The following is a 144,179-nucleotide window of genomic DNA, read 5'->3' as shown; positions in this document are numbered from 1 at the left end:
GTGGCAGTAACAGATCTGCTGAAGCACAGAAACTCGCTAATGGGATCAACATCATTGTGGCCACCCCAGGTCGTCTCCTGGACCACATGCAGAATACCCCTGGGTTTATGTATAAAAATCTACAGGGTCTGGTTATTGATGAGGCTGATCGAATCTTGGATGTTGGGTTTGAAGAAGAATTAAAGCAGATTATTAAACTTCTGCCAACATGCAGACAGACTATGCTCTTTTCTGCCATACAAACTTGAAAAGTTGAAGATCTAGCAAGGATTTCTCTGAAAAAGGAGCCATTGTATGTGGGTGTTGATGATGATAAAACTAATGCAACAGTGGATGGTCTTGAGCAGGGATATGTGGTTTGTCCCTCTGAAAAGAGATTTCTACTGCTCTTTACATTCCTTAAGAAGAACCGAAAGAAGAAACTAATGGTCTTTTTTTCATCTTGTAAGTCTGTGAAATACCACTACGAGTTGCTGAACTACATTGATTTGCCTGTCTTGGCCATTCATGGGAAGCAGAAGCAAAATAAATGTACAACCACATTCTTCCAGTTCTGCAATGCAGATTCAGAGATTTTATTATGTACAGATGTGGCAGCAAGAGGGCTGGATATTCCTGAAGTCGACTGGATCGTTCAGTACGACCCTCCAGATGACCCTAAGGAATATATTCATCGTGTAGGTAGAACAGCCAGAGGCCTGAATGGGAGAGGGCATGCTCTACTCATTTTACGCCCGGAAGAATTGGGTTTCCTTCGTTACTTGAAGCAATCCAAGGTTCCATTAAGTGAATTTGACTTTTCCTGGTCTAAAATTTCTAACATTCAGTCTCAGCTTGAACAATTGATTGAAAAGAACTACTTTCTTCATAAGTCAGCCCAGGAAGCATATAAGTCATACATTCGAGCCTATGACTCCCATTCTCTGAAACAGATCTTCAATGTTCATAACTTAAATTTGCCTCAAGTTGCTCTGTCCTTTGGTTTCAAGGTGCCTCCTTTTGTTGATCTGAACGTGAACAGCAAGGAAGGCAAGCAAAGAAAGAGAGGAGGTGGCGGCAGATTTGGCTACCAGAAGACCAAGAAGGTTGAGAAGTCAAAAATCTTTAAACACATTAGCAAGAAATCATCTGACAGCAGACAGTTCTCACACTGAAGACACAACTTTCATCTGGAATAGCTTTGTCCTGAAATTAATTTTTTTTTCTTGCTGTAACAAAGGAATTTTTGTAGCCATAGAATTTGGACCTTCGTAACGAGAATATGACCCAGGTTGGAAGCACTGAGCACTGTGATTTTTTTTTCATCAAGTGTCTTTTATTTTGGAGATACAAAACAGACTTTAATTTTTGGTTGCCTAAGAGCAAGGCAAGGAATTTGCCTAAGAGCAAGGCAAGGAATTTCTCTAGTGTTTTTGTGGTGATAATATGCTATTTTAATTTTAAATACACACAAACTTATGTCATTGTTTTAATATAATTTTTTTGTTCCTTCTCAGTTTTTGAAGATTTCTGTGGTGTGGATTTCTGTACTGACTTCTTGTAGAAGGTAACTTAGTGTACTAGGCAGATGATGGTAATGCAAAAATAGTCTCAGGGCCTTTTTTAGTTTTAGTTGTTTCTAGGACCTTCGTGGTATTATGTCTCGTGACCCCTCCTAAAAATGCTGCAGTATATAAGGGCAGAGAGCTTTGAGAAATACCTATGACGCACCTTAGGATAAAGGTACCATCATTTTTATATAGTCTTGATTTTTTAAAAATGAGCCTGTCCCAGTTTCTTTTTTTCTTTTAGAGTAAGAAATATGGGTTATTTGTCATCGTTATTTGAATAGTGTCCCTAGCAGTCATAACGGGTGGGGGAGAAGGAGATTGAGATTTATGAGCTTCATTTACACCAATACTGGTGTAAGACACTGCTGATCTTCATCTGGTAACTTAGCAAATACTTTAAAGAAAAAAAAAAAAAAGAATAGTGACATTCCTCCTCCAGATTTGTTGATTTGAAGGTGGTCTGGGTTTTGGAAAGCCCTTCCAACACAGCAGAGCTCTTAGAAGCCAGGGCCAACTGTCAGTAGACATAAAGCCAAGCCATCACAGTGCTCAGCATCTATCAGTGTTAGTTACTTGGTGAGAAAAATTACCTCTTCCAGATCCATGAAACAAAAAATAAGATCTGTAGTGAAGACTGAAAATGAACAGTGGTCAGAAAAAAATAGCTATGTCAGTCAGATGGGTATTTTGTTATAGGCGCACTTCATTTCTATTATGTTAGAGTAGTGCATAAGTACAAAACAGTTAACAGTTCAAAACTCAAAGCCAAAATTGCCAGCATCATTTTGCTATTGTGCAAGTTAATATTTGTAGAGTCTCAGTAAATGTAGGTACATGGAGAACATCAAATGGAGGAAGCAGTCTGATAGTTAACATTCCAGCACAAGAAGAACAGCGCCCCCCTCTGGGCTTGACTGCTGCCATTGGCCGCAGGCTTCCTGGGTTCGAGCCTTGACTCCTGGGCTCCTGGCTTGTTTTCTTAGATTCCTAACTCATAACTGTCTCTAGTATCATGCTTTCCTTTTTTGTTCAGAAATAATTATGTTTTTAAAAATATACAAAGGGAACAATATTTAATCAATGAACAGAAGTAAATACTGTTGGTATTTGGTATGTAACCTTCCAGTTTTTTCTGGGCATGTTAATACGCATTTTTAATTTTTTTATCAAGAGAAATTATCTTCTGCCTACTACTTGTAACCAGATTGTTTTATAACATGTCATTTTCCTGTGTCATTAAATACCATTAATCGTAAAAAAAAAAAAAAAAGAAAGGATTAAAGGGCTTATTTGGAAAAATACTTGGTGAAAAATTCTAAATCTGAATAATGAAGCAGATATTTAAATTTAAGATCAAAGGACTGTGAAAATAGGATAAACCCAGAGGTCCACACTGAGATATTATAATCAAACTGTCAAAAGCCAGAGAGTGACAAAAAGGAGATCCCAGTTTATATACCCTACAGTAATAATTTGGCAACCATTTGCCAACAAAAATGCCTCTGTGGGAGCTTTGGCATCCAGGTAGGAGGTTGCAGAACCCCAGCGAAACCCAAGACCAAAGAGGGCCACTTTGACAAAGCCAGCCTATGCCCCAGAGGCAGGCTCACTAACCTTGACCTCAGCTACAAATCAGAAACAACCCTTTTCCCCTATGGTCTCGGCTTCAGCCCTGCTTGGTCTCAGTCCTGTAACTGGTCCCATTGTTCCAGGGGAAGAATCATGCAGTTTCATATCCTCAGTAAAAGGCTGTAGGGAAACTCATTTCTGGCTGTAGGTCCTGAAGCAGACCTATAGCTTAGCTCCAGCCCTGCTTTACTGTTATCTGAGTACAGTCCTGCCCCCCTAAGGACCTGATGGGAGATGCATCTATTCCCCCAGTGGTAAGCCTCCTGACATCAGACCTAATTAGGGACACTCCAGCAGCCCTATGACTCAACTCCTTCCTGCATCTACCATGGTCTGGGAGCAGTCCTGCCTATGCAGATACCAAGTAGGGGCTACCACATTGAACCCCACTTTTATCATCAAAAATGGTCTCAGACCCATTTCCAACTCTACTTGACCATGACTCCAGAGGCAATCTCATCTACTTGGAGTCCAGCCAGGGATCATACCCTCTTATGTCCCCAGTAACTGGCCTTCTGCAAGCCCAGCATCATCCATGTGACACATCTCTAGGACCTCTCAACTGTGACCTTAGAGGGTAGTTCCATCACTCTAGGAATCTATCAGGAGTTCTGTACCTGCTGAAACCAGTCTCTTAAAAACTAGAAGAGTTGTTTTCTCCTTCACATATGCAGACAGCAATGTAAAGCTACATGGATTACAAAGAATTTTAGCCAAAGATAAGATCAGGAACAAGGCAAGCATACCCTCTCTTCCCACTCTATTCAACATAGTACTGGAAATTAGCAAAATTAAGCAAGCAAAAGTTATAAAAGACATTACACCAGAAAAGCAGACATAAGCAGAATGAGAGGAAAGTAGTGGACTAAAGGTTAACCTGCGTGTACACCACTCTCAAGGAGACAAAATTACAGTCAGATGCCTTCCTACAGATGGCAGTGGCTCACTGCCTATAATCCTAGCACTCTAGGAGTCCAAGGCAGGTGAATTGCCTGAGCTCAGGAGTTCAAGACCAGCCTGAGCAAGAGCGAGACCTCACCTCTTAAAAAAAAAAAGAGAGAGAAAAGCCAGGTATTGTAGCAGGTGCCTTTAGTTGCAGCTACTTGGTAGGCTGAGGCAAGAGAATGGCTTGAGCCCAAGACTTTGAGGTTGCTGTGAGCTGTGATGCCATAGCACTCTACCAAGGGCAATGAAGTGAAACTCTCTCTCAAAAAAAAAAAAAAAATTATAAAACCCTGAAGAGGCAACACAGAACATTCAGAGTGAAGGAGGTGATGGAGCAGTTCATTCAGGAAGATTGAATTGCCTGTTATGTGGGAAGGCATTCGCATGTGGGGAAGGTCAGGAGGATAGAGCCCCGAAATGCCCTGTAATCACTGAGAGGGCTCCCTCCACCACTGCAGATATCTGGACTGATAGGGAAACTGCTTAGAGTCTAGGCAGAGACATTGCACCAGACAGCAAGTGCAGCAGGGATCTGGTGGATGCAAATCCCATGTTTCTGCAGCTTATGCCAGCTCTCCGGTACATGGTCAGGTTGATAGGGACCCAGCTTTGCAGCAGTAGCCTTTGCATAGCCCCTACCAGGCTGGGGGTAGAAGAGGAAGAGCAAATATCCCACAGTAACCTTCACATTGCTCCCGCCAGGTTGGGGAAGCAGTGGGCAGAATGGACATTCTTCTGTGTGTGCCCTGTGACTGGGAGCCAAGCACCCTTTCCCCCAGTGTGGAATATGAGAGGGTAACTGACGTGCTACAGGCAGCACTTAGGAAACCTTGAGTGACTGCCTCCGTGAGACCTAGGCAGGGGGAGAACCCTATCCATCTAGCACCCCTGGCCCTCCCCAGGCTGCTGGAATCGAACCCCACCTGCATGACTTGGTATCTGAAGTTCCCACACCAGTGGAACAGCACCCCCACACACACACCTGTATGGCTGTGTCCACACAAGTCTTGGTTTAAGCTCTGAGGTATTCACTGTGTCAAGGCCAATGGATTCACTCCTGCAGATCCAGAGATCACTGCAACATTACTCCTGAGATTCCAGCATTTCACCACATCCTCAAGACTCCTCTCTTAAGTCTCCACCACTCTTCTGGGCCAGCAGAACCTCCCTGAGTTCCAACAGTACAAGGGACTCCCCTCAGCCTCAAGCTGCCATTGCAACTGGACCTGGGTCAAGCAAATGCTTACAGGCTATTCTCTAACAGCCACTACTAGACAGCTTTACCTAGCTGCTGCTGTCACCTCTGTGGAGACCCCAAGCAGAACAATCTCATATATACTAGCCTCCATGGAGAGGGTCTCACCAAGCACCCAACTCAAACTTCCAACAGTGATGTGAGGAATAACCCACCACGCAACATGGAGATCATCCAGCACTGGCTGAAACTGTGACAATCACAGGATATTGAACAAAACAAAACAATGCTCTACAGTTCTCAGTGTGTCTGCCCCTACCCTGCTGGATCAACATTCCAGAGAAGGATACAAAAGCACTATCTAGGGACCTCCCCTTCTAACTAAGCAAGAGAGTTCCCAGCAAAGATTTGTGCCCCACAAATCTGTCAGCCCTGAGCCAAGAGAATAGGATTCAGATAAGAAGAAACCAGCAAACAAACTCTGGCAATAGGAAAAAACGAGAGTTTAACACCCCCAAAGAATTACAACGGAGCTACAGTAGAGAACTTCAACCATAAGAAAATTGCCAAAATTACAGAAATGAAATTCAGAATGTGGATGGCAAATACAATGAATGGACTTGAAGAGAAAATTGAAAACCAACAAAAAGAAGCCCCCCAAAATTCAGGAAATCAATTAAAATATGCAAAAGTCCCTAAAGGCTAGACAACAAAAGAAATGCAAGAGATATTTACCTATCATAAATCAAACTTTGTTAGAAATTCAGGGGTCTGTGGAACTGAGTGACGTATGTTTCTCTTTAAGGTAACTTTAGACTGCTTTCATCTTTTAAAAACAAAGTTTCTTCTAGAGTTGAAATTAGCATAATCTCAAATAAGTGACCTTTATTCCACTGTAATTACAAAATTAGAGTGCTTGAAAGAATTAAGAATTAACATCTGACCTGTGGCCTGGGTGTGTGAAGCTTGTGGTCAGTGAACATCTTTTGAACAAATGAATCAAAGGGCAGCCAAAGTGGCCAACTGGAAACATCATTTATTGCACTGTTCTGGCAGAAAGGTAGGATATTTAATAGTGGAAAAGAGTCACAGCTCAGGTATAGACCATAAATAGAGATGACAGAGATGGGTGGGGAACCCAGAAGAAAAACTACAAAGCTGAGAAGGAAGAAGATAGAGGAGAAAATATCAGTGATGATCAAACTCAGAAAGACTTAGAGCCCAGTGAAAGGGTAAGGGAATGTTATCCCTCTCCCTCCTACAAGCCTTCAGTGAACAGGAGGCCTGGGATAGTGCCACTAGAGGCTGGAGTGCTGGCTTTCTTCCAACCAATGCTTCATCCTGCGTACCTTCCCTATCCACTGCAACTGAAAACAATTCAAGGCTAGGCTGTCTGAAAACTGTGGCCCCCTCCCCCACCCATTACAACAGTGAGAACAGCTCCAGCTGAGAACTACGTGCAGCCACTTCTCTCCAATGGGTGCACATTTCAGGCTGAGAGCCTGAATGCTCCTGGAGACTGGAGCCCCTGCCTCTGTCCATGAGAGCTTATGGTGAAACAGGGGTGCAGAAGTTGGGTACTCCCTGCCTGCCAGCATTTTGCAGGGTTGTACAATGGTGGCGAAGATAAGCAAGCCAGTCTTGGTGACCCAGACTTGAGAGGGATGTAGGGGTATGGAGGGGAGAAGACTTGGAGCTGAACTTGGATGGCAAAGAAATCCATACGTACATATGTAACAGAAGAGTGTGGTGGGATACAAAGGAATATGATTCTGGGAGCTCGGGAGGACCACCATACTGGATAAGGGTGTGGTATTTGGAGAGAAATAGCCTAGCCCCAGGTTCGTGGCAAAGAAATGCCTAGCACTCAGGTGCAAGGGCTGACCAGATGCTACAGTCCCTCCTCCCTCCCAATAAAATAAGGAGAATAGTTTGAACTGAGAAGTTTGTGAGTAGCCATTTATCTCTGATAGGCATATGTTCCAGACTGAGGTCTCCAATGACTGTGGGTCTCACACCACTGTCCTTGAGGATTTCTAGTGTAATACAGGTGAACAATCTGGGAACTCTCACATTTTGAGGAGACACACTAGTGGGTTATAGACACAGCCTGTGGGGAGGCTTGAGAGCTGTACTCAGATGGTATTAGGGCCCACATGGATTGAATTAATGGGACTGTGCTATGTAAGTATAAGAAGCAGCAATTGGGAAAATGCCCAACAGACCCTGCAGAAAAATTGCACTACTGTATAGGGTGGAAAGATCACAGCCAGGGTGCCTAGCACTCAGACATTTAGGTCCCTCATTTATTGAACAATCCTGACAGTTTGCTAGCAGTTCTGGCCTTCTACCAGCACCTCCACCTAGTGGCCAGAACGCAACTTCTGGGCCCTGTTGAGGGTTTGCAAATTCTATCAGGCTCCCACAACCTAACAACCACACAGCTGATAGAGATCAAACAACACCCTGGGAGCTATAGTGTCTCTTCTAAAGCTTGGGTCCCTCAAGTACTCCACCTGGAGAAACAGCATGCAATAGGCACAAAAGAACATCTTGGTTCCTGGCTCTTTCACACAAACATCAACAAGTTTACAGGGAGAACAATTCTGTAGTTCATCATAGCATCTTCCAACCCATGGCCAATTTGTATTCACAAGAACACCACCATCTCATAGACTAAGATGGGGGAACCCAACACAATTCATACTAATGGGAAGAAGGGAAGACAGAGGTAAGAGGCAATGATTATTGGCCAAGGAGAAAATTAAGATAGAAATCAAAAGATTTCTCAAACTAAATCACAGGAGAGGCACAAGTTATCTAGATCTATAAGGTCCAGAAAACGTCATTCTAAGGGGGAAAATTCATAGCCTTAAAATTCTTCCATCAAAAAGAAAGAAAGATCACAAAACCAACAATCTAATGCATTGTCTCAAGGAATAATAATAAAAGAAATAATAAATAATAAAAGAAAAGAAAAGCAAATTCAAAGTCAGCAGAAGAAAAGAAATAACTAATTCAGAGCAACATTAAATGAAACTAAAAATAAAAAATATATAGACTATTAATGAAACAAATTCATTCTTTGAAAATAGAAACAAAATTGATAGACCCCTTGCTAGTATAATCAGAAATAGAAAAGAAAGGATCCAAATAAACTCTATCAGAAATGAAATTGGAGATATTACAAATGATACCACAAAAATACAAAATATCTGTGAATATTATAAAAATGTCTATGAATATAAAATTGAATAAATTGAGAAAATGGACAAATTCCTGGAACCAATAACCTCCCAAGACTCAATCAGTGAAAAAATAGAATTCCTGAACTTACCAGTAATGAGCAAAGAAATTGAAACAATAACAACAATAAAAAAATTCCAACAACAAAAAAAAGCCCTGAACCAGATGGTTTTACAACCAAATTTTATCAACCTACAAAGAATTGGTATCCATACTACAAAAATTGTTTTATAACATTGAGAAGAAAGGAATCCTTGAAGCCAGTTTCACATTAATACCCCAGCCAAGAAAAGATACAACAAAAAAAAAGAAAACTGCAAACCAATATGCCTTGTGAATATAGATGCAAAACTCGTCAAGAAATTTTGACAAAACCAAATTCAGCAGCACATTAAAAAAATAATCCACTACAACCAAATGTGTTTCATTCTAGGGGTGCAAGGATGGTTCAATGTAGGTAAATCCATAAATGTGTCCACCACATAAACAGAAGTTAAAACAAAGACCATATGATCATCTCAATAGATACAGAAAAAGCATTTGGTGAAATTCACCACACTTTTATGACAGTTATTAATATATCTAAAAATTATAAAAACCATATATGACAAACTCACAGCCAACATCATACTGCATGATAAAAAGTTGAAAGTATTCTCACTCAGAACTGGAACAAGACAAGGATGCCCACTATCACCACTTCTATTCAGCATACTGCTGGAAGTCCTAGCCTGAGCATTCAGGCAAAAGAAGGACTTTAAAGGTATCCATATGCGGAAAGAGAATGTTGAACTATTACTGTTCGCTGATTTATGATCTTACATCTAGAAACCCCCAAAGATTCCATCAAGAATCAGAAAAGAGCCCAAATAGCCAAAGTAAGCTTAAGCAAAAGGAACAAATCTGGGGGCATCACTCTTAACAGATTTTAAGCTATACTACAAGGCTATAGTAACCAAAACATCATGGTACAGCAAAAACAGATAAACCAATGGAACAGAACCCCATGTAAAACCATCTGCATGCAGCCAACTGATCTTTGATGAAGCAGGCATCAATATACACTGCAGAAAAGCATCCCTGTTCAATAAATTGTGCTGGAAAATTTGATAGCTACATGTAGAAAATTGAAGTAGGATTTCTTTTTTTTTTTAATTTATTTTTATTGTTAAATCATAGCTTGTACATTAGTGCAATCAAGGGGTACATGTGCGGGTTTCATATACAATCTGAAATATTCTCATCAAACTGTTCAACGTAGCCTTCATGGCATTTCCTTAGGTACTGTATGCAGGCATTTGTATTCTGCATGAACTAGGATTTCTCTCTCTCAGCATTCACGAAAAATTAATTCAAGATAAATAACAGACTTATAAGATTGAACAATTAAGTTCACAAACTCATTCTAGAAAAAGTGCTACATATCTCATTGCTGAATATCACTGTTTACCTTTGAGGTACTACCCTTGAGAAGCTATGCATTTATGCTTGTGCCTAGTCCACTCCTCAAAGCAATTTTGGAACTTTTTTTCTGGAATGGCCACCAGAGCTGTCATTGTATGAGGTCTGACAATTAAGTTCATGAACTCATTCTAGAAAAAGTGCTTCGTGTATCATAGCCAAATATCACTACAGTCACCAGATGGCCATAGGGAGTATTTGAAGGTGACCATCATAATATTCTTCAATGAGGTGTATAGCACTTTTTCTAGGATGAGTTTGCAACTTAATTATCAGACCTCATGATACCAGCTCTAATAGCCATTCCAGAGAAAGAGTTCCGGAATTTTACTTTGAAGGATAAATTAGGTGCTGGTGTCAGTGCATAGCTTCTCAATGGGAGTAGCTCAAAGGAGACTGTAGTGATATTTAGCATTGAGTTATGTAGCCCTTTTCTAGGATTAATTCATGAACTTAGTTTTCAGACCTTGTAAATCTAATGCATAAAACCATAAGAATTCTAGAAGAAAATGTTGGGAAAACTCTTCTAGATATTGGCCTATGCAAAGAATTTATGAAGACAACCATGATGGCAATTATGACAACATCAAAAATAAATACATGTGACTTGATTATATTAAAAAGCTTCTGTACAGCCAAGAAAATAATCAATAGTGCTATTAGACAACCTACAGAATGGGAGAAAATATTCACATGCTATACATCTGACAAAGGGCCAATATTACCAGAATCTATAAAGAACTCAAGCAAATCATCAAAAAAAAAATCAAACACATTAAAGGGTGGGAAAAAGACATGAATAGAAGTTTTTCAAAAGAAGACAGATTAATGGCCAGTAAATATATGAGAAAATGTTCAACATCACTAATCATCAGGGGAATGCAAATTAAAACCACAGTGAGATATCACTTAACTCAGTGAGAATGGCTTTTATCAAAATGTCCCAAAACAATAAATGCTGGCAGGGATGCAGAGAAGAAAGAAGACTCGTACTCTGTTGATAGAGCTACAAACTAGTATAACCTGTACGAAAAATAGTATGGAGATTAGAGATTCCTCAAAGAACTGAAAGTAGACCTACCATTTGATCCAGCAATTTCACCAACTGGGTATTTACCCCAAAAAAAGTCATTTCATGAAAAAGGCTCACTCAAATATTTATCGCAGCACAATTCACAATCACAAAGATGTCAGGTCAACCCAAGTGCCCATCAATTCATGAATAGAATAATAAAATGTATATGTCTGCCATAAAGTAGTACTCAGTTAGAAAAAAAAAAGAATTAATACCTTTTACAATAATCTGGATGGAACTGGAGACCATTCTCCAAAGTGAAATATTATAAGAACTGGAAAACAAACACCACATACATTCACTATTAAATTGGAACTAACTGATAAGCTCTCAGATCAGTGCACAAATGGAAGTAAAACCCAGTGGAAATCAAGTAGGTGGGTGGGCGAATGAGGGGATGGGTGAAATTCTGCCTAACAGCTACAGTGTACACTAACTGGGTGATGAGCACACATAAATTTGACTCAGCAGTACCGAAGCAATCCATGTTACCAAAACATTTGTACATCCTTAATATTCTGGAATGTTTTGGGGGTTTTTTGCAGTTTTTGCCCAGGGCTGGGTTTGAATCTGCCACCTCTGGCATATGGGGCCAGCAGCCTACACCTTTGAGCCTCAGGTGCCGCCCTGGAATGTTTTTAAAAGAGGACATCTTTTTAAAAAATGGCCTCTTTCATACCCATTAGATCTCCACATTTTATTTTTTTCTTTTTTTTTTATTGTTAAATCATAGCTGTGTACATTAGTGCAATCGCCTTTACCCATTCTAAGATGCACCATAGATGTGGCCCAACCCATTACCCTCCCTCCACCAAAACCTCCCCCCTCCCTTCCCCTTCCTTGGCCCTTCCCGCATAGTCTTGTGCTATAGTTGGGTTATAGTCTTCATGTGAAAGCTATAATTTAGCTTCATAGTAGGGCTGAGTACACTGGATACTTTTTCTTCCATTCCTGAGATACTTTGCTAAGAAGAATATGTTCCAGCTCCATCCATGTAAACATGAAAGAGGTAAAGTCTCCATCTTTCTTTAAGACTGCATAGTATTCCATGGTATACATGTACCACAATTTGCTAGTCCATTCGTGGGTCAATGGGCACTTGGGCTTCTTCCATGACTTAGCAATTATGAATTGGGCTGCAATAAACATTCTGGTACAGACATCTGTGTCATATTGTGACTTTTGGTCTTCTGGGTATAAACCTAGTAAAGGAATTATAGGATCGAATGGCAGGTCTATTTTGAGGTCTCTAAGTATTCTCCAAACATCCTTCCAGAGGAACGTATTAGTGGGCATTCCCACCAGCAGTGTAGAAGTGTGCCCTTTCCTCCACATCCACGCCAACATTTCTGGTTTTGGGATTTTGTTATGTGGGCTACTCTTACTGGGGTTAGGTGATATCTCAGAGTAGTTTTGATTTGCATTTCTCTGATGATTAAGGATGATGAGCTTTTTTTCATGTGTTTGTAGATTGTGCGTCGGTCTTCTTTAGAGAAGTTTCTCTTCAAGTCCCTTGCCCACCCTGAGATGGGGTCATGTGTTCTTTTCTTATTAATACGTTTGAGTTCTCTGTGGATTCTGGTTATTAGACCTTTATCGGAGGTATAACCTGCAAATATTTTCTGCCGTTCTGAGGGCTGTCGGCTTGCTTTACTCACTATGTTTTAGGCTGTGCAGAAGCTTTTTAGTTTGATCAGGTCCCAGTAGTATATTTTTGATACTGCTTCAATTGCCTGGGGAGTCCTCCTCATAAAATATTCACCCAGGCCGATTCCTTCAAGAGTTTTCCCTGCACTTTCTTCAAGTATTTTTATAGTTTCATGTCTTAAGTTTAAATCTTTTATCCAGCGAGAGTCTATCTTAGTTAATGGTGAAAGGTGTGGGTCCAGTTTCAATCTTCTACAGGTTGCCAGCCAGTTCACCCAGCACAATTTGTTAAATAGGGAATCTTTTCCCCACTGAATGTTTTTAATTGGCTTGTGAAAGATCAAATAATGGTAAGTAGCTGGATCCATCTCTTGGTTCTCTATTCTGTTCCAGACATCTACTTCTCTGCTTTTGTGGCAGTACCATGCTGTTTTGATCACTATGGATTTATAGTACAGTCTCAGATCTGGTAGCGTGATTCCTCCTGCTTTCTTTTTATTGCTCATTAATGTTTTGGCTATTCGAGTTTTTTTCTGATTCTAGACAAAATGAAGTGTTATTTTTTCAAGATCTTTAAAGTATGACAATGGAGCTTTAATAGAAATTGCATTAAAATTATATATTGCTTTAGGCAGTATGGACATTTTAACAATGTTGATTCTTCCCAGCCATGAGAGCATGGTATGTTTTTCCATCTGTTAACATCTTCGGCTATTTCTTTTCTTAGAGTTTCATAGTTCTCTTTGTAGAGATCTTTCACATCCTTTCTTAGGTATACTCCCAAATATTTCATCTTCCTTGGCACTACTGTGAAAGGTATAGAGTCCTTGACTGTTTGTTCGGCTTGGGTATTGTTGGTATATATAAAGGCTACAGATTTATGGGTGTTGATTTTGTAGCCCGAGACATTGCTATATTCCTTGATCACTTCTAAAAGTTTTGTAGTAGAAAAGTTTTGTAGTGTTTTCCAGATATATGATCATATCATCTGCGAAGAGTGAAAGTTTGATCTCTTCTGACCCTATGTGGATACCTTTGATTGCCTTTTCTTCCCTAATTGCAATGGCTAAAACTTCCATGACAATGTTAAAGAGCAATGGAGACAATGGGCAACCTTGCCTGGTTCCTGATCTAAATGGAAATGATTTCAATTTAACTCCATTCAATATGATATTGGCTGTGGGTTTGCTGTAGATGGCCTCTGTTAGTTTAAGAAATGTCCCTTCTATTCTAATTTTCTTAAGTGCTCTGATTATGAAGGGATGCTGGATATTAAAAGCTTTTTATGCATCAATTGAAAGAATTATATGGTCTTTATTTTTAAGTTTGTTTATGTGTTGAATTACATTTATAGATTTACGTATATTGAACCAGCCTTGAGACCCTGGGATAAATCCGACTTGCTCATGGTGTATAATTTTTTTGATGTGTTGTTGGATTCTGTTTGTTAGGATCTTATTGAGTATTTTTGCATCAATATTCATTAGTGATATTGGTCTATAATTTTCTTTTCTTGTTGGGTCTTTCCCTGGTTTGGGGATCAAGGTGATGTTTGCTTCGTAGAATGTGCTGGGTAATATTCCTTCTTTTTCTATATTTTGGAAGAGGTTTAGTAGTATAGGTACTAGTTCTTCTTTAAAGGTTTGGTAGAATTCTGACGTAAAGCCATCTGGTCCTGGGCTTTTCTTTTTAGGGAGATTTTGTATAGTTGATGCTATTTCAGAACTTGATATAGGCCTGTTCAACATTTCCACTTCGTTCTGGCTAAGTCTTGGTAGGTGGCGTGCTTCCAGGTATTGGTCGATTTCTTTCAGATTTTCATATTTATGAGAGTGGTTTCTTGTAGTATTCGTTAACGATTTTTTGAATTTCTGAGGGGTCTGTTGTTATTTCATCATTACCATTTCTGATTGATGAAATTAGAGATTTTACTCTTTTTTTACTGGTTAGGTTAGCCAAAGGTTTATTTTATTGATCTTTTCAAAAAACCAGATTTTGGATTTATTGATCTGTTGTGTAATTCTTTTGTTTTCAATTTCATTTAATTCTGCTCTGATTTTGGTTATTTCTTTTCTTCTGCTGTGTTTGGGGTTGAAGTGTTCTTCTTTCTCCAGTTGCTTGAGATGTTCCATTAAGTTATTGACTTCTTCTCTTTCCGTTTTCTTGAGGAAGGCTTGCAGTGCTATAAATTTCCCTCTTAGGACTGCCTTTGCATTATCCCAGAGGTTCTGGTAATTCGTGTCTTGATTGTTGTTTTGTTGCAAAAATATGGTGATTTCCTTCTTAATCTCGTCTATAACCCATGTATCCTTCAGCGTAAGGTTGTTTAGCTTCCATGTTTTTGTATGGGTATGCAGGTTCCTGTTGTTATTTAGTTCAACTTTTATTCCATGATGGTCTGAGAAGATGCAAGGAATAGTTTCTATTTTTTTAAATTTGCTAAGGTTGGATTTGTGGCCTAGGATGTGGTCGATTTTGGAGTATGTTCCATGCGCTGATGAGAAGAATGTGTATTCAGTTTTGTTGGGATGAAATGTTCTGTAGATGTCTGTTAAGTCCAGATGTTGAATGGTTGAGTTTAAATCTAAAATGTCTTTGCTTAGCTTCTTTTTGGAGGATCTATCCAGGACTGCTAAAGGGGTGTTAAAATCTCTAACTGCTATGGAAGTGGAGGAAATCGAGTTGCTCATGTCTGTTAGAGTTTCTCTTATAAATTGAGGTGTGTTGTGGTTGGGTGCATAAATATTAATAATTGAGATCTCATCATATTGAGTATTACCTTTAACAAATATGAAGTGTCCATCCTTATCCTTAATTATTTTGGTTGGTTTAAAGCCTATTGCGTCTGTGAACAGGATTGCAATGCCTGCTTTTTTCTGCTTTCCATTTGCCTGGAATGTAGATAACCATCCCTTCACCTTGAGTCTATATCTGTCTTTTAATGTAAGATGCGATTCTTGGATACAGCAGATATCTGGCTTGAGTTTTTGTATCCAGTCCACCAACCTGTGCCTCTTTAGAGGATAATTTAAACCATTCACATTAATTGAGAGTATTGATAAGCCTTTTGAGAGTCCAGTGGACATTTTTATTCCTTTTGCAACTGTGGAAGTTGAAATTTGATCAAAAATTTTTTGTGTGGGTTTACTTTTGTGGTGGAGAATTATGCTGGTCTTTATGGGGGATAGGTCTAAGAATTTCCTGGAGAGCTGGTTTAGTTGTGGCAAATTTCTTCAACATGTGAATGTCGTTGAAGTATTTAATTTCTCCGTCATAAATGAAGCTCAGTTTAGCTGGGTACAGGGGTTGAAAGTTATTTTGTTTTAGGAGATTAAAAGTCGATGACCATGCTCTTCTAGCTTGAAAGGTTTCAGCAGAGAGATCTGCAGTTATTCTGATATTCTTCCCCTTGTAGGTAATGGTTTTCTTTCGTCTGGCAGCTTTCAGAATTTTCTCCTTCATATTAACTTTAGTGAAATTGATTATGATGTGTCTGGGGGATGTCTTATTCGGGTTCAGTCATGCTGGAGTTCTGAAACTGTCTGCTATCTGAATTTTGGAATCTCTTGGCATGTCTGGAAAATTCTCCTTCATAATCTCATGGAGAAGAGACTCTGTGCCTTGTGAAGCCACTTCATCACTTTCGGGGATCCCTATAAGACGGATATTGGTTTTCTTTGAATTATCTGAGAGCTCTCTGATAGAGTGGTCTGTTTTTGCTCTCCATTTCTCTTCTTCTTTGAGGGTTTGGGAGCATTCGAAAGCTTTGTCTTCAGTGTCAGAAATCCTTTCTTCTGCTTGCTCCATTCTGTTACTGAGGGATTCTACTGTGTTTCTCAGATCTTTGAGGGCTGCAACTTCTTGTCTCAATGTGTCGAAATCTTTGGTCATTTGATCTTTGAATCCGTTGAATTCTTGAGATAACTTTTGGAATTCTAATTTGATCTTATTTGCTATCCAGATCCTGAATTCAATTTCTGACATCTCAGCTATTTGTTTGTGCATGGGGTCTTGTGCTGTTTCTGCCCCATTGATCCTTGGGGAAGTTGATCTACTCTGATTATTCATATTGCCAGAGTTTTTCTGTTGATTTCACCTCATGATTGTTTTTCACCGTTGCCTGTGGCTGTCCTCAGAGTTGTGGAGGTGTCTCTCCAAGAGTAGACCCCAGCGGGATCAGCCTATTGTTACTGCATCTTTGTAGGGAGTGACCCTGTGTAGTTCCTCTGGGGCTGCTCTAGCTAGGGAGTTCTGGTTGTGGAAGCAGCTCCAGTTTGTGACACACCCGGATCCAGCAAGAGGGCTGGAGGTGGTGCGCACGTTTCTGGGAGTGCCCAGGCACCCAGTGACTTTGGCATAGAGAGCCCAAGGCTCCAGCAGTCTCTGGCCAGGAGAAGAGCTCTGCGCAGAAGCAGGGAGGGCTCCAAAAGGCACACAGCTACCAGAGTCCCTGTCCAGATGAATGGGCTAGTGTGGAAGCTGTGAGGACACAGGAGGGAGGACGCAGGGTTGCGTGGCTCCCGCAGTTCCTGGTCAGGGAATGCGGAGGCCTGGTGGGTGCGGGTCACTGGTGGGAGTCGCTGCACAGCTCTTATGGAGGTCTGGCCAGCGCCAAGCCCAGGAGTTTGAGGTTGCTATGAGCTGTGACGTCACGGCACTCTACCCAGGACAACAGCCCAAGGCTCTAGTGTGCCAAAACCGTCTCACTCTGACCCTAACGATTAAGGCTGTAAGGCAGCTCAGTCCCCGCCTTTAGGCTGCTCAGTCAATAGGTTACTTTGACCCACCCAATCCTTGGTCTGAGACCCTGAGGGCGGAGGTTGCTGGGGCAGTTCTTTCACAATGGCTTCCTGTGCCCAACTCAGTGGCTCAGTCTGGGGCCCCAGACAATGCCCAAAGTTCTCCACATTCCTCCTCAAGCTCTCCCCAAGGCAGTTCAACTGAGTGCCAAGTGCAAGAGCACCGAAACAGTTCACAGGTAAGGCCTTCCCGGTTTGCAGTTTCACTGCTGCTTGTACTTATGGTTGCTGGTGTGATTAGGTCGATTGAACACACACAACCACTTGCCAGTTTTCCACGGTTTTTGTCCTCCTCTTGGGGTCCTGAAGTCCCTTGCTGGCTCCTTGTATCCTCAAAGGGATGATTATAGGCAGATCCCACCGGCCAGAGATGCCTGGATTCTTGTCTCCCCAGACTCGCTGTTCCCAGTTGTACGGAAGCTGTTACTCGGCCGCCATCTTTAATCTCTCTCCAGATCTCCACATTTTAGATCCATCATAACAATATGCAGTAACAAATTTAAACCAGATTAAGTATAAGTTTAATTTTCACCCATTATTTTAAATTTCATCATTTATATTATTTTATCCTGTTTGGTATGGTATTGTTAATTTTCATATTAATTTATGTTATTAGACTCATTTATTTTTTTTCTTTGCTGTGCAGAAACCTTTTAATTTAATTATATCTGATTTATTTATTTTTGTTGTGCCTGAATTTGCCTTTGGTGTTTTTTTTTTTTTTTTATTGTTGGGTATTCACTGAGGGTACAATAAGCCAGGTTACACTGATTGCAATTATTAGGTAAAGTCCCTCTTGCAATCATGTCTTGCCCCCATAAAGTGTGACACACACCAAGGCCCCACCCACCTCCCTCCTTCCCTTTTTCTGTTTCTCCACCCCATAACCATAATTGTCATTAATTGTCCTCATATCAAAATTGAGTACATAGATTCATTCTTCTCCATTCTTGTGATGCTTTACTAAGGATAATGTCTTCCACTTCCATCCAGGTTAATACGAAGAATGTAAAGTCTCCATTTTTTTTAATAGCTGAATAGTAGTCCACGGGGTACATATACCACAGCTTGTTAATCCATTCCTGGGTTGGTGGGCATTTAGGCTGTTTCCACATTTTGGCGATTGTAAATTGAGCTGCAATAAACAGTCTAGTACAAGTGTCCTTATGATAAAAGGATTTCTTTCCTTCTGGGTAGATGCCCAGTAATGGGATTGCAGGATCAAATATGAGTTCTAGCTTGAGTGCTTTGAGGTTTCTCCATACTTCCTTCCAAAAAGGTTGTACTAGTTTGCAGTCCCACCAGCAGTGTAAAAGTGTTCCCTTCTCTCGACATCCATGCCAGCATCTGCAGTTTTGAGATTTTGTGATGTGGGCCATTCTCACTGGGGTTAGATGACATCTCAGGGTTGTTTTGATTTGCATTTCTCTAATAGATAGAGATGATGAACATTTTTTCATGTGTTTGTTAGCCATTCGTCTGTCATCTTTAGAGAAGGTTCTATTCATGTCTCTTGCCCATTGATATATGGGACTGTTGGCTTTTTTGACGTGGATTAATTTGAGTTCTCTATAGATCCTAATTATCAAGCTTTTGTCTGATTCAAAATATGCAAATATCCTTTCCCATTGTGTAGGTTGTCTCTTTGCTTTGGTTATTTTCTCCTTAGAAGAGAAGCTTTTGAGTTTAATGAAGTCCCATTTGTTTATTTTTGTTGTTGCAATTGCCATGGCAGACTTCTTTAAAAACAGAAGCTTTTCAGTTTAATGAAGTCCCAGTTGTTTATTTTTGTTGTTGTTGCAATTGCCATGGCAGTCTTCTTCATGAAGTCTTTCCCCAGGCCAATATCTTCCAGTGTTTTTCCTATGCTTTCTTCGAGGATTTTTATTGTGTCATGCCTTAAATTTAAGTTCTTTATCCCTTTTGAATCAATTTTTGTGAGTGGGGAAAGGTGTGGGTCCAGTTTCAGTCTTTTACATGTAGACATCCAGTTCTCCCAACACCATTTATTGAATAGGGAGTCTTTCCCCCAAGGTATGTTCTTGTTTGGTTTATCGAAGACTAGGTGGTTATAAGATGTTAGTTTCATTTCTTGGTTTTCAATTCGATTCCAAGTGTCCATGTCTCTGTTTTTGTGCCAGTACCATGCTGTCTTGAGCACTATGGCTTTGTAGTACAGACTAAAATCTGGTATGCTGATGCCCCCAGCTTTACTTTTATTACTAAGAACTGCCTTAGCTATACGGGTTTTTTTCCGGTTCCATACAAAACACAGAATCATTTTCTCCAAATCTTGATAGTATTATGTTGGTATTTTGATAGGAATGGCATTGAATAGGTAGATTGCTTTGGGAAGTATACACATTTTAACAATGTTGATTCTTTCCATCCATGAGCATGGTATGTTCTTCCATTTTTTAATAACCTCTGCTATTTCATTTCTGAGGATTTCATAATTTTCTTTATAGAGGTCCTTCACCTCCTTGGTTAGGTATATTCCTAGGTATTTCATTTTCTTTGAAACTATGGTTAAGGGAGTTGTGTCCTTAATTAGCTTCTCATCTTGACTGTTATTGGTGTATACAAAGGCTACTGCCTTGTGAACATTGATTTTAAATCCTGAAACATTGCTGTATTTTTTGATGACTTCTACGAATCTTGTGGTTGAGTCTTTGGGGCTCTCTAAGTACAAGATCATGTCATCAGCAAAGAGGGAGAGTTTGACCTCCTCTGCTTCCATTTAAATTCCCTTTATTTCCTTGTCTTGCCTAACTGTATTGGCTAAAACTTCCAGCACTATGTTGAATAGTAAAGGTGACAGAGGACAACCTTGTCTGGTTCCAGTTCTAAGAGGAAAAGCTTTCAGTTTTACTCCATTTAGTAAAATATTAGCTGTGGGTTTGTCCTAGATAGCTTCAATCAGTTTTAGAAATGTGCCACCTATGCCTATACTCTTCAGTGTTCTAATTAGAAAAGGATGCTGGATTTTATCAAATGCTTTTTCTGCATCTATGGAGAGGATCATATGATCTTTATTTTTGCCTCTGTTAATATGGTAAATAACGTTTATGGACTTGCGTATGTTAAATCATACTTGCATCCCTGGGATGAAGCCTACTTGATCATGATGAATGACATTTTTGATGATAAGCTGTAATCTATTGGCTAGGATTTTGTTGAGAATTTTTGCATCTATATTCATGAGTGAGATTCGTCTGAAATTCTCCTTTTTGTTGGGTCTCTTCCTGGTTTTGGTACCAGGGTGATGTTTGCTTCATAGAATGTGTTGGGGAAGATTCCTTCTTCCTCAATTTTTTGGAATAATTTCTGCAGTAAAGGAATAAGCTCTTCCTTGAAGATTTGATAGAATTCTGGTGTGAAGCCATCTGGACCAGGGCATTTTTTGGTTGGAAGATTTTTTATTGTTTCTTTGATCTCAGTGCTTGAAATAAGTCTGTTCAGGAGCTCTATTTCTTCCTGGCTGAGTCTAGGGAGAGGGTGTGATTCCAAATATTGATCCATTTCCTTCACATTGTCAAATTTCTGGGCATAGGGTTTCTGGTAGTATTCAGAGATGATCTCTTGTATCTCTGTGGGATCAGTTGTTATTTCCCCTTTATCATTTCTGATTGAATTTACTAGAGATTTTACTTTTCTATTTCTCGTTAGTCTGGCCAGTGGTTTATCTATTTTATTTATTTTTTCAAAAAACCAACTCCTTGTGTCATTAATTTTCTGAATGATTCTTTTGTTTTCAATTTCATTGATCTCTGATTTGATTTTGGAGATTTCTTTTCTTCTACTGAGTTTAGGCTTAGATTGTTCTTTTTCCAATTCCATAAGATGGCTTGTAAGATTGTTGACGTGCTCTCTTTTCTGTTTTTGAAATATAGGCATCTACAGCAATGAATTTTCATCTCAAAACTGCTTTTGCAGTATCCCACAAGTTTTGGTAGCTTGTGTCTTCATTGTTGTTATGCTCAAGGAAGTTAATGATTTCCTGTTTTATTTCTTCCTGCACCCATCTGTTATTCAACAGAAGATTGTTTAATTTCCATGCCTTTGTGTGGGGTCTTGTGTTTTTGTTAGAGTTGAGTTCCACCTTTAGTGCCTTATGGTCTGAGAAGATACAAGGTAAAATTTCAATTCTTTTGATTCTGTTGATATTTGTTTTGTGTCCCAGGATATGATCAATTTTGGAGAATGTTCCATGGGGTGATGAGAAGAATGTATATTCTTTATCTTTGGGATGGAGAGGCACAGAAAGAGGGAGACAGAGCAATATAGGGGTACAGTAGCGTACTTTGATACAACCTTAAAAAAAAACCACCTTCTAGGGGTGCCCAGTTTGGTGGTTCACTTGAGGTCAGCAGCTCTTTGCTAACCTGATCAGATGCAGTACCCCACCTTCCACCAAGTAGAGAGGAAAGACAAAAATGCTATAAATCAAACCAAAACAAGCAAACAGAAAACTTTATGGGATAAAATTGGGTGAAAAGCCAAATAATAGCGGTAGAAACACTAGCAAAAATGAAGTTCTAGTTATTGAAAAAGGCAGCAATGGGAAATTATAATTAAACTACAAAAATTGAGAAAGAAAAAAGATCTGTACAGAAAACGTTGAAATTAAAAAACGAAACAACATCAACAACATCAAAATAAACAACAAAAAAAAACAAATCAAAAAAAAAGAAAAAACCTCAACCAAAAACAAAGCAGTGTGTATATGTTGTTGAATATTGTCTGGGCAACACATGGTCTTCTGGGGTATGAGATGTTAATCACAGTTCTGATACGACTGGAGGCTGCTGATTTCTCAAACCCCAGCAGGTAGACACCCTAAATCTCTCTTCAGTCCACTTAAAAGGCACTTTGAACTTGTAAACTTGCTGAGCAGAAGCTTTCCCAGGAAAGTGCTTGTTGCTGGAATCACTGCTGAAGTGGCTATCCAGTCACCCAGTGTGCTAAAACCGGTCTCACTCTGCCCCTGAGGGTTAGGGCTCAAGGCAGCTCAGACCTCACCCTTAGGCTACTCAGTTGTTAAACTACCAGCTCCCACCCGATTCTAGCTCTGTGACCCTGAGGGTGGAGCTTGCCCGGCAGATCACTCACAATGGCTCCCTGTGGCCCACAGCCAAACATTATTACCTCTGTCTGGCTCAGCGGCTCAGACAGGGGCCCTAGACAACAGCCAAAGTTCTCCGCACTCCCACTCAGGCTCTGCCCAAGGCAGTTAAACTGAGTGCCAAGTCCAAAGACACCAAAACAGTTCACAGGTAAGGCCTTTCCAGTTTGCAGTCTCGCTGCTACTGAACTTACAGTTGTGGGCGGGTTTAGACCCATTGAGCACACACGACCACATGCCAGTTTTCCACTGTTTTAGTGCTCCTCTTGGGGTCCAGAAGTCTCTTGCTGACTCCCTGTATCCTCACAGGGATGATGATAGGCAGATCCCACCAGCCAGAGATGCCTGGAGTCCTATCTCCCCAGACTCACGGTGTCCAGATTCAAGGAAGCTGTTATTCGACCACCATCATGCTCTCCCTAGACTCATTTATTAATGATGCTATCTTGTGAGTTTCTAATGGTGGCCTGCCACTTCATAACCTACTGGATTATTTTAAGTGATGCTTTTTTACTTGGTCTCTTCTGCTTATAATAGCTACACGACATTTTCTCTTTTCTTTGAGCAATTCACAGCCTAACTCTATGCCCATGGTAGAAGTATAATGCTTTTGCTTCTTTGTGTGACTATGCCTTACAAACATTTGTCTGATCGCAATATGGCTTCTATTATCTTATATTGGTCATTGACCACATTATGTCACCAATAACTTTTTGTCATTCTCAGATATTGCACTTTCCTATAAATAGATAAACATCTCACTTTTTCTTTATGGTTTGGTTTTAGTAAATGTAAATTGTACTTACCTATCCAATTTCAGCTTTTTTTGGCTTCATGATACCATTTCTTATTCTTCTCACTAATCTTTTTCCTTACCATGTGGCAAGTTTAGACAAGCTGTTTATGAGTAACTGCTCATGTGAGGTGAACTGTAGTGAGGATAGTTCCTTGCTTTAACAGAGGAAGAAAACCAATATGAAACTCCACTTCCCGTGTGGAAATCATTGACTCCCCACTTATAACAAAATATTGAATGTTTTTCTCAGCTATGCTCTTTTTCTCCTTTGTTGTTTGATAGTGTAATTATATCTGAATGAGCATATGCTTACAAACTTGTTATGATGTTTTACGTCCTAATTCAATAATATTAACATTAATTATGGTCATCACTATTACTGAGCAATTATTTTGAGGTAGGCACTTTTTTTTTTTTTTTTTTTTTTTATTGTTGGGGATTCATTGAGGGTACAATAAGCCAGTTACACTGATTGCAATTGTTAGGTAAAGTCCCTCTTGCAATCATGTCTTGCCCCCATAAAATGTGACACACACCAAGGCCCCACCCTCCTCCCTCCATCCCTCTTTCTGCTTCCCCCCCCATAACCTTAATTGTCATTAATTGTCCTCATATCAAGATTGAGTACATAGGATTCATGCTTCTCCATTTTTGTGATGCTTTACTAAGAATAATGTCTTCCACTTCCATCCAGGTTAATACGAAGGATGTAAAGTCTCCATTTTTTTTAATGGCTGAATAGTATTCCATGGTATACATATACCACAGCTTGTTAATCCATTCCTGGGTTGGTGGGCATTTAGGCTCTTTCCACATTTTGGCAATGGTAAATTGAGCTGCCATAAACAGTCTAGTACAAGTGTCTTTATGATAAAAGGATTTTTTTCCTTCTGGGTAGATGCCCAGTAATGGGATTGCAGGATCGAATGGGAGGTCTAGGTTGAGTGCTTTGAGGTTTCTCCATACTTCCTTCCAGAAAGGTTGTACTAGTTTGCAGTCCCACCAGCAGTGTAAAAGTGTTCCCTTCTCTCCACATCCACGCCAGCATCTGCAGTTTTGAGATTTTGTGATGTGGGCCATTCTCAATGGGGTTAGATGATATCTCAGGGTTGTTTTGATTTGCATTTCTCTAATATATAGAGATGATGAACATTTTTTCATGTGTTTGTTAGCCATTCGTCTGTCGTCTTTAGAGAAAGTTCTATTCATGTCTCTTGCCCATTGATATAAGGGATTGTTGGCTTTTTTCATGTGGATTAATTTGAGTTCTCTATAGATCCTGGTTATCAAGCTTTTGTCTGATTGAAAATATGCAAATATCCTTTCCCATTGTGTAGGTTGTCTCTTTGCTTTGGTTATTGTCTCCTTAGCTGTACAGAAGCTTTTCAGTTTAATGAAGTCCCATTTGTTTATTTTTGTTGTTGTTGCCATTGCCATGGCAGTCTTCTTCATGAAGTCTTCCCCCAGGCCAATATCTTCCAGTGTTTTTCCTATGCTTTCTTTGAGGATTTTTATTGTTTCATGCCTTAAATTTAAGTCCTTTATCCATCTTGAATCAATTTTTGTGAGTGGGGAAAGGTGTGGGTCCAGTTTCAGTCTTTTACATGTAGACATCCAGTTCTCCCAACACCATTTATTGAATAGGGAGTCTTTCCCCCAAGGTAAGTTCTTGTTTGGTTTATCAAAGATTAGGTGGTTGTAAGATGTTAGTTTCTTTTCTTGGTGTTCAATTCGATTCCAAGTGTCTATGTCTCTGTTTTTGTGCCAGTACCATGCTGTCTTGAGCACTATGGCTTTGTAGTACAGACTAAAATCTGGTATGCTGATGCCCCCAGCTTTATTTTTGTTACTAAGAACTGCCTTAGCTATACGGTTTTTCCGGTTCCATACAAAACGCAGAATCATTTTTTCCAAATCTTGAAAGTACGATGTAGGTACTTTGATAGGAATGGCATTGAATAGGTAGATTGCTTTGGGAAGTATAGACATTTTAACAATGTTGATTCTTCCCATCCATGAGCATGGTATGTTCTTCCATTTGTTAATATCCTCTGCTATTTCCTTTCTGAGGATTTCATAGTTTTCTTTATAGAGGTCCTTCACCTCCTTCGTTAGGTATATTCCTAGGTATTTCATTTTCTTTGAAACTATGGTGAAGGGAGTTGTGTCCTTAATTAGCTTCTCATCTTGACTGTTATTGGTGTATACAAAGGCTACTGACTTGTGGACATTGATTTTATATCCTGAAACATTACTGTATTTTCTGATGACTTCTAGGAGTCTTGTGGTTGACTCTTTGGGGTTCTCTAAGTATAAGATCATGTCGTCAGCAAAGAGGGAGAGTTTGACCTCCTCTGCTCCCATTTGGATTCCCTTTATTTCCTTGTCTTGCCTAATTGTATTGGCTAGAACTTCCAGCACTATGTTGAATAGTAAAGGTGACAGAGGACAACCTTGTCTGGTTCCAGTTCTAAGAGGAAAAGCTTTCAGTTTTACTCCATTCAGTAAAATATTGGCTGTGGGTTTGTCATAGATAGCTTCAATCAGTTTTAGAAATGTGCCACCTATGCCTATACTCTTCAGTGTTCTAATTAGAAAAGGATGCTGGATTTTATCAAATGCTTTTTCTGCATCTATTGAGAGGATCATGTGATCTTTATTTTTGCCCCTGTTAATGTGGTGGATAACATTTATAGACTTGCATATGTTAAACCAGCCTTGCATCCCTGGGATGAAGCCTACTTGATCATGATGAATGACTTTTTTGATGATAAGCTGTAATCTATTGGCTAGGATTTTGTTGAGAATTTTTCCATCTATATTCATGAGTGAGATTGGTCTGAAATTCTCCTTTTTGCTTGGGTCTTTTCCTGGTTTTGGTATCAGGGTGATGTTTGCTTCATAGAATGTGTTGGGGAAGATTCCTTCTTCCTCAATTTTTTGGAATAATTTCTGCAGTACAGGAATAAGCTCTTCCTTGAAGGTTTGATAGAATTCTGGAGTGAAGCCATCTGGACCAGGGCATTTTTTAGTTGGAAGCTTTTTTATTGTTTCTTTGATCTCAGTGCTTGAAATTGGTCTGTTCAGGAGGTCTACTTCTTCCTGGCTAAGTCTAGGTAGAGGGTGTGATTCCAAATATTGATCCATTTCCTTCACATTGTCAAATTTCTGGGCATAGAGTTTCTGGTAGTATTCAGAGATGATCTCTTGTATCTCTGTGGGATCAGTTGTTATTTCCCCTTTATCGTTTCTGATTGAGGTTATTAGAGATTTTACTTTTCTATTTCTCGTTAGTCTGGCCAATGGTTTATCTATTTTATTTATTTTTTCATAAAACCAACTCCTTGTTTCATTAATTTTCTGAATGATCCTTTTGTTTTCAATTTCATTGATCTCTGATTTGATTTTGGATATTTCTTTTCTTCTACTGGGTTTAGGCTTAGATTGTTCTTCTTTTTCCAATTCCATAAGATCTCTTGTGAGATTGTTGATGTGCTCTCTTTCTGTTTTTTGAATGTAGGCATCTAAAGCGATGAATTTTCCTCTCAAAACTGCTTTTGCAGTATCCCACAGGTTTTGGTAGCTTGTGTCTTCATTGTTGTTATGCTCAAGGAAGTTAATGATTTCCTGTTTTATTTCTTCCTTCACCCATCTGTTATTCAACAGAAGATTGTTTAATTTCCATGCCTTTGGGTGGGGTTGAGCATTTTTGTTAGAGTTGAGTTCCATCTTTAGTGCCTTATGGTCTGAGAAGATACAAGGTAAAATTTCAATTCTTTTGATTCTGTTGATATTTGTTTTGTGTCCCAGGATATGATCAATTTTGGAGAATGTTCCATGGGGTGATGAGAAGAATGTATATTCTTTATCTTTGGGGTGGAGTGTTCTATATACGTCTATCAAGCATAGTTGGTCTAGGGTCTCATTTAAATCTCTTACATCTTTGTTTAATTTCTGTTTAGAGGATCTGTCCAGCTCTGTAAGAGGTGTGTTAAAGTCCCCTGTTATGATGGTATTATCAGATATCATATTGCTCAGACTGAGTAAGGTCTGCTTCAAGAATCTGGGAGCATTTAAATTGGGTGCATAAATATTTAGAATGGAAATGTCTTCTTGTTGTAGTTTTCCCTTGACCAATATAAAGTGACCATCTTTGTCTTTTTTGACTTTAGTTGCTTTAAATCCACATGTATCTGAAAATAAGATTGCAACTCCTCTTTTCTTCTGAATTCCATTTGCCTGAAAAATTGTCTTCCAACCCTTGACTCGGAGCTTTAATTTGTCTTTTGAAGCCAGGTGTGTTTCTTGCAGACAGCAAATGGATGGCTTGTGTTTTTTAATCCAGTCAGCCAATCTATGTCTCTTCAGTGGGGAATTCAAGCCATTAACATTTATTGAGATAATGGATAAGTGTGGTAGTATTCTATTCGTCTTATTTGGTGAGAGTCCATTGCTTAGTTTTATCTTTTGCATCAGTGTGGAGGTTAGGTTCTGTCCTTTGATTTCTGAGTTCTTACTTTGCTGCTGATCCATTGTGGTGGTCAGTGTGCAGAACAGGTTGAAGTATTTCCTGTAGAGCTGGTCTTGTTGTGGCGAATTTCCTCAATGTTTGTATATCCGTAAATGATTTGATTTCTCTGTCAATTTTGAAGCTTAGCTTAGCAGGGTACAGAATTCTGGGCTGAAAATTGTTCTGTTTAAGTAGATTAAAGGTAGATGACCATTGTCTTCTTGCTTGGAAAGTTTCATTAGAGAAGTCTGTGGTAACTCTGATGGATTTGCCCCTGTAGGTCAACTGGCGCTTACTCCTGGCAGCTTGCAGAATCTTTTCTTTTGTCTTGACTTTGGACAGGTTCATCACAATGTGTCTTGGAGAAGCTCGGTTAGAGTTGAGGCGACCCGGGGTCCGATATCCCTCTGAAAGCAGTGTGTCAGAATCTTTGGTGATGTTTGGGAAATTTTCTTTTATAATATTCTCTAGTATGGCTTCCATTCCTCTGGGGCATTCTTCTTCCCCTTCTGGAATTCCTATAACTCGAATGTTGGAACGCTTCATAAAGTCCCATAATTCTGACAGTGAACGTTCTGCTTTCTCTCTCTTCTTTTCTGCCTCTTTTACTGTCTGAGTTATCTCAAGAACTTTGTCTTCTACCTCTGAAATTCTTTCTTCTGCATGGTCTAACCTGTTGCTGATACTTTCCATGGCATCTTTAAGTTCCCTAATTGACTGTTTCAGTTCCTTCAGGTCTGCTATATCCTTTTTATATTCTTCATATCGTTCATCTCTTATTTGATTCTGTTTTTGGATTTCCTTTTGGTTATTTTCCACTTTATTAGCAATTTCCTTCATTGTTTCCATCATTTCTTTCATTGTTTTCAACATGTGTATTCTAAATTCCCTTTCTGTCATTCCTAACATTTCTATACTGGTGGAATCATCTGCAGTAGCTACCTCATGGTCCCTTGGTGGGGTTGTTCTAGACTGGTTCTTCATGTTGCCTGGAGTTTTCTGCTGATTCTTCCTCATGAGTGATTTCTTTTATCTGTTTGCTTGCCCTAATTTTCCTTTCACTTCCTCTTGCTCTTTAAGTTCTTGTGCCTGTGGACTAAAGGTTACAGGACCAGAAGGGTGAGAAGGTTGAAGAGCAAAAAAAAAGGGGATGAAAGAAAGGAGGACCGAGTGATAAGAAAAAAAGAAAGATAGAGAAAGGAGAGGGGGTGGGTATAAGGAATATTGACAAAAAGAAGAGAGGCACAGAAAGAGGGAGACAGGGCAATATAGGTGTACAGTAGGGTACTTTGACACAACCTTAAAAAACCCCCACCTTCTGGGGGTGCCCAGTTGCGTGGTTCCCTTGAGGTCAGCAGCTCTTTGCTAACCTGATCAGACACAGTACCCCACCTCCACCAAGTAGAGAGGAAAGACAAAAATGCTATAAATCAAACCAAAAGAAGCAAACAGAAAACTTTACAGGGATAAAATTGGGTGAAAAACCAAATTATATCGGTAGAAACACTAGCAAAAATGAAGTTGAAGTTATTAAAAAAAGCAGCAATGGGAAATTATAATTAAACTAGGAAAATTGAGAAAGAAAAAGGGATCTGTGTGGAAAAGATTGAAATTAAAAAAACAAAAGAATATCAGCAACGTCAAAATAAACAAACAAAAAAAACAACCAAGCAAAAAAAAGAAAGAAAAAAATACACAACCAAAAACAAAGCAGTTTGTATATGTTATTGAATATTGTCTGGGCAACACGTGGTCTTCTGGGGTATGAGATGTTAGTCACAGTTCAGATACGACTGGAGGCTGCTGATTACTCAAACCCCAGCAGGAAGACACCCTGAATCTCTCTTCAGCCTACTTAAAAGGCACTTCGAACTTGTAAACTTGTTGAGCAGAAGCTTTCCCAGCTTTCTTGCTGGAATTGCTGCTGAAGTGGCTATCCACTTACTCAGTGTGCCAAAACCGGTCTCACTCTGCCCCTGAGGGTTAGGGCTGCAAGGCGTCTCAGACCCCACCCTTAGGCTACTTGGTTGCTGGGTTACCAGCTCCCACCCGTTTCTAGCTCTGCGACCCTGAGGGCGGAGCTTGCCGGGGCAGATCGCTGGCAATGGATCCGTGTGACCCACCGCCAAACACTATTAGCTCCGTCTGGCTCAGCGGCTCAGACTGGGGCCCTAGACACCGGCCAAAGTTCTCGCACTCCCGCTCAGGCCTTCCCCAAGGCAGTTCAACTCAGTGCCAAGTCCAAGGACATCAAAACAGTTCACAGGTAAGGCCTTTCTGGTTTGCAGTCTCGCTGCTACTGAACTTACAGTTGTGGGCGGGTTTAGACGGATTGAACACACGCGACCACTTGCCGGTTTTCCACGGATTTAGTCCTCCTCTTGGGGTCCAGAAGTCTCTCGCTGACTCCCTGTATCCTCATAGGAGTGATGATAGGCAGTTCTCACCAGCCAGAGACGCCTGGAGTCCTATCTCCCCAGACTCACGGTGCCCAGATGCAAGGAAGCTGTTACTCGGCTGCCATCTTGCTCCGCCTTCCATCGAGGTAGGCACTTTTGAGAGCTTCATATGTATTATAATTTAATCCTAAATTTCCAATTACTGAATATGTTACTAAGTACTGTCATTGTCACCATTTTGCACACCTGGTAAGTTGTGAAGTGGGAATTCAAACATACGCATCTAACCCCAAGGCCTAAGCAATTTTAACCACTATGATATATGGCCTTTTAAAAAGTACAATTAAGACAATGTGTTCATGATGCCAAAACAGTCAGTTTAAAAATGTGAAATTAATCCAAACCAGATTGTTCTTTATTGAGATAAAAAAAACAGAACAAATTACATTATTTTTTATTGAAATAATTTAAATTATTTTGTAGTGTAAACATAATGTGAAAATTTGTTGTCATGATACTTTTTACTTTTTTAGCATCATTGGCTCCTTCCTTTTTTTCTAACTTTAAATTTATTCTGTTGCCTAATTTTACATTAATTTCTTCTAAAATCCCACATATTCTCAAACACCAAAAACATGTTAATTGTAAAGGAAGTCAGATTGGTTATGTGGACGTGTGAATTATTTTACATGTCCATATAACTTAAGATTTTGTTCTGATATTTCAAAATTAAAACTTCAGATTTATGAAGAATCTTACCAATCTCCATCGGGAGAGCTAATTCAAGGTAGTATAGTGAAACCTTTTGTAGATGTAGGTTTCTGAGGCATAGGCTTTTGGTACCTTCATTGTATGCTGTTGTCCCATCTCTGATCTCAGCTGCGATGGTGTTCCACTGTAAGCTCGGGCTATGCGTTACTCCATTCTTTTGCCTTGGGGCTTTCTCAGCTTTGTGTTCCGGGAGTCTGGAAGGGCGAAGGAATTACCTCCACCTGTAGCAAACATCAAATAATGGGAGATAGGACAGGATATTGTGAATAAATGCACCAGCCCAATATCCTTCAGATGAACAATTTTGGAACACATTCTGCAAAGTTCCTCAGAAGATCCCCCGTAGAATTTATCCTTGGTTGCCAGATCGTTAACCAGCTCAATACCATTATTGGCTTTTACTTCCCTGTCTCGTTCCCCATGCCTCCTCACTTTGCTTCCTGGGAATCACTTCCAAATAAATCACCTGGATCTGAGTTCTAATTTTAGATGCTCTTTTGGGATAACCCAAACTAAGGCAGGAATTTAGAATTTAGAATTGAATCTTCAGATAACTTACAGAACCCAATGTCTTTCAAATCCTTTTAATTTCAGGTTTTCAGTGGTACTCTAAAAATTTTTTTAGCTCCATGTAAATGTTACATAGTAGCATTATTTATCTTTTCTGGAAGACTATAGATTTATGTATGCCTGAAATATATATTTTAATGCTCAAATCTATATTTAAAAGAAAAACTTTGCAAATAGTTTGAAAAACCTTTGTAACTGTATGTTTACCTTCTCTAACCATGCCTAGCTCACTTTTTAAAACCACGTGACGAATTTCCTTTACTTGACTTTTCATACTGCAGGATGTTATTTTTTCCAGGAATTCTGTTTTATGGACTATATTAGGATAGTGTTGATTTGACATCTGTCATTGTAGGTTTCATATACTATTTTCTTTCTTTCTTTTCTTTTGGTCTTTCTCTTCAAGGTCAAAAAACAGGGTATTGAGAAAAATCTTCCAGTGGTTACTGCTGTCTTAGAATAACAACATCACAGCCCCCTTTCTCTCATTTGGTGGAGAAGCTGTATTACCCATATCTGCTCAAGCCTTTCCTTCTCTCCAAGGTACTAATATAGTTTGTTTTTAGTAAGTAAGAAAATTATTCTTAAACTTCAGAAAAGGAATTAACAGGTTTATTTATTTTCCTTTATTCTATCCTCTCTCCCCTAAAGCTGAGCCCATGAATATCTAGTAACAAATGACCTTTAATGATTAACATTGCCCACTGATATGCATTTATATAGAAATTCATAAACATCAAGGCTGTAGACAGAAAAAAGTAAAACCTGTATGTTTGAATGATGTCTGAGATGTATACTACAGTTCCATACAAATAATCATGGCTCCTTTCTATGGCCATGTCCCTCATATGCTCATGTGTACGTGCGCTGGGTAGGTTGTCTGCTTCCTAAAGTGCTTTTGTTAACGCCATAATTTTAAATTAAGTTTTTCAGAAAACTGTTCCTGCTGTACATTTTGGCATCTAAGATTAGGTCAGTGGCCATAAATCTTGTTTATGTACTTAATGCAGAGAAGATAATGCTGCCTTGGGAATCATGTGAGCCAGATTCCTTACTTTACCCCTCTTTTGAGATATTGACATATAAAACAAAATGCTTCCATTTTGTTTTGCATCTTTCTTCATTTAAAACTTTAAATAAAGAATGTTTATGCAGGATTCTTTTTCATTCATAAAAATGGAAATCACCCTTAGTGTCTGCATGAGTAGGCTTGTATTCTTGTTCACGTATTCACATGATAGATTGGCCCATAAAATCTTTACGTTTGGCTTGTGCAGCTAAGTTCATGGCTGAATACAGAATGATAAAGAAGCTTTAGCATTTTGTAGAAAGCAAAGAAATCATGACTTCTAGGGCCCTTAAGCTAGGTTTTAACTGCCTGGAAATCAACTAGGAACGTATAATCAAACTTATCATTAAAGTCACAGTGTTTAGCATAAATCTTTGGGGGCATAATCTGTAAATTAATGTGAAGAGATTCTTTAGTATTTGTTTGATTTCCATTATATTTGCATGGAAGTCTGCAGTCCAAACACACACACACACACACACGTATATATATATATCAACCTTTCTATCCATCAGAAGTTATAATAGAAATGATGGATTGTGTCACTGACCAGTCCAGCAGCCTATTTCTTTCAACACATTACTGTGTATTTACTGTTTTAGCTATATTGTTTTCAATTTCTGGCAAAATAGTCAGTTTTGATCCTGGGTAGAAAATGTCATTGCTCACATTTCCTGTGGGGTTTTGGCCTTTTTGTGAAAAGTTGGGGGAGAGATAAATGAATTATGATGCTGTCATCTGAAGAAACCACAATGTATTTCTTTGCCAAATCTTAGCAAGAACAGAACTGATCATCTGCTCCTACAAGCCTTTCCTTGAACCGTAGCAGCAGTTTACTCAGGCTGCTGCCTTTTCTCCTGCATGCTGTGAGAATGTAGCATGCAGAAGTCCTTTTAACCTTCCCTTTACAAACATAATTGCTTTAATACCCCAGGGAAGATAAACTTTGTCAGAAGAATTTAGAAATTTAGGAAATTAGAATTTCACAATTGACCTTAAGTGTTACTAAAATTAAGATTAAGTTGCTTCTTTATCCCGTTTAGGTAGAATGCTGTGTCTTCTATTAATTTCTTGAAAGCTGACACCACTCTCATATAATACAACTGTATTTCCCTACATTTCATATAAAAACAAATATAACCAGATAGCATTCATGTGTTATAATTTTAGAAATCAATACATTCTGAATGTTAATAATTGCTAAAGTTTACTGTAATCATCTCATATTATATTTTATCATGCATAAGTATTCTTCAATAACAATTAGTCTATATTTTCTAAAATTTTTGATTGAAGTATCTTTGTTAGGACTAATGACTATTTTGATCAAAGTATCTTTGTTAGGACTAATGACATTATCTTCTAAAATTTTTGATTGAAGTATCTTTCTTAGGACTAATGACTATTTTGATCGAAGTATCTTTGTTAGGACTAATGACATTATCTTCTAAAATTTTTGATTGAAGTATCTTTGTTAGGACTAATGACATTATTTGGAACAATTCATAGAATTAAGCCTCTCAATATTAAGAACAGTGATCTATGAGTATTCTTCTTTAGTTTTAAAATTTAACATCAAATTACTTTCCTGATAAATAATTTTAAGTCTTCACTTCCTCATACTACCTTTTTCTTATCACCTTTCTTCTTTTGGCCAACTACATCCAGTATTTTCATAACACTCATTCAGTAATTTTTCTATTTGTATTAATTTATTTACTTGTTTTTAATTAATCAGTTTGTGTATGTGTGTGTGTGTGTGTGTGTGTAGGCAGGGTCTCACTATGTTACCGAGACTGGTTTCCAACTGCTGGGCTTGATCAATCCTCCCATCTGAGCCTCTCAAAGTGCTCAGATTACAGGTGTGAGCCATCTCACCTCGCTTCTCATTTAGTAAGAATTACTTAGTACTTAGATGTCTGTGTCAAGTACTGTGCTAGAGTGATCTTCTGCACTTACAGGGTTTAGAATCTAGTGGGAAAATGCACATAATTATAATACAAAATAGATGAGAGAGAAATGGACCTAACTTAGATTTTTTGGACTCTTAGATTTTTGGACCTAACTCCCAGGTGTCTGGGAGTTACAAGGTAAAGGGAAAAAAGAAGAGAAAAATGGTGTCTGCTAGAGATAATAAATAGCATGTTAAGGCCTAGGAGTGAGAGAGTATGGCTGGATGGATGACTCACACCAGTAATCCTAGCACTCTGGGGAGTCTGAAGTAGGTGGATTGCTTGAGCTCAGGGGTTCGAGACCAGCCTGAGCAGGAATGAGACCCTGTCTCTACTTCAAAAAATTAGAAAAAAGTAGCTGGATGGTGTGATGGGTGCCTTAGACCCAGCTACTCAGGAGGCTAAGGCAAGAGGATCACTTGAGCCCAAGAGTTTGAGGTTGCTGTGAGCTAGGATGCCATGGCACTCTACCCAGGGTGACAAAGTAAAATTCTGTCTCAAAGAAAAAAAAAAAGGAACATGAGTGTGTTAGAGAGTATGATGACACAAAGGACCTAAGGACTTGAAAATAGTGGCAAAAAAAAAAAGAAAAACTTAACATAAGTCAACCTACAAGCATGTATTGAGTGCATATTATGTGTGATACTAGGTTGTACTCTTCAGAGATAATACAAAGACAACTAAGGAATAGTTGCTACCCTCAAAGAGCTTACAATCTGCTGGCAATAGTGTGTCCAATGTATCTAAGGAGTAAGATTGACTTGTTTGTACAGGAAAAATAAGTTCCATGGACTGTTCAAGGAATTGCAATTTTATTCCATGAAGAATCCCTCAGCCACCTTCCCTGCCTTAGGTACATAAAAGGCAGCTGCTTGTAAACTGTCCTCGGTACGTTTCTACCCAGATAGGACAGGCCCTACTTTTTCACACTAAGAAAACATGTAGCTCATATCCTTTCCACATATATGTTTGCCTAAACTTCATCCAAGTGTGTGGAAGTTTTGATAGTTCATGTTACGTGAAGATGAATGAACTAATCAGAGCCATTTCTTTAGTTGTAGGGAGTTTAAATAAACAAGGTACAGTCATAGTATTATGTTGTTACAGCTAGGAGGGTCTTGAAGGCTATTTGGTCAGGGATTAGTCCAGTGTTCTTCAACCTTTTTTTTCTCACAGCACTTTGAACCTATAGTTAAACTTCCACAGTACACTTAAATTATGTCAATCAAAAAAAGAGCTAAAAAAGAATATACTTACTGTGCTTTGAACTTATTTCAAAAATAATTTAATTAATGATATTTTAAAATTTTTCACAGCACACCTCAGATCTTCTCACTGGGTTAGTCAGCTAACCAAGGATTGAGTGGGCCAGGTATTAGTTGCTAAGTTCTAATGTGGCAAGGTAGAGTGAAACTACATAGTACATACTCAGTATAGTTACTCAAAATACTCTATTCACCTAAAAAAACATTAATTTAAATCCCTTGAGTCAACCTTCCTCTCTCATTTCCTAGATGAAGAAACTGAGGCCTGATGAAATTATGGATATCCCACAGCCAGTGAGCAGCAGAGATAGGTCTGGAACCCAAGATGCCTGACTTTCACTTCACTGACTCTCAGACTTGCTTAAAGAACCTTTTTATAGAGATTTTACTTTGGGGGCAGTAAAATTATATGATTTCAGATTATATATGATTTCTATAGAGATTAGTACTTTGGGGGCAGTAAGATTATATGTAATTTCAGAAAGTCAGTTTTGGGAAGCTTTTACAAAGTAAAAGCAGGAACTCAAATGTAAAATCTGTAGCAAAAATTTACAGCATCTTCAATTATAGTACAAAGCAAATGTGTAACTAGTATAGTTCCCAAAATGCAAGATATGAATGATTAAGGCAACTTCCTGATATGGAAATTCTGGACATGTTCTGGGGCCTTTGCACTTGCGGTTTTTCTTCCCAGTGTGGGCATGGCTCGTTTCTCCATGACCCTCATGGACAGATCACCTTCTCAGCAAGATCTTCCCTGGCTTCCCTACCTATGAATGTCACTCTCAGACTTCCTCTGCTGCTTCCATCTTGCATGTCTCTTTAACACTCATCCTTATCTAACATAAAATATATTTTACTTTTTTATCTTTTCTTATTCTTTGTGATCCTCAGCTAAAATGTACAGCCTTGGAAGGGTGGGAAAGGTGTGGAAAAGATTCTGACATGCTGAAGGAACTCAATAAATATTTATTGAATACTATATAAAACCCACATATTTTGCCACTTGCAAGATCACTTTGCTAATTTACTAATTTTATTTATTAGCATAAATTGCCTTTAATTATTTTTCCTTTCTAGTAGGATTTCATTTTGAGGTTTTAATGTATGGAATGAGTATACAGTTTTATAATTCAGTAATCTTGGATTTCAAGTTATCTAAGATGAAAATAAAAATGTGAAGTTAACTTAAGAAAATTAATTTTCTTCTGTAACATCTAACTCTTCATTTTTAACATCTTCTGCCTACTGATCCTTTCTTAGTTGACAGGTGGATACTTGTCCTATTCCAGATATACACTTAGCTTGCAGTGGTCTCTGAAAAAGTGACTTTGAATTTGCTCTTACGGTATCTCTAAATTTTTCTCCTTATTCTTTTCTTTGGTAGGCATCTAGGTAGAACTATAAAGCTTTGTTGTGAAATAACATTTTGATTGTAATAAATTCTGAAAATACAATCTTTATATTTTTTATTTTCTGCTTTTCAAAATTGTCAATAGTTTCCTCCAGATGACAAGTTGTTCAGGTAGCATCCACTGTAGCTCTCTGTAAATTCGGTTTCTGCTTTACAAAACATTTTTTTAAAGACTGAAATAAAAAAGGTACAGTACCACATCCATCAGGATGGGTTTTGCTGACCATGCTCTTCCTAACTGAATTAGCTGTTTTGCTTCTTGATTCCTTGCTATTAATGTTGTTTGGAGGTCATTTTTACAATGGTTCCATAAGTTTTCAAAGGTTCAACTACTTAGGCTTCAAGTCTTTGAACCTCTGTTTGTTGATAATCCTGAAGTTTGGCAAATTCATCAGCAAAGTTTCTCAGGCCCTGCTTTAAATTTGGGGTCTCTATAGAGTCACTGACTTAATTCACCAGGAGGTCTGCTTTGCCTCGCAGCTTCCATACCTGAGCAGCAAAGACTGGGCACAGCTCTCCAAATGCTTCTCCACATTCCTGATAGCATCTTGCCGTTGTCTGGTTTGAGCATCCCAGATACCCAGTCTCCAGGGCTCCTAAGCAACTCTCTCTTTGATAATTAAAAAAAAATTAAAGTAAAAACTGATTTAGAAAATATGTATGTAACTTAATATTTCCATATACATAATTAGCAAAAACCAGTTACCTTTAATAGGTAGTTGTATTTTGCATTTAACAAATAGGAATAAAGTTTTATTTGACTGTTTCCAAAAGCAGTGATAAAATGTTTAAACTATTAAATATCTCAACTTAATGCCTAAATAATTTTATGTCATACTTAAATTTATGGATATGAAAAAAAATTCAATGTTAAACAGAATGTTACACAATATAAAAGTAAAGGTGAGAGATAGAGTAATTCTATACATATTTAACTTTAGAAGATATAATTTTTCAGAGTAATAGTGCCAATGTTTACTTCTACCAGCAGCATGTGGTTTTTGCTTCACATTCTTGCCAGTACTTGGAACTATTGGTTTTTTTTTTTAATTTTGTCTACTTTGATTGGCATGTAGTATCTCATTTCAGTTTTAATTTGCATTCCTCTAACTTACTAATGAGATTTATCATCTTTCCATATATTTATTAGCCATTTTGATGCCCTCTTTTGTAAAGTGTCTATTTAAGTGTTTTATCTTTCTGTTGTATTATCTGCCCATTTGATTGATTGATAGAATTTCTTCATATATCCTAGATATGAGACCTTTGTCAAATATTTTTATTGCAAATATCTTTTCCCATTCTGTTGCTTGCCTTTTCACTCTCTCTTTTTTTTTTTTTCTTTTTTTTGTAGAGACAGAGTCTCACTTTATGGCCCTCGGTAGAGTGCCGTGGCCTCACACAGCTCACAGCAACCTCCAACTCCTGGGCTTAAGCGATTCTCTTGCCTCAGCCTCCCAAGTAGCTGGGACTACAGGCGCCCACCACAACGCCCGGCTATTTTTTTGTTGCAGTTCGGCCGGGGCCGGGTTTGAACCCGCCACCCTCGGTATATGGGGCCGGCGCCTTACCGACTGAGCCACAGGTGCCACCCCCCTTTTCACTCTCTTAATGATATCTTTTATGAGCAGGATTTGTGAATTTAGTATAATATAGTTTTTCTTTATGGTTAGTATACCTTCAGTGTCCTCTAGAAGAACTATTATGATATTTTCTGGAAAGTTTATTGCTTATCTTTCACATTTAGATACATGGTTTCCTTCCTCAACCAGCCCCTACTTCATGTTGTGTGTGGAGTGATGTTAAGTTCAGATTGTATGCTTTCCATGTAGCTATACAACTGACCCAGCACTGTTGATTGAAAGGATAATTATTTCTCCAGCACTCTATAGTATTACCATTCTCATAAATTAAGTGTTCATATAACCATGCCTCTGTTTTGTTGGTCAATTTGTCTATCTTTATTTTAGTACCGTCTGAATTACAGTAACTTTTAAGCAAGTTTCAATTTTCAGTAGACTAAGTCCTCTGGTTTTGTTTTTCAGAAGTATTTTGGCTTTTTGGCTTTATTTTTAACTCCACAAAAGTCCATAAAAATTTTAAAATCAGTGTGTCATTTTCAATAAAAAACAGAAACACCTGGTATTTAAATCAAGAATGCATTAAATATATAAACTAACTAGGGGAGAATTGAAATTTTCACAGTACTGAGACTTCTGACTTATGAACTTGATATATAACTTGTATTAAGGTTTTTTTTAATTTCTTATTTAGCTGAGAATTTCAGTAATGTGTAAAGTGACTAGCTTGACATTTGTAAATCCAAGGTTAGGGGAAGTAGTAAATAGGGACAGATAAACTTTGTCTATCCGGCCTGTTGTTTAATTGTAGGTGGTAAAACAATTCTATCAGCCACTTGCTCTCAAAGCAGCCCAATCTGCTGTTAAAATCTAGACCAAAGCCACAAATATGTAACTCTAACTCCGGTGGACATATTTCAAGGGGAATATTTGGTACAAAATTTGGGGTAGGGGGGACTCCTCACAGGAGAAGATTTGCTTATATTCAAAAGATAAGAGCTCATGTATTCAGAGCCTGTACTCAGAACCAGGAGAGAAAAGATTGTCACTGACCTGGGAACATATGTCGCTGATAGCAATAATTGGTAATCTACATACTTGCACATAAATATAAACTGGCAATTAAGAATCACCAAAAATTTGAGGAAAACTAGCACAGGCACAAGAGAAACATCAAAATCAACAAACGAATAGAATTTTACCTTTTGGGAAACTGAGTTAATACTAGACACAAAAGAAAATGGATTATTATACTTAGTATCAGATAAACTAGGTAAGATGAATCTGTCTTAACAAAAATAGCTTCTGTGAAAACAAAATGAATTATTATAATTTTAAATAAAACAAAATCTTAGTATTTGGGATGAATAGTAGAAAGGTTGTAAACGTCAGCTTACTTAGCTGGCAGGTTGAGCTGAGCAATTTTTACATAACCCATACAAAAATCATAAAGAGAAAAAGTACAGGAGTTTGTTGCATTGGTGGCTTTTATTTCTCTTTTGGGGCTTTGAAGATTCTTCAGCTTCACATGGGATATGCATTTATGATCAGCCTTTGGGAGACAGGGGAGAGAAATGTTTGAAGTCATAAAGGGAACTACTAGAAAGGATTGAGAATAACAGAAGTGACAAAGTCATGATGAAGGAGCAGTTTTGTATGTAAGTAACTGACACACTTACCTTTATTATATTCTTCCTCTTATTTTTGGTGGGGTTTTAAAAAACAGGGACTACCTTTCTCTTTCATTCCTCCTACTTCTACAGTTCGCGGTTCTGTCTGTAGTTCTTTTGAAAGATGTCTTATGTAGTATACGTATCTACCCTGATATAGCATCTTCAAACACTTTCTAGTATCTTTCCCTTTAAAAGGTGAGGAACTACATAGATTTTATTTAATGTTTACTATGTGCCAGGCTCTGTTTTAACTCACTGACTCTCATGACAACCCTATGTGTTATGTACTATTATCATCCCCATTTTACAGATGATGAAGTTGAGGCATCTAGAAGTTAACTAGACCAAGTTTACATAACTAGTCCCCAATACAGTGCATTCAAGCACACTGGCTTTAATGCCTGTGCTTTAACCTCTGTATGTGGTGTGGCTTCTCCATAGGACAGTAATATACCTGTATTATAAATCTGTTATTGAAGGATTATGTAAGAATTTAGGTACTTTTCTCAAGCTTAGCTATGAAATTGTGATTGTAGTTATTTGCCATATACTATAAAATTATTTATAAAGGAATTCTGATAGCAGTGAATACTGATGCTCAACAAATGCTTACTGGATAGATTCCGGGGCTCTATTTAGTCTTTCATTAGTAAGTGTGAAAAATAACTCCCCTATATTAACAGAATTTGTTGGTGAAACAACTTCAGAACATTAATCTTTACTTATAAATAAATTCTCCTTGGGCAAACAATACATAAAGATAAAATAATACAGCTTAAAATGAACAATAGGCTTTTTTTTTCACAATAGGCTTTTATCAAAGTATCTAAATGTGGCAGTAACTGAAGAGGTCAGTTGGCAACTGTACTGTTTTGGAAAGCTACTGACTTTGGGAGCAGAGTAATGTTGACAAAATCACCTCAGTCATTCAGATTTGGAAGTTTGATGGCATCCTGTGTTCGCTCTGTAAACAAAAATATCTCCAGGGGGGGAAAAAGGGAAACAAAATGTTTCCCCCTTCTTCCCCAAGTGGCACACTCTCTTGGCTGCAGTCCCACAAATATGTTCATTGAAACAAAATCAAAAAAGAGTTTAAAGGCAGATATACATGTAAAATGAAAATTCTCTAAAAGAAAGCTGATTCAAAGAGACAGGAAAATGACATGTCTAAAGTTTTTATATCTTATTATAAAATCTTTACATAGATTTTTAAATGTCATTCACAACTTGACCTTAACTTATAAAAACGACAATTTAATTACTTTATGTCTAGACTATATAAGACTTGAAAAAAGAAAGTATAAAATCCTTCTCAAACTCATCCACGAGCATTATCTTCATTATTTGTCTTTTGTTCTTTCCCTTGCTAAATGAAAATCATTAAAAATTCAGTTTCAAAGGAAGGACAAAAATAGTCACTTCATATTCGTTAAGGGTAAGACTCGATATGATGAGATTTCAATTATTAATATCTATGCACCCAACCAGAATGCACCTCAATTTATAAGAGAAACTCTAACAGACATGAGCAACTTGATTTCCTCCAAATCTATAATAGTCGGAGATTTTAACACTCCTTTGGCAGTGATGGATCGATCCTCCAACAAAAAGCTGAGTAAAGAAATTTGAGATTTAAATCTAACCATCCAGCATTTAGATTTAGCAGACATCTACAGAACATTTCATCCCAACAAAACTGAATACACATACTTCTCATCAGCCCACAGAACTTACTCCAGAATCGATCACATCTTAGGTCACAAGTCTAACCTCAGCAAATTTAAAGGAATAGAAATTATTCCATGCATCTTCTCGGACCATCATGGAATAAAACTTGAGATGAGTAACAACAGGAATCTACATACACATACAAAAACATGGAAGTTAAATAACCTTATGCTGAATGATAGCTGCGTCAGAGATGAGATCAAGAAGGAAATTGCCAAATTTCTGGAACAAAATGACAATGAAGACACGAACTATCAGAACCTCTGGGACACCGCAAAGGCAGTTCTAAGAGGGAAATTTATAGCACTGCAAGCCTTCCTCAGGAGAACGGAAAGAGAGGAAGTAAGCAACTTAATGGGACATCTTAAGAGACTGGAAATGGAAGAACACTCCAACCCCAAATCCAGTAAAAGAAAAGAAATAACCAAAATCAGAGCAGAACTAAAAGAAATTGAAAACAAAAGAATAATACAACAGATCGATAAATCAAAAAGCTGGTTTTTTGAAAAGGTCAACAAAATAGATAAACCTTTGGCCAGCCTAATCAGGAAAAAAAGAGTAAAATCTCTAATCTCATCAATCAGAAATAACAAAGATGAAATAACAACAGACTCCTCAGAAATCCAAAAAATCCTTAATGAATATTACAAGAAACTATACTCTCAGAAATACGAAAATCTGAAGGAAATCGACCGTTACTTGGAAGCACGTCACCTTCCAAGACTTAATCAAAAACAAGTGGAAATGTTGAACAGGCCCATATCAAGTTCAGAAATATCATCAACCATACAAAATCTCCCCAAAAAGAAAAGCCCGGGACCAGATGGTTTCACATCAGAATTCTACCAAACCTTTAAAGAGGAATTAGTATCTATACTACTCAACCTGTTCCAAAAAGTAGAAAAAGAAGGAAGACTACCCAACACATTCTATGAAGCAAACATCACCCTGATTCCCAAACCAGGAAAAGACCCAACAAGAAAAGAAAATTATAGACCAATATCACTAATGAATATAGATGCAAAAATATTCAACAAGATTCTATCAAACAGAATCCAGCAACATATCAAACAAATCATACATCATGACCAAGTCGGTTTTATCCCAGGGTCTCAAGGCTGGTTCAATATACGTAAATCTATAAATGTAATACAGCACATAAACAAATTAAAAAACAAAGACCATATGATTCTCTCAATTGATGCAGAAAAAGCTTTTGATAACATCCAACATCCATTCATGATCAGAACACTTAAGAAAATTGGTATAGAAGGGACATTTCTTAAACTGATAGAGGCCATATACAGCAAACCCACAGTCAATATCATCTTGAATGGAGTTAAATTGGAATCATTTCCACTTAGATCTGGAACCAGACAAGGCTGCCCATTGTCTCCATTGCTCTTTAACATTGTAATGGAAGTTTTAGCCACCTCAATTAGGGAAGAAAAGGTGATCAAGGGTATCCACATAGGGTCAGAAGAGATCAAACTTTCGCTCTTTGCAGATGATATGATTGTATATCCCTGGAAAATACTAGGGACTCTACTACAAAACTCTTGGAAGTGATTAAGGAATACAGCAGTGTCTCAGGTTACAAAATCAACATTCATAAATCGGTAGCCTTTATATATACCAACAATAGTCAAGTTGAAAAAACAGTTAAGGACTCTATCCCATTAACAGTACTGTCAAAGAAGATGAAATATTTGGGAGTTTATCTAACAAAGGATGTGAAAGATCTCTATAAAGAGAACTATGAAACTCTAAGAAAAGAAATAGCTGAAAATATTAACAAATGGAAAAACATACCATGCTCATGGCTGGGAAGAATCAACATCGTTAAAATGTCCATACTACCCAAAGCAATATATAATTTTAACACAATCCCTTTTAAAGCTCCACTGTCATACTTTAAAGATCTTGAAAAAACAATACTTCATTTTATATGGAACCAGAAAAAAATCTCGAGTAGCCAAGACATTACTTATAAATAAAAACAAAGCAGGAGGAATTACGCTACCAGACCTCAGACTATACTACAAATCGGTAGTGATCAAAACAGCATAGTATTGGCACAAAAACAGAGAAGTAGATGTCTGGAACAGAATAGAGAACCAAGAGATGAATCCAGCTACTTACCGTTATTTAATCTTCGACAAGCCAATTAAAAACATCCAGTGGGGAAAAGATTCCCTGTTTAACAAATGGTGCTGGGTGAACTGGCTGGCAACCTGCAGAGGACTGAAAGTGGACCCACACCTTTCACCATTAACTAAGATAGACTCTCACTGGATTAAAGATTTAAACTTAAGACATGAAACTATAAAAATACTAGAAGGGAGTGCAGGGGAAACCCTTAAAGAAATTGGCCTGGGTGAGTATTTTATGAGGAGTACCCCCCCAGGCAATTGAAGCAGCTTCAAAAATACACTCGTGGGACCTGATCAAACTAAAAGGCTTCTGCACAGCCAAGAACACAGTAAGTAAAGCTAGCAAACAGCCCTCAGAATGGGAGAAGATACTTGCAGGTTATGTCTCTGACAAAGGTTTAATAACCAGAATCCACAGAGAACTCAAACGGATAAGCAAGAAAAGAACAAGTGATCCCATCTCAGGCTGGGCAAGGGATTTAAAGAGAAACTTCTCTGAAGAAGACAGGTGCACAGCCTACAGACATATGAAAAAATGCTCATCATCTTTAATCATCAGAGAAATGCAAATCAAAACTACTTTGAGATATCATCTAACTCCAGTGAGATTAGCCTATATCACAAAATCCCAAGACCAGAGATGTTGGCGTGGATGTGGAGAAAAGGGAACACTTTTGCACTGCTGGTGGGAATGCAAATTAATACATTCCTTTTGGAAAGAGATATGGAGAACACTTAGAGATCTAAAAATAGATCTGCCATTCAATCCTGTAAACCCCCTACTGGGCATATACCCAGAAGACCAAAAATCACACCATAACAAAGATATTTGTATCAGAATATTTATTGCAGCCCAATTCATAATTGCTAAGTCATGGAAAAAGCCCAAGTGCCCATTGATCCACGAACGGATTAATAAATTGTGGTATATGTACACCATGGAATATTATGCAGCCTTAAAGAAAGATGGAGACTTTACCTCTTTCATGTTTACATGGATGGAGCTGGAACATATTCTTCTTAGTAAAGTGTCTCAAGAATGGAAGAAAAAGTACCCAAAGTACTCACCCTTATTATGAAACTAATGTAGGACCTTCACATGAAAACTATAACCCAGTTACAACCTAAGAATAGGGAGAAAGGGGAAAGGGAGGGGAAGGAGGGGGATTAATGGGATTACACCTGCGGTGCATCTTACAAGGGTATATGTGAATCCTAGTAAATGTGGAATGTAAAGGTCTTAGCAAAATAACTAAGAAAATGCTACAAAAGCTATGTTAACTAATGTGATGAAAATGTGTCAAACGATCTATGAACCAAGTGTATGGTGCCCCACGATCATACTAATGTACACAGCTATGGTTTAATAAAAATAAATTAAAAAAATAAAATAAAGAATGGCTGAAGGAAAAAAAAAAATATATATATATATATATAAAGCCAGATAGAGAAGCGGAAAAAAAAATAAAATATTCAAGTTGATGATCTGGTAGCTTCCTGCCTATCAAGGGTATGTCCCAGAAAATAAAAAAAAAAAAAAAAAATTTTTTTTTTAAATGTGGGAGAAAAATTGAAAGATAAGGAAGAAAATTTGAATAAATCCCACTTCCTAATAAATAGGACATAAAAGGGTGGTGCCAGAATGATGCTTTTTGAAAATAGAAGAAAATTGTCCTTAGTTTTATAAAGACATGATTATTCAGATTAAAACTCCCAACCAAAACTATTCCTAGGTGTTATCAGGGTAATAGTCTACAACTCCAAAGAAAAAGAGAAATGTAGTGATATAGAAAGGAAGTTTTAAATAATATAGGCATGACATGAACAAAATTTATTAGAAGATAGTGCCAGCACAAACTGAGAAGCAGGAAAAAAATATCTCTAGTCAGAGTCACCTCTAGATGAATGAAATATTATAGGAATAATCTCTTTTAGGAAATCCATATACCTGCTTTTTCCCGTTGCTTCTTATTGAAGTAGTAACACATAGAAAATAACAAAAATTAAAAATAATCAAAACACAGCTTACTGGATTTTCACCAAGTGATCACACCTCTATAACTATTACCCAGGTCAAGAAATAGAACATTATTGAGGCTATAGAAGTCCTTTTTTCTGCTTAGTGCCCTTCCCAGTCACTATTCCTTCCTCCTTCCAGAAAGTAAACACATTTCTCACCCTGAATACCATAGTTAATTTTGCTTGCTTTTGAACTCCGTACAGATGAAAATATTTATTTATTCTTATGATTTCTCTTGTCTCATCTACTTTCACTTTTCCCACTCTACATTGTAGTTTTAAATTTATCCATTTTGTATGAAGACTTTATTTTATTTCCTTTTTTTTTTTTTTCCTAAAATTTGTTCTATTGTGTGGCTATACTACAATTTATCCTGCCTGTAATGGACATTTGGGGGGGTTATGACTATTACAAATAATGCTGCTATCAACATTCTTGTACACATTTTTGGTGCAAATGTATATGGATTATGATTAACTAAAATTACTAGCTTTTCTAAAATGCGTATAACAATTTGCACTTCTACCAGCAGTGTGCTAGCATTTCAATTATTTTATAGCCTCACTAACACTGCAATTGATAATCCTTTTTATTTTTGCCATACTAGCGAATATATTGTGGTATTTTTAATTTGTGGTTCTGTGACCACAAAGTTATTTTCTAACCATTTAGCATCCTCTTTTGTGACATTCTTTACAGGATTATCTGTCCTAATTTTTTTTTTTTTTTTTTTTTGTAGAGACCGAGTCTCACTGTACCGCCCTCGGGTAGAGTGCCGTGGCGTCACACAGCTCACAGCAACCTCTTAACTCTTGGGCTTACGCGATTCTCTTGCCTCAGCCTCCCGAGCAGCTGGGACTACAGGCGCCCGCCACAACGCCCGGCTATTTTTTGGTTGCAGTTTGGCCGGGGCTGGGCCTGAACCCACCACCCTCGGCATATGGGGCTGGCGCCCTACTCACTGAGCCACAGGCGCCGCCCTATCTGTCCTAATTTTTTAATTAATTGGTGAGAGCTTGTTGACTACTTTATATTTTTGAGGGAGAGATAAATATTTTATATCATTGGAACATGCATATAAACATAATCCACAGAAAATTAATCACCATTTCATATTTGACAATATTTCCTATACATTTTTAACATATCAAATACACCTACTATTTCTTTCTGAGACTTTCAGTGGTCTTAATATTTCAACAAGACCCAATTTAGAGTATTTATTTTGGAAGTTTTGTCAAATATCAAAGGCTGAAAACATTTGTTCAAATAAGATTACAAGCAAAAAGATTCTAAAGGCAATACATAGTCAACTGGATCACATGCCAAATTTCTTCACAAATTTCCTTTTATGAACCTTATTCAATCCTGCACAATTAACAAACATTCTAAATTTTCTGGTTTGCCTTAGTCTCATTTTCTTAAATAACCATTCTATTTCAGCACAAAATTTACACAAGATGCTTTCATACATAATGCCATTTCCTTTCTAATTTTTCATACTCTCAAAAAACCACTTTTCACAAAATAGGATCGCGGTTTACTAGAAAGTAAATTATTCACTTGGCTAAACTGATAATTAAAAGGTTTAAAAGGCAGGAATCTTATTCCTTGACAAAGACTAGGTATCCTAAACAATCTAAACAACCAAATTATTGCATTTTACAAATTTATTTCAGCCAGGAGAGCAAGGTATAGAAGAATTCAAAATGGCCATGCTCCCCAACTGCCTCAGTCTTCTCTTTTTTATCCTTTTTCATAGGCCAGGTTGCATCAAGCTGGAGGAACAGGTTCTGCCTTTTACAGAACTGCAGGCTTTCACAGAAGAGGAAGCAAGCTTCAGCCTCCACGTCCCAGGAAGTTAAGTTTTTACAAATTCTGAAGAGCTGAGTCATCACAGGGAGGAACTTGCAGGTGTATCCTTGGGGTCCCCTTCAGAAGACCTCTGTTCTCTTAGACCTTACTTTCTATGGGCATCCTCTCTTACCCTGTTGAGTTACTTTTTGTACAAAATCTTTCCTATATTCATATTCATATGGTTTCTTGCCTATGTGAATTCTCTAATGTATTGCTGAGTGTTCATTTCTGGGACTGTCTTCTTATACTACCTTCAAACGGTTGTTATTATGAGTATCTCTGATATCACATTGGGTGCAATTTGCATGAGAGGATTTTCCAGTCATTACATCAATATAGTTTTTCCATTCCCTGAACTCTCTAATATGCATCTAGGGCTGACTTATATAATTCCCCATATTCATTTCATTCATAAGATTTGGCCCCACTTTGAATTTCCTGATGTACTCTAAACCTTAACTTCTGGGCAAAAGTTTTCCCATGCTTATTGCATTGAAAAGGTTTCTCCCCTGTATGAATTTTCTGATGATTACTAAGGGTAGACTTCCAGTTAAATTGTCTCCCACATTCATTACATTTAAATGGTTTCACCCCAGTGTGAATTCTCTGATAATCAGTAAGGGTTGACTTCCACGTAAATTGTCTCCCACATTCATTACATTTAAACAAGTTGTTTTGCGTGTGGGTTTTCTGATGTAGACTGAGATAGTGTTTTCAAGAGAAAGATTTTTCACAATCATCACACTAGTAAGTTTTCTTCACACTGTGAGTTTCCTGATGTGATGCAAGGGTTGATTTCTGGGCAAAACATTTCCCACACTTATTGCACTGAAAGGGTTTCTCTCCGGTATGAATTCTCAGATGATCCCTAAACTGTGCCTTAGTGAAAAATTTTTTCCCACATTCATTACATTTATGTGGTTTCTCCCCAGTGTGACTTTTCTGATGCAATTTGAGGGTCGATGTTCGGGGGGGAAAAAGATTTCCCACATTCATTACATTTAAATCGTTTCTTTTCTGTGTGGCTTGTTTTCTGATGTAATGCAAGGTTTGATTTGTGGGCCAAACTTTTCCCATACTCTTTGCACTGAAAGGGTTTCTCTCCAGTATGAATGCTCAGATGACACATAAGGTTTCCCTTAGTGATAATTTTTTTCCCACATTCATTACATTTATGTGGTTTCTCCCCCGTGTGACTTCTCTGATGCACTCTGTGGGTTGATGTTTGGGCAAAAGATTTCCCACATTCATTATATTTAAATGGTTTCTCTTGGGTGTGGCTTCTCTTTTGTTTAATCGGCTGGTCTTTTCAAGAAAAGGATTTTTTGCATTCATTACATTGGTAAGATTTCACACCACTATGAATTCTCTGATGTAGTGTGAGGTTTGACTTGTAGCCAAAAACTTTTCCACATTCATTACACTGAAAGGCCTTCTCCCCTGTGTGAACTTCACGGTGCTCTATAAGTGCTCCTGATAAGCAAAAAGTTTTTCCACATTCACTACATTCATAGGGTTTCTCTCCGCTGTGAATTCTCTGGTGTCCCCTGAGAGCTGACGTCTGGGCAAATAATCATTCACATTCACTACATTCATATGGTTTCTCTCCTGTAAGAATTCTCTGATGTGCCTTAAGAGCTGATCTCTGGACAAACATTTTCCCACATTCATTACATTTATAGGGTTTCTCTGCTCTGTGGATTCTCTCATGCACATTGAGGTGTAACTTCAAGGAGAAAGCTTTTCCACATTCATTACACTGAAATGGTCTCTCCTATGTGAGTTCGCTCATGTAGAACAAGATATCCTTTCTGAGAGAAGGATTTCCCACACTCATTACATTTACATGTTTTCTCTCCTGTGTGAATTCTCTGATGTACCTTGAGAGCTGATCCGTGGACAAACGTTTTCCAACATTTGTTACATTTATAGGGTTTCTCTGCTCTGTGGATTCTCTCATCGTGCACGTTGAGGTATAACTTCAAGGAGAAAGCTTTTCCGCATTCCTTACACTCAAATGGTTTCTCTCCTGTGTGAGTTCACTCATGTAGAACAAGATATCCTTTCTGAGAGAAGGATTTCCCACACTCATTACATTTACATGTTTTCTCTCCTGTGTGAGTTCTCTGATGTTCATTTAGTTGATACTTTTGAGAAAAAGACTTTTCACATTCATTACACTGGTAAGGTTTCTCCCCACTATGAATTCTCTGATGTAATATGAGTCTTGACTTGTGGCGAAAAGTTTTTCCACATTCGTTACATTGGAGAGACTTCTCCCCTGTGTGAATTTTAGGGTGCTCTGAAAGTGCTGACTTCTGACCAAAGGTTTTTCCACATTCATTACATCCAAATAGTTTCTCTCCTGTCTGAGTTTTCTGATGTTGAATGAGAGGTCCTTTCTTACACTCTTATAAAGATTTCCCACCTTTTTATATTTATCAGATTTTACCTCTGATTGACTTCTCTGGTGTACTTTGCAGGCTGATATTTGGTAGGATTTCTTACCACGCTATTCTAAAGATTTATCCCCAGTTGCTGTTGTGTCATTGCATACTTCTGCTCTACTCAGTATTTTATTTTTGGCAAATATTCCTTGCTGTAGGGGTTTGTCTTTGATTTTCTTATTCCTCTTCATCAGGTCATCATCTCCATAATCTTCTAAAATTGGGTGACTCTGGTTTGAGAATTCCTCTTCTGAGGACCAAGGCGCTTCTCCTTGCTCCAACCTGAAGATCACTTTGGGTTTAGAAATGCAGAATTTCACTGAGACTAGGTTGCTGTAGTTCTCCAGCATCATATCTCTGTATAGATTACTCTGGGGCAGGCCCCATTTGTTGCCACTCATCCTGGGTGAATTCCACATTTACATCCTCGAATGGCACTGATGCCTGAGACAGGTTCATTTTCTGCTGCTCTTGGAAGAGTGTGGAAAACTGTAAAGGATAAGCTCATTTTCAGATGTCCAATGACAGAGCCAAAATTTACTACATCCATCTACCTCCTAAACTCAGGCTCTCACCACAAATCCACCCGTGGCATGCAGTTTGTGGCAGGTTCCTGGCCAGGATCACAGACATGCATTCTCATCTAGCTGCCAGGATGGACGGCCTGAGGTCTGACTGCAGTCTGGTTCCCCCAACTTGGTCCCACATCCTTCATCTTTTGACAAGACTCTGCCCCAATTTCACCCCTGGAACCCAGCCTTTCTGATGCAGGGGGGCTGGACTAGCCCGGAAACCCACAATTAGGGTAGCCATGTCTATCTTGGTGGAGTTCCCGGGATGTCCAGTTCCTGCCGCCTACTCACAAGTGTGTACCTCTATGCGGGTCCACAAGCTGTGCAGAGGTCCACTCCCCACAGCCCTCACCAAAGTACGAAGCCTGCACACCCACAAAGAAGGTGCAGGCATAAAGAGAACCGTTGACTACTTTAGATGTCAGCCCTGTGTGACCAGATATGTGTTACTATGTTAACTTCTCTACCATGGCCTTCCCTTTTCACTCTCTTAGTGGTGTCTAGGACAAACAATTTATTCCTTTATTTTTTCCTTTTGTCTTTCAATGTTAGTGCTTTCTATGCCTCATTTAAGAAAAATCTTTCCTCAAAGTCATGAAGACCAAGTTATCTTTCAAAAGCTATATTGTTTTATCTTTCACATTCTGAATATGGACTGTGAACATTTTCTTAAATTACTCTTCAAGAAGATTGAACCAATTTATATACTTATTAAAATGTATATGATCATTCTGGCTTTCTCTCTTTACTTGCCAAACTGACTATTATTAACAACATTTATTTTTATCAATATAGTAAATGAGGTATAGCTTTTTGTTGTTGTTCAATTTTATCAGATATGCAAGACAATGCAATAATTATGAAGAATATTATTTTTAAACACCCACATGTTGGTGGCCCAGATTTTTTTAAACATACAAACTAGTCAAAATAGTCTTCTAAACTCAAGAGGCCAAGCTCATTGAAAGTTGTTAGTTATATCTTGTTTAGAAAGTTAATGTAATAATAGTTTCTAATACATTTACTGGCAAAGTGAATTTTCACAAGTCTGAAATTATTTGGGGGATAAGAGGTTAAATGGTGAGGAATAAATATAATTTCTTTTATAAATTAATTTCTAGGATAAAAATTATGTTTCTAGGGGGGAATCCCCCAGTTTAAAACACTTGGGATTAAAGAGCTATGAACCTGAAGAGTCCAGTGAAATAATGGGAAGAATAATATTTAAAGAGCTAAAAATCAGTAAAGGGTATCTTGATGTTTGTGGGGTAGCATTGCTTGACACATTACCTAGTGTAGACTTGCACAGAGAAAAGGAGATTGGCCGCAGAAACAGACAACCTCTAGGAAGCTATGGATAATAGTGGAACTATGAAGCTACCTATTCTCTGCTTCTGTGTGAAGGTAGCTGCCTGTAAGCAGGATACTTGATACTTTCAGAATGGTGGTGTAAGGATGTCAATGCCCCCAGAACATCATGATTGGAAGCAGCTCTCTCATAAGTACTATTAGGAGGCAGGCAAAACAGAAGTTGCCTACAAATGGAACAGGAAACCCTGATAACCTGCTTATTGTTTTCTGGAGTAGCTTGGGTAGGAACACTAAGTCCCAAAAGTAGGCACATTTTGTTTAACATATGAGTTCCAATGCAAGATATCTCTTCCACTGTCAGATGCTATTTAAACTGCAAATGTAAGTGAAGAAAATTTCTAATTGTCTTTATTAATTCTTTTTTTTTTTGTAGAGACAGAGTCTCACTTTATGGCCCTTGATAGAGTGGCGTGGCCTCACACAGCTCACAGCAACCTCCAACTCGTGGGCTTAAGCGATTCTCTTGCCTCAGCCTCCCGAGTAGCTGGGACTACAGGCGCCCGCCACAATGCCCGGCTATTTTTTGGTTGCAGTTTGGCAGGGCCGGGTCTGAACCCGCCACCCTCGGTATATGGGGCCTGCGCCCTACCCACTGAGCCACAGGCGCCGCCCTGTCTTTATTAATTCTAGGCCAAGAATAGTTTTAGGAGGATTCTGACATGGAAGCTTCAAATCCTTGCCTCTTAATATTATCCTTTCTCACCTAAGTGTAAATACTGTTGGATGTCGTATTCTATCAGAGATTCACCAAACAGAAAGGGGCAGCAATAGCTCATATGGGACACGTTGTACTCTTCAGCAAACTTATACTGAAACTCAGAAAATATATTTCTTTGAAATATATAAACAAACAGAATTCAAAAATGTTCATAACATTTAAAATTTATTCATTGATTTAATCTTATTACCATGAAATTTATAAAGATAAAATTTTGGTGAGTTAGTTTATTGATTTCACAAAGCCTAAAATTTCAGGTTAGACTTTGATTCTTATAAAAGGCCAAATCATAATAGCTTTAAAGCCCATTACCACAAGAGTCTAATGGGCTAAATGCTGAATAAAGTAAGGACCACAAGCCAAAGCCAGCTTGCCTGCATTTTAATAACACCCATAAGTTAAGAATAATTTTTATAAATGAACATTGGCAACCAATTTAAGGAATACTAACTTTGAACCCTCAATAAGGACAATGTTCCAAAACAAAACTCCATTCTCATTAGTAGATTTTTTAATGTACTCAATAATTATCATTGTATTTTGAATTTGGTCAGTAAAGCCATTTGTTTTCTCATTTTGTTAGATTTCTGTACTATGTTATGTTCTATGTAATATCCTTAATTTTGCCTCTCATTCTGCAAAGCATAATATATTTACTGTCTGGCTCTTTACCAAAAGAGTTTGCTAATCCCTGCATCATTTCATCACCAAATGCTACCATCACACTAATGACACTAATGAATTATCAAGATGGACTATATATTATAAAGTCTACTTGATGTAATTAATAATTTTCTTAGTAGAATTGTAATTTTTCTAGACTTGTGAATGTATCTTTTCTTTGCAGCTACTATTGAATGTAAGGGATTGGAGTGGAAATACATTATTTTGGTTCATGTCTTTGTAGAAAACATGAATAATTCCTCCGCTATCAAGTCAGCATATGTGACCACATTCAAGGTCTGCCTACCTGCCAGGGATGTAAACTAATAAAGTTAAGTGAAGGGAGAGTTACTTAAATGCCCAGCGCCAGGTACTTTTCTGAGTATCTCCTTTAATCTTCACTCAGGGTTCATGCTCTGTTGTCTCTCACTCTGAAACCTGGTCTTTCTTTATCATTCTCTCTCCCACTGGTAGAGTGACTATGTTGTTTTTTCCTGTGTGTGTGGTTTTCATGATTCCTAACATGAATTATTATCACAGATTTATTTTATTCCCCTCTGTTATTTACATATTCTGATTATGTTTTAACAACCACTGTTAAAAATCCACATATGGAGACATATATTCATAGTTAGGCTTGAAAAGTAAAGAGATTCTGGGTCATAAGGATTGGAAAATTAATATTAGGGAGAAATGAAATTGGCAGTGAGGTAAAAAGGAATCTTCATGAAACTAGTACACTGTTGCTCTAACTCCTTCAACTCTCCTCTATACCCTCAATCTATCCTCACTTCCAAATGGCTACTTTGGCCTCATTTTCCTTATTCCTGAATAAATGAATACCACATGTTTTATTTTGTTTTGTGTATATAAGACTATCAATGGAAATTTGCTGATATTTAATTATCTTTTCCAATAATTTTGAAATATTTAACCTTCAAGTTAAAAAAAAAAGAGAAAAAAAAATATTTTCAGTTGTATAATAGAAAATACTTAAAGAAAATTCCAGTAGTTTCATGGAAAAGTCAATGTTATTGGAAGTTTTCTAGAAATGATTTTTCATTTAATTTTGATGTGAAACACTGGACTACAGAGAAAGAGTTTTTAAAAAAAAAAAAAAAGAAATTGACCTGGCTTATTGTATCCTCAATGAATCCCCAACAATAAAAAAAAAAAAAAAAATTGAAAAGATGTTTTCTATGATGAACTTAGAGATAAATATAATTCTCCTATAAAACAACTTATGGCCCATCACAAGTAAATAAGTGAAATATAATTTACTGACAAGAGTATACTTTAATGCTTAGAAGGCATGGAGTAAGGAATGGTTAGGGTATTGTGGCATTAACCAAAGAAATTGGTACTCTACTCAGGACCTCTTTCTTGCCCTAGGTCTATTTCTCATAGCCACAATGAGCACCATATAGCCATGGGCAGGCATCCCCTCTAAGCTTTGGACTAAGAACCTTGGACATTGACAGGCCACTACCCTATATAAGCAGACACTACAATTACAACTTCCCAAACATCTCAATGTCTCTAAAACTCAAGAGATATATTTGTTTTGTGCCCTAACTAGCTATGCCCACCTCTCTCCTCATATAGCTTAGATTGTGTCCTGTTTCCTTAGACTTTGTCCTGTTTCCAATCTTTTCTAATTTTTCAAGAATTTCAATAATTTTTTTTTAATTTTTGATACTCTTGCAGACTACCCTCCACATTGTAGAAATTGACCCCACTATATGATTCCTTTTTGACTAAGCCTGAACTTTTAAAGAGATAAGAAAAGGAGATATATAATGGAATTTAGGATGGTACCTTTCAAGATAAGGTCATGATTCAATCATTGTTGCAGATGAAGACTCAGAAAAGAATATAGGCTTTAACTTGACAAGGCTTCAACATTTTTTTCCATTTTTTTTCTTTCCATTTATGGTCAATTTTGTGATTCTTAACCTTTGCTATTAGTACTTTTTTTCACTCACATTGAAGAAATCCCCACTATTCCACTATCTTCAAACTAAGAATTTTTTAAACATGTAGGACAAAACCACAAGCTTTAGGGAAGTTTTCTTCAAGAGTGAGCATTATGTAATATTTACTGGTATTTGGACTTATAAGAGATAAAATGGAGGGCATAATTTTAGGCTAGAGAAAATTGATCCTCAAGAATAACAAACATTAAGCACAAAGAGGTATCAAACTTAAAGAAAACAATGTAGCTTTTGAGGAAACAATATTAAATCAAGAAGCAACGAAAATTTCAAAATTATTTTACTATTTTTAATGACATTCAAGTGAAAAATATATCTGAAAACAAGTTGCTGTGAAAATGAAATGATTACTGACTTCAAAAAAAAATCACTCAGAAGCAGGTGAGTGATTTTTTTAAGTCAGTAATCTCTGTACCCTCTATGAATTCCCAACAATCAAAAAAATAAAATAATTTTTTTAAAAATTACTCAAAAGTTGAGCTGAATGGTTGAAAGAACATTTTAGAGAACTGGAAGTCTGAGCAGGCCAATTTTCACACAACCTCATATAAAATGATGAAAGGGAGAAAAGTAGAAGAGTTTGTTTCACTCAATATCCTTTCTTTTCCTTTCTCAGCCTTGTTGCAATTCTTTTCATTCTTTCTGTCCCAAGTTTGCTTTTTTATCTTCCTGAAATTTCTCCCTGTTCTTGGTTGCTAATAGCATACCTCCAACTTTGCAGTATTGCTAAAGTTCTATTTTTGGATTTATATATCTACTGTCACTTTAGTAGAATTTGGAAAGGGACAACAAATAAAGACTTAGATTAAATTAGTCACCTTGATACACAACACTGTATTAGGTTATTCAGTATGAAATGTCCTATTTTCTTAAGTACTAAATTTGACAGTTGATATCTCTGATATTTCACTTTGACACTTCTTGTTTTATTATTATTGTGAAGGTGCATTGTCATTCTCTCAAACATGCTTTAGCTTGCGATTATCTTTCAAAATTTTTTACAGCAATTTTTGTGAAACCATACATAAGTCAAAAATGCATGTTATTTTTGAATATAGTTCCCAGCAAAGTATTTGGAAAGGATGTGGCTAATGAATGCACAGTATGTTGGTGGTAATGAGTCAGATGGTGATCCGAGACCAAGGTGGATAATGATGAGATGAAAGCTGTAGTGGAAGCAACTCCATCTCAACCTGTGTGTGAATTAGCAGCAAGGTTTGATGTTACTATTCCAATAACGTTAGACCATTTGAAACAAATCAGCAAGTTAAAAGAAGCTGGATAGGGCGGTGCCTGAGGCTCAGTGAGCAGGGCGCCGGTCCCATATACCGAGGGTGGCAGGTTCAAACCCAGCCCCGGCCAAACTGCAACAAAAAAATAGCCGGGCATTGTGGTGGGCGCCTATAGTCCCAGCTACTCGGGAGGCTGAGGCAGGAGAATCGCCTAAGCCCAGGAGTTGGAGGTTGCTGTGAGCTGTGTGACGCCACGGCACTCTACCAAGGGAAATAAAGTGAAACTGTCTCTACAAAAAAAAAAAAAAGAAGCTGGATAAATAAAGCATGAACTGAATGAATATCAGAAGAGCATCGTCTGAAGTTTGCCTTTCTTTGCTGTCATAACATAAAGGCAGAACCATTTCTAATAACCACATGAGTTATTACATGTGATGAAAAATAGGGGTTTTTTTGCAATTGCAAGCATTTGGCACAATAGTTAAAATATATAAAAATGAAGTGCTGGACAAGATGGCTGACTGAAGCTGGCTTTCCACAGAGGCTCCCGTCCAGAAGGAGAGTTAAAGGACAAAAATTTAGCAAGTAACCTGGTGGATTTGAGCTGCACCAAGAGAGAAGGTTAAAGAATGCACATCAACCCCACTGAGGTGAGCTGCGACCACAAGGATACAAACAAAAGGTACAAAATCCATCACCAAGCAGACGGGAGTCCCCTCCCCCATGAGAACAGCTCGGAGTGCCCCACAAACAAATAGACACAGTTCAAAGGTCCTCCCACTACACTCCACGCGAGAGACCCTCTAAAAACTGTACCTGTCTCCCCTACTAGGGTGCCATGGCATTCTCCTGCCAGGCATAAAACTGTATAAAACTATATATATTCTCTACCTGCAAATCTGAGCCCCCAGAACTCCCCTCCACTCTCACTCTGAGGTCTGGAGGCCTGTCCCCCAGGAGTTCAGATTCTTGCGTGAGTTCTTGAGGGATGTGGATAGTGCCTACACTGCAGCTGGTCAGCGCTGACTCTGGGGCACAGGAGCGAGGAGAGGATGGTTGGCTGAGAGGGAACCATAACAGAGCAGCAATTCCCTGAGGTTCGGAGCAGCAACCATCTTTTAGCAGCAATATGGTCAGGCATAAAACTGTGTAAAACTGTATATATTCTCTACCGTCAACTCTGAGCTCCTAGCACTCCCCTACACTCTCACTCTGAGGTCTGGAAACCTGTCACCCAGGAGTCCAGATTCTTGGGTGATTTTTCGAGGGATGTGGACAGTGCCTAAACTGCAGCTGGTCAGTGCTGACTCTGGGGCATGGGAGCGAGGAGAAGACAGTCGGCTGAGCGGGAACCACACCAGTGCACCAGTTCCCTGAGGCTCGGAGCCATCTTTTAGCAATGATATGGCTCACTCACCAATACTCTGAAGCCACACCCCCTGTCTCCCTGGGCAACCAGAGGAGGCTGGCAACAACCCGTGAGTAAAGGATTTGCCTGAGGCGGTACCGACTCACAGACCGGGAAGCTGCCAGGGCGGGGCTGACCCAGAGGACCATTTTACTGAGCCTAAGACGCACCTTGCCCTCAGGGGATCATCAGCCGATAGACAAAGGAAGGCAGCAAGATAGAACTGAAGGTAACCTAAAACAAACCTGCAGGAGCAAAGACAGGACTTTGAAACTCAAAACAGCTTCTCTTCTGCAGGGGAATTTAGCAGTTCTGTTCGGTTCTGTCAGTAACATCAATCAGGAGCGGAGCTGGACCTGAGTGAACACCCCCCAACCTTCACAAAACAACCGAGGCTGTAAGACCTCACCTCCTCCTGCTAGATAGAGGTTGAGCACAGGCCTGGCAGATTTCCTTGTGATTCAGGCAGGTACAAACCCCTGGAGTATCTGTTCACTACAGGCAACTGGGTCAGCCAACTGCAGGGCTATCAGTGACTGGGTGTGACAGAGGTGCAGGTGGGGAAGGAGGCATCAACCTTCCCAAACTGATCTATTTCCTGGGTGGCTCCTCCTGACTCCACGCAGCACTGGAGCAAGCCATATCAGAGTGGTCACCAGACCCCTGTGATCCAGTTCCCAGAGACCTCTTAAACTCTCCCACCCGAGACAGGTGCCGACTGAACAATTGATTTGGACCTTTTCAACTGACCCAGTTGCCTGAGGACTATTCAGGTGGTGCTCTGGGTGTGTGGTTGTAGGAAGGTTTGATTTTCCTTTTCCAATTGTTGCCTGTGGAGGGTGGGGTGACTTAATTGTTGGTATTTCTCCACAGCTGAGACTTCAACCCACAGTAACTGTTTCACTATGGTAGAACAGAAACCAACAGAAAACAAGACAGAACCACTTATCCCCACCACACCAAACAGGGCCCCAGTTTCTCAGGCCACAGCACTGTACGGGTCCTTGACAAAGCTCCAGGGGAAAAACAAAAGGGAGTAAAACAATCATGGGGTGGAATCAGCAGGAAAACTCTGGTAACATAACCAGAGTTTTCTAACCAGAAATAGATGACCCCCCACCCACCCCCAAGGAAAGATATGGCAAATACAATTGAAGATCCCATTCAGAAACAACTGGCAGAGATGTCAGAAATTGAATTCAGAATATGGATTGCAAACAAGATTAATAAAGTGGAGGAAAATTTGGAATTAGAACTTCAAGCAGCAATTCAGAAGTTGGAATTAGGAATTCGAGAAGAAATTCAAAAGTTATCTCAAGAATTTAATGAATTTAAAAGCAAAACCACCAAAGACTTAGATACACTGAAGCAAGAATTTGCAGCCCTCAAAGATATGAAAAATACAGTAGAATCCCTCAGTAACAAAGTGGAGCAAGTAGAAGAAAGGATTTCTGACATTGAAGACAAAGCCTTTAAATGCTCCCAAACTCTCAAAGAAGAAGAGAAATGGAGAGCAAAAACAGTTCATTCTCTCAGAGAGCTCTGGGAGAATTCAAAGAAGGGTAATATCTGACTAATTGGGATTCCAGAAAGTGATAGGTGACCTTCATGGGCACAGAGGCCCTTCTACAGGAAATTATGAAGGAGAATTTTCCAGACATGCCTAGAGATTCTGAAATTCAGATAGCAGACAGCTTCAGAACCCAAGCATGACTCAACCACAATAAGACATCCCCCAGGCATATCATAATTAACTTCACTAAAGTTAATATGAAGGAGAAAATCCTCAAAGCAGCCAGACAGAAGAAAGACATTACCTACAAAGGGAAGAATGACTGCAGATCTCTCTGCTGAAACTTTTCAAGCCAGAAGAGGGTGGTCATCGACTTTTAATTTCGTAAAGCAAAATAACTTTCAACCACGGATCCTGTATCCAGCTAAACTGAGTTTCATTTATGATGGAGAAACTAAATACTTTAAGGACATTCATATGTTGAAGAAATTTGCCATAACCAAACCAGCTCTTCAGGATATTCTCAGAACTATCCTCCATAATGACCAGCCCATTCCTCGACCACAAAAGTAAACTCACTCAGAAACTTTTGATCAAACTCCAACTTCCACACTGGGGAAAGGATTAAAAATGTCCACTGGACTTTTGAAAAACTCGATACCCAAAATTTTACCAGACTTATCAATATTCTCCATTAATGTGAATGCTTTAAACTGTCCTCTAAAGAGGCATAGGTTAGCTGACTGGATACAAAAACTCAGGCCAGATATTTTGTGCATACAAGAGTCACAAATTACCTTAAAAGACAAATATAGACTCAGGTTGAAAGGATGATCACCCATATTTCAGGCAAATGGTAATCAGAAAAAAGCAGGTGTTACAATTTTATTTGCAAATACAATAGGCTTTAAGCCAACAAAAGTAAAGAAGGATAAGAATGGTCACTTCATATTTGTTAAGGGTAATACTCAATATGATGAGATTTCAATTATTAATATCGATGCACCCAACCAGAATGCACCTCAATTTATAAGAGAAACTCTAACAGACATGAGCAACTTGATTTCCTCCAGCTCCATAATAGTTGGAGATTTCAACACTCCTTTGGCAGTTGAAATAAGAAGCTGAGCAAAGAAATTTTAGATTTAAACCTAACCACCCAACATTTGGATTTAGCAGACATCTACAGAACATTACATCTCAACAAAACTGAATACACATACTTCTCATCAGCCCATGCAATTTACACCAAAATTGATCACATCTTAGGTCACAAGTTCAACCTCAGTAAATTTAAAGGAATAGAAATTATGCCTTGCATCTTCTTGCAACACCATGGAATAAAAGTTGAGCTGAGTAACAACAGAAATCTGTATACTCATACAAAAGCATAGAAGTTAAATAACCTTATGCTGAATGATAGCTGGGCAAGAGATGAGATTAAGAAGGAAATTGCCAAATTTTTGGAACAAAATGACAATGAAGACACGAATTATCAGAACCTCTGGGATATCGCAAAGGCAGCCCTAAGAGGGAAATTTATAGCACTGCAAGCCTTCTTCAAGAGAATGGAAAGAGAGGAAGTTAACAACTTAATGGGACATCTCAAGCAACTGGAAAAGAAAGAACATTCCAACCCCAAACTCAGTAGAAGAAAAGAAATAACCAAAATTAGAGCAGAATTAAATGAAATTGAAAACAAAAGAATTATACAACAGATCAATAAATCAAAAAGTTGGTTTTTCAAAAAGGTCAATAAAACAGATAAACCTTTGGCCAACCTAATCAGGAAAAAAAGAGTAAAATCTCTAATCTCATCAATCAGAAACGACAAAAACGAAATAACAACAGACTCCTCAGAAATTCAAAAAATCCTTAATGAATATTACCTGAAATTTTTTTCTCAGAATTATGAAAATCTGAAAGAAATTGACCAATACTTGGAAGCACGTCACCCTCCAAGACTTAGCCAGAATCAAGTGAAAATGTTGAACAGGCCCATATCAAGTTCGGAAATAGCATCAACCATACAAAACCTCCCTAAAAAGAAAAGCCCGGGACCAGATGGTTTCACGTCAGAATTCTACCAAACTTTTAAAGAGGAATTAGTACCTATATTACTCAACCTGTTCTAAAAGGTAGAAAAAGAAGGAAGACTACCCAACACGTTCTATGAAGCAAACATCACCCTGATCCCCAAACCAGGAAAAGACCCAACAAGAAAAGAAAATTATAGACCGATATCACTAATGAATATAGATGCAAAAATATTCAACAAGATCCTAACAAACAGAATCCAGCAACACATCAAACAAATTATATATCATAACCAAGTCGGTTTTATCCCAGGGTCTCAAGGCTGGTTCATTATACGTAAATCCATAAGTATAATTTAGCACATAAACAAATTAAAAAACAAAGACCATATGATTCTCTCAATCGATGCTGAAAAAGCTTTTGATAATATCCAGCATCCCTTCATGATCAGAACACTTAAGAAATTTGGTATACAAGAGACATTTCTTAAACTGATAGAGGCCATCAACAGCAAACCCACAGCCAATATCATCTTGAATGGAGTTACATTGGAATGATTTCCACTTAGATCTGGAACCAGACAAGGCTGCCCATTGTCTCCATTGCTCTTTAACATTATAATGGAAGTTTTAGCCACCACAATTGGGGAAGAAAAGGCAATCAAGTGTATCCATATAGGGTCAGAAGAGATCAAACTTTCGCTCCTCGCAGATGATATGATTGTATATCTGGAAAACCCCAGGGATTCTACTCAAAAACTCTTAGAAGTGATCAAGGAATACAGCAGCCTCTCAGGTTACAAAATCAACATTCATAAATCGGTAGCCTTTATATATACCAACAATAGTCAAGTTGAAAAAAGTTAAAGACTCTATCCCATTAACAGTACTGTCAAAGAAGATGAAATATTTGGGAGTTTATCTAACAAAGGACGTGAAAGATCTCTATAAAGAGAACTATGAAACTATGAAAAGAAATAGCTGAAAATATTAACAAATGGAAAAACATACCATGCTCATGGCTGGGAAGAATCAACATCGTTAAAATGTCCATACTACCCAAAGCAATATATAATTTTAACACAATCCCTTTTAAAGCTCCACTGTCATACTTTAAAGATCTTGAAAAAACAATACTTCATTTTATATGGAACTAGAAAAAATCTCGAATAGCCAAGACATTACTTATAAATAAAAACAAAGCAAGAGGAATTACACTAACAGACCTCAGACTATACTACAAATCGATAGTGATCAAAACAGCATGGTATTGGCACAAAAACAGAGAAGTAGATGTCTGGAACAGAATAGAGAACCAAGAGATGAATCCAGCTACTTACCGTTATTTAATCTTCGACAAGCCAATTAAAAACATCCAGTGGGGAAAAGATTCCCTATTTAACAAATGGTGCTAGGTGAACTGGCTGGCAACCTGCAGAGGACTGAAAGTGGACCCACACCTTTCACCATTAACTAAGATAGACTCTCACTGGATTAAAGATTTAAACTTAAGACATGAAACTATAAAAATACTAGAAGGGAGTGCAGGGGAAACCCTTAAAGAAATTGGCCTGGATGAGTATTTTATGAGGAGTACCCCCCCAGGCAATTGAAGCAGCTTCAAAAATACACTCCTGGGACCTGATCAAACTAAAAGGCTTCTGCACAGCCAAGAACACAGTAAGTAAAGCTAGCAAACAGCCCTCAGAATGGGAGAAGATATTTGCAGGTTATGTCTCTGACAAAGGTTTAATAACCAGAATCCACAGAGAACTCAAACGGATAAGCAAGAAAAGAACAAGTGATCCCATCTCAGGCTGGGCAAGGGATTTAAAGAGAAACTTCTCTGAAGAAGACAGGTGCACGGCCTACAGACATGAAAAAATGCTCATCATCTTTAATCATCAGAGAAATGCAAATCAAAACTACTTTGAGATATCATCTAACTCCAGTAAGACTAGCCTATATCACAAAATCCCAAGACCAGAGATGTTGGTGTGGATGTGGAGAAAAGGGAACACTTTTGCACTGCTAGTGGGAATGCAAATTAATACATTCCTTTTGGAAAGATGTATGGAGAACACTTAGAGATCTAAAAATAGATCTGCCATTCAATCCTATAATCCCTCTACTAGGCATATGCCCAGAAGACCAAAAATCACTTCACCACAAAGATATTTGTACCAGAATGTTTATTGCAGCCCTATTCATAATTGCTAAGTCATGGAAAAAGCCCAAGTGCCCATCAATCCACGAATGAATTAATAAATTGTGATATATGTATACCATGGAATATTATGCAGTCTTAAAGAAAGATGGAGGCTTTACTCCTTTCATGTCTATACAGATGGAGCTGGTACATATTCTTCTTAGTAAAGTATCCCAAGAATGGAAGGAAAAGTATCCAATGTACTCAGCCCTACTATGAAACTAATTTATGGCTTTCACATGAAAGCTATAACCCAGTTACAACCTAAGAATAGGGGGACGGGGGAAAGGGAGGGGAGGGAGGGGAGAGGTGGGCAGAGGGAGGGGGATTGGTGGGATTACACCTGCGGTGTATCTTACAAGGGTATATGTGAAACTTAGTAAATGTGGAATGTAAATGTCTTAGCACAATAACTAAGAAAATGCCAGGAAGGCTATGTTAACCAGTGTGATGAAAATGTGTCAAACGGTCTATGAAACTAATGTATGGTGCCCCATGATCACATTAATGTACACAGCTATGATTTAATAAATAAATAAATAAATAAAAATGAAGTGCCGAAACACAGTCCAAATCTAATATTCATCAAAAAGGCTAATGGTGTCTGGATATCAGTGTGGCTATTATCCACTACAGCTTCGTGAAACCTGGTCAGTCAAGCATAGCTGCTTGCTGAGATTGGTCAATAGACACAGACCTCCTCTAAAACTGCTGGACCACAGGTCACACAAGCAATGCTACTCAAACTACAGAAGCTGGACTTGGAAACATTCTGTCATCCACCATATTCATGAGAACTTGCACCAGCTGACTGCTACTTCTTCTAGGCTTTGGACCACTGTGGTAGGGAAAAAAACTCAATTTTCAACAAGCTGTGGAAAACACTTTTCATGATTTCATTGCCATTTGCTCTTTAGGCTTCTTGGCTCATGGCATAAACAAGCTACCATTAAGATAAAAAAGAAAAAAACTGTGTCAATAGTTAAGTGCATAATTTGTTTAATTGTACTGGTTCTTGTTTGAGATACAATAAACTAAACTTTGATTCGAAATTGAACACGTAATATTTAAAATTTGAGGGGAGAGCCTTTTCTCAGTTGGTCTTCTTCTCTTTCCTTTTCCCTTTTTCTTTTATAGTTGGTTGAATTTTTTAGGGTACATAGAAATCACATTGCCATAAAAAGTACTTTTCTTAGTTGACTGCTTTGTCCACTAGAGTAACATGCAGATTGTTGATGGTCTTTCTTACTCTAAAGAGATCCTGCACATTCAGAGTATTTTTCATTGGGCACTTGCTGGCATTGGACCACATAGTCAGTCTATCAAGGTTAGTAGATTTCTTAATGTTTTCTTGTTTTTGTTTTTGTGGAAAACAATTGAGTATGTGAAGTAAGACCAGTTTCCTCTTTTTTACTAACAAAGTCTATAATCTAAATCATATTGGTGATCTCAGATATGCATTTTGACGTCTTTAAAATAGAAGATCTTGATTTTGTAAGTGAAAGCAAATGAGGAAAACAGTTCTTCATAAAATATCTTATAAATACATTTATATATGATTTCATCTAGAAGAAGTTATTCGGAACACATGCTATACAGATTTTTTGATAATTAACTGGAAATTAATATATATTTATTGTACAATACAGTGTTAAATGTTTAAAATAATCCCTGGAGCGGCTTGGCGCCCGTAGCTCAGTGAGTAGGGTGCTGGCCACATACACTGAAGGTGGAGAGTTGAGCCCAGCCCAGGCCTGCCAAATAACAATGACAATTGCAACCAAAAAATAGTTGGGCATTGTGGCAGGTGCCTGTAGTCCCAGCTACTCGGGAGGCTGAGGCAAGAGAATTGCTCAAGCCCAAGAGTTTGAGGTTGCCATGAGCTGTGATGTCACAGCACTCTACTGAGGGCAATATAGTAAAACTCTGTCTCAGAAATCATCATCATCATTATCATCATCATCCCTGGATCAGTTTCTGCAGTGGAATACTTCCAGTACTTCATATTGCTAGAGTATAATATAGGATACAAAGCAAAGATATTTGTTATTTTTGGTTATTGATTTCTGGCATAATTAATTGGTAGTCAAAGTATGCATTCTATATGATTTTAGTTTCTTGAAATTTGTTGGGGCTTGCTTTATGACCCACCACATGATCAATTTTGGTAAATGATCCATATACACTTATAAAAAAATGTGAATTCTATGATCATTGTGTACAGCGTTCTATATATGCCAATTAAGTAAAGTTTATTAAAAGTATTCTTTAGATCTTCTGTGTCTTTGCTTTTATTATTCATTTGATTTCTTTATCAATAATTGAGAGGGGAGGTTATATGGATTTGTCTTCTCCTTTAAGTTCTATCAATTTTTGCTTTTGATATTTGAGGTATGTGAAATCACATTTAGCAGTATTTCATCTTCATGGATTTCCTCTTGTCACATGCCGTACTTATTTTTGTTTTGTGTTTCCATAGTATATTTTTTCCTGCATTTTTAGTTCCATTCCCATCTCTATCTTTATATATAAGAAATAATTCTTAACAAGCATCATCTAGTTATATTCTGAATCCAATTTGAGAATACTTGCCTTTTTTTTTTTTTTGTAGAGACAGAGTCTCACTTTATGGCCCTCGGTAGAGTGCTGTGGCCTCACACAGCTCACAGCAACCTCCAACTCCTGGGCTTAAGCGATTCTCTTGCCTCAGCCTCCCGAGTAGCTGGGACCACAGGCGCCCGCCACAACAACGCCCGGCTATTTTTTGGTTGCAGTTTGGCTGTGGCCGGGTTTGAACCCACCACCCTCGGTTTATGGGGCCGGCGCCTTACCGACTGAGCCACAGGCGCCGCCCGAATACTTGCCTTTTAATTGGATCAGTTACTTTTAACGTAATTACTAATATATTTGAGTTTACACTTAACCTATTTCCTACTTATCTTTTAAGTTCCTTTTTTGCCTTCTTTACAACATTTAAGGTTAATTAGACATCCTTCATTATTCTAATACCCCCTTTATTAGTTTGTTAATTATATATATTTTTTCCTATTTTACTATATATACTAAAGAACATCATACTTCCTGGACTTATTACAACCTAATATAACTTAATGAATTTACACTTCTTGAACAATGCTAGGTCCTTAGAATATTTTAACTTTATTACTATTCTTCATGATACTGTTAATCATTTTAGTCCTATATGTTTTATTCCCTCCAGAAAACATCATAATTTCTGTTTTGTATAGTCAATAACCATTTACATTTGTACACATTTTTACCCTTTCTATTATGTTTTATTCCTTCCTGAATTTCTGTGTTCCTTTTAGGAATTGCTTTTCTTTTGTCAGTAGAACTTACTTTACTGTTTATTTTAGTTATGAGATGGTAGTAAAAATTTCACTTGATTTTTGTTCTTCTGCAAATTTTACACTAATTTCTAGAGTATATTTTTGCTGGGTATAAAATTTGAGAAAGACAATTTTCTTTCAACAGCTTGAAGATAGCATTCCATTTTCTGGTTTTTATTATTTCCATTGGAAGAAAACCATAAGTCTTATAGATATACCTTTGAAGATAATGTATATTTTTGCCCTTTAGCTATTTTCATTTTTTTTTTTCTTTGAGCTTTGGTTTTCATCTGTTTCACTATGAGGCAACCAAGCATGGTTTCTTTGCCTTAATGTCATTCACTTTGGGAATACCTTTCTTTCATTTTCTTAGTTGTTTTTGTCCTACTTTTCTTTTCTTCTTCTCTCTGGGACTCCAACTATATATACCTTGTTACCAGTCTCATATGGCAGATACCATCTGTCAATATTTCTAGTATTTTTATTCCACAAGTTTCATCTCAGATACTTTCTGGTATTTCTTCCTGATTACTAGCCTTCTCTTCAGCTTCCAATATCCTACTTAACATACCAATTAAGTTATTAATTTCAGTTATTACATTTTTTCAGTTCCAGAATTTCCATCAAGTTTTTTAAAAATAAATTCTAGCTCTTTGGAATCCATAAACCCTCCATTATATCATTTTTTTTATCCAAATGGATAATTCCATAAATGAGTCATCTGTGTCAGGGTTTTTTCCATAATGTCCTGTTTTATGTTATGTATTTTATGTCCATTATTTTTTTACTAATACTAAATATTTTGTTTTTAAAATATAGTGATTCTGGATAATGGTACCTGTTCCATGGAACTGGATGACAAATGGAGTGTTGGCAGATTATTCTACTCTAATTTAGGAAATCAGTTACAGATTTTATAATGCCCAATTTGCCTGTTGTTTACCTCTGCTTTGCAGTTATGTGGACATCAAAATTTTCAGTTGAGATCTTTGAATTTTTAATCAAAAAAAACTGATTAAAAACTCCACAGGATTGTAAGTGTGGAAAACCTTGCAGAGTCCTTCATTTGCTTTCTGCCTAGCTTCCTCTTCTTTCATGCAAGTCAGTCTTTCAGCAAATAATTTCTTATTCTTCAGTTCATTTGTCTTTTTTAAATGCATGATTTATTATTTATATGAGATTTCTAAAAATAATTACATTCAGCATAAAAATATACTTTTAAAATGTAGTAGCTTTTCTCATCTCAGCATCTTAAAAAAGAAGCTTCATATAGTCTGCTTTCCCTGGTAGCCAAGTAAAGTTTGTTTGTTTTCTACTTCTTTTTTAAAAAATTTTCTTAACCAGGCTTCAGACTTTGTATCATTAAAGTAGTTATTCATGCTCGGATAGTCATAAGATTATAAAATTTGCGTTGGAAGGAACCTAAGACATCATCTTCTGTTGGCTAACCTCCCACACAGTGCAGAAATGTTTTCCGCAGCATCCTTGGCATATGCTCATCCGGTCTCAATTTGGATATCTTCAGCAAAGGAGCTCATCATTTCCTGAAACAATCCATTCTGTTGGACAACTCTATTTTAAAAATCCTTATGTTGAGCTGAAATATGCCTCTTTGTAACTTATACTCATTTAATCATTGTTTTAAGTTTTCCTTCTGGAAAAAGTCAAAACAAGAGAACATTTCAGATAACTGTACTTAAAGCAGATCTTAATGTCATTTCTGTCTTTTTTTTTTTTTGCTTCTGCTTTCTTGTCCCAAAGCATTAAAGAGAAATTACTGAACTTTGATTAATAATCATAAAGAATGATATCTACTTGCCAATGATTAAAAAATAGTTTAATAACATACAAATCCCTCTGACATTTTGAAGACATAAATCTTTTGGTATTATTTTGAATTATATTTTTGCATCGGAAAAAGAGTAAGAAGACCACTGTCTATTTTCAAAGATGACACTACGAAACGATGTAAAGAAAAACAAGCTTCAATTCCCAAGATGTGATTGAAATCTGGGGTGTGCATTTATGTTTTCTTCTGATGCTTATAAATTCCCTTTAAAACCTGTTGTTTGTGACTTAATAATAATTATAATCGTATAAAAAATAATATTTACTGAGTAATTAGTATGTGTAATTCATGTATCTTGTCTCATTTTAAACTGAATTCTCTGCTCAATAAAAGCCCTCCAATCCCTTTTAGTATAATTTATGACCTAAATAGGACACAGAAAGTCAAAGAAAGTACTGTTAGTAATTACACTGGGACAATAGACATAAACTGGAACTATCCAGGCAGACTGGGACTTGTGATCTTCTTAAAACCAAACTTCAGGTTATTCTATCAGCTAATACTATTTACCAAAAATTTATATATACATGACAGATTGTTTCAAATAGCACCAAAAGGCTTTCTTAGGAGGTAATTGTGTCCCATCCTGCTTATGATTTAAGCTTCCACTACATCCTACCCCCTTCTTCATATTCATGACTGCACAATGCAGTTTTATAGGCAAAAACTGCCACTTTTTTTCATAACCTGTCAAAAGTGAAAAAAGATCCATTTTTCTTATGCTACTGTTCCTCAGCTAAAATAGGAGAAGCTGTAGGGCATGCAAGGCTAGACTGCCCACCCTCAGAGTGTCCCTCATTGGCCCTTATACTGTTTTTAAGATGTAAAAGGGGGTGAAATTGAAGAATCAGCACTACTGTAGTTATAACTCTCAAATGTCCAGAGCCTCGTTAAAATATAGCATGGGGAGTGCCCAGTGCTTCAGTTGTTTTTCAGAAACGCCATTTTTGTGAAACTGATCCCATGACCACTAAATACTGCCCATCCTTACTGTAAGTGGTATTCTCAAACTTGACTGCATGATCCAGCGGTACTGATGCCTGAATGTTACTCTGATTTAACTGCTCTGCGATGGAGTCTGGGATGTGCCCTGTGTTTGCTATTTTCAAAAATTTCCCATCTGATTCAAATGTGCTTCTAAGGTTGAGAGACACTATTCTAAAGCTACAATGACATGGGGAAGGGGGAGTTTTCTTCTAGACCCAAGATTTTTGATTGTGAGTGTTGGCACAAGTAAAATACTACTGGCAGTTAAAAAGTGCACACAGGAATATCCCACACATTTCAGACTTTCACACCTCAAGATCAACAAATTGCTCTTAAACACATGATTAATTCCAAGGCAAAGTTTCAGAATCCTGCCTGTCAGATCAGGAGGGAAGGACATTTTATTTTCAAAAAAATAGGTCCTTTTAACCCCAACCTGACAGAAATCAATTTGATTAAAATCTCCTATGCAGAAAATAAAGTACTTGGTGAGTTGGTTCCATCTTACTATATTTCATACTGTAGAAACTGCATCAAAAAATACTTAGATAAACTTTGGGAGAAATATGTCCATCTGCTTCTTTTGCTAGAAGAAAAAAGCCAAGAATGAAATACCTATTTCCCTCTGCTCTTGTCCTTTTGCTCTTTAAAATGGGTTTAGGGCAGTTACTATAGATTCTATCTCTAAGGAGGAAATTTTCCCATGAATAATTTTCATTACGAGTGATATTAGATGATCATAATACAAAAGACGACCTCTTTTTATGCTGTCTTTTTTAATTTGTGCACAGTCATCTTATACTAGCTCTAGGATGAGTTGAGGACATTTTTTTCATTTTAATATCAAATGTTCTTTTTCTTAATGACTTTACATCATCATGTACTTTGCTCTGTTTATTTTTCTTTTACCCCGATATTAAGTTCTTTCCTGATTAAATTATGTCTTAAAAAAAGGTAACTTCCAAATTGTGATTATGACCCATATATTAGTTATTTCTGATTCAGCCTTCTAGAATGAATCTCACATGAGCCAGCAGCTCAGCTCTCACACTGGGCCCTGGTCCACAATGCTGCCAGAAGGCCATACCACAATCAAACTGTGGTCATGAGAGTTAATAGTTTCCTCACGCTCCTCCCTCCGTAAAGTATATTTAGCTGAGCTTGTGCATATGACTTCAGTTCATAAAAAGTTTACAAGTGCAGCTGGAATGCTTAGCATTTGATTGTTACATAAATATTTGAGAACATATGTAAACTTGACAGTGTTAGTACCAGATGTTCCAGTAACACAGTAATGTATTTCGAATGTCCGTTCTCACTTTCGGCTTGTTACTTTGCCAATACCTCTTTATGTGCTAACTTTCAAATAAGCATATATTTACTCTATCCATACTATTGATCCTCTATTGTTACATTCAAATTACATTTATTGTATCTAGTGTATATAAGAACAAATAGCGTAGACACTAATATGCTAAGTCATTTTTACATATGTCTCATTATAACACGAACTATTTCAAGCCCTAAATGTTTATGGCATGTAAAGAAGACGGCATCTTCTCTGAGCATGAGTATATATTCTTACCTCAATAGCAATTGGCTTTCTAATTGGAGGTTGTCCAAGTATTTTCTTTATCTTTTTAACCACCAGGAATTTAAATGAAGAAATTTCTGTATAGTGCACACATTCCCCTGCCATCTTCAGATCTTTCCCACCCTATCACACCTAACTGTATCTTTTTGTTTGGGGTTAGTGTTTTGTTGTTTGGGGGTGATTTTGTTTTATTTTTGGTTGAAAAATAATAATTATATGTATGGGTACAACATGATCTTTTGATATATTTTCCCTTGGCAATAAAATCAGGCTAGGGTGGTGCCTGTGGCTCAAAGGAGTAGGGTGCCGGCCCCACATGCCAGAGGTGGCGGGTTCAAATCCAGCCCCGGCCGAAAACTGCAAAAAAAAAAAAATAGAAAAAATCAGCCTAATTAATTTAAATACCATATTCAATGGTAAAGGATGGAAGCTTTTATCATTTCTATAGCAGTTTTATTTCTTTTTAGGTTTATTTTGCAATTATTTTAAACTTACAGAAAAGAACCAAGAATAAGAACTGTACAATAATAATAAAATTAAATTAAATTTAGAAAAAAGAACTGTACAAGGAATGCTCACTTATCTGTCTACATAGATATATAAAAATATCCATATAGATATATATCTTCTACCCATAGCCACCTATTGTGGATATCTGCTCCATCTGCTTTACCAGGTAAGTGTGCTCATTCACTCTCTCATGCTTTCTCTCTCTGCATATATGTGCCTGAATGTATATATGTATATATACATATGAAATATGTATATACATGTTCATATGAAAACAAATGACACATTTTTTCCAAAACTTTTGGAAGTTAGTTGTATGGCCCTTTACCCCTATGTACTTCAGCATCTATTTCCTAAAATGAGATTACTATCTTACATACAAGTAAATTTAAAACTGATGCATTTTTATAATCTTCCACTGTATTCTAATTTTGTTGGATGACCCAATGATACCATTGACAGTGTTGTTTTTCCTCTGGCACCTGACTCGGTCTCCCATCAGGGATTGCATGTGGTCTCTTCCTTCTTCTTGAGTCTGGAAACTTTCTGTCAAAATTGTCTTTGTCTTTATAACACTGACATTTTGAGTAATAGGAAGCTCTTTGTTTTGGTTTCACATGACGTTGCATCAGGGGTAATGGTGGTTGTACATCCCACGCTTAATACAAAGTGAGTGAGGATGTTCTCAGAGTGTCACGTGTGGAGGCACACTGTCCACAGCTGCCCTCAGTGGGGATGTCACAGTTGATGAGCCAGTCAGAGCAGCACCCACTTCCTCTATTACACGGTTATCAATTCTTTTGCCACTGATAAGGAATCTGAAGGGAAACAATTTAATGAAAATATAATAGAGCACAGTTTTTTTTAATGACATGAGCATTTCTTGTGATTGTAGTAGCCACAGTATAAGAGCCCTAAGTTTGCTCAGATTGTTCTTTCTACTCTTCTTTATACTTGAAATGCTCTGTTTCCTCCTAGCGACCTTGTTTTGAACCTGTTTTGGTTCTTAAGACTACACAACAACATCCACCGACTCTTGGCTTCTTGACCTTTCCCAGTTGGGTTCTTACTTTTGGAGTCATACTTTGAATATGTTGGTCTTTGCAGAAGGCTCTGCTGAGGTAGTTAAAGGGTTCTGGGAACCACTGTGGCCCTAGATTTTACTGAGGGAAGTAACCTATTCATAGAAAAAATCCAAATATGGTCAAGAATAAAAACAAAAGTTTGAATCTAGAAATGTACTTTTTAGACACAGAATGAGAGATTATATAAGGCTCCAAAAAGATAATAAATCATGAGATTCAAATCCAAAATCAACAGGTTGGGAGACATGGTACAATTTATGTTAAGACAAGAGGTTTAGAATTAATACCCTGAGGTTGATAGAGGTCTGTCTTTATGTGAAAACATCTCTATAGGAAAAAAATAAGTCTAACAGCCTGCAAGAGCCTGACCCTGCCTTGCCTGGGCCTTCCATGATGGAGTACCAGGACACAATAAAGGACATGACCTCAGAAGGTATAGAACAGCATCCACAGTAGAATAAGCATAGTAAGTAGTAGTAAGAGGAAAAGAAGTAAAAGGTAAATAGGTAAATAATTTCTAATTTTCAGAGCAGGCTTAGGAATCATGCCCCAGGCTATAGCATGGGGGCAGGGTACAGTTCTGGAGGGAAGAGAGCCAAATGAGTTCACCGCTTCAATTCACCTTGATGGGAAATGTGTTTTACTTCTATGTCACACTGTAAAAATTATTTTAGAAATACATTGTTTATAAACTTGCAACTTACCTCCAAAGATACAAGCAAATAAGAAAAATGTGCATAAAGTTAGTTAAGAGTAGATCTAATTAGCATTCTTATAGAATGAGCCCCAGATTTAGGGAGATTTACTAAAGGGAAAAATACCAGAGCACCAGACTAGCACATCAATCATTTGAGATTGTCTGACAGTCCTGAAGAGGATATCCTGGCTGCAGAAAGCACATTGCTGTCTTAAGGCTAGGGGACCAGGTCAGAATATAGAAAGAACAAAGGATGAGCAGTTTTGAGAGGAACCAGCTGTCTTAAGGTGATCCAAAGTGCACAGATGTTAAAGACTTACTGTTCCAACAATACTATTACCTAACACAAGAAAAACAGAATACCCATTAAAAAAAATTATCAATTTGCTTTACCATGTTGATCCTTGAGGTCTAATTTGGTGTGTTTCTTTTCCGTTGTGCTAATTTTCTATTACTATTTTAATGTAATTTCTGGTTGATGGTGGTAAAGAAGAATAATTTCTTTAAAAAGTTGAAAATCAAATTGTAACTAATCTTTGTTAGACGTATGTATAAAATTCTGTTGATGTAAAATCTTTAGTAGGCTTTTTAAATGGTCTAAGCACAGTAACCAAGAATCTGTAATTTCTCTATACTCAGTTCAAAATTCTCAAACCCTTACACAGGTGGTATTGTGGCAAGTAAAGAAAAAGTAGATCTCAAGTCAATTATGAACCTTCTAAAATGGTAACTGAATGTAAAAGAGAATAATCTAAAACTGAAAACCTAAGTGGTTTGAATCATGGTAGTAATCTGGAGCCAAAAACGTTAAGTGGTTTGGAAAATGTTGATTTTGTTGGTGCAGAGTATCTGTGGGTATGTGGAAAAATAGTGCAATGTTCTTTTAAGTCTTTTTAAGACTCATTGTTTTCTACTGAATTCTATTGAACATTGTGAATGTGAGGAATGTTACTAGTAATTATTTGGAGGCATAACACACCCTAAAAAGGAGTTATTGTGTATCCTTTAAAGATATTTAAAGTAAAGCAACAGGATACTACCTGACTCAGAGATGTCCAAATTTATTTATTCAACAAATATTATCAAATATTTAAAAGCCTTCATGTATCATCTTCGTAGCATTATTGAGTATATGGGCTGGGCATGTGAATATTCCTTGTTCTATGTGACACACCATACAAGGAGGTTTCTCATTTGTTCTCATATGAAGATGTGAAAACAATAGTATAAAAATGTCCCTCTGTGACTAAAATTGTCCCTATTTTCAATTCTAGACCATAATAACAGCATAAAATAAGCAGAATTACAAATCTAATTATAAACTCTGTATATGCATCCCGCTTGTTATTTGTATTCAGAGAATGTGAGAGTGAGACTAGCTAATTTAGCTGCAGCTTGCTGCTTTTTTTTAACCATCAAAATAGCTTCACAGAGATGAGCTTTGAAGAATGGCTTAAACATACTATTTTTTTCTTTCTTCTCAGGTTAGTGTCACTTCAAAAATAAAAATAAAAATAGGCACTCTTACTGGAACATCAGGAGGAATGCTGGATATAAACAGGCTTAGAATATACTTAACTATAGTAATCCTTCCCGACACACATAGAGATGAATTGATAACCGGATTTGGCATTTCAAATATTTTTTATCCAAGGCAAAGGCTTTAGGGTGTTTTCTTGGAATTAGAGAGTTTAGAGATGAAAAAGGTGCCATTTATTATTTTCTCTTTCTGTCAGCTGGGCCTGTCTGTTCTTAAATGTTTCACCTGTTGAAGGATGTTCTGTCAGAGGATGTGCTAAAATGTTAGGCAAATGGTTTTGAATGAATAATATTCTGATAAAATCAAAAAAGGTAATTTATTGAAAATGGAACTAGGACTTAGAAGTAGTAAGTTGGCGGTGCCTGTGGCTCAGTGTTAGGGTGCTGGCCCCATATACCGAGGGTGGCAGGATCGAACCCAGCTCGGCCAAACTGCAATAAAAAAAAATAGGTGGGCATCGTGGCAGGTGCCTGTAGTACCAACTACTTGGGAGGCTGAGGCAAGAGAATCGCCTAAGCCCGAGAGTTGGAGGTTTCTTTGAGCTGTGATGCTACCGTACTGTACCGAGGGCAACAAAGTAAGACTCTGTCTCTAAAAAAAAAAAAGAAGAAGAAGAAGAAGTAGTAGTTCTTCTTAGGAATCTGCAACATAATTTGTACATGATCTTGAGCAAGTCACTTAGTGTCTTTCGTTTCTCTATTTCCTCATGTGAGATGTGAGAGCTTGGGGCTGGACTGTAAGATTTGATCTGTTAGATAATCAGATAAATGTGTCATTTAATGAAATGAACCACATCAATGGATCAGTTTAGGCAAAATATTTAAGCCACTTATGTAACACTATAAACAGTCAGAAAACTAGATTGTTGTATCTGAGAACCTCAGTATTTGCTTTCTTACTATATGTACTGGTACTACTTTGCCATGTCATGACAACTGCATGGACGTAATAGACCACTTTGTTACAGTATTTTTCTCTGGAATATAACCACAACTTACCTATCATCAGGGTCATAAAGTATAAAGAAAAAATGATTAACTTTCACAATCCTACTTTATTAGAACTCAAAGAAGAAAATGACTGAACGTTCTTAAAAAAAAAAGATTACTCTGTTCTTATTCCTCAAAAAAAAAAAAAACAGAATAGTCAAATAAAAAGTAAGTAGTCAGTGGCTACCCCCTTTTTTAAAATTGAGAGCTCAATTTTAATTTTAATTAACTTTAATTTTTTTTTTTTTTTGTAGAGACAGAGTCTCACTTTATGTCCCTCAGTAGAGTGCCATGGCCTCACACAGCTCACAGCAACCTCCAGCTCCTGGGCTTAAGCGATTCTCTTGACTCAGCCTCCCGAGCAGCTGGGACTACAGGCGCCTGCCACAACGCCCAGCTATTTTTTTTGTTGCAGTTTGGCCGGGGCCGGGTTTGAACCCGCCACCCTCGGTATATGGGGCCGGCGCCTTACCGACTGAGCCACAGGCGCCGCCCTTAATTAACTTTAATTTTAATAAACTTTAAAGTTTAATAAAATTTAATTTTAATAAAATTTCTTTGCACCAAAACTGATATATTTTACTTCATCAATAGATTATTTCTAACTGCAAAGATATAACCTTAGTGAGAACTTATAATGAAAAAAATTGTGGGATTGACTGTCAGGCGATCTATCTTCAAGAATCTGTTCTGTCACCTGTTACATAAGTGATTTGGGTAATTCCTTTAAGACCTCTGAACCTCGGTTTCCTTCTTTTTAACAAGATAGTAGCAGTATACTATACTTGTTTTCAGTGCTGCTGTCAAGAAGAAATGAAATAATGAAGATGAATCGTAAAATGTTGTATGCATTACTAGTAGCACTGTCACAAAATATTCTAAAATATTTTATATTTAATAAATTGTATTTTGCCATCTGACTACAGATAACATAATACATTTACAGAAAGCATTGTTAAGGTCAAATATTAAAGGTGGAATGAAAGAAGGAAGAAGAATGAAACCAGTATTTCTTGAGCACCTGCCACAGCATCGTGGTGGAACAAAGAGCCGGACAGTCCTTTCTTTGCTAATTCTAACAAAATGCACTTTGTGACTCCTACATAAGAGATAAGACATCACCACATTCTCATCTCCATAAGGAAAGAAAACTCATCCTTTCTGGGTTCTACAAATTTTGGCGCAAAGAAGGGTTGCCCCTATATGGAGAAATTCTTTTATCATCTCACTGCTGCAACATTTCTCCAATTTTTATTTTTTACATGTAAGCCATTGTAAGTGTATAGCTTATGCGTCTAATTGATGTGGTTTCACACTAATCAGTGAACTGATTTGTATATCAGAAGACTGCTATTCAAGTTTGAATCCAGGTGGATATTTAGCTGAAATGCCATGAGAAAAAAAAAGAAGAAGAAAAAAAAGAAAAACCTTCATTATGAATATTAGATAATTACTTTTCAAAAATCATTTCAGCCCCAATCCAGGAAGGGGCCACAAGGTTTAATTGTGGGTGTGCTATTTACAGATTAATTAGGACATTTAACTTAATTTTTTATAGCACAGAATTAATCCCATAAAAATTAGTGATCTCGAAGGAGTCAGTTGTCAACTCTGACAGGATCTCTTTGCCATAATCTATTAAAATGCTGCTTTTATCTTGTCTTGCCTGTGTCATATTTTATGGATTTTTTCATAAACACTGCCTATACTTCATAAATGTCTCAATTTTCTAGTCTATTAACATTACTTCAAAAGCAATTGATAAAAGAGTAGGGCATGCATGAAATAATACACCAATAATGTGAAGTGCTGGAGGCAAGAACAGTGGGTAGGATCTGCACAGCTTGTGAGCTGAAACAATGAAAGGATGTTTTATCTACTACAATAAAGAAACAAATGATCATTTTTGATAGTAGAAAAAGATTGCTAGTAATTGGGCAGATGAAAAATGGGTTACACAGAAAATACAGTGTTTTTTTGAAAATGATAACTGAAATGAGAAAATAAACACCCCCAAGTATATATTTACTTTAAGGGGAACCTCTTCTCTTTGGTTACTAAACCTTTGGCATGCAGCTTGACTTGCCTTAGTTCTATTAGATATGATATAGTTAACTATTATATAGTTAGATATCAAACTATAAATATGGTAGTTTTACACTATATATAAATAATATTTCCTTTGAATGCTTATATTTTAACAAACTTACATGTATTTTCTGTACAGACTACAATATATGTACAAATTTATGTTTTTTAATCTTTATAATGTTTTAGTTTTTAAGATAAATTTTTCTTTTAATGATTAGATAAATCTAGAGCATCCTCTTTATGTTTGAAAGCCCTAATATAAGACCTAGATTAATATAATGAAATGAGAATTTTATCTGGCTTTGTATTGCAAATTTAATTTAGCAAACTGACTTTTCAAAACTTAAGTTATTATGTATTCAGATCGACTAAATGAAAAACAAAGGAGAAAGGGGCATTAAGCAAGATGAGAATCCCTGATTTTTATTTTCTTTTATTGTATTCTTCGTATTTCACCATTTGATTTAGCTGAATGAATGAAAGCTCAGGTCTTAAGACACTGTGTTTTATAAATGGAGTGACCTTAAATCCCAGTATTCCTGGGCAGTCATGGTATTTTTCTGTAATTATCAATAGCTCCTTCTTTCACTCTCATAAATGTCGTGGCTCAGATGACAAAGTCCATGATTACCTATTAAAGTATGTGATAAAATGATTATTGGAAGGAATTTTTTAATAACACATATAATTTTAAATTTCCTTTTTTCTTAATTTTATTTCAGAACATTACAGGAGCTCCAATATTTTGGTTACATAAATTGCTTTTGTACCATTTGAGTTAAAAGTTCTAAGTGTGCCCATCAACTAGATAGTGGCCATGGTACCCATGAAGTGTGAATTTACACATGTCTTCCTCACACTTCCCACCTGCTTGACCTCTACACCTACATAGTACTATCTAAAATAATTAGTGTAATTTAGCACTGAAGAGTTCCTTGGTTCTTGATTCATATAATTCTGTTGTTTTTTTTAACTTGGAAACAATACCATTTTATTGAAATAATCAGGAAAAGTCTTGAATAACTCCAGGGTGATCATTAAATTCTAACACATGGCAAGTAGATGAGTTTTTTCAGACCTTCAGAAATGGTAATAGAATTGATTTCTGAATCACCTAGTGGTACTCTATGAAGCAGGTAATATACCTGAATGAAGTACAAGACCTGGCATAAGGATGATACCATATGTGTCTGTGATCTTACAGGGGCACAGAAGATCTGATCAAAGGGATTCTTTAGTTATTTTTATTGTGAAGAATATTTGATATCCCCAGTCTACCAGAACTATGTGGGAAATACCTAGTTATACCACATGGGGTGAAAGACAATACCCAACATAATAGTTTATTACCCTGACTTAATTCCCATCCTTCTCTCAAACCCAAATAAATCTTTCTTCATCTCAGTAAATAGCATAAACACTCACCCTATTGCTCAAACCAAAAACCTAGGAATTTTTCAGGTTCCTTCTTTTGACCATTACATCTATCCAAAAATCCTGCCCCTTTTACTCCCTGAACCCGTTCAGAATCTACCTGTTGCTTTTCAGCCCCACCCTTGCTGTCATTCATAGTCCAAGCTACCTTCGCTCTTCTCCATGTTACCTGATCTCCCCATTTCTCCTCTGCCCCCTCCTCTGTGATTTATTCTCCTCTGAGTACTGAAAATTATATTTTCAGAATATGAATCTGATTACATATTTCTGTAGATTCCATAAAATTAAAAATAAAATGCAAGCTCCTCTCCATGGCCTGTCAGCATGACAGGTAGAACCCTTGTTTGTCCCATCTTCTACTAGTCTCTCTCCTATTTTACTGTGCTCCAGCCACGCCACCTTTTATTTGTATTCACTCAGCATGCCACGCTTCTTCTCACTCTTGTCTCTGCATGGCTGGCTACTCTTTGTCATTTGGGTTGTATTTTCAGAGGCTGCTTTGACTATCCTTTGGCTACTGTTTCTACTCAGCCCCTACTCCACCCTGTCTTACCCACTCTGGTTCTAGACAAGTAACAATGACTTAAAGCTAGCTTTGTCAGTGACTTTGGCAAATACCGTAGTATAATAATGGCTAACATGTTTTGGGCACTTGCCACATATGTGCCAGCACTATTCCAAGTTTTTACATAAATTCTACTTCTCACAACAGTTCTATGAGGTATACACTATTGCTCTTCTCTCTTTATAGTTGAGAAAACCACGACACAGAAAGGGTAAATAACTCACTAGATTCTAGTGCCCCTGTAAGAGCACTATCTTCTGTGACCCTCTCACTATCTCCTGTGCCTCTGTAAGATCACAGACAAAATCTGAACCCAGATTTTCCACCTCAGCTACCCTACTACACTGTGCTACTTCATATGCAGTAGGGCAAATCTTACCGTATGGTCAGGAGAGACTTTCTGGGGTTTGAAGGAAACAACGTGATCAGAAAAAATAAAAACAGCTCAGCAGTTAAGGACAAAGACCAGAAACAGCATAGATGCATCACCATAACTCAGTGTGGGCAGAACAAAAGTAGAACCTGTGCCAGCTCATGCACAAAGCTGAGTCAACTGGTGAGTCTTCAGGTAAGAACCAGACAAGGATAAAAAGCAGGGGTGGGCTTGTAGGCTGCTGGACTCCCCAAGCTTCTGTTTGTGTATCTTCATCTCTGGTCATTTCTTGCAGGTTTACCATCTTTACCTTCTGTGCATTCAGCCCTAAGCCTTCTTTCCACACTTCACTTTATTCCTAGGTAATCTCATCCATATGCATGATGCCTTCCGTCACCACCTGTGCATATGCAAATGACTCACAAATTTATACCCTTCATCTAGATGGTTCCTCAGAGCTCCAGACTCTTATATCTACCTGCCATTCATCACCTCTTCATGATGTGTCAAGAAAATCCAACTTGGCATGCCCCCAAAGCAATTTATGGTTTGTCCCTTATACCTTGGCCACTCCCAATGTCCCTGAGTCAGTGAGGCATAAATACAAAATCATAGCAACACCCTTTAAATTTCCCTTTCCCTTATCCTCCTTTTTTAAATTCAAGTGTGATAGGACAAATGATTTTCTTCCTAAATATTTGTGTAATCCATTCACTTGTTACATCTCTTTGCCCGTTGTCCTAGCATGAGCTCCCACTGTCACTCACCCAAACTGCTCTCGCAGCTTCCTGGCTAGTACTTTGGTATTAACTCTGGCTCTTCAGCCAGGGTGATATTATTTTAAAGTTCATATTTGATTGTGTTGAACTCAGGTTTTTTTTTTCTCATTATTTTCTCTACCTCAACCACACTTTCAGTCCACATTCATTCATTCACTTACATCTAGGAGTTGAAAATATGGCCCTGGCCTTTTAGAGTCTGTATTGAGTGGAGAAGCAGACAATAAGCACACAAATAAATAGAATAATTTCAGCTTCTCATTACTATGAAGAAAGTAAATTAGGACTCAAAATAATTATGGAGGGATCCATTTCTAGTTTAAGGAGTCAGAGAAGTCTTTTCCTCAAGGAGTAGAACAGGGAGAGACCAGAAGGAGGTACTTTGGGGAAATATGGTGAGTGAAAAAGAAAATGTCAGAGATAAGATGGAGAGGCAGGAGGCAGTGATAAGTGATAAAGAAAAGAGAGTAGATTTAGCTTGTGTCCTCTGAGTGGAGCTAACAGAGATTGCTGATGGTTGGTGAAGGCAAGGTAGGAATTAAGAATGACACCTAGGTTTTTGCCTTGACCATCAAATAATGTAGATTTATACATGGAGATAGGGGAAGAACAGGGAAAAAAACAGGTTTAGTGGGAGTAGGGGAAAATCAAGGGATTTTTTTTAAGGAAGAGGCTGGGTGGCTGGGGCAGATTAAATTTATTTTATCAAGCAGGTAGATGATTATATGATCTGGAACTTAAGGGAACAGTTAAGACTACACATAGAAAATTGAAAATCACAGCCTATAGATACTCATTAAAATCTAGGAACTGAGGAAAGCCACCTATAGAGAAAAGAGAAGTGAAAAGAGGAGGAATGAAGTCATGTAACATCTTTTAAGAAGGAAAACAACTGTCTGTACTTGGAGTAGATTCAGGAACTAGGGCACTCTTAGGAGTGCGGTAATGCCAAAGATGCTTGGGGAAGGGCAGAGTTAGTCAGAGTCAGAGCAAACAACTGGCCTGGCTGAGGTGCGGGGCTCTCTCCCCACTGAGTAGGACTTAAAGCCTGGAGGTTAGAATGCCAAAGGTTTTAAAGAAATTGTGCTTTCCTCTTATGCTAGCAAATGTCCTCTAAGAGAAATATTGTAAGACAGTAGTACAGAGTTAGGTCAGCTTGGACAAAAGTCATAACAAAGTTGAAGAATCATCACGAGGGAAGATTTCATTCTGTTTCCATTTTAATTTTGTACCAGTCAGGAACACCATTACATTCCTTTTACACCACCCACTCCGTGCATTTACAGTGCAGACTCTTCATTTGTCTTGTTAAGACCTGCATGTGAGAAGTGATTTTTTTTTTCCTTACTGGATCATCATTCAATAGCAGAGTAGGACACCTCTGAACAATCACTGAGTTTCATCTTTCTGTCACAAAGGAATTCAGTGACTTACCTCTGGCACCTTCATTAACTCTTTCAGGCCAAGAGGCCACTGGCCAGCGTTTTGGAGAAAGTAATTTATCAAATGGTGCCCTTGTGGCCAGAACGCCCTGACACACACAAGAGGAGAAACCATGGACTCCATTTCTCCTCTTCAGAGTGTTGGAAACAATTAGGATTAATTATGTGTTTTGTGTGGAAGAATTGTGTGATGATATGAATTTCAATGGCATATAGGAAAAGAAGAGAAGCCTGTTTTTTAAGGAAATAGTTCTAGTCTACGTCCATGATAGCTGCACAATGTCATTATGAGATATGACAAGAAGATAACTAAATTATTCATATTATAATTTTATTTGTGTTCTATTCTTTATTTTTCCTTTAAAATGTCCCTATTTGTTATTAAAACTAGCATGTTTTATAAAGAGATTTATGTTAATTACACAGAAAGCTGCCTTAGAATAGCAAATTGTATAGTGAATTTCAGAGTTTTTTAATGTGTGATCTCTATGCTGTAAAATATTTCTCGCTAATGGTTCATGCCATCTATATATCTAGTGATCTTTGAACTCCATGTTCATTATTATGGTTATAGCTGCACCCAAATGGCGGCATATTATTAAAATATGAGGTAATGATTGAAGAAAGTAGATATAATTATGCTTGTAAAGGAAAACAAACCTTCTAAGAGTAAGTTTTTAGAAGGCAAAATAATAGATTTAAAATGTTGTACTTAAAGTAAACATATTACAACAGATGAGAAATGCCAGGCTTTCAGACAAAGAAGGGGAGAGGCTGAATGCACGGCCAAAGGCCATCTCAGAAAGTTGCTTGCTTCAAAAAATGTACTTTAAAAAACATAGGAAATTTCTCAGGATATTCTTTTGCTAGATGTGAATTTCTTACTATTCAAATGAAAAGTATAATAGCCGGGCATTGTGGCGGGTGCCTGTAGTCCCAGCTACTTGGGAGGCTGAGGCAAGAGAATCGCTTAAGCCCAGAAGTTGGAGGTTGCTGTGAGCTGTGTGAGGCCACGGCACTCTACTGAGGGCCAGAAAGTGAGATTCTGCGTCTCCAAAAAAAAAAAAAAGAAAGAAAAGTATAAAATCAGTTTTATTTCAGCAAATTCTAAAGTCCTGATCCTGCCAATGGGGTAGAGTCATTGCTAACTTTGCAGTATTTAATTTTCAGCCCGGTTGGCCTATTTCTGTGCCTGTATCAGCTGAACCAGTTCTGTCATCATATTAGTCCTAAACAATTGGGGGGGAGCAGATATGACGCATGATCATATCAAGGCACAGAAACATCATGTCTCACAGCAGAGACCCAGACTTGGAGGCCTGATTTAAGTTAGATGCCTTAAAGACCAACCAAGAGTTGGTTATTTATCTACTGAGCTTCCCTCTAGAAAGAGATATGTTTGTTATCAGTTAGGACCAGGTAGACAAATTATATTTGTAGTATATTTTTAATGTAATAATAGCTTACTAATACCACAAGGTGCTTGGAGTGTGTTTACTTTGGATACAATTATAAATAATGTATTTTTAGGATGGTAATTTATTTTTCTGAATATTTTTTATCAAAAAAATTATGTATGAAAATATATTTTGAGGGCCAGATACAGTGGCTCACACCTGTAATCCTAGCACTTTGGGAGGCTGAGGTGGGGAGAATTACTTAAGGCCAGGAGTTTAAGACTAGCCTGAGCAAGAGAGAGACTTTGTTTCTGCAAAAAATAAAAAACTTAGCCAGGCAGGAGGATGAAGGAAGATCCTCTGAGCCCAGGAGTTTAAGGTTGCAGTGAGCTATGCAAATGTTTTGCATATTTTGAGATAGCATGAATATTTAAACATTTGTACTGGTTGTTTTTTTTTTATATATGATTACTCCTTTTAGTGCTCAGTTTTGAAATCTTTCCTGAGAAAGGAAAGAAGTGCTTATATGAGGAAGCAAAAAGTATGATAATGAATCAAGTATTAGAGGAAGGAGTGGCAGTGACTAGGTCTGGAAAAAAGAGAATTGTGGTAGAAGAGATAGAAAATAGTGAAGACTATCTAGAAAAAAAGGAAAATAAGACCCAGAAAAAAATGTGTATTATAAGAAGGTACCACCCTGACAAAATAATTTTGATTAATCTCTACCTCACTACTATTCTTCATGTCTGTCTGGTCATTTATAAATTAGAAAAACGTGAGCAGTCTGCCTTATGCCCAACAGGATATTGCAACATCACGTTTGGTAGCTGAGACGTGTGAGGTAGGTCCTGGAAAATTGGGAAGGGATGAGAACATTAAAAAATTATCAGAGAATTTAAGCCATGTTTCTTCTATTAAGTCAATTTCCCCCTCCATAAGAATATCTTACACAAATAAGCAGAAAATAAAAATATATAAGATGAACCAAAAATTAACAAATAACAGGCCTGCACACATAAAAAAATTTAAGAGTGTGATGCTATGCAGTTTTATCACGACATGAAAGTCTGTAGCATAACCTGTGTTGGAGTGTCACGCCTCCATTGTCCTTTACCTGAACTGCAGACCAGTGTTTAGTGTATTGTTTGTCAGGTTATAGGCACATAGATTTTAATTTTAAATTGCTATCAAATTGTAAGTCTTTTTTTTAAATGGCAGTAGGGTGATTTTCTGTAATGCTCCTGCTTTCGCTTCTTTGAGGATGAGGTTCATTTTCTGCAAACTGTTGGGGAATGTTCCCTTCCTGCCTGGGAGTAACTTAGATGGTAGACATTGTTTCTTCTAGACAAATTTGACTTGTGTTGGGAGCTGTTAATACTATTATATGAGAATGTGGTAGACTTAATTATTTTACCTTCTGAAATTTATTATAATTAATTAGTCGGGATAATACGCGCTGACAAAAAAAAAAAAAAAAGATCACCTGCTCCAAAAGTGATCAACACCCTAACCTCCCGGTAACAAACAATGATGGCACGCACAGAGGGCGGATGCTTTAAGTGGCAGAGGGAGAGACAAAAGTGGGTAATTATTTGTAGCAATGCTTTTACTGTTGTTTGAAATGAGACAGACTAACAGTGGCAGCAGTCATTTTGCCGAATCAAAGTCCATGTTAGTTGCATTATACACTACCACAAAAGGTTGTTAAGGCTGGTATTAGCATGTACCACTGAGGACATTGGAAGGACTCGATCTGTCACACTAAATCGCCTTCTTGCCCTCAACCATTGAAGTCTCCAGCTCCTCTGACATGTTCTTTCATTAATGGCCTGGCCTTGACAACTGATCCTAATTGCCTCTGAACCGCACTTCATGTATTATTGGTGTCTGCCTGCCCCAGTTCATGTCAACAAGCCACAGCATGTGCAGGGTGTGCCCAGCGTCTTTGCTGAAATGATGTTCACATCGTCATATTCCTCTGAGGGGAATGGGTCTCACTGGGAAGGTGGGGAACCCTCGGCCTTAAGGCCAAATGTGGCCTCCTAGGTCCTTAAGTGCAACCTTTTGACTGAATCCTAATTTTACAGAACAAATCCTTTATATTAAAAGGGGTGCAGCAGAAAAAGATAAAGCTTTTCTTCTTCCTTTGACGCTTAAAAAGGAACAATCTTGAAATCAGAAGGCCACAGGCTCCTCACCCTTTAAAGATGTAAATGTTGATTTAAATTTGCCCTTATTTTTCTAAATGGTAAAATGTGTGTTCATTGTAAAATCATTTCAATATCAGTTAGTATGGCTTACATTCCTTCACAACTTCAGTGTGGTTTACATTCCTTTTTTTACTTTGATTCTGCATAACAATTTCAATTTGATGTATGATAATGGCCAAAAAGGTCTATATTATGTAGTTTCCAGGTAGAAGTATGCATTAGACCAGAACTCCCCAGAAGTAAATTATTAAAGATATTTTAATCTTAACACTTATCAACAGATTTATATTTCTGCATTTTCTAGAAGTAGCTAAAATAATCAATTTTAGTGCATTACATATAATAAAAGCCTTAATTTTGTTGTGACATTTCAAGAAACACTTATGAAAGACAGAACAGTTTAGTTACATTTCAATTTATAAGGTAAGTCACATGCTTACAGCAAAATATTTTAAGGTCTAAAACATAAAATTAGAAATGCTTAAGATATTTACCTTTTTTTTGGAAGTGTCTCTGAGATTTAAAATTTACCTCATCTCTATGACAATTTTTTACAATCACATGTCTGATAATATGAGGTTCTTTCAATCTTTTCATTCCTTTTTATTTATTGAAGGCAGTTTTCTGGTGAGCCTTTTAAGCATGCAAGTTCTACCCATGATCATAAAAAATAAATCACAGAAGCTCTTCGGTGCTAGGTATCATTTAGCCTAATCTAGACAGTGACATTTGGGCCACTAACAGCATAATCATGGTTATTGCTACAAATTGCTCCATGTTTGAGTTTTAATGTTATAAGTAAATTATGCCACTGGATAAAATATATGTTTCTTTGGGAATTAAAAATGTTTATTTCAGCAATGTGGCCGTGGAATATCACATCACGGAGACCTTCAACTTCTTTCATGTAGTAATACTGCCACCTTCTGAAGCCCAGAGGAATTATCCTCAAAGTTACTGTCTTAAGAGACTTCTGAAGTGGCCATTTACAGTGACCCAGCAGCAGAACCTTCCAAACAAGAGCTACCAACTCTAGAAATTGTCGTATCTTTAGCATATAAATAACAAGTTTGATTTTAACTCTTCATTTTAAATAGGTAGAAATGAAGACAGGCATCCCGCAGTCAGGAAAAATACTACTTCCTCTTTTCACTTAACCCCCCCCCCCCAAATGCCTTTTATTTTCTAGACACTACAACTGTCTCTCCTGGTGATTAGGGGTTTCTGGTCAAAAAGCTCAGGTGATGCAAAGTTAATACTGATATGGAAGTTACACAGCAAGAGCAATTGCCACACAGAAGTGGAACAGTGGTGGCCACAGCTGGGTTCCTGAGAGGGGACGGCAAATGTTTTCCTATCATTCAATCGGACAGTATGCCCTTCAGCGGAACAGAAAGCTCTCTTGATTCTTTGAAATTAGTGAGATTAGCATGAAGCACATAATGCAGGATGATGGGATTTGTCATAATTTGCATTGTCCTGGAAAAATGCGGGTTGATAGAGCGATGCATCTTGGAGCATGTCATGTCCCACGGGCAGGTCACAGAGGAAGCTTGGCAGAAATAATTTTGGGATATGTGCATCAGTTGCAAATGCTTCATAAGTAATTTGTCAAAATAAAATAAAATAAAAAGGGAGAGATTAGGAAGGTAGATATAGTAGGATCATTGTCAAAGCATCTCAAAAAATGGGGTGTGCTATCCTCCAATATCACATTTTCAGTGATTAAATGAAAATACATTCATTCTCCTTTTGGTTTTAAATTCACAAAGGCTTTCTGGTACGTCTTTCCTTTTGCCATGGTCAATGAGTAAATCTTGGAAAATATATGTGTATTTCTACAAAGTTTATTTATGGGAGTCCCTTACAGAAATTCTCTAATATAGCCACATTAGGGAAGGTTTTCTAAGAGATTGTTTCTGACCTTGATAATGTTCCCAAACTACAGATAGGAAAAGACAATCAGTGTGTAACTGACAAAATGAACATGACAGTGTTACTTATCTGCAGCAGCATTTCTGGAAATGGGCATGTAGAATTCAGACCAGCCAGGAGAGCAGACTTACTTAGCATAGGATTGTAAGAATGAAAGGTCCAAGGTCACGTATCATCTGTGGCTTATTTGGAGCACCTGAAAGTGTTGCCACTATCTTTGATATTTAGAAACTTCTTCTACTCAAGAATATTATAACTAGTGTTTACAGGTTATGTTATTTGTCATTTCAATATCTGCTTCTATTGAACAAAGACATTTGTCTCCCTTATTTGTCTCCATACATTTCAAACAAAAGATTAATGTTGGCAGTTCAGTAACATTGATCTTTTATGACAGTTGAACATTTGTCGGTTGAGTGTCTAATAATAAAAAAAATTAAGTGTGCAGTTTAAAGAAAATCAGTCTTACAATAAAAATGTTTCTTCTTACTCCTGCATTAGTAGGAAGAATACCCATTTTCTCAGATGGTTATAATTGTAGAATTAGGTTTTATGAAAACTAAAATTACCCTAGGGCACAGCTCAACATGAATAAACTTTTCAATACCCAGTATCTAGAAACATGATACTCACGAAACTAATAATGCCCTACAATTACAAGTAGATCAGGAAGAACTGTGTGAAGTTTTTAAAAAGCATTACTTATTGAGTTCTATAACATGAAAGTGATTCCAAATAATCTTCGCTCAGACCATGTTAAATCATTTCTTGTTTGTAAAATAATAACCTTCTATATAAACCTCATATGTTTTTACACTTGCCCTCCTGTCTGTAATCTTCCAAACTGGTTGCTTTCAAACAAACTGTTTTGCTAATCAGAGATAATAAATGCTTTATGGTACCAACTGTCAAAAAACTAGATTCTTTATGAACCTTATTTTCCTAATATATTATCTCTTGACTCATAAAAAGATTTTTTTAATAATTTTTATGGCTACAAGTGGATATTCTGTACAATATTTGTTTCATTAAGAATTGGCATTTGTGGACTCCATTTTTATTATGCCATATTTTAATTATATTTCTGTTGTCTTCTTTTTGCTGCATATTGCTGTGCCAAATAAAAAGGGGGGGGGCACATGTCGCTTCTTCTGTGAAAGTTCTTTACTCATAGGAAAAGTGCTTACAGTGTCAGATATTTTGCCTTGGTTAGAACTTTTCTAGCATTTTCTCCTCAGTGCCAATGCCTTTGTACTCTTAAATAATCTTCAGAGGAGAACAAAAATGCCTCTTAGCTTTCTTAGCAGAAAATAATGATAGAAAATTAAAAAGAAAAACTTTTAAAAAGAAGTATGTATCTCACTACCCTCTCCCAAAATTTTTAATGAAGACTAAAATTCTGTTTTTCATACAAATTGAATAAATAGGGCAGTGTACTAGATAAATAGGTTTTTTCAATGTCTTTAAACTTTACAATTCTGTTACTCTGCTTAGTGGCCCCTAACCTGGCAATACTAGTTTAACTCCCAACATCTTATGAACCATTTATTCAGTTATTTGTTCACTCAATGTATGCTTCCACTTTTTATGGTGCCTCTTCTGTGTCCTTTGAAGAATGTCATGCAAGAGTTTATTTCCCATAGGGATGAAGAGTCAAGTGAGCAGATAAGGCCCAATCAACGAATTTAATCAAGAGGAATGTATTGGACAGAACACCTCATCCAGAGTTAATGGCATTGCCACTCTGTGAATGAGTCTCAGAAAATGAAGAGATAACTAAAAGAAGATAGCTTATTAATGTGCCATCATCACATCTGAACTGGATCCAGTTCTTGGTGCTTGCCTGGAAGATTCATTGGTGCTGCATTATCGGAATATATACATGGTAACCCTTGTGTTAATGGAAGGGGTGCAACCAGATACTTATTTGAGAATAAAGTGATGGTTCTTGCCCAGAGAGATGACTTGAAGCAAACTATACATGTTTTCCATTCTTTTTTCACGAAGTTGCCTTCAACAACCTTAATGCCTCAAAGGTTATTAAAGGCACTTGGATGATTTTTCCATCTTGTCCCAGCTTCAGCAACTGCCTCTTTTCTTTCATTTTAGAGTTGTTGAACTCTTACTTTCATCTCAGAGTTGTTTTTTAGGATTTTTTCTGGTGAACAAGTGAAAAGAGAAAATCAAAGATAAAATGACAAGTAAATCAGCCAAGAATCCCATAAGGAAAAATGTTCTAGAAAGACATCTATTATAGGTATTTCAAGACAAACAAATAACTTTCTTGACTAAACAGGAAAGTTAACTAAACAATTGTCCACTGAATTTGATGATAAGGATTTATTTTTAAATATAAAAGAAATAGATTAAGCAATTACTTTTTAATTAAAAAGTACTACTTTAAAGAAAAGTATTTGGCTACCATAAAATCTTTGAAAAGATGTGGGTACTAGAAAATAAGAATTCAAGACTAGAAATAGAATATACTCATTTCAGATTCAGATTTCTTCCTTCCTACCAGGGTAGACGCCTCCAACGCATCTCAGTGTACATAAAGTTGGGAGGATTCATCCTTGAAATTTTCTTTATATCTGTGATAGTTTTGTTTCTTTTAATGCAAATATCATTTATATAATTTATGTTATAAAATTTGAATAATAGAAATTTATATAACTTACATTATTAAACTTGTAGAATTTATGTTATGAAATATTCCTGAAGTTATAAGCAGTGATGTATCTAATCTTTTTATTTCCTCTGCTGCACATTGGAAGAAGAATTGTCTTGGGCCACATATTAAATACACAAATAATAATGCAACCTGATTAGCAAAAAAAGATAGTCCATGCATACTTTTCCCTGATATCTGATACACCAGAAAAGCAAAAAAGTATTCACAAAATCAGCATCTAATCCTCAGGCCACAGGTTGGACACCATTGTAATAAGGTAAATAAATAAAACAGTGAGTTTTCTCACTTTTTTCTTCCTCATTAATTTTTGAATTATCATTTTATTACTCAGAAAATTTTAGCAGTCTATCAGTTCATTATGTAGAACTGATGGAATATTCCAGACTTCTTGGAATATTTCAGGATAAAAATTTACCCAAATGACAGACATTTTACTTTAGTGAGAAATCAGCACTACATTCCCTTGCATACATGTTCATTTTATTCCTCATGGATGATTTAGAAAGATTTCTTCTTATTTATATTATATAGAAAATATATTATTTGTAAATATGTGATAAGATCATATGGTACACTTCTTAGGTTGGGTTGCCACCAGGCTCTAAAAATTTCTGTATGTGTTTGGTGGCTGATGAGTGAGATTAGATGACAAAAGAAAAAAAGGTCAATAGTTTGACTGTAAGAGATGATCAGATCACACTTGTAAATGAAAAACCTCCCCATTGCCAGAAAAGAATTGTGCCCAGTAAAGAAATAGTGTCCCTATATCCTGTTGACCCTATAGAATTGGAGTAAAAATAATGGATTCTAAAATTTATGCTTAATGAAAGAATAGAACATCAAAAATCATCACAGCAAAGATAGAGCCAAAACAATCACTAATGTAACTCTTGAAGAGCCATTTCTTCCCATCATCAGTTTACATTGCTAATAGAATATTATCAAATGCCAAAAGTAGTTTCACAGGGCATCCAAAAGTTATCTAAGACCCGTGTGTGTGTTTGTGTGTGTACTAACTGCACAATGAATAAAAGTGAACTATCTTCCATGGTAGAAATAATGACTATTGTTTCTACTTCAGCTTGAATGGGTTTTTGGTGTTAGTAATGGATTCTAGATGATCCTTTCCTGGGGTTGGAGGGTATGGAAAGACCACATAAGTAATGAGTTATTCAGGAACGCCAAGAGAAATGAGGAGAACTGGTAACAGGAAGACACATAAAACTTGTTTTTCTGGGGTAAGGAAGCTAATGTGATAGAATCAAGGGCCAGGAAAAGACCACATTCCCCTTCAAAGCCATATGACTGCTAAGGGGGGAAACACAGAATGTAGATGAGCAAAGCTTATTCATATCTACCAAAGAAGTTGATCAGGGGCTGGGCTCAAACCAAGGAGACTCAGTATATTCTCATGCCATGCTAAGCAGTTCATCATTTACTTCTCTCAGCTGTCCTTTTAGATGAGCTTCCGGGAGGTTCTGTAACTTACCCAGAAGCACACAGCTAGTAACTGGTAGAGTAAGGATATTAACCTCAACTCAACATGACTTCAAACCTATGTTTTTATCATATAGTACTGTTTAAGCTTGGGAAAGAATGAACCCAATATAAAAAGTAAAGACTGAGGTTCTCCAAGAGCTATGTGCAGTAACTGAATCATGCCACAGGATTAACAAAACCAAGTAATGAACTGGAAAATTCATTTTATATTTGGAGAGAACAGAAGAATTGGGGATAGTATTGGAGAATCAAAGACTAATAAGATGAGTAGAAAAATATATTCTTGAATATTATCTTGTCTTAATCGTATGCCCATCTTCATGAGAATAATGCAGCAGTGTTTTTAATAACTGAAGATGATACGTAAGGATCTACATGAAAACAAGCAAACAAAAAGCCAAACAACTTGTTGTATGTGAGAATGTCTTGAGGCTTGTGTAGGCTACATGAGATATTTACAATACATGTCTTGATTAGAATGTATCGCTACAATACATTATTCCTTTACCTATATGAACTCTCAAAGTCCATTGCCTGACTCATACACGATAGTCAATAAATGTTTCAGGAATGGATGTATGAATGAGTGAATGAGACTTTTCCTCCCCAAGCTAGAAATTCATGAATGTCTTTCTAAAAGGGATGATACCTGAACAGTAGACCAATGTTTTGAACAAAATGGATATTAAGAGGTCATGACTTTACTAAAAACTATAGGCAAAAAGAAGAAAAAAGAGTTCTCTGGATTCCGGCCTGTTGCCCAGGTCAAAAGGCATATCTCTCTTTAGGCACATTTTAATGGAAAAAAATTTATTATTAGCACATGTTTTCTGCATTAGAAAAATTATTTCAAGTCGGCTATGTCCAATATATATTTAAATGAAAACATTAAAATAATGGTTTTCAGGCAATCTTTAATTTGAGTCTTTAATTTTATGAATGTAGCCTGATAACTTTGTTTTAGAGTGGGTTAATTATGTTTATAGTTTTAAAAGGAAGTAGTGATGAAATTCACTCTTTAGGTCTAATATAAACAAGAGTTTGCTTGAAGGAGACAACTTAGATAATGCCTTATTGTTTTTTACAATATAGTTTACTCAGAATTATAAATAAAATGGAATCAAAGGCCTGATAGGCAAATGTTTCTCTATTTCAATATTGATTTGAAGCATTCACCAGCAGAAAGCATGGAAAAATAGTCAATGATCTGTGCAACAAAAGCCTAGGCCTAGAAAACTTAACAAATTCGCTGCAATAGAGAACTTGAACTTGTAAAAACTGATTCTTTGCAATGAGATTTATGAATAAAATACAGAGAATTCCTAGGATTTCCATCCTCAATGAACATAACATAAAAAGAGAAAAATAATTTTTTACCTCTTCCCCCACTTAATAATGGTTTAGGCTTTATTAAAGCTTCTAGAAATGTACATTTGAAAATTTCGCCTTAATATGTTTAAGATGAATCAGTACATAGTTCTCTATAGCTACAAAAACATTATGGAATAATACAAGTTCCCCTTGAATAATCATTAAGGCTGACGTGTACTATTGGGACTTGGACAACATGTGTAATTCTCTGCTATCATCTCTATTATCAGGTATTTTCTCTACCTGTCTTTAGGTAGTATCACCATGAAAACAGCGACATCATACTTTGAAGAACTTCAACACATAGTTCTTCATTTCATATGGAACCAGAAAAAGCCTGAATAGCCAACACAATCCTATGAAATAAAAACAAACTTGGAGGTATTTTTTATTGATTCTTTTTTGAATATTTTTTCTTTTTTTATTTGGGTAATATGAGGATAACTACAATGTATGGGTATATGGAACATTTCCTGGGTGAAAGATTTAACTACAACATTGACTTTACCTTTGCATTTGTAAGGTAAAGTCAATGTTGTAGTTAAATCTTTCACCCAGGAAATGTTCCATATACCCACACATTGTACACATTAGGTGGGAACTTAGTAGAGTGCCTCCTTGAATTTAATTGTGTTTTTCTCTCATCTAGTTGTTCATCTACTACTTTCAACTTAGTATTGAGTAAATGGGATACTTGATTTTCCCATCTTGAGATACTTTACTTAGGAGAATGTTCTCCAAATCCTTCCCTGTAAATATAAAAGATACAAAGTCTCCTTTTTATGGATGAGTAGTATTCCATGATATACATATGCCACAGTTTATTTACCATTCATGGGTTGATAGGCACTCAACCTATTGGTTGTTTCCACATCTTTGCGATTATGAACTTAGCTGCTGTAACATTCGAGTGCAAACATACTTATGGTAAAATGATTATTTTTCTTCTGGCTAGATATCTAGTAATGGGATTGCAGTAACAAATGGAAGGTCGACTTTTAGTTCTTTGAGGATTCTCCATACTGCTTTCCAAAAAGGTGTACTAGTTTTCAGTCCCACCAACAGTGCATAAGTGTTCCCCTCTCTCTGCACCCACACCAGCATCTGCAGCTTTGGGACCTTGTGATGTGGGCTATTCTCACTGGGGTTAGGTGATATCTCAAGATAGTTCTGGTTTGCCTTTCTGTGATGATTAGGGACAATGAGCATTTTTTCATGTGTTTGTTGGCCATTTGTCTATCCTTTCAGGAAAAGATTCTGTTCATGTCTCTTTCCCAGTGATTATGGGGTTGTTTGCTCTTTTCTTACTGATTTCCTTTAGTTCTCTGTAGACTCTGGTTATTAGCCCTTTGTCAGATTCATAACATGTGAATGAATATATTCTCCCATTCTGAAGGTTATCGGATCGCATTGTTGACTGCGTCCTTACCTATGCAAAAAGCTTTTTAACCTGATCAGGTCCCATTTATTTATTTGTTGTTGCTTCCCAGCTTATGGCTGAGAAGAATCAATATTGTTAAAATGTCTATTCTACCTATCTGTCTTTAGGTAGTATCACCATGAAAACAGCGATATCATACTTTGAAGAACTTCGACGCATAGTTCTTCATTTCATATGGAACCAGAAAAAGCCTGAATAGCCAACACAATCCTATGAAATAAAAACAAACTTGGAGGCATCACATTACCAAATCTCAGGTTATATTAAGTCTATTATGAGTCTATAGTGATCAAAACAGCATGGTATTGGCATAAAAGTAGAAACATAAATCTGTGGAACAGAATAGACAACCTAGAGATGAAACTGGCCTCATATCACCATCTGATCTTTGATAAACCAAAGCATACACTGAGGAAAAGAATTCCTACTTATTAAATGGTGCTTAGAGAAATGGTTAGCCACATGTAAAAGACTTTTTTGAATGTTTTTTGACCTGTGGTTGGTTGAATCCCCAGATGCAGAATCTGGGAATATGGAGGGCCAACTGTATTGTCTTAAATGCTCCCAAAGAACTTATAAAATAGATACTATTTGACAAGCATTTCATAAATAAGGAAAGAAGAAAATGTTAAGAAGTATTATGTTCAAGATTACATAGGTTATGAATGTTGAAGCCAACTTTAAACACAACTATTCTATTGTAGAGTTCATGCCCTTGAACAGTGAACTAAACTTCCCCTGCTGGAACCATTAGGGCTCCCTTCTGTCCTCTCTGCTTTTATCTGAGTATTTGCTCCACCGTGTAGCAGAGCTGAAGAAACTGACCAGCCCTCAGCCCCAAATTTCCATATTGCAGTTCATTCAATCCCCCATCACATATGTCTGGGAAAGAGAATTCTACCAATGTGGCTTCGCTTTGTACTGCATAGTACCTGACAATATTGATTGAAGAAGTTAGAAAAAAAGAAAAGTGGTCACTGAGTATCACTCTAACTGCTTATACTCTTTCTGTATTACTAAAACTGCCCAAATAGACCAATCATGCTCTCTTTGTGTTTACTCATATTTTACTATTTTTCTCCCCTGAAATGGCACCTGATTGAGATGCTTTCCTTTGAAACAAGTTCAACTGTTACAAGTGTTTTATTAAATGCTTGTTTTATTTTCTTGCCCTGAGGAAATGTTCAATAGTATGTATTTTCTTCCTCCTTTTTTTCAAGTCATGAAAAGAAAAGTATCTAATGGGGTAGGGGAGTCAGAAAAAAATGGAGAATGTTTTTTTGTTTTTTTGTTTTTTTTTTTGTAGAGACAGAGTCTCACTGTACCGCCCTCGGGTAGAGTGCCGTGGCGTCACACGGCTCACAGCAACCTCCAACTCCTGGGCTTACATGATTCTCTTGCCTCAGCCTCCCGAGTAGCTGGGACTACAGGCGCCCGCCACAACGCCCGGCTATTTTTTTGTTGCAGTTTGGCCGGGGCCGGGTTTGAACCCGCCACCCTCGGCATATGGGGCTGGCGCCCTACTAACTCAATGAAGCTTGTTTGAGTCCCTCTGTTCCTAAGGGAACTGTCTGTGTTTTAGGCAGCATGACAACTTTTGGAGATAAGGATTACTTTCATAATGTGAAAGAGGTTTGGCTGAACTAACCCTTTTCTATGGAAGCCTTGTGTTTGCTTGCCTTTGGTTTCCACTGCATATTCATATCCCACCTCAATTTTAACTTCTCTCTATTAGACCAATAACTAAAGAACACGCAATTTGTATGTAGATGATCTTGGCTCCAGTTCCCACTTCTGCCATCTTACAAGCTATGTGATCTTTGGCAAGTTACTGAACTTCTTTGTGAACTAAGCTATACAATAGATCTTAATATCCTAAAACTGCTGTGGGAATTAGATCAAAATATATCTAAGTTTTTAGTCTATGTTAGAGGCTCAACAATATTGGCTTTCTTCCCATCTCTTTTTTAAGAGAACATAACCATAAGAAAAATATCTAATGGACTGGATCCTTCAAGGAAGTTGCCATTCCCTACATGTATAAGAGCATTTTGAAGGATATTAGAGTGTCCTAGGGAAATAAATTTTTCCTAGATGGCCATAAAGAAATAAAATGGACAAAGTCTCCACTGTTGTGGACCAAATGCAATGACAAAGTCCAAATACTAAAAATGACTATTGAAAAAAATCACTCTAACTTCATTATCAGCATACTGTACTGTTTGTTAAGGTTGGAAAAAAATTTTAACATTAGATCCTATCTACTTCTGTCTAAGATTTGGGGACCAAGGCCTACATGTTTCTATTCACCATTGAAATTATTTGACCTTTAGGCTTGGCGCCTGTGGCTCAAGCGGCTAAGGCACCAGCCACATACACCTGAGCTGGCGGGTTCGAATCCAGCCTGGGCCCACCAAACAACAATGACGGCTGCAACCAAAAAATAGCCAGGTGTTGTGGCAGGTGCCTGTAGTCCCAGCTACTTGAGAGGTGGAGGCAGGAGAATCACCTAAGCCCAGGAGTTGGAGGTTGCTGTGAGCTAAGATGCTATAGCACTCTACCCAGGGTTACAGCTTGTGGCTCTATCTCAAAAAAAAAAAAAAAGAAAGAAAAGAAAGAAAGCAATTATCTGACCTTTAACTTACAAATACAAATAACAAAATAGTTGACAAGATTAGCAAAACAGATTACACTCTGTTACATTGTTTCTCTGAAAACAACCTACTACTTCAACACGGCATAGACTGCAGATTACAGCAAGTAATTTCTTTTCTTTCTTTTTCTTTTGTATTTCTTATTTTCCTAATCAGTACCAATGAATGCCATTCTTTTGGTTGTGAACAGACAGCAGATACAACTCCATGGATTGCATCTTGTATTTTGGCTAGTGTTTTAAGAGTTTAGAAACCCATCCTTAGCAATGTGGAAAAAAAAAAATAAGGAATTCAAAAAATGAGGTCCTAAAATGTATTGAAACAGGTTTATTCTTACTAAAAACCCTAAATAAGTATAAATCTCATGTGTTCAAGAGTTTCTGGGGATGCATGAAGTTCTCCCTACTCTTAAGTTTTGTTCAAATACTATACTGAGATATTTCATCCTAAGAACAAGCAGCAACTAATAAATTTGGGGAAATTCATAGGACAACAGTGAAAAAAAGATTTTATATATTAAAGAATAGGAAGTATTTAATTTAGTTAGAATTGACTTTGAGCAGAATTAATAGTCTTCTAATAGTTGAAATTATTTTATTTAGTGAGTCCTCAGAATATGCTTTCTATTTTTATGGACTACCAGTGGAAGAGTCTGAATATCAACAAAAGAGTTTGGGATTGATATTGAGAAGTTATTTTTAAAAGACATCAATATAATTATTTGCTCAGATATTTATGTAATTTTAAAAGGTGATTTGCACGCTGAAAACATCCATCTTGGTGTTGTTTTACATGAAACCTATTTAGTATTCTTTAATTTTATCTGATTTTCCTTAACTAATGGTCTTTCCTCTCCTCCTACCTTGCTAGCCTTGTTTTTTCTACCTGATTTTCTTCCATATGTGCCCTAATAGTAGTTACTTCCTAAAACCCAATTCTTGGCCCTTTGTTCTTTTTATAATTTTTTTTTTTTTTTGAAACAATCTCATTACGTTGCCCTGGGTAGAGTGCATTGCATCACAGCTCACAGCAACCTCAAACCCTTGGGCTCAAGCAATTCTCTTGCCTTAGCCTCCCAAGTAGCTGGGACTACAGGCACCTGCCACAATGCCCAGCTATTTTTGCTGTTGTTGTAGTTGTTATTGTTGCACTTGTCATTGTTGTTTAGCAGGCCTGGGCTGGGTTCGAACCCACCTGCCTCAGTGTGTATGGCCGGCGCCCTAACAACTGAGGTATGGGCACCGAGCCAACTTTCTCATTCTTTAAACCTTCTGCTAATCAGCCCATCTGCCCTTAAGGTCCTTTTTTTTTTTTTTTTTATTGTTCGGGATTCATTGAGGGTACAATAAGCCAGGTTACACTGATTACAATTATTAGGTAAAGTCCCTCTTGCAATCATGTCTTGCTCCCATAAAGTGTGACACACACCAAGGCCCCACCCCCCTCCCTCCGTCCCTCTTTCTGCTTCCCCCCCATAACCTTAATTATCATTAATTGTCCTCATATCAAAATTGAGTACATAGTACATATCAAAATTGAGTACATGCTTCTCCATTCTCGTGATGCTTTACTAAGAATAATGTCTTCCACTTCCATCCAGGTTAATAGGAAGGATGTAAAGTCTCCATTTTTTTTTTAATAGCTGAATAGTATTCCATGGTATACATATACCACAGCTTGTTAATCCATTCCTGGGTTGGTGGGCATTTAGGCTCTTTCCACATTTTGGCGATTGTAAATTGAGCTGCAATAAACAGTCTAGTACAAGTGTCCTTATGATAAAAGGATTTTTTTTTCCTTCTGGGTAGATGCCCAGTAATGGGATTGCAGGATCAAATGGGAGGTCTAGCTTGAGTGCTTTGAGGTTTCTCCATGCTTCCTTCCAGAAAGGTTGTACTAGTTTGCAGTCCCAGCAGCAGTGTAAAAGTGTTCCCTTCTCTTCACATCCATGCCAGCATCTGCAGTTTTGAGATTTTGTGATGTGGGCCATTCTCACTGGGGTTAGATGATATCTCAGAGTTGTTTTGGTTTGCATTTCTCTAATATATAGAGATGATGAACATTTTTTCATGTGTTTGTTAGCCATTCGTCTGTCATCTTTAGAGAAAGTTCTATTCATGTCTCTTGCCCATTGATATATGGGATCGTTGGCTTTTTTCATCTGGATTAATCTGAGTTCTCTATAGATCCTAGTTATCAAGCTTTTGTCTGATTGAAAATATGCAAATATCCTTTCGCATTGTGTAGGTTGTCTCTTTGCTTTGGTTATTGTCTCCTTAGCTGTACAGAAGCTTTTCAGTTTAATGAAGTCCCATTTGTTTATTTTTGTTGTTATTCCAATTGCCATGGCAGTCTTCTTCATGAAGTCTTTCCCCAGGCCAATATCTTCCAGTGTTTTTCCTATGCTTTCTTTGAGGATTTTTATTGTTTCATGCCTTAAATTTAAGTCCTTTATCCATCTTGAATCAATTTTTGTGAGTGGGGAAAGGTGTGGGTCCAGTTTCAGTCTTTTACATGTAGACATCCAGTTCTCCCAACACCATTTATTGAATAGGGAGTCTTTCCCCCAAGATATGTTCTCATTTGGTTTATCGAAGATTAGGTGGTTGTAAGATGTTACTTTCATTTCTTGGTTTTCAATTCGATTCCAAGTGTCTATGTCTCTGTTTTTGTGCCAGTACCATGCTGTCTTGAGCACTATGGCTTTGTAGTACAGACTAAAATCTGGTATGCTGATGCCCCCAGCTTTATTTTTGTTACTAAGAACTGCCTTAGCTATACAGCGTTTTTTCCGGTTCCATACAAAACACAGAATCATTTTTTCCAAATCTTGAAAGTACGATGTTGGTATTTTGATAGGAATGGCATTGAATAGGTAGATTGCTTTGGGAAGTATAGACATTTTAACAATGTTGGTTCTTCCCATCCATGAGCATGGTATGTTCTTCCATTTGTTAATGTCCTCTACTATTTCCTTTCTGAGGATTTCATAGTTTTCTTTATAGAGGTCCTTCACCTCCTTCGTTAGGTATATTCCTAGGTATTTCATTTTCTTTGAAACTATGGTGAAGGGAGTTGTGTCCTTAATTAGCTTCTCATCTTGACTGTTATTGGTGTATACAAACGCTACTGACTTGTGGACATTGATTTTATATCCTGAAACATTACTGTATTTTTTGATGACTTCTGGGAGTCTTGTGGTTGAGTCTTTGGGGTTCTCTAAGTATAAGATCATGTTGTCAGCAAAGAGGGAGAGTTTGACCTCCTCTGCTCCCATTTGGATTCCCTTTATTTCCTTGTCTTGCCTAATTGTATTGGCTAGAACTTCCAGCACTATGTTGAATAGTAAAGGTGACAGAGGACAACCTTGTCTGGTTCCAGCTCTAAGAGGAAAAGCTTTCAGTTTTACTCCATTCAGTAAAATATTGGCTGTGGGTTTGTCATAGATAGCTTCAATCAGTTTTAGAAACGTGCCACCTATGCCTATACTCTTCAGTGTTCTAATTAGAAAAGGATGCTGGATTTTATCAAATGCTTTTTCTGCATCTATTGAGAGGATCATGTGATCTTTATTTTTGCCTCTGTTAATATGGTGGATAACGTTTATGGACTTGCGTATGTTAAACCAGCCTTGCATCCCTGGGATGAAGCCTACTTGATCATGATGAATGACTTTTTTGATGATAAGCTGTAATCTATTGGCTAGGATTTTGTTGAGCATTTTTGCATCTATATTCATGAGTGAGATTGGTCTGAAATTCTCCTTTTTGTTTGGGTCTTTTCCTGGTTTTGGTATCAGGGTGATGTTTGCTTCATAGAATGTGTTGAGGAAGATTCCTTCTTCTTCAATTTTTTGGAATAATTTCTGCAGTACAGGAATAAGCTCTTCCTTGAAGGTTTGATAGAATTCTGGAGTGAAGCCATCTGCACCAGGGCATTTTTTGGTTGGAAGATTTTTATTGTTTCTTTGATCTCAGTGCTTGAAATTGGTCTGTTTAGGAGCTCTATTTCTTCCTGGGTAAGTCTAGGGAAAAGGGTGTGATTCCAAATATCAATCCATTTCCTTCACATTGCCAAATTTCTGGGCATAGAGTTTCTGGTAGTATTCAGAGATGATCTCTTGTATCTCTGTGGGATCAGTTGTTATTTCCCCTTTATTATTTCTGATTGAAGTTACTAGAGATTTTACTTTTCTATTTCTTGTTAGTCTGGCCAATGGTTTATCTATTTTATTTATTTTTTCAAAAAACCAACTCCTTGTTTTGTTAATTTTCTGAATGATTCTTTTGTTTTCGATTTCATTGATCTCTGATTTGATTTCAGAGATTTCTTTTCTTCTACTGAGTTTAGTCTTAGATTGTTCTTCTTTTTCCAACTCCATGAAATGGCTTGTGAGATTGTTGATGCACTCTTTTTCTGTTTTTCAAATGTAGGCATCTAAAGCGATAAATTTTCCTCTCAAAACTGCTTTTGCAGTATCCCACAGGTTTTGGTAGCTTGTGTCTTCATTGTTGTTATGCTCAAGGAAGTTAATGATTTCCTGTTTTATTTCTTCCTGCACCCATCTGTTATTCAACAGAGGATTGTTTAATTTCCATGCCTTTGTATGGGGTCGAGCGTTTTTGTTACAGTTGAGTTCCACCTTTAGTGCCTTATGGTCTGAGAAGATACAAGGTAAAATTTCAATTCTTTTGATTCTGTTGATATTTGTTTTGTGTCCCAGGATATGATCAATTTTGGAGAATGTTCCATGGGGTGATGAGAAGAATGTATATTCTTTATCTTTGGGATGGAGTGTTCTATATGCATCTATCAAGCACAGTTGTTCTACGGTCTCATTTAAATCTCTTATATCTTTGTTTAATTTCTGTTTAGAGGATCTGTCCAGCTCTGTAAGAAGAGTGTTAAAGTCCCCTGTTATTATGGTATTATCAGATATCATATTGCTCAGACTGAGTAAGGTCTGTTTCAAGAATCTGGGAGCATTTAAATTGGTTGCATAAATATTTAGAATTGAAACGTCTTCTTGTTGTATTTTTCCCTTGACCAATTAAAGTGACCATCTTTGTCTTTTTTGACTTTAGTTGCCTTAAATCCACATGTATCTGAAAATAAGATTGCAACTCCTCTTTTCTTCTGAATTCCATTTGCCTGAAAAATTATCTTCCAACCCTTGACTCGGAGCTTTAATTTGTCTTTTGAAGCCAGGTGTGTTCTTTGCAGACAGCAAATGGATGGCTTATGTTTTTTAATCCAGTCAGCCAATCTATGTCTCTTCAGTGGGGAATTCAAGCCATTAACATTTATTGAGATAATTGATAAGTGTGGTAGTATTCTATTCGTCTTATTTTGTGAGAGTCCGTTGCTTAGTTTTATCTTTTGCATCAGTGTGGAGGTTAGGTTCTGTCCCTTAATTTCTGAATTCTTACTTTGCTGCTGATCCATTATGGTGATCAGAGTGCAGAACAGGTTGAAGTATTTCCTGTAGAGCTGGTCTTGTTGTGGCGAATTTCCTCAATGTTTGTATATCCGTAAATGATTTGATTTCTCCGTCAATTTTGAAGCTTAGCTTAGCAGGGCACAGAATTCTGGGCTGGAAATTGTTCTGTTTAAGTAGATTAAAGGTAGATGACCATTGTCTTCTTGCTTGGAAAGTTTCATTAGAGAAGTCTGCGGTCACTCTGATGGATTTACCCCTGTAGGTCAACTGGCGCTTACTCCTGGCAGCTTGCAGAATCTTTTCTTTTGTCTTGACTTTGGACAGGTTCATCACAATGTGTCTTGGAGAAGCTCAGTTAGAGTTGAGGTGACCTGGGGTCCGATATCCCTCTGAAAGCAGAGTGTCAGAATCTTTGGTGATATTTGGGAAATTTTCTTTTATAATATTCTCTAGTTTGACTTCCATTCCTCTGGGGCATTCTTCCTCCCCTTCTGGGATTCCTATAACTCGTATGTTGGAACGCTTCATAAAGTCCCATAATTCTGACAGTGAACATTCTGCTTTCTCTCTCTTCTTTTCTGCCTCTTTTACTATCTGAGTTATCTCAAGACCTTTGTCTTCTACCTCTGAAATTCTTTCTTCTGCATGGTCTAACCTGTTGCTGATACTTTCCATTGCATCTTTAAGTTCCCTGATTGACTGTTTCATTTCCTTCAGCTCTGCTATGTCCTTTTTATATTCTTCATATCGTTCATCTCTGATTTGATTCTGTTTTTGAATTTCCTTTTGGTTATTTTCCACTTTATTGGCAGTTTCCTTCATTGTTTCCATCATTTCTTTCATTGTTTTCAACATGTGTATTCTAAATTCCCTTTCTGTCATTCCTAACATTTCTTTATAGGTGGAATCCTCTGCAGTAGCTACCTCAAGGTCCCTTGGCGGGGTTGTTCTGGACTGATTCTTCATGTTGCCTGGAGTTTTCTGCTGATTCTTCCTCATGAGTGATTTCTTTTATCTGTTTCCTTGCCCTAATTTTCCTTTCACTTCCTCTTGCTCTTTAAGTTCTCGTGCCTGTGGACTAAGGGTTCAATGAGTTCTTTTGGTACAGGGCAGAAGAGTGAGAAGGTTGAAGAGCAAGAAAGGGATGAAAGAAAGGAGGACCAAGTGATAAGAAAAAAAAATAGAGAAAGGATAGGGGGTGGGTAAAAGGAATATTGACAAAAAGAAGAGAGGCACAGAAAGAGGGAGACAGAGCAATATAGGTGTATAGTAGGGTACTTTGACACAACCTTAAAAAAAACCCACCTTCAGGGGATGCCCAGTTGGGTAGTTCCCTTGAGATCAGTAGCTCTTTGCTAACCTGATTGGACACAGTACCCCACCTCCACCAAGTAGAGAGGAAAGACAAAAATGCTATAAATCAAACCAAAACAAGCAAACAGAAAACTTTATGATATAAAATTGGGTGAAAAACCAAATAATAGCAGTAGAAACACTAGCAAAAATGAAGTTCTAGTTATTGAAAAAGGCCGCAATGGGAAATTATAATTAAACTAGAAAAATTGAGAAAGAAAAAGGATCTGTATGGAAAAGGTTGAAATTAAAAAGCAAAACAACATCAACAGCATCAAAATAAACAACAAAAAAAAAAACAACCAAAACAAAAAAACAAACAAAAAAAAAACCACAACCAAAAACAAAGCAGTATTTATATGTTGTTGAATATTGTCTGGGCAACACGTGGTCTTCTGGGGTATGAGATGTTAATCACAGTTCTGATACAACTGGAGGCTGCTGATTTCTCAAACCCCAGCAGGTAGGCAGCCTAAATCTCTCTTCAGCCCACTTAAAAGGCACTTTGAACTTGTAAACTTGCTGAGCAGAAGCTTTCCCAGGAAAGTGCTTGTCACTAGAATCACTGCTGAAGTGGCTATCCACTTACCCAGTGTGCCAAAACTGGTCTCACTCTGCCCCTGAGGGTTAGGGCTGCAAGGTGGCTCAGACCCCACCCTTAAGCTACTCAGTTGGTAGGTTACCAGCTCCCACCTGGTTTCCAGCTCTGCGACCCTGAGGGTGGAGCTTGCCAGGGCAGATCACTCACAATGGCTCCCTGTGGCCCACAGCCAAACACTATTAGCTCCGTCTCGCTCAGCGGCTCAGACTGGGGCCCTAGAGAACAACCAAAGTTCTCCACACTCCCATTCAGGCTCTCCCCAAGGCAGTTCAACTGAGTGCCAAGTCCAAAGACACCAAAACAGTTCACAGGTAAGGCCTTTCCGGTTTGCAGTCTCACTGCTACTGAACTTACAGTTGCAGGCGGGTTTAGACCGATTGAACACACATGACCACTTGCCATTTTTCCACTGTTTTAGTCCTCTTGGGGTCTAGAAGTATCTAGCTGACTCCCTGTATCCTCACAGGGGTGATGATAGGCAGATCCCACCAACCAGAGATGCCAGGAGTTCTATCTCCCCAGACTCACGGTGCCCAGATGCAAGGAAGCTGTTACTCCGCCATCTTGCTGCAGTCCCCCTGCCCTTAAGGTCCTGTATCATGACTTCATGTATTACTTTCTGTATGCCAATCTTGTATTTTAAAAAATATGGCACTAAAAGATAATGGAGTCATCTCACCTTCACTAAGTTCTTCTACTTCCCCCTTAAAAAAAAAAAAAAAAAAGAAGAAGAAGAAGAGAAAGACTCTTCTTTCCCTTTGACTTTTTACTGCTACAAAATCACTAATCTTTCATTTTCCCACAATAGGAGCCCTTAAGTCACTTTTGAATATTTTCTCATCACCTTTACATTGAATTTGTCACCAAGCCCTGCCATTCTTTCCTTAATAATATCTCTCAGACCTGTCTTTTCACCTTCATTCCTACCAGTGCCATCCTTATTGCCTGATATTGACACTCCTGCAATTTCTGCAATTTCCTTCTGTATGTTCTAACAAGCTCCAGTCTTCTGCCTTCCTAATTCTTCCTGCAGGTATGGTTACAATACTGTTTTATTTTATTATTGCTATGTTCCTGCACAAAATCCTTCAGTTTCCCTTACTATATGCTATGTCAAGTTCAAGATTGTGGATGCCTTCATGAAAAAGAGACACATTCTGAATGATTTTTCCTGGATTCCATTAAATTATACTAGTAGCATTAGGATCTTTTTCAAGCACTGGACTAAGAAACCCTATCCCTCTACCCTCCTCTACCATTTACCCCTTGTCCTCTTGAGGTTCCCAATGGAGATAAATATTCCAGAAGCAAAGGAAAATGAATAAATATGAGTTATACATAATATTAATAAGCTGTCTGAAACCTTCGGATTATTATAGAAAACTGTTAAGCAAATACAGTTTCTCTATCCTGCAAAGCCCCAATAGTGCCACAAATGAATCACCAAGCTTTAGATAATGAGAATTCCTAGAAAGCGAAATGCTGGTAAGATAGGGGAAGACAAATAGAGACAGACAGACTGAGACACAAGCAGTCAGGAAGTAAGAATAAGTGCCTGCCTTGAGAAAGACTTATCCTTCTGCCAGATGGAAGAGAAAACAGCAGCAGCAGGAGAGAAAACTAGCTGGCCCAAGAAAAGGCCTTACTTCTCTTGCAGATCTGGTTTCATGGGTAGAAGAAAAGCAGGAAAGAATGTTGGCCCTTGTGTGTAACTTTCAGCACACATAAGTAAAAATGGTCTAGTCAGGTCAGGGCATCCCACCCAACCTGGAGAGCATCTCCTCCCTGCCCACTCCCCACCATTTACAAGGCTTTCTGGAAGCAAGCCCCTGGAAGCCTTATTTTTCCCTCCTTTCAGGTTTTTTTGTTAATTTTTTACTGCACTTTATACTGTCCATGACCATTGCACATTTCCACTTCCTGGATTAAATTTTTTCTTCATCTTACTCCTCATATATCTAAATCCTTGAGTTCTTTCAAGACCAGTTATGACAGGGCTCTTTATTGAGATTTTCCACTGTCGTTGCCCACAGTGATTATAAATTCCTCCAAACTGCTACGATTTTTATAATTATTTCTATTTAGATTTATAATTTATTATATATTTATAACTATTTTTCACCTAATTATTATCTAATCATCTCTTGTATGTATGTTTGTATCATGTAGTACGTATATATGTAAACACCTGGAATGCATGAACCACGTCTTGGTTTTCTCTCAAGTAAAGCTCCTAGCATGGCCCTTATTACACTGTAGAAACACAGAGCTACAGAGAACAATAGAGAAGAACTATACATGATATTGGTTGTTTAAATAAATATCTTTTTGATTCTTAAATTATGTCTATATGATATTGCTAAATAAAGTCATAATGGAAGTATATCTACCTCATTTAGACATCTGTTAACTACCAGGAGTAATATTCAAAATACTTAGCAATCATAATTGAACTTGCATTGACCAATTAGAATGGACTCCTGACTAGTAAGTATCAAATTTATGTTATTCAATTGACAGTGAAAACTCCAACTAATTCATAACTAAAATAAACTAAAAGTTAAACTCTCTTTCCTGATTTGTCAGAGATTAACACTTGGTCTGTAGCTATATATTACATATCTTAATGGAATGCCTATTCCATGCATTGCCTATTTCAAACTTTGATAGACCTGTAAGCATCATATTTGGAATGTCATGGTCCACAGGCCATAAGCTTCTCTATTGCCTATTTTCATATCTTTGTGGTTGCTACAATGGGAAGCACCACTGAATAGCAGCCTGTGCTCTGAGAATGACATGAAGAAGTCCTTTCTGATTACTTCTTACGTAGGAATTACTTTTGGCCTATGTATTTTTAGATTACACATACTTTTACATAAATATGTTTCTTGCATATGTCCTGGAGTACTTGTATTCAGAGTCAACTAGTTAAACCTCAACTAAATTGTTTGACTATACCCTGTTTCCCCGAAAATAAGACATCCTCCGAAAATAAGACCTACTTACAGGAAAGATAAGACGTCCCCTGAAAATAAGACCTAGTGCATCTTTGGGAGCACCCTTAAAATAAGACACTATCTTATTTTTGGGGAAACAGGGTAGAAGTAGCCCTCTGCACACTTCAACTCTAACAAGGCAATTTAGATATTCTGTTGCATTGAGTCGGTCACACATTAATGTTACTTCAAAATATGTCTGGGCTGTCATATGACAATATACAAGAGAGAATGTGGTTTTTGAACATCAGTTTACTTTTTTTTTAATTTGTTTTTGCCTTTTTACCTGTCAAGTAGTAAAAATTTATATTTGTAAACTGAATTCTAACTTATTAGGAGGATAAATGTGTGTGTTTTTAAAGATAATAGATTGATCAAAATTTAAAAATAAAAGCTATGAGTTTTTTTTAAAGGCAGAGAAATGTCTTGCTGGGTGCTAACACCTTCAGAAGCTATTATTACAGTATAGCAGAGGAGGACTCTCTTGCAGATGGAGAGAGTAATGTTCAGATTCACACCAGACCTTGTCCTTCGATGCCTTTTCCCCCTGTGCAAAAGAATCTGTCAGATCTTATTCCTTTCTTTGAAGAAATGCCTAAAGAATGTCAGTTCAGTCTGGCTACACTTAGGCATCATGTGGAAGATTGTGGATGCCTTCATGAAAAAGAGACACATTCTGAAAAATGTAACTTCAGGGTTATCAAAAGGCAGTATTTTGGCTTTTGTGACTAGGTTGAAAGTTTACTCCTTTTTCATAATAATGGTTTCTTACATTTGTACTATGCCTTTTCCTTCCTAAGCATTTTAGGATTAACTATCTTTGATTCTCATTATATGCTAAATTTAATTTGAAATTATTTTGTTATGTTTATAGTCAAGAAGCAGAACTGTTATTTTGTGTTTTCTAACCAGTAGGACCTGTGGTTTCTGTTTGATTATTTTTCACTGTGTGGACTACGATAGCATGGCCCAGTCTAGAATGATCTAATTATTTCTCTCAGTAATTATGAACATTGGAGTAAAATATATTTTCATTCATTTACCTCTGAGTGTCCAAAAAAGACTCTCCAAACTCTGTTTTTCATACACTCATAATAGGCCTGTGAGGGCCAAGTGTCTCATCAATGAAGTCTTCCAGAACCCCAGTGAAGTCAGGTACTCTGTCTTCCAGGACACCATGCACACTGTATTGACATTGTATTGGGAATTCAATCATGGTCCCATCTCATACTTGCCTCTATGTTCTCGGTAACGTTAGCTCAGTAAATGTTTGTTGAATGACTAAATGCAGAAATGAATTATGTTATGCTTTGTTGCAATAAACTGATACTTCACATAAAGGCCATTCCACATGACAACTGCTGGGTACTCACCTACTGAATCTCAGGGTAAGTTCAGCAACCATGACTAGGAGATACAAGAGATACTCAAGGAATTTCTTTACTAACTTTGATTACAATGGAAAATAGTAAGCCTTTATATTTTTCAAACAGCACCCGTTGGCCACTATTTCCAGAAGAGAGGTTCAAAAATCAAACAGAGTCCATTATGGTTTATGCATGCCCTATGCATGCCCCCAGGATAATATAGAAGAGATACTAAAGAGTTGGGTCAGGTCAGAGTAGAAGCTTTAAGTGCTATTTTGAGCAAAGCTTTGAAAATGTTGAAGGGCCAGAGTGGCATTGCTTATACTAGAAAAAAGAAAAATGTAGGTGAAATAAATGTCAAATTGCATCTAATTCCTAATGGACAGATACTACTACAGAAACAAGCAAAACTTTTTATTTTTTGTTTTTAAAAAGAATTCAAGATAGATTTTGCTCCTTGTTCTATGGGGGGTGGGGGGGAACTATGACATTTAAGAAATACAGCCCCAGCCAAAAAAACTGCAAAAAAAAAAAAAGAAATACTTATTTTTATACTTCTGTCCTTTTTTTTTTTTTTGAGACAGAGCCTCAAGCTGTCACCCTGGGTAGAGTGCTGTGACATCACAGCTCACAGCAACCTCCAACTCCTGGCTCAAGCGATTCTCCTGCCTTCACCTCCCAAGTAGCTAGGACTACAGGCACCCACCACAATGCCCAGTTATTTTTTGGTTGCAACCATCATTGTTGTTTGGTGGGCCCTGGGCTGGATTCCAACCTGACAGCTCAGTTGTATGTGGCTGGCGCCTTAGCCCCTTGAGCCACAGGTGCCAAGCCATACTTCTGTCCTTTTTTATCCTTGAACAAAACAGTGAGGCTTGATCCATATTGAGTGAATTTTCTGTAAGAAAAGTCCACATAGACTAAAAAAAAAAAAAAAAAATGATTAAAAAGTTATAAACTAACCAGATGCAGTAGCACATGCCTGTAGCCCCAGCTACTTGGGAGGCTAAAATGGGAGGATTGCTTGAGTTTAGAAGTTCAAGATAAGCCTGGGTAATGCAGCAAGACCCTGTCTCAAAATAAAACAAACAAAAATTATAAACTGTTAACATTCCATCCAAAACACTTTCTTGGTCTTATTTTCTTATGAATTGAGAGACAGTGTGGAGTAATCTCCTAGAGCTGATAAATGCCTGTGTATTCCCATGTGCATAGCCTCTCTGGGAGTTTGTGAAGATTAATGAAATGTTTATAAAATGTCTGAGGACTCTGGATGAAATATGACTTGTAAATAGCTTATAGTAGTATAAATTATATAATGAAATAATGCATAAAATATCATCTTTACTTATCAAAAGTAACGAGTTCAAATCCATTCAGAGGTGTCTCTTCATTAGAAAAATGTTCGTGTCTATTTTCCTTATGGTGCCAAATAGAGATCTACTTCTGGCACATAATTATCTGCATCAAGTTATAATTCTCTAACACTGAAATATTTTCAAACTTTGATAGACTTGTAAGCATCATATTTGGAATGTCATAGTCCACAGGACATAAGCTTCTCTATTGCCTATTTTCATGTCTTTGTGTTACTACAATGGGAAGCACCACTGAATAGCAGCCTGTGCTCTGGGAGTAACATGAAGTCCTTTCTGATTACTTCTTATGTAGGAATTACTTTTGGCCTATGTATTTTTAGATTACATATACTTTTACATATGGCATATTTTTTTGTCGAGTTTTAAATTTTTAATTTTCTAAGTATTTATAAGGGCAAAATTTTACATGATTCTCCCATTTTACTTTTCTACTTTAATTCATTTATGCATGACAGTAACCTAAGAACTCTTGAATGGTTCTTTGGTAAAGATCACTCTACAAAGTCTGGCAAGAAAACAAAGAGATGTTTATACAATTAGAAGTAAAGAAAATCTTGCATAATTGGCTATTCACTAAGATTTCCTTTAAAAATCACTAAAAATTTTTTATAAACTTAGAACAAATTAGTAAATGTACAATTAATGTGTTTGACTTGTTGGAATTAATTAGAATAGTTTATGAAATGTGTTTATCTTATTTTTAAAGCACTTTGGCTATTATCTGAAAAATTGTGATATAATTTAAATAGACAATCTAGGAGGGCTCTAGATGCCACTGTAGAAGTCTTATTTAAATCCTTAATAAAATAGAAAAAAAAGGTACCATTGTATATAAACTTTTTGACTACTACAGAATCTTGAGTTACAAGTATTCTTTCTAATACACTCATTAGTTGTATTACACTGAGCTCCCAAAGTAATAAACATACAGAAAAACAAGGCTTAGATACAATAGTTCTCACAGGACCCTTTTTTATGACTCTAGCCCTAAATCACCTTTAAAATACATGTGATACTCACTTCTCTTATACTACTATAATTTCAAGTAAAACTCTTTAGATTCATGCTTGGGACCACTTTGACTTCAAATTTCTATTCTTTTCTATAACTCATAGGAGGAGTTTTATTTTTCTACTAGCTTTCTAGATTATGTTCTTATTCCATTTTTTTGTTGTTGTTGTTGTTTTTAGAGCTGTGGTCTCCCTATGTTGTGTAGTATCATCTCACACTCTTAGGCTCAAGTGATTCTTCCACCTCTGCTTCCCAAGAAGCTGGGACTATAGGCACCTGCCATCACAGAACCTACTCCATGTTAAGACTTCCTAAGAACTTTAATCATGTATGAAAAGTTTATGCCTAATAATTTGGAGAGGCCAAATCTATATTTGGGACTATATTAATGATCAGGGTGCAAACTATTAAATACAGAGAAAATATATGCAGTGATATCTGCAAAAGATAGTCAACATGAGAAATAATCATCATTAAGAGAATTAAGTTCAACTTGAACTAAAGATAAAGCAAAAAGGTCTTCAAGAGAAGGAGAGAGAGGAAAAAAATAACAAAAAACAAACAAAAAAACCCTTAAAGCTAACAAAGGCGTCTAGAAAGTACTGGATTTCACATCAGCTGAACGTTTGCGGTTCTGCGTGACAGCAGACAGTGGTGTGAATATGGGCACCATGCTTGGAGGCACCCTGTCATGCAGTATCACATCAGAAAAGATAAAATCTCTCTATAAAACCCTAGTGAGACTGCACAGGAGCCTATTTGGGGCACTCCATTAAAGACAAAAATGTTAAAATCTCTCTATAAAACCCTAGTGAGACTGCACAGGAGTGTATTTGGGGCACCCCATTAAAGACAAAAATGTAATCATATGGGTAGGATATAGGGCAAGAAGGACCAAAGTATGCGGAAATGACTTCCAAGAGAAAATGATATAAGAGATCATGGGTTTTGACTTCTGGTAATTTCTTTTCAAAAAATCAATAGTCAAGACAGAAATAACTATAAGGATGGATTGTTATTAAAATGTTACATAAAACATATAAAATGAAAGAAAGGTCATTTAGAGGTCTTCAAGAAAAATTAATGAATATCACTGAGTAACAATTTTGCCAAAATCCTCTACAGATCATATTGATGTCCTTAGGCCCGGTATATCCAGAAACAAAGAATAGGGTACTCTGAAGGAATTGAGAGGTTTTCTGAAATGGATTGTCTGAAGGCAGGAGCTAAAAAATATGAAAATTATTTATATTATAAAGGTATAGGAGGCATAAATTTATTGGAAAATAATTCTTCATAAGTAAAGTATTTACAGCACTTATTTAAATATTTTTAATAAAAATAGTTCTAAAATAAATTTTATTTTACCCTGCATTTAAAAAGAAAGTATGCTGAAGATTTCATTTGTTCTTAAAAATTAGTGGTGAGTTATGAACATTACTTATTTTTCTGTAAAGAGTAACTCTCCCAAAGGCTGTTGAAATTAACTGGACTGTTTTTTCAAGCTTGGAGCTCTTGGTATTGGTACTTGCTATATGTAGGCCTTATGTCTCCTCCCTGGTTACGACCTGGCCTACTTCATCCCACACACAAGTTGGCAACCACAAGTTGAGTCTAGTGACTCTTTCCCTGCTTCTTTCCAGTTTGTTGTATCTAACATATTACAGGCAGAAAATGCAGACAAGAAGCTGGTGTGACCATAACTAAAGTAAAATGAATTTCAAGGAGACAGCTGAGCAACTGTACTAAGATCATCTGAGTATAAGCCAGTGGCTCTTTTAGAACCTATACTGGCCTCTCACTGGTTTTATTTTTGAGAGGAAGGTGGAGAAGAGTTCAACCACGTTCCATATAGTAAACATCATGACATTCTTTATTACTGTATATCAGTTCATTTGTTTGAAATTGCCAGCGTCATCATTATTTCAAATATAAACAGGAGCTGTAGCGCATGTTCCAAAAGCTGACACTATGAAGCTGTGCTTTATAATTGAAAACTTATCATCTATTTTATATGACTTGCAATGAATAACTGCTATCATTAATTACAGGAATGCATCTTTTTTTATATGATAGGTTATGTGTCAAAGACAGCTCCTCCTAGTGGGAAGTATAATGCACAGACCAGTGATACTTGTAGCAAAATCTCCACTTTGAGTATTTCACAATTATGCCAGTTCTCTTCTTTGAGCTATATCACAAGATTTCAAAACAGGTGTGGCAAGAAGTGTTAGTTTATGCTTTCCTCTACAGAGATATGATTAGAACACACTTGATAGAATTTAGGAAAGCTAAGTGTTTTCACCTAGTGAAAACAATGGAAGCATTAGGAAACTTATGTTAAAAAATAGTGAATGTGTTTTAGAAAGTTCAGTTCCTATTTTGATAAATGTTTATTGCTACATTAACTCATCTCTAAGTTTTCTGAGACAGCTTGTAGGAAAAAGGACATTAAGTGCTAAGCCTAACTCTATTGCTTATATTAAGCAGGTACGTAATTTAGACTTTAGTTTTCTTACTAATGAAATATTTAGATCAAATTATTTATATCCTTTCCAACTCTAAAATTCTATGATTTTTTGAGGAGCATGATTTAGAGAATTAGTTTAGAACTTCCACAGCAAATTATGTCATAATGAAATAATCCTCTTTTCATTTCTTATACTACTTGTGACCATCCAGGAGACTTTTAGGTTGATTGTTTCCTTCTAGAAAAAAACTGTTTTGTCCTCCATTGTAGAGGAAAACAGTTCCAGGCAGATATATGATACCCATCCTCACCGCTCACACCACTGATGGTTTATTGTGCAAGAAAGTCTCAAAAATAATCCATTAATGATTCAGGGTCTTTACCAAGCAGCTTAGTACAAACTAAAAACAGTAAGAATAACACCCTGCCCAAAAAGATATGTGTTGAACCAGGTTGCTAAGGTGAAGAGAATGCTTTGAAGGTATTGTGAAATAGGAGGGACCATCATGTTCCACAAGAAAGCTAAAGTCCATGAGAAACCAGAATCTAGCAGGTAGAGAAGGTCTATGGAATAGTGGATTAAGTAGCCAGTTGGTAGAGTTCCCTTTATTGCCTGCATTTACACCCTATGAATGACAGACACGTCCTTAAGAGTACCACCACTCAATCAATAGGTAAAGATTTTCTGGTTAATTACTTACTATGCATTGTAATTATAAAAAAAAAAAAAAGTAAGAAAATGCATGCATACCTAAAGCTGAGACCAAGAAAATATTATTTGCATGCTAAAATGGAAATTCCTGAACAACTACTACTATTGAGGTTCTTATAACTATCTTCAATCCATAATAAGACTTTAGTTCTAGTACTCATGAGGCATGCCCCTTGTATCTCCATAGTAAATTCTCATTTCTTGAACCGGAGTAACATGAACCCTAAAAGCCTTCTTAAGAAATTGTTATATACCTCCCAAATCACTCCCATCTTTACTAAGTCTCTCAATAACTTGTTGGAATAGCTTGGATCTCATTTCATGGGCATAGAAACTCAAAAGAGTTTAAGTGACCTCCCAGGGCCTTCTGGCTGTAACCTGTTGTCAGGTAAGTAAGAAAGCAGCTGCCCAATATGGTTATTTCTCTGATCTTTACCTGAGATGAGAAAAATCCAGCCCATAATTTTTTCCCAAATATGTTGCATGTTCTCAAGAAATAACTTAGTATACATAAAAAGTACCCTTCCCCATTTATGGAGTCTACTATTTTTCTCCTCCTTTTCTTGTTTGCTATGCTAATGTTGTCTTTACATGGTGATGCCTGCCCCATGTCATTACCGACACTTACGATGCCCAGTGTTGAAAGCACTAAATTTTGTGCTAATGGTACCCACTCTTTTCCCCAGTCACCAGCACTCCCCTATCACTATCAAACCACCATCATCTGTCAGAACTAAAGTAGCTGGTACCAGTGTTTCTTATGTGTACTTAAAGAGCTCAGAAAATTTTACCCCAAAGTATGATTCCTTGGTATAAAAAATATTTTGAATTAAAGGCTCTTAGAGATTAGCAGGCCCCTGGAAGAGGCTTTCCCTCTATCTGAATAAACCAGACTGACCATCAAAAAGAACAATAGATTTTCCTTCCTCTCCATGTTACCTCATATATTACAGAGAAAATGATCAAGAATGCAACCAGATCTGGCCCAAATTATTTTAAACATACCTTTCTCTCAGGTTAATTTACAAATCAGTTTTCTCCCATCCACTCATTCTCCCTAATATCTATTTATCCTCCCTAGCAACCACTATTGCCCCTAAACAGAATTACCTGTATTCTTCATCTCCCTCTCCCCTCCAAAAAAAGATGGGTATAAAAATGTCTGAACTATATTGAAATATTGAGTAGTCCTTCTGTGATTCTCCCCATGCACATTGTAAATAAATCTTTCTTTTATTAATCTGCCTTAATTGTGAGTTGATCTTTCAACTTGCTTTGCTTTCCCTAAGCAAAGGGAAAGCTTCCCCTCATCCCTACACTACCAACAGACCCATGGTAGTTTTTATTTATGCTCTCTTTGTATATTTTTGCTATAAAATTTAGAAATAATAAAGTGAAAATCATCACAGCCCCAAGTATTCTCCCCTCACACATAGCCACCTCCACACACACAGACCTCTGATCCTGAACTATTAGTGAAAGTTTGGCACTTGTCACTGTGACCACTGAATGAAGAACAAGGACAAGTGGTTTGAATAGAAAGAAGTTTATAATTTGATGGCAAAAGAGGAGGCTATCAGACTCTCATCTTAAAGTACCAATGTCCTAAATGTAAGCAGATATTCAGAGCTTTTAAAGGGGATGAAGGGTTCATCTTCAGGCTATTGCTGTTTAACATAGTTGATGGCAGATTAATAAAAGAAAGGTTTATTTCCATCTCCAGGGAAGACAATCTCATGACCTATGCCTGGGGCAATTGGGACAATTCCATTGAGCTATTGGTACAAAACAAAAACAAAAACACTCCCTTCCCCCTGACTATGGGCCTGGACAGGGATGAAGGTTTTAGTTCCCAAAAAGAATTAGGGTGTTTAAAGAGGTAGCTTTTAAAACATGTTTGCTCTTTTTCAGGACTTTACATCTGTGATAGAACCAAACTTGTAAACTTCTCTTTCTCTTTAGGGATATATGTTCATGAACTCCCATTTCCTGCCTCCTAACTCTCTCTCATCCAAGTAGATCACTGGTGGACCCAGCCAACCAGTTCTGAAGACAAGCCCAGATATGGCTAAATCCTACTGTGAACACAGATCTGGACATCTACTAAACTACTACCCTGTTTCCCCGAAAATAAGACAGTGTCTTATTTTAAGGTGTGCTCCCAAAGATGCGCTAGGCCTTATTTTCAGGGGACGTCTTATCTTTACTGTAAGTAGGTCTTATTTTCGGAGGATGTCTTATTTTCGGGGAACCAGGGTAGTTAGTAATGAAGGGTTTTCTGTTATATACATACAGCTTTTTTTGTAGATTATTGCTGATGATTTAAATAACTTATCTTTTATTCCTAAATAAATAAATATATATGTATTAAGTATATCAAGTGTCTTGAGACCCTTCAAAGATAAAACTTTATCAATTATATGAATTGCACTTTTCTCTGTAGTCTTCCTTCCAAAAATCCATAACCACAGTTTAACCATGAGAAAAACCAAATCAAAGAAGAATTTGTAAAATTTCTGACTAGCACTACTCAAAACTGTCAAGGAAAAGCCAGGAAATTCTAAGAAACTGTCACAGTCCAAAAACCCTAGGGACACATAATTACTAAATGTAATATGATAACTAGAAAAAAATTAGATTAAAAACTAAGGAAATTCAAATAAAATATGGACATTAGCTAATAATAATGTATATCAATATTGGTTCATTTGTTGTGACAAATGTACCATGATAATATAAGATCCTAATTGATACAATGAATAATCTCCTAAGAATAACATTCTAATAAATTATGAATAAATTGTCTCCCTCCCAACTAATAAATTCATTTGATTGTTTAGCAGTAAGCAGTGATTTGCAAAGTCAAAAAAAAATTTTTTTCAAGACTACTTTTACTAAAGGTACTGAGAATAAATTGGTGCATCCAAAATAGTGATGATACATTCAGATTCTCCTGAATTAATCCATAAACTCTGAGCAACTTCTCATCGCTGATGGGGTGATGCCTAGTTAAAGATCAGGAAAATATCAGAAACCAAAGCTAGGCAACAACTTTTTGAAAACATCTGTGTTAATTCATAAACAGGTCCAAGAAGCATTTGAAAGGAATATCTCCATGCTGATAACCATTGAATTTCAGACTATTTATCATGAAGCCTTTAGTTAGAATAGTCTTTTAGCCCTCATTTATCTTCTCTTTTACTCTATCGATTTCCCAAACTGATGGATGATTGAAGACTTTAAAGTCTGATTTCAAAACAGCAGGTCTATGAGAGGGGATTGAAGAAAGCTCCAGTGCAAGAATAATATATAACCTTCTTTTCATTATGTTAATGATCATTTGCTAACTATCTCGTCATAATGGATCTTCAGCTGTCATCTGAGGATGTATGAAACTGTCTTATTTCATATTTCCCTGTTTCCAAAAACCCCAAGTAAGGCAATATCACTTTGCGTCACCTTTTATACCTCACATTTTCTAACCCAGTGATGCTTCTAAAGTGCAGCTGTAAACCATAGTTGCAAATTGGGTTGCAAACAAATTTTGCTTAAGGCATAAACCATAAATTAAAGTAATGATCACTTCGAGATGAAACTTTTTTATGTGTATTTTAAAATCAAAATGAAAGTAGGTCAATGAAATTTAGGATATTTTAGAGTATGTACAGTATTGTATTGTTTGCCAGTACCTAATTTACAATTACAGAGCTCCATGAATATTGAAATGATTCAGCTTCCCATTATAAATGTATGTGGCAGTTTGGTTGTTGATCAGTTTATGAAGTTAATGCAAATGGAACTGTCTTCCTGTCAGCATTTGAAATCTATAATGCAGTCATGTTGTATATTCAGGGACAGGCCATTGACAGTCAATTAACAAGTTTGATTGGTATGTCAACTCATTCTTTTGAATTGTTAATAGTATGTTAATAGCATTCGTTTCTTTGTGCAGTCCCATTTGCAGCTTCACAGTTACAGCTATTTTTTATAATTCTGAGTAACCTAAAATAGTGCCTTAATAATAGATTATTAAACACCTGTCTAGTGTAGCTTAGGGAGGTTTTTCTAGACTGGGAGTTTGCAGTGGATCCCTTTGATATTCAAATCAACAAATGATAGCCTTTTTATTCAAAACGTAAATTCTTTTGATGGTTAGCTTGTTAAGAAATACTCAGCTCTAGTCTGACCTGATCTGGTTTCCCATGGAAAAGATCTGATGCCGTTTGAAGGTTCATAAATGGAATGCCAATGACAATTTGTTGTTGACGTCTTGCCGCCTCAGCCCTCAGATGCTGCTGGTTGATGTGCCGCTTTAGCTTCACCAAATAACCCTTGCAGGTAAATGATCTATGGATTGATCAGATAGTTTCAAAGTGAAGAGAGCTCTTCTGTGGTCTGGATTTTTAGGCTTGCAGGGGTACTTAAAAAGATGCGTCAAGATTGACAGATGAATCTTAAGGCATAGAATGATGGGAGAAGGCAGAAATGTGGGAATATTTTTAAGTGACTAGCATATTCTTAAGGTTTTGAAAACCTTCAATGTCGATCATATCTGTTCCCCATAGCAGATTTATTTCTACCTTGGTTTTTGTTATGGTTGTTTTGTCTGTGTGCACAGGTTTACTCTCACTTTTCTGGGGAAGTTGATGAGACATTAAACATATTATTCCCGAATGGTGCTTTGGAATAAGGTTGTGGGTTCATTTGCACAGCCATGTTTTATTCATATAGTTCCTGTACACCAGAATATAGGAATCTGCCGTTTCTCTAGCTTAAAAAAATTGTCTATACCAAGGAAGCAGTAAAAATTTTATTCCTTTTCCCCACCTCCTTACTTCACTTGACGATGCTTTCCACGACCTGCTATTTATATTTAATTTCATTGGCAGAAGTTTCCTTATAAAAATGGAGAAAAAAAATAATCTCACCAATTTAGTTCAGATATTTAGTTAATATTTTTCTGTTCCATGCTTCAGTAAATTTGGAGGAGCAATTTGCCTTTTATTTTTTCCCTGAATTTTAGAACTAGATGGTACTTGAAAGATTGCTACTCAAATACTTTTAATATACAGATGGGAACACTGAGGCAAATAGTGAAACCTCACAGCTAGTTGGTACAGACCCATTCTTTTATTACAAACCCAGTACCCGTGCTTCTAACTGCCTTTAGAAACATATATTAGCTCATTTGAAGGTTGGTACAATTTTAATGTATATTTCTCAACTAGATATAGATAATTGCTGAAGTTTTCCAGCTATAACATTAAAAACCTTTATACTATAGTTTAAGATTAGGGTCTATATTTAACGCTAGTAAAAAACATTTTAAAGTGTGTATGTTTTAATGTGTAACTAAAACAGCTATAAATCAGGAGGAGAGAAGAAATTAACCACTGTCTTAGGCAGTTTATTTGTTCACCATCTGCCCGTAGGCAAAACCACAGAACTTATGACCTACCTCCGGATGGGGAGAGGAAAGGAAAAGAGGAGGCACACAAGCATTAATTGATAACAGGTTTTACTGTGTCACCTTGCATAACCCTTCATCAATGGTTCTCAAAGGGTGTTTCACAGATGAACTCCCACAAGATGCTTGGCCTCCAAAAGTTTCTATAGCTAAAGAAGCAGGGCAAATATATCCTCAGTGGAGATTCACATTATCACAATGCTTATTGGCAGAGTAATGACTCCGAAAAGTCCTGTATAAAGATAGTTTATTATTAGGATTTCAAAACCTAACTAGAACACAAAACGTTTGTTTCTTTATTTGTTACATGTTTGTTTCTTTTAAAACCAATTATCACTTTTTATGGAAATTTAAGGCATGTTGAAACAGCCTTTGGTAAATTATTTAATTTCATTATGCTTCAATTCCCTGATTTATAAGTGAAGGTAATAACAATACCTATAGGCATGAGGATTACATGGTTAATATGAAATACTTAGAACAATGTCTTTCACATTATTTTTACTCATGGTATTATTTATTAATATTAATATTGTTGGCATTGTTATTATTCAATGAATGAGGACCATGCCATAGTTTTATTCATTCAGCTTTACTGAATATGTGTGTGTAATAACCTGTATGCAAAGCATAGGCTGAGGTTTAAGATTTTATGAGTCAATAGGACAAGACACAAATGAGGGGAGGTAGGTATGTAAGCTGATAAATTCCAAGGGAAAATGGTAATAGCAGTTATAGAGAAAAAAATGACTGTGGGATTGCTGAAGACAAATTTCTATTGCTAATAGTTAGAGAGCCCAATGGTTTTACTTAGGAACTGACAAGCTACTGGAAGTCTGGGAAACTGCCTGGGGAAGAAGTAGGGAGATTCTAGAGAAAAAGAATAGCTTCACTTTCTGTGAAAAGAGCTAGTGTATCGAGCTAGGGAATGAGGATATAAGGATCAGATCGTGGAGGTGGCTAAGGGACATAGCACACTGGCATGGGAGATTGTGGCCAAAGTGTGAAGGATTTGTATTCAAGCTCAGAAGCTTGAGATTTATCGTGCAGATAACAGAGTAAGAAGAAAATTTTAGGCTTGAGTATGACACAATCGGCCTTGTGTTTTAGAAAGAAAACTTGACAGCTGGGACTAGAGGAACAAGAGAGAAAGGGAGGCAGGAAAATATGGTGGGAGTATAGTCTGAGGCAGAGGCATTGGGAATGGAAAGGGCACAAGTGAGTGAAAGAGAATTTCTGATGTAGAATGAGAATTCATGACCAATTACCTAGAAAATGGAGTAGAAAAATGGAGGAACCAAGGATAAGACCAGCATGTCAAATGTGGGAGATTGTATAAATGGTGATTCAACTTAGTTTTTATAAATAGAGATAATGAGTTTTTCGAAAAGAAATTGATCCATGTGTCTACAGCCTGCCAGCATTTTTATAACAATGACCTTCTTCTCAAGAGGGACTAATTGAACATATGTGTGAATTGCTTGGCACAACTCATGAAAACGACTGGTAACACAAATCAAAAGTGACTGACTCATTAAGTAACTTACTGGAAGTATATAGGAATATACATTTAAAAATAAAATGTAAAATGCCATATACAGTGTTAAAAATTATAGTGAAAATTGCTTCCTTATCTGTATACTCACAAAACTTTATACATGGCTCTGCTAAAGCACTGCTAATATTTTTGTTATGTTTATTATTTTATGTCTTCCTTCCCTTTCCTTTTCTCCTTTTCCATGTTATGTTTTTTGGGTCCTGGATCTTGTATGGCTAATGTATATTGCCAGATCCATCCACAATCAAGGCATGATAGATATTTAATGAATGGTTTGGGTATATAACATTTGAGAAACCATTACTCTGGTTTTATTCTTGAAATAGAAATTCAAAAATATTCAGCAATATTAGTTATGAAATATTACATAAGAACTTTCATAAAAAGTGCTTCTTGTACCTTCAAACCTTGATATTTTACTGGCTGGTAATATATATTTGAACTACCATGTTACATGAACATTAATGAAAAAAATAAACCCAAACTCTTAGTTTTATGTTTATTACATGACAGTTTCTCTGATTTATCTAGTACCACACATTGTGACAAAGATGTTGAAATCATCTTTTAAATATCAGCCTCTCTTTCCTGTTGTGAGACTGCTTATTGGCGTGGCCTTCTCTTTGAAGACAGAGGAAGCTCTATCATCTTCTGGGGATGTTAAGCCATTAGGCTATATCTTGTACAATTTTATCAGAAGTTGGTTGACTGTTCTTCCTGTTACCTCATGCTGTGCTTATAAGTATTTTAATTTACTTTTATGTTCTGCCAGTTTTCCAATCCCTAACACATCACACAAACTTAAGTGATAACAGAAAAGACATTATCAGCTTCAAATTCAGAACTAATATGCTAATTTTAAAGTGCTTCAACTCCCAAATTTGAGCGGCCTATTACTTTCTACCTACTCTATTTAAGCAATACCAAGATTACAAATCTTACTTGCAAAGAGACAAGAAGTGAAAAATAACCAATATAAAGAAGGTGGAGGTCTTAAAAGCTATCAGAATTATCCATTCCACCATAAAGAATTTTACATGAAATAATTTATCCATGCCTGTGTTACTCCCAGAAATGTAGATTTATACTATGTATCTCCTTAAGTACATGGAAGATTTCTTTTACTTTTAGAAAAGGACTATATGCTTTGAAAAGACGGTAAAAATCCTCCTTCTCGAACTTGTTTTTATTTAAATACATGATTATATTTCAATCTAGATACTTTTTTCTAGTCACAAATCTTTCCAAATTCTCTGCAATATGCAAGAATTTCTTTAGGTGATAGGGTAATTTCATCCCCAGGATAAATAAGGTTTGTAAGAGGATGCTTTCTCCAGGGCCAACTCAAGAACTATAGTCTCTGAAAGTATGTAGCCATACTGTTTGCAGTAGAAGGAGTGCATTCCTAATGTGTTCAGCCACTATATTTACATTTCTCTTCATAGGGACCACTTTTTTTCAGTAATAATAAAATATTCCATAGATCTGGAATTCTATAATATGATTCTATAGTTTCCTCTAGTCCTTCAAGCTCTTCATCTTTTTTCATTGTTAATTCCAATACTTTAGACACATTTTTATTGGAGACATGATTAGAACAAGGAAGAAAAACTATTATATAGGAAGCTTTAAATATTATTTGCCTTTTAATTAGATAACCATTACCAGGAATTATTTCCACAAAAATTATTTACCCATTTTCTAGATTGGCTAAAATTCTGGTCTCGTTGGTATATATCATTTATTTGTAAAAATTCTTACCATTTAAATAAGTCAGAGATGGTTTGTCAAGGTAATATAGTGTACAGGTGGAAAAGTATAATACCTCTCCTCATTGTAAGAGTTACAGCTGACACCCCTGTAACAAAGATGAGTTAACAAGAGAAAAACATAACAGATTTATTTAATCAAAGTTGGACATGATGCGGGAAACTTCAGATTGAATGGTCCATGATACAGGGAAAGCTATCTGATTTTGTGCTTAGGTCTGATGAAGCAGGGATGAGAAATGAGAAATGCAACTGGACAAAAAGGATATGATCTAATAGTAATTGACAGAGGTGGGGGTGGACAGGGCCAAACAAAGCCTGTCCAGATTCTTTTTGGCCTTTCTGTGTAACATTCCTTCTTTCTAGCTATGGGGCAGGACTGTCTCAAGAATAGACAAGGCACTATGACCTCCTCAAACAAGGTAGGTCAAATAATTTCTCTATGGCCAGTTCTAAAACAGGTCATAGAAAGTAATGCAATAATTGTAGGCTTTGGGGAAAGGGGTTCTGATTTCTATGAGCTATCTGGTGGGGGAAGAGGGATTCTAGTTTCTATGGCTTGCCTCTTGATGGGGAGGGAAATGTGGGGTAAGAGATAGGAAGGCAAGAGAATGTCAGAGAGGAACTCTGCTTTTAAGGCTTCTTCTGAGGCCTTCACTTCAGGGTTCTGCTTTCCGAGCACATACCTTTCATCACACGTGCAGTTCAATCTTTTTTTTTTTTTTTTTTTTGGTACATAAGGTTGAAACATCAACAAACTGACTTTATGTTACACCCTTTGCACTTTTTACCATTGACTTAATACTTTCATTCACACATTTTCCCTTTAGAATTAGTGACATTTAATTGTTAGACAGTTAATGAGAGTTTCAGGCTTAGCTCTATAGGTAAATGACAGCAGAAGCAAAATGGTATATTTAATAGCCAACTTCTCTGCTTTGACATTCTTCCCAATTCTTGTTTTTACGTTTGTTATCACTACTTTTAAAACTAGCACAGTGAAACCAGTAAAATAACCAAAAATAGTATTTGGTGGGACAAAGAGATACAGTAAAGATTTAGAAATTATGGGCACGTTACTTTATCTTTGGGTATGAGAATAATTGCAAACTAGAAAAAGTATTTTAAGGTTAAGGTGTTTCCCCTCCTCCTCCCAGATGAAGGCAGATCTTCTATAGTCCTGAAGTTATATTAATTACTTAGGGCTAAAGAGATTCACTTTCAGTAAGCTAAGAAATCCAGATTTATCTTGTGACTTGGTAGAAGTTACTTGGTGGCAAGAAAGTATGTCCCAGTAATGAAAGCTGGCAGGCCACAATTTGTGCTCCACTCTGTTGGCATATGAAATTACAACACATCATTCAAACAGAATCAGTAATCCAACTTTTATGTCCTTTGCTGGGTACGGTGAAAATTTTATTATTCTGTGATCATTTTATTCTTGCTGGATTAGATCCTGTGCTGTAGCAGTAAGATGCAGCTCAAGGAGATAGAATATGCAAGATCAAAACTTGTGTTTTTACCAACATACCATAACAATCATATAATATTCAAGGAAAGATGCCATGAAAGTCAGTCTCTTTATCACCCCTGTGATATCCTGAGTGATATGTAGAGGTTCAATTTACCTAAAAAAGGAATTTTGCCCCTCAGTGTGGAATGAGCTTTATAAACTGTGATATCCCTTAATCAAGGCAAATGGAATCAGTTAGAGATAGTTTTTTTCAGCATAACAATTTCTCTACATGAACAAGGAGAGAAAATCTGATCATGTTCTTCCTCCTTTGATTTAGCTTCTTCTGCCTCGCTGTTTTGCTATGGAACAAGAGTATTTTTACAGAAAACACAAATTGTTCTTGGGGAAAATCCACACAGCCATAAAAGCCAGGTAATAAATTTACTTTAAAGCATCAGCTCCTAAAGCATGTTTGCATAGTAAAGTATGGACCAGGCCAAAATCCAGGCTCAAACATTTTCTCCTTGTTATCACCTCGTTAAGCTCCCCAAGTCCAAGCCATGCCTCCTACAGTCTCAGGTATGGTGCCACTAATTAAGAAGAAGGGGCTCATTACCAATTCTCATTAACATCAATTGGAGTTTTAAAGCCAAATCCCTGGACTGAAAATTTACTCCCTTAATGTTCAACACAGGAGAACGAATAAAATCATTTAAATGCCTGTATCATGGGTAGTGCAAATGTGCTCTCCAAGGATGAGCAAACTGTTTCCCATAGTCTGACATTAATCCCATCACTCAGTAAAAGGCAGGCAGAGCTTTGAAGAAAAATATTATTTAAAAGGCAGATACTGATGGGGAAAAGGAGAGAGGGGTGGGGACTAAATGAACATCCTAATTATATCCAGGGTATGTGTCATCCCCAATGAGAATATATGGAAGAACAAAATTAACAAAAGAGTGCCCAACAATTAAGTGCTTGAAAAATATTATTTTAATGAATGAAGAAATCAATAGTCACCGGTATATTTCAACCTACTAATGAAGCTTACCTCTCAGACCCTTAGTATTTGCTTGAGAACATTATGGATCATATTTCTTAAGCCCACTTGAGAAATTCTAAGGTCTTATAGGCAACATTGAAAATTAGAATGTTTTATCATGGGAATTTTTTGAGATAACACATTTCTTTTCTTTTTTTTTATTAAATCATACCTGTGTACATTGATATAATCATGGGGCATCATTCACTAGCTTCACAGATCATTTACCAAGTTTCACATATACCCTTGTAAGATGCACTGCTGATGTAATCCCACCAATCCCCTTCACTCTACCCACCTGCCCCCTCCCTCCCCTCCCTTTCCCCCTTCCCCTATTCTTAGGTTGTAACTGGATTATACATTTCATGTGAAAACCCTAAATTAGTTTCAGAGTAGAGCTGAGTACATTGGGTACTTTTTCTTCCATTCTTGAGATACTTTAATAAGAAGAATATGTTCCAGCTCCATCCATGTAAACATGAAAGCGGTAAAGTCTCCATCTTTCTTTAAGGCTGCATAATATTCCATGGTGTACATATACCACAATTTATTAATCCATTCATGGATCGATGGGCACTTGGGCTTCTTCCATGACTTAGCAATTATGCATTGGGCTGAAATAAACATTCTGGTACAAATATCTTTTTTATAATGTGATTTTTGGTCTTCTGGGTATATGCCCAGTAGAGGGATTACAGGATTGAATGGCAGATCTATTTTTAGATCTCTAAGTGTTCTCCATGTCTCTTTCCAAAAGGAATGTATTAATTTGCATTCCCACCAGCAGTGCAAAAGTGTTCCCTTTTCTCCACATCCGTGCCAACATCTCTGGTCTTGGGATTTTGTGATATAGGCTAGTCTCACTGGAGTTAGATGGTATCTCAAAGTAGTTTTGATTTGCATTTCTCTGATGATTAAAGATGATGAGCATTTTTCATATGTCTGAAGACTGCGCACTGGTCTTCTTCAGAGAAGTTTCTCTTCAAATCCCTTGCCCAGCCTGCGATGGGATCCCTTGTTCTATTCTTAGTAATGCGTTTGAGTTCTCTGTGGATTCTGGTTATTAAACCTTTGTCGGAGACATAACCTGCAAATATCTTCTCCCATTCTGAGGGCTGTTTGTTTGCTTCACTTACTGTGTTCTTGGCTGAGCAGAAGCTTTTTAGTTTGATCAAGTCCCAGTAGTGTATTTTTGAAGCTGTTTCAATTGCCCGGGGGGTCCTTCTCATAAAATACTCACCCAGACCGATTTCTTCAAGGGTTTTCCCTGCACTCACCTCTAGTATTTTTATAGTTTCATGTCTTAAGTTTAAATCTTTGATCCAGTGAGAGTCTATCTTAGTTAATGGTGAAAGGTGTGGGTCCAGTTTCAATCTTCTACAGGTTGCCAGCCAGTTCACCCAGCACCATTTGTTACATAGGGAATCTTTTCCCCACTGAATGTTTTTAATTGGCTTGTCAAAGATTAAATAACAGTAAGTAGCTGGATTCATCTCTTGGTTTTCTATTCTGTTCCAGACATCTACTTCTCTGTTTTTGTGCCAATACCATGCTGTTTTGATCACTATCAATTTGTAGTATAGTCTGAGGTCTGGTAGCGTAATTCCTCCTGCTTTGTTTTTATTTCTGAGTAATGTCTTGGCTATTCGAGGTTTTTCTGGTTTCATATAAAACGAAGTATTGTTTTTTCAAGATCTTTAAAAGATGACAGTGGAACTTTAATAGGGATTGCATTGAAATTATATATTGCTTTGGGTAGTATGGACGTTTTAAAAATGTTGATTCTTCCCAGCGTTGAGCATGGTATGTTTTTCCATCTGTTAATGTTTTCAGCTATTTCTTTTCTTAGAGTTTCATAGTTCTCTTTGTAGAGATCTTTCACGTACTTTGTTAGATAAATTCCCAAATATTTCATCTTCTTTGGCACTACTCTTTGGGATAGAGTCCTTAACTGTTTTTTCAACTTGACTATTGTTGGTATATATTAAGGCTACCGATTTATGAATGTTGATTTTGTAACCTGAGACGCTGCTGTATTCCTTGATCACTTCTAAGAGTTTTGTAGTAGAGTTCCTAGTGTTTTCCAGATATACATACTATCATATCATCTGTGAAAAGCGAAAGTTTGATCTCTTCTGACCCTGCATGGATACCCTTGATCGCCTTTTCTTCCCTAATTGCAGTGGCTCACACTTCCATTACAATGTTAAAAAGCAATGGAGACAATGGGCAGCCTTGTCTGGTTCCTGATCTGAGTGGAAATGATTCCAATTTAACTCCATTCAATACGATATTGGCTGTGGGTTTGCTGTAGATGGTCTCTATCAGTTTAAGAAATGTCCCTTCTATACCGATTTTCTTAAGTGTTCTGATCATGCAGGGATGATGGATATTATCAAAAGCTTTTTCTGCATCAATTGAGACAATCATATGGTCTTTGTTTTTTAATTTGTTTATGTGCTGGATTACATTTATAGATTTACATATATTGAACCAGCCTTGAGATCCTGGGATAAAACCGACTTGGTCATGATGTATAATTTGTTTGATGTGTTGCTGGATTCTGTTTATTAGGATCTTGTTGAATATTTTTGCATCTATATTCATTAGTGATATCGGTCTATAATTTTCTTTTCTTGTTGAGTCTTTTCCTGGTTTGGGGATCAGGGTGATGATTGCTTCATAGAACATGTTGGGTAGTCTTCCTTCTTTTTCTACCTTTTGGAACAGGTTGAGTAATATAGGTACTAATTCCTCTTTAAAGGTTTGGTAGAATTCTGACGTGAAACCATCTGGTCCCAGGCTTTTCTTTTTAGGGAAGTTTTGTATGGTTGATGCTATTTCCGAACTTGATATGGGCCTGTTCAACATTTCCACTTGATTCTGGCTAAGTCTTGGAAGGTGACGTGCTTCCAAGTATTGGTCAATTTCTTTCAGATTTTCATATTTCTGAAAATAAAGTTTCTTGTAATATTCATTAAGGATTTTTTGGATTTCTGATGAGTCTGTTGCTATTTTGTCTTTGTTATTTCTGATTGATGAGATTAGAGATTTTACTTTTTTTCTTGATTAGGTTGGCCAACGGTTTATCTATTTTATTGACCTTTTCAAAAAACCAACTTTTTGATTTACTGATCTGTTGTATTATTCTTTTGTTTTCAATTTCATTTAATTCTGCTCTAATTTTGGTTATTTCTTTTCTTCTATTGGGTATGGGGTTGGAATGTTCTTCCTTTTTCAGTTGCTTGACATGTCCCATTAAGGTTTACTTCCTCTCTTTCCGTTCTCTTGAGGAAGGCTTGCAGTGCTATAAATTTCCCTCTTAGAACTGCCTTTGCAGTGTCCCAGAGGTTCTGATAGTTCGTGTCTTCATTGTTGTTTTGTTCCAAAAAATTGGCGATTTCTTTCTTAATCTCATCTCTGACCCAGCTATCATTCAGCATAAGGTTATTTAACTTCCATGTTTTTGTATGAGTATGCAGATTCCTCTTGTTATTCAGCTCAAGTTTTATTCCGTGGTGGTCCGAGAAGATGCATGGAATAATTTCTATTCCTTTAAATTTACTGAGGTTAGACTTGTGACCTAAGATGTGATCAATTTTGGAGTAAGTTCCATGGGCTGATGAGAAGTATGTGTATTCAGTTTTGTTGGGATGCAATGTTCTGTAGATGTCTGCTAAATCGAAATGTTGGATGGTTAGGTTTAAATCTAAGATTTCTTTGCTCAGCTTCTTGTTGGAGGATCGACCCAACACTGCCAAAGGAGTGTTGAAATCTCCGACTATTATGGAGCTGGAGGAAATCAAGTTGCTCATGTCTGTTAGAGTTTCTCTTATAAATTGAGGTGCATTCTGGTTGGGGGCATAGATATTAAGAATTGAGATCTAATCATATTGAGTATTACCCTTAACAAATATGAAGTGACCATTCTTGTCCTTCCTTACTTTTGTTGGTTTAAAGCTTATCGTATCTGCAAATAAAATTGCAACACCTGCTTTTTTCTGACTACCATTTGCCTGAAATATGGATGACCATCCTTTCACCCTGAGTCTGCATTTGTCTTTTAAGTTAAGATGTGACTCTTGTATGCAACAAATATCTGGCCTGAGTTTTTGTATCCAGTCAGCTAACCTATGCCTCTTTAGAGGACAGTTTAAGCCATTCACATTAATGGAGAATATTGATAAGTCTGGTGAAGTTTTGGGTATCGAGTTTTTCAAAAGTTCAGTGGGCATATTTAATCCTTTCGCCAGTGTGGAAATTGGAGTTTGATCCGAAGATTCTGAGTGAGTTTACTTTTGTGGTATAGGATTGGGTTGGTCATTATGGAGGATAGGTCTGAGAATATCCCAAAGAGCTGGTTTGGTTATGACAAATTTCTGCAACATATGAATGTCATTAAAGTATTTAATTTCTCCATCATAAATGAAACTCAGTTTAGCTGGATACAAGATCCTGGGTTGAAAGTTATTTTGCTTTAGGAGATTAAAAGTCGGTGACCATCCTCTTCTGGCTTGAAAAGTTTCAGCAGAGAGATCTGCAGTCATTCTAATATTCTTCCCTTTGAAGGTAATGATTTTCTTTCTCCTGGCAGCTTTGAGGATTTTCTCCTTCATATTAACTTTAGTGAAGTTACTTATGATATGCCTGGGGGATGTCTTATTGGGGTTGAGTCGTACTGGGGTTCTGAAGCTGTCCACTATCTGAATTTCAGAATCTCTAGGCATGTCTGGAAAATTCTCTTTCATGATTTCATGCAGAAGGCCTCTGCCCAGCGAGGCCACTTCATCTGTTTCTGGAACTCCAATGATTCGGATATTCACCTTCTTTGAATTATCCCAGAGCTCTCAGAGAGAATGATCTGTTTTTGCTCTCCATCTCTCTTCCTCTTTGAGAGTTTGGGAGCATTCAATGGCTTTATCTTCGATGTCAGAAATCCTTTTCTGCTTGCTCCATTCTGTTGCTGAGGGATTCTACTGTATTTTTCATATCTTTGAGGGCTGCAAATTCTTGCTTCAGTGTGTCTAAGTCTTTGGTGGTTTTGTCTTTAAATTCATTAAATTCTTGAGACAACTTTTGAATTTCTCCTCGAATTCCTAACTCCTCTTTGTTAATCTTGTCTGCAATCCAAATTCTGAATTCGATTTCTGACATCTCAGCCAGTTGTTTATGAATGGGATCTTCAATTACATCTGCCATCTCTTTCCTTGGGGGGGTTGATCTATTCTGGTTATTCATGTTACCAAAGTTTTTCCGCTGATTCCGCCCCATGGTTGTTTTACTCCCTCTGATTTTTTCCCCTGGGGCTTTGTCGAGGGCCTGTACAGTGTTGTGGCCTGAGAAACTGGGGCCCTGTCTGGTGTGGTGGGGCTAAGTGGTTCTGTCTTGTTTACAGCTGGTTTCTGTTCCACCCTAGTGAAACAGATACTTTGGATTGAAGTCTCAGCTGTGGAGAAATATCAGCAATTAAGTCACCCCACCCCACACCGGCAAACAATTGGAAAAGAAAAATCAAACCTTCCTACCACCGTGCACCCAGGGCACCACCTGATTTGTCCTCAGGTGATTGCTTCAGTTCAAAAGGTCCAAATCAATTGTCTCAGTCTGCACCTGTCTTGGGTGAGAGAGTTTAAGAGGTCGCTGGGAACTGGATCACAGGGGTCTGGTGAGTACTCTGGTGTGGCTTGCTCCAGTGCTGCGTGGAGTCAGGAGGAGCCACCCAGCCAATAGATCAGTCTGGGAAGGTTGCTGCCTCCTTCCTCACCTTGCACCACTGTCACACCCAGTCACTGATAGCCCTGCAGTTGGCTGACCCAGTTGCCTGTAGTGAATCGGTACTCCAGGAGTTTGCACCTGCCTGAATCACAAGGAAGCCTGATAGGCCGTTGCGCTCTGACTCTCTCTAGCAGGAGGAGGTGAGGCCTGACAACCTTGGGTGCTTGATGAATGTTGGGGGGGTTTCACTCAGGTCCAGTCTCGCCCCTGATTAATGTTACTGACAGAACAGAACAGAACAACTCCGCGGTTCTCAATTCAGAAGAGAAGCTGAATTGAGTTCCAAATCAGCTTGTCTTTGCTCTTGTATTGTCTATAGGCTGGCGATCCCCTGAGGGCCAGGTTTAGTAAAGCGGACCTCTGGGTCAGTCCTGCCATAGGAGTTTCCCTGGTTTGGAAGTTGGAGTTGCCTCAGGCAAATCCTATACTCAGAGTCTCTGGTTGCCCAGGCAGACAGGGGCTGTGGCTTCAGAATATTCGGTAGTGAGCCCTATTGCTAGCAAAAGAGGGCTGCTGTTTTATGGCTCAGGGAACCACTGCTCTGGTGTAGCTCCCTTCCAGCCAACCGTCCTCTCTCCAATCCCGTACCCCAGAGTCTGCACCGACCAGCTGCAGCCCAGCACTGTCTACACCCCTTGAGCAATCACCCAAAAGTCCAGACCCCTTGGGGACAGGCCTCCAGACCTTGGAGCAAGAGCAGAGGGGAGCACAGGGAGCGCTGGGAGCCTGGGGTTGCAGGCAGAGAACACACACAGCTTTACACAGTTTTATGCCTGGCCATATTGTCACCAAAAGACAGCTGTCGCACTGTGCCTCAGGGAACTGCCACTCTGGTGCAGTCCCTTCTCTGCCAACCAGGACTGGCCTCCAGACCTCAGTGTGAGTGAAGGGGAGCGCTGGGAGCTCAGAATTCCAAGTAGAGACCATATACAGTTTATACAGTTTTATGCCTGGCAGGAGGATGCCATGGCACCCTAATATGGGAGGTAGATCCAATTTTTAGAGGATCTTTCCCGTGGAGTATAGTGGGAGGACCTTTGAATTCTGCCTGATTGTTTTTGGGGCACTCTGAGCCATTCTCATGGGGAAGGGCACTCCCATCTCCTTGGTGATGGATTTTGTACCTTTTGTTTGTATCCTTGTGGTCGCAGCTTGCCTCAGCAGGGTTGACATGCATTCTTCAACTTTCTCTCTTAGTGCAGCTCAAATCCACTGGGTTACTTGCTGAATTTTTGTCCTTTAACTCTCACACTGGACGGGAGCCTCTGTGGAAAGCTGGCTTCAGTCAGCCATCTTGTCTCCGAGATAAGACATTTCAAAATGCTCAATTTCATGAGAAGTTAAAATTTGTTCATTTGGTTGATTTAAGTGAGCTGTTTTGCAGTTCACCAAAGTCATAAGTCTTATGGAAGTAAGTCTTCTTGGAAAATGAAAGCAACCTTCCCTGTGTGAGATAATACTTTCTCTCCTTTGTAAACCCAGAGGCTAGCCAATTTTTAAACTAAGTTTCTACTTTCCCTCATAATTTCGTTTTCTTACAATAAACAATAACCCAGTAATATTCATAAGACTACTCTTTGCCCCTAACTATATGTGGATTAGAGAACTGTTTTAGGGTTATAGTAACATGAGTTACAAGACAGATTCCTTTATACATTGTTCATATTTTTCTGAGTGGACATGTAGTTCATATTTAAATCATATTAGCAATGTGTACCAGAATTAACTTCCCACCAAAAGTGTAATGAGTGTCTAAATTTAAGTCCTAAATTTTCCATGAGTATTAGATTTTTTCATGATGTTACTACCTGTCAGGATAGTTAAAAGATTATAGAAATTGCAGCTGAAAGGAGCCTTCAAAGCCATCTAGTTAAATCCCCACATTTTACAGAAAAGAATACTGAATTCCAAAATGTTTAATTGATTTTCCAAAAATACAGATGTATGGGACCCTACCTAGAATTTTGTTCTCCATTTCAGCCCTGGTATTAACAGCTGACTCAACCCAACCATCTCTAGCTTCACTCCCCCCCCATGCCAAACTATCTTCTTTTGCAATTTCAAAATTGTTTTAAATTTCTAATTAATCAGGTTAGAAGAAACCCTTGAAGAAATATTCTTCTGAATATATGAGAAAATTACTTCTTTTACTTAAGATAGGCTTGCCTTACCACCTTATAAGGATTAACTTTTCATCTTTCACCTGCTTAAAAATTGAAAGTGATAATGGATGCATAAGTGCATCATGGGATGAATAAATTGTGTGTTAGAGAAGAGAACATGAATGTGTTCGTGAAAGAATGAGCACATCAATCAGTGGTTACATGGTGTTTGCACCAGTGTGTCCAGGGGATACCTCACCAATCAATCATTCAGGAAGCTCCCTCCAGCTTTTGGAAGGAGAAAAAGATTTCACACTTAAGTGCTATAGAGAAAGCCAAACATTTAAAGAGGTCATTCAAGGGACTCTTCCAGTTCCCAGAGAGGAGGAAAAAGTGGAATGGAGCAAATGCCATACAAAGCCAGAGTTTGGATTTGTTTTTATGGTGATTGCATGATAAACTATTTTCATTTTGTATTTATTGAAACATACTAGTTAAATATCTTTTGGTATACCTCCATTACTTGAGTATAAAAAATTGACATTTGTGTATAGCTTCTGCCTTCACGGAGCTTAAAAACTAAAAATGTTTATTCTTCAAAGCTTTCATCTTTATGCTGAATTAAATCCAATACTACTGTTTTGCTTGAGCATTAAATATACAAATATTTGCTGGAAATACTTCAGTTTTATGAATCATCCATCCAGTAATTATTGGTCATATAACATATAGTATATTAGCTTCTGCCTTGAAGTAGTTTATACACTGGTAAGGCAAATAACATTAATTTGCAAATAATTATTATATAAAAAGGAAAGGAATAAATGACAGAATTATATAGGCAATATTGTCTGTTGCCAAATTTCCAAGGAGACAAAGAGGACCACAGAAACATGAAGAGGTTTGCCCAAGAAAGTCTCACTACTGAGTTGCAGATCTGGGCATTGGCTCCCCAAGTGGCTCAGTTCTCAGTAGTATTTGCTCCTGGAGGTGATGTACCATTTGCATAGCTAATTAAAAAAGGAAGCGTATTGAAATACCTTAATAAAATGTTGCCCAATAGTGAGGAAAGGCAATAATGCCAATAAAGTGATTTTGTAAATAGGAAATAATTCTCTCTCTCTTCATTTTTTTTTTACTTTTCTGAATCAGCTTTATACAAGTTTGTTTAGTATTTATTTCTTTGCTACAATTTTTAGTCTGTTTCACAGGATGTTGCAAACAACTGGTAATTTTATCAATTTTTTTTTTAAATTTCAGATTAACATCAGGTTACAAACAACCAGATCATAATATCTGAATTTGTTAAGTACAGTCCCTCTTGTAGTTGTATCCTGCAACCAAAATGTGTGCCAAATACCCCTACATTGTGCCTATTAAGTGGGAGCACACTAACATTCTCTCCTCCTTCCCCTCCCCTCAACTTGAAATGAGTTTTTTTCCTCTGTGGCTGTGAATTAGATCATCTACTGGCTTCATAGTAATACTGAGTACATTGGCTATTTGCTCTTCCATTCTTGTGATTCTTTACTAAGAAGGTGTTTCAATTCCATCCAGGTTAATACAAAAGTTGTAAATTCACCATTGTTTTTATAGCTGAATAATATTCAATGGTATACACATACCACAGTTTGTTAATCCATTTCTGAGTTGATGGGTGCTTAGCTTATTTCCTTATCTTGGTGATTGTAAATTGAGCTACGATAAACATTCTACCACAAATGTCCTTATGATAAAATGATTTTTTTTTCTTCTGGGTAGATGTCTAATAATGAGATTGTAGGGTCAAATGGAAGGTCTAATTTGAGTTTTTTGAAGATTCTCCATACTTCTTTCCAAAGAGGCTATATTAGTTTACAGTCCCAGCAATAGTGTAAAAGTGTTCCCCTTTTTCCACATCCGCGCCAGTATCTGCAACTTGGAAACTTTGTGATGTAAGTTAATCTTACTGGGTTAAGTGATATCTAAGGGTGGTTTCGATTTGCTCTTCTTAATGATTAGGGACAATGAGCATTTTTTAATGTTTGTTAGCCATTCACCTGTCTTCCTCAGAACCAGAAAGAAGGTTCTGTTCATGTCTCTTGCCCAGTGACAGATGGAATTGTTTGCTCTTGTTTTGTTGATCAACTTGAGTTCTCTGTAGATTCTAGTTATCAAACCTCAGCAGATTCATGACATGCAAATATCTTTTCTCTTTCTGAAGACTGTCCATTTCCTTTGATTGTTATGTGCTTAGCTGTCCAGAATCTTTTCAATTTTAATTTAAGTTCCATTTGTTAATTTTTGTTATTGTTGCGATTGCTACTGACATCTTCTTCATAAAATATTTTCCCAGACTGACATCCTTAAGTGTGAGAGTTTTTCTCACACTTTGTTCCAGGATTTTTATCATTTCATGCATTAGATTAAAATCTTTTATTCATCTTGAATCAATTTTTGTAAGGTGCAGGACCGGTTTCAGTCTTACATATAACCAGTTCTCCCAGCACCATTTATTAAACAGGGATTTTTTTCCCCCAGTGTAGGCTTTTGTTTGGTTTATCAAAGATCAAGTTGCTATAAGACACTGGTTTCATCTTTTCTTTTTCTGTTCAGTTCCAAAAGTTTAATTGTCCCTGTTTTTGTGCCAATATTATGCTGTTATTATCCCTGTGGACTTGTAATATATCCCAAAGTCTGGGAGAGTAATCCCTCTGGCTTTGATTGTTATTTTTTGTTTTATTTTTGAGACAGAGTCTCGCTTTGTCACCCTTAATAGAGTGCTATGGTGTCATAGTTCACAGCAACCTCAAACTCTTGGGGCTCAAGTGATTCTCTTGCTTCAGCTTCACAAGTATCTGGGACTATAGATGCCACCACAACACCCAGCTATTTTTAAAGACAGGGCATCACTCTTGCTCAAGTTGGTCTTGAACTCCTGAGCTTAGGCTGGTCTTGAACTCCTGAGCTCACGCAATCCACCGACCTCAGCCTCCCACCCACCTCAGCCTCCCAGAGTGCTGGGATTACCAGTGTGAGCCACTGCACCTGGCTTTGGCTTTGTTTTTATTACTAAAAATTGCCTTGGCTATACAGATTTTTTTCTGGTTCCATATGACACAAAGAGCTATTTTTTCTAGTTCTTCAAAAGTATGATGTTGATATTTTAATGGGGATTACATTGAACTTGTAGATTGCTTTGGGAATTATAGACATTTTAAAATTGTTGATTCTTCCCAGTCTTGCTCTTCCATTTGTTAATGTCCTCTGCTATTTCTTTTCTTAGGATTTCATAATTCTCTTTGTAGAGGTCCTTCACCTCTTTTGTTAGGCATATTCCTAGGTATTCCATTTTTTTTGAAGCTACTATAAAGGGAATTATGTCTTTGCTTAAGTTCTCAACTCAGCTGTTATTGGTGTATACAAAGTCTACTGATTTGTGGATGTTGATTTTATATCCTGAGACATACCTGTATTTCTTGATCACTATCAGGAATCTTGGGGTTGAATTTCTGGGGTTCTCTAGGTATAAGATCATATCATTGGCAAAGGCCAAGAGTTTGACCTCCTCTGCCCCCATTTGGATGCCCTTTATATCCTTCTCTTGTCTGATAGTGGCAATAGAGAACATCCTTGTCTGGTTCCAGTACTAAATGGAAAAGCTTTCAGTTTTACTCCAGTATGATATTAGCTGTGGGTTTGTCATAGATAGCTTTAATCAGTTTAAAAAAGAAATGTGCCACCTAAGCCTATATTCTTATATGTTCTTGTTAGAATTTTATCAAATGCTTTTTGTGCATCTATTAAAAGGATCATATGGTCTTTGTTTTGCTTCTGTAAATATGGTGAATTACATTTATGGATTTGTACATGTTAAACCTGCCTTGCATCCCTGGGATGAAGCCTACTTGATCGTGATATATAATTTTTTTTAATGTGCAGCTGTAATCTATTGGCTAAGATTTTTTTGAGTATTTTTGCATTTATGTACATTAGTGAAATTAGTCCGTAGTTCTCCTCTTTAGTTGGATCCTTTCCTAGTCATGGTAACAGAGTGATGTTTACTTCATAGAATATGTTGGGAGAGGATCCTTCTTTCTCAATGTTTTGGAATAATTTCTACAGTATTATAAGATGATAAAAGCTCTTCTTTGAATGTTTGATAGAATTCTGGTATGAAGCCATCTGGTCCAGGGCATTTTTCTGTTAGAGGATTTTTTATTGTTTCTTCGATCTTAGTGTTTGACATTGGTCTATTCAAGACATCTATTTCTTCTTGGTTAAGACCAGGGAGATGGTGTGATTCCAAGTATTAATCCATTTCCTCCACATTGTCAAATTTCTGGCCATAGAGTTTTTAATAGTAGTTGGAGATAATCAGTTGTATCTCTATGTTATCTGTTGTTATTTCCCTTTTTTCATTTCTAACTGAGATTATTAGAGAATTTACTTTTCTATTTCTAGTTAATCTGGACAAAGCTTTATCAATTTTATTTATCTTTTCAAAGAACCAAATTTCATTTCATTAATTTTCTGAATGATCCTTTTGTTTCCAATTTCATTTATTTCTGATTTAATTTTGATCATTTCCTTTCTTCTGCTAGGTTTGGGATTTTTCCATTTCCTTAAGATTATTCATTAGATTGTTGAGGTGCTATCTTTCTGTTTTTGGAATGTAGGCAACTAATGCAATAAATTTCTCTCTTAAGACTGCTTTTGCAGTATCCCACAAGTTTTGGTAATCTGTAGCTTCATTGTTGTTATGTTTAAGGAATTTAAAAAGTTTCTCTTTTATCTCTTCATTGACCCATTGTCATTCACAATAAGGTTGTTTAATTTCCATGCCTTTGCGTGGGGATGAAAATATTTGTTGAATTTGAGTTCTACCTTTATTGCCTTGTGAGAAGATACAAGGTATGATTTCAATCTTTTAATTTTGTTGAGGTTTTATTTGTATCCTAAAATCTGACCTATTTTGGAGTATGTTGCATGGGCTGTTGAGAAGAAATTATATACCTTAGATTTGGGATGGTGTGTTCTGTATATATCTATTAAACCCATTTGTTCTTTGGTCATGTTTAAGTCTCTTGTATCTTTGTTTAGTTTCTATTTAGGAGATCTGTCCAGTTCTGCTATTGGGGTCTTAAAGTCTCTAGCTATTATGATGTTCTGTAATATCATATTGTCCAGATCAATCAAGGTCTGCTTTATAAATTTAAATTGAGTGCATAAATATTTAGAATTGAAATGTCCTCTTTATTGTATTGTTCTTTTGACCAGAATGAATTGACCATCTTTGTCTTTCTTAACTTTAGTTGCTTTAAATCCACTTGTATCTGAATAAAACATTGCAACCCCTTGGCTTGGCACCTTAGTTCAGTGGTTAGGGCACCAGCCAAATGCACCAGGCCTGCGGGGTTCAAACCCAGCCATGGCCTGCTAAAAAACAATGACAAGAATTAAAAAAAAAACAAGGCATTGTGTCAGGTGCCTGTAGTCCCAGCTACTTGGGAGGCTGAGACAAGAGTATTGCTTAATCCCAAGAGTTTGAGATTGCTGTAAACTGTAATGTCACCACTCTACCCAGAGCAATATAGTGAGACTCTGTCTCAAAGTAAAAAAGAAATTAATGAATTCAAAGACAAAGTCACCAAATATATGTACATAATGAGAAAAGAGATAGCAGAGCTCAAGGAAATGAAAAAGTTATTCAAGGAGCTCTGAAATACATACAATCCCTCAGTAATAGAGTTAACCAGGCAGAAGAAAAGATCTCTAAAATTGAAGACAAAGCTTTTGAAATTCCCAAATGCTCAAAGAGGCAGACAGATGGAAAACAAAAACTGATCATTCCCTGAGAGAATTGTGGGACCACTCCAAAAGATTAAACATTCGTCCCATAGAAATTTCTGAAAAAGAATAAGATGGTCCTAAAGGTATAGATGCTCAATTCTCTCAATTAATGTGAATAGCTTAAATTGTCCTCTAAAGAGGCACAGGTTGGCTAACTGGATACATAAACTCAGACCAAACTCAACAGGTATCTGTTGCATACATGAATATCATCTTACCTTAAAGGATGAAAATAGACTCAGGGTGAAGGGATGGCCATCTATAATACAGGCTAGTGGAAAAAAGCAGGGGTTGCAATGTTATTTGCAGAAACAAGTGCCTTTAAACCAACAAAGATAAAGAAAGATGAGGATGGTCACTACATGTTTGTCAAGAGAAACACACAACACGAAGAGATTTCAATAATTAACATTTATGCACCCTATACAAATGCTCCTCAATTGGTAAAGCTAACCCTAATGGATATGAACAACTTGATATCTTCTTGCACTATAGTAGTTGGAAATTTTAACACCCTTTTGGCGGTCTTGAGTAGATCCTCCAAGAAGAAACTAAATAAAGAAATATGAGATTTAAACCTGACCCTAGAATAAGTGGACTTAACAGACATCTACAGAACATTTCATCCTAATAAAACTGAATACACATTCTTCTCATCAGCCCACAGATCATCCTCCAAAATTGATCATATCTTAGGACACAAGTCTAAAATCAGCAAATTTAAAAGAATAGAATTTATTCCTTGTATCTTCTCGGACAATCATGGTATAAAAGTTGAACTCAACAGCAACAGGAATCTTCATACTCAAACAAAGTCATGGAAACTAAATAATCTTAGGCTGAATGATAGCTGCGTCAAAGATGAGATTAAGAAGGAAATCACCTTGGGGCAGTGCCTGTGGCTAAAAGGGGTAGGGCGCCGGCCCCATATACTGGAGGTGGTGGGTTCAAACCCAGCCCTGGCCAAAAACTGCAAAAAAAAGAAAAGAAGGAAATCACCACATTTTTGGAACAAAATGATAATGAAAACATAAATTATCAAAATCTGTGGGATACTGCAAAGACAGTCCTAAGGGAAATTTATAGCTTTGGAAGCCTTCATCAAGCAAACAGAAAGAGAGGATGTCAATAACTTAATGGGTCATACCAAGGAACTGGAAAAGGAAGAACCTTCCAATCCCACACCCAGCAGAAGAAAAGAAATAACCAAAGTTAGGTAGGAATTAAATGAAATTGAAAATGAAAGAATCATTCAGAAGATCAATGAAACAAAAAGTTGGTTTTTTGAAAAGTTTAATAAAATTGATAAACCTTTGGCTAACCTAACCAGAAACAGAAAAGCAAAATCTCTAATATCATCTATTAGAAACAATAAAGGAGAAATAATAGCAGACACCTCTGAAGTTCAAAAATCCTCAATGATTACTACAAAAAAATCCCTCTATTTCCAGAAATACGAATATCTGGTGGAAATGGACCAATGCCTGGAAGCACGTTACCTTCCTATACTCAACCAGAAAGAATTAGAAATCTTGAATAGACCTATGTCAATCACTGAAATAGCATCAACAATATGAAATCTCCCCAAAAAAGAAAAGCCTAGAACCAGATGGCTTCACATCCAAATTCTATCGAATCTTTCAAGAGGAAATAGTACCTATATTATACAACCTTTTCCAAAGCATCAAAAAAGAAGGAATACTTCCCAACATATTCTATAAGCAAATATCACACATCCAAATCAGGAAAGGATTCAAACAAAGAAAGAAAATTATAGACCAATATCATTAATGAGTATTGATGCAAAAATATTCAATAAGATCTTAGCAAACAATACATCAAAAAAAGTATACACCATGATCAAGTCGGTTTTATTCCAGGGTTACAGGGTTGGTTCAACATATGCAAATCTATAAAGATAATACACCACATCAATAAAATAAAAAATGAAGACCATGTGATTCTCTCAATTGATGCAGATAAAACTTTTGATAATATCCAGCATCGTTTCATGAAAATAGACACAGATGGGAAATTTCTTAAACTGATAGATGCCATCTACAGCAAACCCACAGCCAATATCATATTGAATGGAGTAAAATTGAAAACATTTCCACTCAGGTCAGGAATGAGGGAAGGATGCCCACTGTCTCCACTGCTATTCAACATAGAAAGGGAAGTCTTAGCCATCACAATCAGGCAAGAGAAGGCAATCAAGGGTATCCAGATTGGGTCAGAGGAGATCAAACTCTCACTCTTCACAGATGATGTGATCCAATACCTAGAAAATCCCAGGGACACAACTACAAAACTCTTAGAAGTGATCAAGGAATACAGCAGCATCTTAGGATACAAACTCAATACTTAAATATCAATAGCTTTTATATATGCTAACAATAGTCAAGCTGAAAATATAGTCAAGGAATCTATTCCTTTTACAGTAGTGCAAAAAAAGATGAAATATCTGGGAATTTACCTAGTAAAGGACATGAAAGATCTCTATAAAGAGAATTACAAAACTCTGAGAAAATAAATAGCTGAAGATATTAACAAATGGAAGACCATACCATGCTCATGGTTGGGAATAATCAACATTGTTAAAATGTCTATATTACCCAAAGCCATCTACAGATTTAACGCAATCCCTATTAAAGCACCATTGTCATACTTTAAAGAACTTGAAAAAAGACTACTTTGTTTTATATGGAATCAGAAAAAATCTCAAATAGCAAATACATTACTCAGAAATAAAAACAAATCAGGAGGTAT

At 37.1% G+C, this 144,179-nt stretch overlaps 1 pseudogene across 1 annotated transcript in view; it reads left to right on the top strand.

The window, feature by feature from the left end:
• LOC128588898 (ATP-dependent RNA helicase DDX18-like) overlaps positions 1–1,969 on the top strand; it is a 3,341-nt pseudogene extending 1,372 nt beyond the window's left edge. The window contains exon 1 of the transcript XR_008380817.1: positions 1–1,969. This exon is cut by the window's left edge and continues 1,372 nt beyond it. The product of XR_008380817.1 is annotated as an ATP-dependent RNA helicase DDX18-like (transcript).
• The last annotated feature ends 142,210 nt before the right edge of the window (positions 1,970–144,179 follow it).

This window comes from Nycticebus coucang, chromosome 6 (genome assembly GCF_027406575.1).
Source record: "Nycticebus coucang isolate mNycCou1 chromosome 6, mNycCou1.pri, whole genome shotgun sequence".
NCBI lineage: Eukaryota > Metazoa > Chordata > Mammalia > Primates > Lorisidae > Nycticebus > Nycticebus coucang.
Note: the sequence above shows the minus strand (reverse complement) of the source record. Positions and strands in the feature narration are given on the sequence as shown.